Source organism: Cynocephalus volans, chromosome 5, assembly GCF_027409185.1.
Source record: "Cynocephalus volans isolate mCynVol1 chromosome 5, mCynVol1.pri, whole genome shotgun sequence".
Taxonomy (NCBI): Eukaryota; Metazoa; Chordata; class Mammalia; order Dermoptera; family Cynocephalidae; genus Cynocephalus; species Cynocephalus volans.
This window is the reverse complement of record NC_084464.1, coordinates 132820295-132964473: the sequence shown is the minus strand read 5'-3', so window position 1 is coordinate 132964473 and position 144179 is coordinate 132820295. Positions and strand designations below refer to the sequence as shown.

General features: G+C 37.0%; 1 protein-coding gene across 1 annotated transcript; it reads left to right on the top strand.

The window, feature by feature from the left end:
- The first annotated feature begins 32603 nt into the window (after positions 1 to 32603).
- MOXD1 (monooxygenase DBH like 1) lies at positions 32604 to 128364 on the top strand. The gene is made up of 12 exons (XM_063098113.1): positions 32604 to 32873; positions 55871 to 56017; positions 57829 to 57996; positions 58133 to 58216; positions 105798 to 105977; positions 106275 to 106377; positions 110696 to 110862; positions 111914 to 112105; positions 113857 to 113916; positions 121477 to 121619; positions 127548 to 127716; positions 128200 to 128364. Exons 1-12 carry the CDS (start codon positions 32604 to 32606, stop codon positions 128362 to 128364), a joined length of 1848 nt encoding a protein of 615 aa, XP_062954183.1.
- Positions 128365 to 144179: the final 15815 nt, after the last annotated feature.

Here is a 144179-nt window from a genome sequence, read left to right as displayed (position 1 = left end):
AGTAAAAATATCTTCATTGATTTTCATGTTTATGAAGGTAGTCCCTGCTTTTAAAAAATAACTTTGAAACCCAGAAAGTGGAAAACTGAAGGTTTCCATTTATCCTGCTCCCCAATAAACTTTAAAGAGTTTGGTTCCTATTCTTCAAGGTATTTTTTCTATGTAGACATAAACATCTATATCTCTATGTATCTCAAATCTTCCTAAGTTCCCCAGGACCTTGGGGTCACCTTTTACAATATTATCTAAATAAAATAGCTTGAGTCCCCATCCTAGATAGTTTTGAGAATCTAGCATTTTCTCCAGTCTCGACAATTCCAAAGAAGGATGCTAGTTTGTGGTGGTTTATTCCTTCTTGCTCTGGTTTCTGTCCTGAGCTTAATTGCTTTTTGGCTTGTGTTGCTTCTCATTGCCCCTGCTGACTGCTCAGCTCTTCTCTGGTTTACTTTTCTTCAGAACCTTAACACAGCCTCTTCTTGTTTTTCAAGTCCCTAGGTAGGTTCTGTTGTGTGAAATAAAATTTTACTGAAGGTCTGGGGCTTTTGGAGAGGTACAGAAATTAACTCTTGCTCATATTATGCTTTACATTTAACTTCTGCTTGGTTCTGTGCTATTTATGATGATTATTAATAATTGTTATTATGATACGTATCATCTTTAATGGCTAACATTCATAGTGTGCTTACCAGACGTTGTGCTAAGAACTTTTCATGCATTACCCTGTTTAGTCTTCACAACAACCTTGGGAAGTAGCTATTATTACAATCACTATTTTATAGATAAGAAACTAAGGCTAAGAAAGATTAACTTACCCATGGTCATTCAGCTAACTAAAATGTGGAGAAGTTTTAGGCTCAGACAGTCTGACTCTATAAAGTTCCATGTGCTCAATTACTGTTCTGTTCTACCCAATGCTTTCATAATTATCACAAATGCTGCTCATCCCAGTGATTACTAATTGTTACCCCTCTCTCTGGGTAATGGAGATGCAAAAAACTCAAAGCAACGTGAATGCGATGAGAAGCCCGAAGGGACTGCACCTCAGCAACTCCTCTGTTAGAAGGAGAAACTTGGTACAGCACCGAGTCAGTTTTTATTGTAAAGACAAGGAAATTACAGGAAAAGAACAGATGGTTAATCAATCAGTAAGAACATAAAGAAATTGGCTGTGTAACAATCTTCATCTAAGCATGCATGGTTCAAAATAGTTTAGACAATATACCATCAAAAGAGTCATAGATCTAAGCTAGGTGACATGTAAAAGAAAGAATAAGATAATCATTAAAGTTCCTGAGTTCTTGAGAAACTCAAAGAAACAGCTTATAGCAAAATGTGGAACAACCCCCATGTACTAACCAATCTAAAAAACGTCCCTGGAAATCTTAACTTACATATTTTCCTATCATATAAGTTTTGTTCTATTAAGGGTTATTGCCCTCAGAACAATCCCTGTTTTGCTTCAGTTCTCTTGCTCACATTAAAGGCTTTAGACCCATGTGAGTTTCCTCTTCATAAAATCTTCCAATGAACCCATTACATTAACAATCAGTGTATACAATTCCTTACCTAAACCGTGATTAGAATTGATTTTGTGGGCTCTTGCCCCCTAGCTGTAGGCTCTTGCCTCCTATCCGAGGACTTTTGTACCATACATGCATTACTTAAAAACCCTATCTTTAGATAGGATTCTGTTGTAATATCACAGATACTTTGAAAGATGGATTCCTAGATTTATGAACCATTGCCTTCCAAAGAGGATATTGTGACCCTCCTTTTTGACTATAAATGGAATCTTCTTGAAAAAAGGGTTATGCTGCATTTTTTCTAAAACAACTATCACTATTTAGCAATAAAACTAAAAACACATATGCTATTTGATGAGTATCTTAACCTGTATCCTGGTACTTTTGGGAATTTATTCCAGGAAACATAAATTGCCATGTAATTGCAAAAACTTAGAGGTTATGCTTGACATAGTGGAATAGTTGTTTAAATTATTGAACGTCTACTGATTGTCCATTTTGCAAAATATAAAGATTTTATAAAAGGATGAAACGATGTTGAAGACATGATGTAAGTAAAAAATAGTATACAAAATGGTATGCTCCTTTTGCCCACAACAATGTAAATTATGTGGATGTATGTTCTGGAAGAAAGAAAGACTTTCCTGGGAAGAATGTACTCTGACTCCTGGTCTTCTTCCTGTCTTGCCATGTTGCCTTGAGTTCATCTCAATGGGTTATTGCCTCAGATAATGAAAAATGGTCAAAGCTACAGTTAAGTGCCCATGGTGCCCACTTTACAACTTCTGAAGTACATGGACGCACACACCTCTCAAAAGATATGTAAATTAGGAGGTTTCAAGATGGCGGCGGCTGCGGCGGCTGGCGCAGAGTAGCTGAGGTGGAAAAGGTGGCCACTGGGCCTCAGGCAGCCGGGAAACTTGTGGACCTTCCCCTGGCCATCTCTTAAGGGAGGACTGCTGCTGCTGGCCGGTCGTGGGGGCTCAACGCCACTTTGCCCCCGGCAGGAGAGGCTGCCTCATTTACAGGCAACAGCTTTGAAGTGTGGAGCAGGAAAAGAACTGATTCTTAGCTGCAAAAGTGAGTCTTGAAACAGGGAACACGGCGCCAGGGCTGCTGTGGATGCAGCCAGGATCCCGGAGACCGGGGCCGCGCTGAAGAAGGCGGCCAGCTGCCCTATTCGGGATTCGAGGTTTCAGGCCGGCATTAAAGAAGATTCCTGGGAGCGCCCGAGCGGCGCCACGACTGAACAGCCCGAGGCGGCAGCGCCGAGAACACGGAAGGCAACAAACCAGAGACAGAGCGAGCGCCCGACCTGGCACAGCACTGTGAGTGATCCCTGGCACAGCTCTGTTCGGGGGGGTGGATGCCCACGCGGCTTCCGCCTGCACCACCAGGCCACTCATTGCCCCGGTGCTGCCTCCATTTTCCCAGGTGCGGGCAGCTCCGCCCTGCTCGGCCATCACTGAGCCCATTTGCTTGGCCTGGCGCGGGGCTTTCCGGACCCTGCGGGCCGACCTCCTCTCCCACTCCCTCCGCGGTTCTCTGGCAGGGCTGGGGGTGTGGGGCGTCCCGACCAGTTTTGGGAGGGCTAGGAAGTACGGGCGGGCCGACTGTCACTCCACCACACCCTGGACTCCGCCCGGTAAACTTCCTGTTACTGGGAGGCAGATACCATCTCTGCGACCACCAGTTTGGAAAAAAGCCTAACGAATTTCTGGTTGGGAATAGTGTGGTAGGAGAGTTCCCAGGTCCGCTTGAACCTGCCGGAGAGCAGGCTGCAGGCGGGCACTAGACTCGGTTTATACCGGGGGGATACAAAGGTGAACAAGACCCGAAAAAGATCTACACAGTGCTACAAAGGCACCCAGAGAGACCGGTCGTCTGTGCCTAGCAGAAACCTGGTAGACTTCCTGGGCGAGGCGGTGCTGAGCAGGGTCTTGAAGGCCCAGCTGATAGACGAGGGGTGCAGAAGACACGCCCCAGCCCAGCACAGTGTGCACAGAGGGGGGAGACGTGCGGCCAGGGAGGCGGAGACTCGACAGGAACCACACACCCGGTGGGGTCGCCACTGCACGATCTAACAGCCTGGGCCAGAGCACACGGAACGGGGAGAAGTCCTGTACAGAAAGTGAAAGCTCAGCAGAGATCACACACCCTGTGGTACGTGATCCACCAGCCCAGCAGAGTACAAGCTGACCAGAAAGGTGGCTCCCCGGAGAAGCCCAAGACCCGAGGCAACCACACACACAAGACACTAGAGGCCAACTGAGCAGTCACGGCGGGAGCCATACCAAATTGGCAACCACAGCAACATCCTAGTTAGTCATTAGTCTTAAACCGGTCGACTGTGAAACCCCCTGCCACAATGAATAAACACCAAAAAAAAGACACCAGAAATACAAAAAATCAAGAAAGTACACCACCAAAAGTTAATAAATCTCATACTCTAGATCCTATAGAACAAGAAGCCCTTGAAATAACTGACAAGGAATTTCGAGTGATAATTCTAAGGAAACTGAATGAGATACAAGAAAACTCAGCTAGACATCATGATGAAATGAGGAAAAGTATACAGGATCTGAAAGAGGAAATATACAAGGAAATCAATTTCCTGAAAAAAAATGTAGCAGAACTTGCTGAACTGAAGAAATTATTCAGCGAAATAAAAAACACAATGGAGAGTTTAACCAGCAGGCTTGTCGAAGTTGAAGAGAGAACCTCTGAACTTGAAGATGGGCTGTTTGAAATAACACAAGCAGACAAAAAGAAAGAGAAAAGAATCAAGGACATGGAAGAAAATCTGAGAGAGATATCAGACAACCTCAAGCGCTCAAATATCCGAGTCATGGGTATTCCAGAAGGGGAGGAAAATGGAGATTCCATTGAAAACATATTCAACAAAATAGTGGCAGAAAACTTCCCAGGTATAGGAAAAATCACAGATCTTCAGATCCAGGAAGCTCAACGATCTCCAAACGTATTCAACCCAAAAAGGCCTTCTCCAAGACATGTCATAGTCAAATTGGCAAAACTCAGAGACAAAGAGAGAATCTTAAAAGCTGCAAGAGAGAAGCGTCAAATCACCTATAAGGGAGCCCCAATCAGGTTAACATCAGACTTTTCATCACAAACCCTAAAAGCTAGAAAGGAATGGGATGATATTTTCAAAATACTAAAAGACAAAGATTGCCAGCCAAGAATACTCTACCCTGCAAGGCTATCCTTCCGAAATGAGGGGCAAATAGTATATTTCTCAGACAAACAAAAACTGCGGGAGTTCACTACCACAAGACCACCCTTACAAGAAATCCTCAAGGGAGTACTGGGTTTGGTTCCTGAAAAATAACTACCACTGCCATAAAAACCCAAGAAAAATCAAAACCCGCTAGTACAATAAAAATGGCATTCATGAAGAGAAAACAAGCTAACAAAAACACTATCTACAACCTAAGGAACCAACAAACAAAGAAACCAAACAGTAAATCAGAAAGCAAGGAACAAAAGACACCTAAGACAACCAAACAACCAATAAAATGCTAGGAATAAATCAACACCTTTCAATAACAACTCTTAATGTTAAAGGCTTAAATTCCCCAATTAAAAGACACAGACTGGCTGACTGGATCAAAAAGCAGGACCCAACTATATGCTGCCTACAAGAGACCCACCTCACCCATAAAGATTCACACAGACTAAGAGTGAAAGGATGGAAAAAGATTTACCATGCAAACAGAAAAGAAAAACGAGCTGGAGTGGCTATTCTTATATCTGACAAAATAGACTTTAAACTAAAAACCATAAAAAGAGACAATGAGGGACACTACTTAATGATAAAAGGACTGATCCATCAAGAAGACATAACAATCATAAATATGTACGCACCCAATGTTGGAGCAGCCAGATTTATAAAACAAACTCTATTAGACCTAAAGAAGGAAATAGACACTAATACCATAATAGCAGGGGACCTGAACACTCCACTGTCAATATTAGACAGATCATCTAGGCAAAGAATCAGTAGAGAAACACAAGATCTAAACAAGACTCTAGACCAATTGGAATTGGCAGATATCTACAGAACATTCCACCCAACAACCTCAGAATATTCATTCTTCTCATCAGCACATGGATCATTCTCCAGGATAGATCACATATTAGGTCACAAATCAAGTCTCAATAAATTCAAAAAAATTGGAATTATCCCATGTATCTTCTCAGACCACAATGGATTAAAACTAGAAATTAATAACAAACAAAACTCTGGAAACTATACAAACACATGGAAATTAAACAGCATTCTACTTAATGACATATGGGTCCAAGAAGAAATCAAGCAGGAAATCAAAAAGTTTATTGAAACTAATGAAAACAATGATACATCATACCAAAACCTGTGGGATACTGCAAAAGCAGTATTGAGGGGAAAATTTATTGCATTAAATGCTCACTTCAGAAGAATGGAAAGATGGCAAGTGAACAACCTAACACTTCACCTTAAAGAACTAGAAAAACAAGAACAATCCAATCCTAAAGTTAGCAGACGGAAAGAAATCATTAAGATCAGAGCAGAACTGAATGAAATTGAAAACCAAAGAACAATTCAAAAGATCAACGAATCAAAAAGTTGGTTTTTTGAAAAGATAAATAAAATTGACAAACCATTAGCTTGGCTAACAAAAAAAAGAAGAGAGAAGACTCAAATAACAAAAATTAGAAATGAAAAAGGCGATATTACAACTGATTCATCTGAAATACAAGGAATCATTCGAGACTACTATAAACAACTATACGCCAACAAATTTGAAAATCTGGAGGAAATGGATAAATTTCTGGACACACACAAGCTCCCAAAACTGAACCGTGAAGACGTAGAAAATTTGAACAGACCAATAACAATAAAGGAGATTGAAGCTGTTATCAGAAGGCTCCCAACAAAGAAAAGCCCAGGACCAGATGGATTCACAGCAGAATTTTACCAAACATTCAAAGAGGAATTGACACCGATTCTTTACAAACTATTCCAAAAGATTGAAACGGACGCTAATCTCCCAAACTCATTCTATGAAGCAAACATCATCCTGATACCAAAACCAGGTAAAGATATAACCAAAAAAGAAAACTACAGGCCGATATCCTTGATGAATATAGATGCAAAAATCCTCACTAAAATACTAGCAAACAGAATACAGCAACACATACGAAAAATTATTCATCACGATCAAGTGGGATTCATCCCAGGGATGCAAGGTTGGTTCAACATACGCAAATCAATAAATGTGATACACCATATTAATAAACTCAAACACAAGGACCATATGATCATCTCTATAGACGCTGAAAAAGCATTTGATAAAGTTCAGCACTCATTCATGACAAAGACCCTCTATAAGTTAGGTATAGAGGGAAAGTATCTCAACATAATTAAAGCCATATATGCCAAACCCACTGCCAATATCATCCTGAATGGGGAAAAGCTGAAAGCTTTTCCTTTAAGAACAGGCACTAGACAAGGATGCCCACTCTCACCACTCCTATTCAACATAGTGTTGGAAGTACTAGCCAGAGCAATCAGAGAAGAGAAGGAAATAAAGGGCATCCAGATTGGAAAAGATGAAGTCAAACTGTCCCTGTTTGCAGATGACATGATCCTATATATCGAACAGCCTAAAACCTCTACAAAAAAACTGTTGGAATTGATAAATGATTTCAGCACAGTAGCAGGATACAAAATCAACACACAAAAATCAGTAGCATTTCTTTTCTCCAATAGTGAACATGCAGAATGAGAAATCAAGAAAGCCTGCCCATTTACAATAGCCACCAAAAAAATAAAATACTTAGGAATTGAGTTAACCAAGGAGGTGAAAAATCTCTATAATGAGAACTACAAACCACTGCTGAGAGAAATTAGAGAGGATACAAGAAGATGGAAAGATATTCCATGCTCTTGGATTGGAAGAATCAACATAGTGAAAATGTCCATACTACCCAAAGTGATATACAAATTCAATGCAATCCCCATCAAAATTCCAAAGACATTTTTCTCAGAAATGGAAAAAACTATTCAGACATTTATATGGAACAATAAAAGACCACGAATAGCCAAAGCAATGCTCAGCAAAAAAAATAAAGCTGGAGGCATAACACTACCTGACTTTAAGCTATACTACAAAGCTATAATAACCAAAACAGTATGGTACTGGCATAAAAACAGACACACTGACCAATGGAATAGAATAGAGAATCCAGAAATCAACCCACACACTTACTGCCATCTGATCTTTGACAAAGGCACCAAGCCTATTCACTGGGGAAGGGACTGCCTCTTCAGCAAGTGGTGCTGGGAAAACTGGATATCGATATGCAGGAGAATGAAACTAGATCCATACCTCTCACCGTATACTAAAATCAACTCAAAATGGATTAAGGATTTAAATATACACCCTGAGACAATAAAACTTCTTAAAGAAAACATAGGGGAAACACTTCAGGAAATAGGACTGGGCACAGACTTCATGAATACGACCCCAAAAGCACGGGCAACCAAAGGAAAAATAAACAAATGGGATTATATCAAACTAAAAAGCTTCTGCACAGCAAAAGAAACAATTAAAAGAGTTAAAAGACAACCAACAGAGTGGGAGAAAATATTTGCAAAATATACATCTGACAAAGGATTAATATCCAGAATATATAAGGAACTCAAACAACTTTACAAGAAGAAAACAAGCAACCCAATTAAAAAATGGGCAAAAGAGCTAAGTAGGCATTTCTCTAAGGAAGATATCCAAATGGCCAACAGACATATGAAAAGATGCTCAACATCACTCAGCATCCGGGAAATGCAAATAAAAACCACATTGAGATACCATCTAACCCCAGTTAGGATGGCTAAAATCCAAAAGACTATGAACGATAAATGCTGGCGAGGCTGCGGAGAAAAAGGAACTCTCATACATTGTTGGTGGGACTGCAAAATGGTGCAGCCTCTATGGAAAATGGTATGGAGGTTCCTTAAACAATTGCAAATAGATCTACCATACGACCCAGCCATCCCACTGCTGGGAATATACCCAGAGGAATGGAAATCATCAAGTCGAAGGTATACCTGTTCCCCAATGTTCATCGCAGCACTCTTTACAATAGCCAAGAGTTGGAACCAGCCCAAATGCCCATCATCAGATGAGTGGATACGGAAAATGTGGTACATCTACACAATGGAATACTACTCAGCTATAAAAACGAATGAAATACTGCCATTTGCAACAACATGGATGGACCTTGAGAGAATTATATTAAGTGAAACAAGTCAGGCACAGAAAGAGAAATACCACATGTTCTCACTTATTGGAGGGAGCTAAAAATTAATATATAAATTCACACACACACACATACACACACACACACACAAACCGGGGGGGGGGGAGAAGATATAACAACAACAATTATTTGAAGTTGATACAACAAGCAAACAGAAAGGACATTGTTGGGGGGGAGGGGGGAGGGAGAAGGGAGGGAGGTTTTGGTGATGGGGAGCATTAATCAGCTACAATGTATATCGACAAAATAAAATTAAAAAAAAAAAAAAAAAAAAAAAAAAGATATGTAAATTAACCACGAAGAAGGACTAGGGTAGAACTTATTCTCACTCCTTGAAAACAATTCAAGTGCATGCCTTACTGCTAGAAGATCAAGGCCACTTTGCCTCTGATGCCATCCCTTAAGTGAGGGTTTTTTGAAGTGTAGTTGATAGACCCAGAATTGGAACAACCTCTTATACTTGTTAAAAGGCAAGTTTCTGAGCCTGAGCTAAACCTACAGCATCAGAAATCCCTGTGTTTGTGGCTTGGGAATCGTTATTTCAGCAACCTCCCCAGGGAATTTCTGGACTGAACTGGACTGAACTGCACCAGCCTGTCATATTCTCTCCTTGCCAGCCTTTGTCCTCCTCCATTGTGCCTGCATTAATAGTGCTCAGGCTGGCTTTTGCCTCCCTGGTCCTGCTTCCCTGGTTTGCTATCTGAGGTCATGATTTTTAGCAACCTTAGGACTTCTGGGTTTTGTACTTATGCTTTTCTACATGTGTTACAGCACTGCCTTTTTTTCTTTTTTTATCCTGTTGAGAAGCATTCCGCTGCAGCTCTGCAGTTCAGCAGCTAGACCCCATCCCCTCGGTCTCGCTGACATGCCCACTTCTGTCTCCAGCCTGCCCACCACTGGAAGAGGAATGAGGAATTGGGGAGGATCAGTAACATCTACCAATGCCTTCCCTGCCGAAATATCACCATTGCCTTAGTCATTTTCCTCTCAAGACATATGACTGTGGTCTCCCCCTGCCCCAACCCAGTATAGAAAAGCAAAAACAAACAAATAAATTATATGTTAAAGTTATCTTTTGTTTTGTATTTTAACTTATTAAAATATTAGGAAGATTTATATAACCTCCAGAAAAGAAAGTCTTTCCTATTTCTCCATTGAATTACCCATCAAAAAATATTTATTTAAAAGAGAATGCCAATTATATTTCACAAATTTCAAATTGGCCTTACTTTTAAAGTTTCCCTAAGAAAAATCATCATCATCTTTTCTGTTAAAAAATAAGAAAAAAATTCATGATATTGATGTTCTACATTTATCCTCCACATTTTGGGAAGATAAAAAACAGCATGAAAAAATGAGATAACTCCATATATCTGGGCATGGATATACGTATTTGTGTAGCAATGGTGTTCTAATGCACACCACTTCCAAATCCAAGTGTAGACTCTGGTGCACAACATGGGCACAATTTGTGCCCATTTCCACCAAAAGGTAGCCCATGAGTCAGGGAACTAAATGACTAACTAGAGATTGGACTTTCTCATCTCTATCTATATATAATATATTTAGAAAGCACTTAACTTGATAAATGAAGATTAGATTAATTGAGATTTCTCCCTTCCCCCCTGAAATATTCCTGGGCATCCTTTGTGGTGTCCGTGACTGAGGTTAAGTAGCCCCTATTGCTCCCCTGCCCTGGGGAGGGAGAGGCTTCACCCTGGGTTCCAGGACTTGGGCCCTCCCACTTAAACACATTTGGTGAACATTCCGGTATGGACATGTGCTGTCTTATAACATCCTCCTTGTTTATCATGCTTGATTGCATTTAAATTTTCATGGGGTGCATGAGTCCATCATCTCCTGAGTGATAATAATGATGATGATGGTGGTGAGGCTGATGATAATGTGACAGCTTAAAAAAAGATTGAATCAAACACCTTGACCTAAATAAAGCACTTGGCTTCATTTATTTCAAAACAGGAACTTCTTGTGTGGAACAAGCTGTTCTCCTTGAGAGCAGGCCTCAGTGTGTTTAGCAGTGACAAGGATTGCTTTCTCTTCTCAGCTTCAATAGAAGGTCTCCCAAGATTTAAGCAGGTTGTTGGTTCAATGGAAAACTCCAATGATAGACTGACTCTTCTTTCAATCCAAAGACCTGCCTGATGATGTCAGTTCAGCAGCCTGCATGTCAAGTTGGCCCACCTTTGTTTTAATTAGTCTCTTATAGGTATGCTTTTTGGCTCCTGTTGGGGTACATGACTGTTGGTACATGCAGCCATGCTTGCAGATATTCATTTATAATCTTAGCATTGGTAGACCAGAAAAGTTGTTTTAACTGGTTTGTAGTTTTGAGAGTGTTTGTGAGGTATTATAATTCTTAAACATATTTATATGTGAAAGAATCAAGCTTATTCGAGATGACTGGAGAAAGCCTGACACAGAATTAATACACATTTTAGTTTCAAATATACCATGATTTTTCTCTAAAGCAGAATTTGAAATGTTGAATGACATGCTTATTTGCTTATTCCTAGTCAAAAAACTTAATTAAATGTCATTTTTTAAAAAATGTTGCAGTTCATTTTACTTGACATCTAATTTGATTCAGTTGAATACAGGTAAAATGCAGATAGGTATAGAAGAGATTTCACAGAAGAAAATCAATATGATTAACTAGTCCAGCAAATAGCATATATAAATATTGAGAAGCATATTTTAAACAAATAAATGATAGAGTTAAAAGATACTGAATACCTAGAATAGGGACCACAAGGGTAAAATTTTAGAGAATACCAAATTTGCTTTCTAAACATTTTAATGTGTAACTTTTAAAGAAGAGTAGAGATAAGAAGACATTTTCTGTTTGCAGCCTCAGATTTTGTTTAAAATAATATTGTACAATGGTGATTACTACACGATTTGGCTCCATTTGAAGAGAGACCATGATTGAGTAAGCAACTTTTGACATTTGAAAATCAACACTGTTTATATTTAAGAAAATCCACTATGGGTTGTTTTTAATGAATTTGAAGAGATTTACAAACACTTAAATAGACTGTATTCTATGTTCACATTATTTGCCTTCAATTATATTTTTCTTAAAGTTCAATAACTATAAACACTCTAAATAAAGCCATATGTCCAGATCAGGCAATGATCATAATTCTCGTTTACATTATGCTTGTATTCAAAGCATTTCCTCACTTAAAACTGATTTAAAAAGCTAACAAAAAAGTAAACAGTTGGTAGGTTCATAATCAGGAAAGAAGTTATGAATAGAGAAACAAATTGTGAATTTGTATCCATAATATACAAAGAAAGGAAATATATAAATATTTTACCCAGATAATCTATTGAATTTCTAACATAAAGTGTGGTATTAAATCTTGTCTTCAACAGAATACGTTATGGATACAATTGTTCTACCAGACCTTGGAATTTAAAATAATTCAAAACAAAATGAGGTTGTTCAGTTAAGAACTGAGTTTCATGTGTATATTTTTACTCTTCAATTTTTACTCTTCACCGCCCCGCAAAAAATATTTACTGAGTGACTAACATGTAGCTGGTGATACATATTTATTATTTTCAGTTTGAAAAGAACAGCCGAGTGAGTATAATTATGAAGTGTCTCAGGCACACTCGTGTTTCCCGTTTAGAAGAGATTTGTTGGATACAAATATGAGTAGGCATAATGGGCTACCACATCCTGGAGTAAGAAATCAATTCCTTTATACTATAGTTCAAAGATGACCTAAGAAAGAAATACCTTGGTCTTTTCTCAGGCTTCTGCTTGGTGGAAGTAGGGGCCCAGAGACCTAAATACTCGGGTATTTCCATGTAAGGGCCTAGGGTCCTACTTATGTCTCTGCTCTTGTGTTATAGTCTTCCCCCTTTTCAGTTGCAATACTCTATTTCTTCTTCCACAACTTTCTTTCCACAACTCTAATGGTATATATTATAAATAAATAAAAATAGAATCAGTCCAAGATCATCTTTCTCACTCAAGGTTGGGTATTCTCTAAAGGTTAATGCAGTCTTTCCCTCTACACCTTCCACTGAGACCTGAGTCTCTTTGTCTTCTCAGTGGTGGTTGTCCCTAAGACCCAGAAACTATTGCTGATTACTCTAGTATCTGTATATATATTCTTTATTAGCAAACATTAAATTAATTTAGTTGTGATTTCCCAGAGGACAACAGCCAGAATCCCTACTGGAATAGCATATGCAAGTACAAATGGACTGGTAAACTTTTCTCCAGAAAAATCACATATACAGACGGTCCCCAACTTAGGATAGTTCAACTTATGATCTTTCAACTTTACCATGGTGTGAAAATGATAATATTCAGCAGAAACTGTTCTTTGAATACCCATACAGCCATTCTGTTTTTCACTTTCAGTACAGCATTCAATGAATTACGAGAGAATCAAGACTTTATTGTAAAATGGGCTTTGCGTTTGATGATTTTGCCCAACTGTAGGGTAATGTAAGTTTTCTGAGCACTTTTAAGGTAGGCTAAGCTAAGCGATGACGTTCGGTAGGTTAGGTGTATCAAATGCATTTTCAGTTTACAATATTTTCAACTTGCTATGGGTTTCTCTGGATATAACCCCATCGTAAGTCTAGGAGCATGTGTACTTGGGTTTTGTACAAACTCAGCAAAAGATGTTACAGGTGCTGAAAAGATCTGAGCCTGGCATCTCACTCTCAGGGCTGTAGATAGAATGTCGAATGGAAAATGTGCCCATCTAGACTCCCTCCCTGCTTCCAAGGGTGTTCACATACCTGCTCTATTTGCCCCATGCATACCCTGAAAAACTTTCCTTCTAGTGAATTGGAGACAGTCTAAACTCATTTCAGAGTTGTTGTCAATAAAACAATATTATTGGTATCTCAAAGAAGGGAGAGTTTGGTGTGTTTTGTATGTAATTATGAATTGTAAAAATGTATTAATTGTTCTGTTTAACTTGGCAATAATAATATAATAGCCTCATCATTAGAATACACTAGAGAAAATTAATCCATATTTTCTTCTTAAATTTTCTATATTATCATGAAAAACACCCTTGCAAACTAAAAATGTATTGTATTTTGATAGAAAGGCTATTGATTCCAAGTGATTTTTGATTCTCTATTTCATAGCTCAGCCACCCTGACAGCTGAATTAATCTAAAACAACAAGCATTTTATGTGTATTGGCTTGGTTCATTTCCTTTGCCATGTGGAGATCTGACTTTAGTCAGCTAAGTGACAGTCTCATGATATATTTTAAACATCAATATGTTCTAGGAACCAGAAATAACCTTCCCTTTCATACTCTGTCCAAAGTAATATTTTCTAGCAGTATTTCTAAAGACACTATTGCTGAAATTAAAACAACTGTTCCTTTGTATTTCTTTTAATACAATAAATGGCCATGCTTTGCTCGGTGTTCTGCTGGCACAAAAATCTATGTAAGAAGAGAGTAAGGAGTAAGTCTAATTAGACCACATTTTTGTTGTTTGGAAGCGAGCATTCTTTTCCACTTTAATATTTATAATAATAAGCACAACTTTTTTTAGTGAAGAATAACCAAATAAACATATTCTTTTTGTGGAATTTAAACTAACATAAAAAGACCATTTTAGCTAAGTATACAAGAAGGAATAAAATTCTTAAAAGCCTTTGTATTCATCCTTCTTTCTGAAGTTTTCCAATGTTACTTTATATAGATGTTTGGTTTTTTAAATTGAGTATAATGAGGATCAGGGTTCACACTCTTTGAGTTAAAAAAATTAGGTGAGGTGATGGAGGAAATGCTGAACCTAGATAAATGGATGGAGTTGTGAAATTTACCTCCCTTTTCCCATTTCACCGGTCAGAAAATGGTTAGTTTTAATATGAAGTGATTGTTATATCCAAATAAAATTTAAGAAGCAGAGAAAAGACATCAAACATGATCCAAAGCAAATCTTGTCTAGGAAAATGGGAAACTCAGGGAATTTTAATAACCAAAGTTTTTAATGATTAAGGGCCAAATGAGTGCTATAGACATTAAGAAGAGTAGAAATGAACAGGAGGAAGAGCACGGCACATTCCACCCAAATCTGGAGAACTGGGACCTCACACTTGATGCTACTGAGAGTCATGAGAGCTCTGGAATATAACAGAGTGTAATAAGAAAAGGTCTTAGCAAGATAAGCTGACTGAAGCTCATGCTAAAACTGCACTTGCTCCTACACTCATTCTACAAATATTTATTGGACACTTACTGTTTGCCAGGCACTGTTCTTGTGCCACAGGACATAGCAGTAAACTAATCAGACCAAAATTCTTGCCGTTGTAGGGTATATGTTCTAGCTGAAATATAGACAGTTAAAAAAATTAAATTATTACTATATTCAATGGTGATCATTAGTAAGGAGGGGGGAAAAACAGGAAATGAGGATAAGAAGTATGAGACAGAAACTTGAAATTTTAGGTAGGGTGGCCAGGGAAGAGACTAGCAAGTTAAAAAGGCTTGTGGCAGGAGGGTAGCTGATGTGTCTATTTCATGGTCAGTACTCCTGTTTCTGAGAATATGGGGAACTAAAAAACTGTGACCACTCCCACTGGCAACATCTTTAAATGCTGGATGCAATATGCTAAATGCTACCTGTATTAGATTTCTATTGTATAAAAAATTTCCTCAAACTTAATGGCTTAAAACAATAATAAATATTTATTACCCCTCACAGTTTTTGTGGGTCAGTAATTCAGGAGCAGTTTATTAGTCTGTTTCTGTTGCTTGTAACAAAATACTCAAACTGGGTAATTTATAAAGAAAACTAAATTTATTGCTTACAGTTTTGAAGGCTGGGAAGTCCAAAGTACAGGGAACACATCTGGTGAGGTTCTTGGTGGTAGCAAGAGTGACCCAGAGATCTCACATGGGAGAAAATGGTGAAGCAGAGAGAGGCCAACCTCCTCATTTACTCTCCTTTTAAAGCCCTCAGAACCCTATCCCTGACCACCATTATTAATCCATTCACTACAGCATGGTCCTACTATCTAACCACCTCTTCAAGGCTCCACCTTTCAATTAATATAATAGGATTTCCCACCCTCTTTACACTGTCACAGTGGGGATCAAGTTTTGGGGGTACACTCAATGCAAGGCAAGCAGCATAGTTGGGGTCTAGTTCCAAGGTGGCTCAGTCACATAGGTGAAGAGTTGATGCTGGTTATTGTTGAATGTCCCTGAAACATGAGGCTTGTTTCCGTTAGAGCAAGTGATCCATGAGAGGCCAAGAGGGAAGCTGCAATATTTTCATGATCTAATCTTGGAAAACATACACCATCATTTCCACATTATCCTAATCATGGCTGTCATGAGTCAACCATGATTCAGTGTGGGAGGGAACTGCACAGGGATGTGAATACCAGCAAATAAGGATTATTATTATTATTTTTATTATTATTATTAATTATTTATTTATTTTTTGTCTTTTTCGTGACCGGCACTCAGCCAGTGAGTGCACCAGCTATTCCTATATAGGATCCGAACCCGCGGCGGGAGCGTCGCTGTGCTCCCAGCACCGCACTCTCCCGAGTGTGCCACAGGCTCGGCCCGCAGATAAGGATTATTGAAGGCCATCTTGGAAACTAGATACAACATCACTACATAAACACCGTTGTACAGTAAAGAAACAAAGACAAAAAGGGAGAAGCTAAAAATATTAGTATTAAGCAGCACTTCATTAATAGCTGTGTTCTAGAGATTTGCCAGTCTCCATCTTCCTCAGTCTGTCATGGTCTTCTAACCACAGCAGTTATTAATAACTAACACTTAGACCCAAAAGATAGGGTTTTAGAATAAAGACCAAACAGTACGGCTGGAACTTTGAAAATGCTATATTCATAGCAAAATGGGGACTAGAAAAATCTGCCCATCAAGAAAGGAAAATAATGAAGAGTGTTAACTATAATGGTGTGGGTTCTGGTGTGGAAAAAATGTCCCCTAAGCATTTGTAGCCATAGTCAGGCAGGCTCACATGGCCTGGATTTCCATTTCCTGCAGAATCTGAAAACCCCAAACTACAACATTCACAGAGAGTGGTCCTGAACTTCTAGCCTTGAGGTGTCTGGCAGAACCAATTATAAATCTTCTCTGGAGGAACAAATCTTCAAACCATGGCTCCCATGATTCCTATGTAGAATATGCTTAGCAAACATGAACACTACAAAATTATAAAGCAGTCAAAGGAGGCATTATGAGTGAGAGCCAAGAGAAACAATAAGCACCAGAATTGAACACCCAGAATTTTGGATTAAAGAATTATTAAAATAAAAATCTAATGTAACTATTTTAAAATAGTGAAAGAAAAAAATGAAATAAATACATAAAAAAGATAAGGCAGATCTGAAGAGAAATAAGAATAATAACAACCGTAAGCTAGGAATAAATGATATAATGATCAAAATCATAAGCTCATTGGAATGTCCTACTTATAGCATGTCAGAGTGAGGAAGTAAACAGATCCACTCCTCAAAAAGCAACCATAAAACTAGACAAAATATGATCATTTCAATAGCTGCAAAAAAGCATTTGACAAAACTGATACCCATTTATGATAAAAAAAAAAAAAAATTCAATGAATTAGAAATACAGGAAACTCCCTTAGCTTGATAAAGGGCATCTATGAAAACCTATAGTAAACATCATAATTTAAAAAAGACTATTTCCTCCCTAAGATCAGGAACAGGGCAATGATATCCAGTCTTATTACTTCCATTCAACATTGTACTGGATATTCTAGCAAGAAATAAAAGGCATCCAGCTCGGGAAGAAAAAAGTAAAATTGTATTTATTTACAGATGACATGATCCTGCATTTAAACTGCAATAATTCCACAAAAAAAGTAAACTGCAAGGATTCCATAAACAAAAACTATTAAAACCAACAAATTCAGCAAGGATGGCTACAAGATTAATATACAAAAATCAATTTTATTTCTATTATACTAGCAGCAATCTGAAAATTAAATTAAGAAAACAGTTCCACTCACCTTGCATTAAAAAAGATTAAATAGGGCTGGTCAGTTAGCTCAGTAGGTTAGAGCATGATGCTGATAACACCAAGGTCCAAGGTTCGATCCCTGTACCAGCCATCCACCAAAAAAAAAAAAGAAGTAAATACTTAGAAGTACAGTTGACCTTTGATTTGAGTTCAAACACAGATTTGAACTGCATGAGTCCACTTAAACACTGGTTTTTTTTCACCCAACCATAGATAAAAAATACAGTATTCCTAGTATGTGAAACCTGTGTACATGGAGGGCCAACTTTTTATATTTGTGGGTTCTGCAGGGCCAACTGTGAAACCCAAGGATATGAAAAGTTGGCAGATTTTGGTGTACACAGTGATTGTAGAACTAATCCTCCATGGATATATAGGGATGACAATAAATTTAACAATTAAAAAGTGCAATATAGGTACACTCAAAATTATAAAAGAATTTTTGAGAGAAAAATTATACACTTTGGTGAGAAAATTTATAAAAGATCCAAATAAATGGAGAAACATTTCATGTTGATGGATTGGAAGGCTTGGTATTTAAGATGGCAATTCTCCTCAAATTCTCTCTAGCAGAAGAATTGCAGAACTGACCCTGAAATATACATAAAAATGCAAAGGACAGAATAGCTAAAACAATTTTGAAAAAGAAGAAAAAATTTGAAAACTGAAAATTCCTGATTTCATAAGGTAGTATAAAACTACAGTAATCAGGACAACATAGTATGGGCATAAGAATAGGCTTGTAGATCAATGGAATAGAATTTAAAGTCCTGAAGTAAATTCTTACATTTATAATGAATTGATTTTCAACAAAGGTGCCAAGGAAATTCCTTGGGGGGAAAGAATGATTCTTTCAAAAAATAATACTAAGACAAGTGAATGTCTACATGGCAAAAGAGGAATTGAGACCCTTACCTCACACCATACACAAAAATTAATTCAAATGGATCATTGACTTAGACATACAAGCTAGAGTTCTTGGAAGTTTGAGACAATCTGATTCTCACTTTTGTATGCAAATCATTTCCTTCTCTGGCAATTATTCAGATCATTTTCAACCCAACTCTATGTATATGTGTGTGTGGTGATTTCATGATGATGTTCTTTGGTGTAGTTTTTTTTTTTTTTTTTTTTTTTTTTTTTTCCATTATGGGCCCAGTGGACTCATTTCTATAGTTCTAGGAAATTTTCTTGAATTATTTGATAACTTTCCCCTTCTTCCCAAACTGCTCTGCTTTCTCTTTCTGGAACTTCTGTTATTTGAACAGGATATAATCAACTGACTTGGTGTTATTAAAAATCGTCATTTTGCATCTTCTTTTCATGTGTGCTTTTTGCTTTACTTTCTTGAGTCTTTTTTTTTAAACATTATCTTTTTAGTCTCGTTTTGAATTTTTCATTGGTGATATTTTACTTTTAATCTCCAAAACTCCATTTATTATCTGATCCTTTCTTTCTTATGTCATCTTGCTGTTATTTCACAGATGCTATATTATTTCTTAGCTCTCTGAGCATATGAATGATAGAGTTTGTTGTGTTTTGTTTTCTTGGGATAGTTTCCATTTCTTCAAGTTGCCTTTGTGATGATTTGTTTTCCTTTTATTAGTTTTCTGATGTTGATACTGTTTTGCTCTCTGACTTTCATTTTAGAATAATAGAGAATTTCCTCAAATACCTTGTGATCCTTTGCAGTCCATGTGTACTGAAAGTTGGGGAATGAAATGGGGAGTTATAGGGCCTAGTGGGACCTACACACTTTAGTTTTCATGGTGGTGGGATCTGATTTTGCAGTTGTATTGAGGAACACCAAACATCAATGTCTTTAGGCTGACTAGATTCTCCAGTGAATAATCTGTCTCCTGTCTGGAGGGTTGAAGTCAGCTTCTAGAGTTCTAGGAACTAATGGGGAAGAAGGGACAATAATTTGACATTTGGCACTGCAGTTATTCCCCCTCTTCCCTTATAAGTCCCTCAATGTTGCCTGGTCCCTTCCTCCCCAAATTAGAGTTGCTCTGTTACCCTTTCTGTGGAATAAACCTTTCATTTGGAGATGGAATAGAAGAGGGTCATTGGAGCAACTGAATGGAATAGGAGGGGGCATTTGGTTGTCTGACTGCTTCCTAAGTTTTCAAACACTTTCTGTTTTCAGTGTCCTCCCCACCCCCATCACCTTCGCTTGCAGGGGTATGTGGGGTTCCTGGTGCTGTGTCATTTGGACATTCTATGATTTAAATCATCTTTCTCCTGGACTTTTTCTGTTGCCAGGTGCTGTGCTTGGAATATGTTCTGCAAAGTTCATGTGTTGGAAACTTAATCCACAATACAACAGTATTAAGAGGTTGGAAGCTTTAAGAGGTGATTAGGTCATGAGGGCCTGTACTCTTAAATAGATTAATGCTGTTATCAGGGGAGAGGGTTCCTGATAAAAGGATGAGTTTAGCCCTCTTCCCATCTCTCTCTCTCCCTCCCTCTCTTTCCCTCTCTTTTTTACCCTCTCTTTGCTTTTCTGCCTTCTGCAAAGGGACGACACTGCAAGAAGGCCCTTTCCAGATGCAGACTCCTCTACCTTGTATTTCTCAGCCTCCTGAACTATGAGAAATACATCTCTGTTCCTTGTAAGTTACCCAGTTTCAGGTATTCTGTTATAGCAGCACAAAACTGGCTAAGACACCAGGTTAGGATTTAGTTTCAGGTTCATCAAGTTATTTACCATTGATCCGTATACTTTATAGTTTCCAAAAGTTTTCGACTCTTTCTCCCCTTACATTCTGTTTTTCTTTGTAGGTTTAGAGTTCTGAAAACTTGTATTATTGAGTTTCAGGAGGAAGTCCAGGCAAATTAAGTGCTCAAATGACCACCTTTGTTCAGAAGTGTGTTATAGTATTCCTTGTATCATTTTGTGTGTCAGAGAATTTTCATAATCTAAATTAATTAATTAGAAAATTTTATGCTTAGAAATAGGTACATTTAGGGCAAGGCTGGTGGTTGGTTATTGGTAAGGGGAGTTATGTATTCCAGGAATAGACACCATAGTTACCTCTCTCTACCACACAGAGAAATTACATTTCTCCTGATCTCAAAGGAAATTACTATTCTTGGACTTTTATCTTGCTACAGATACTCAAATTTTACTACTTCTTTTATTTATTTATCTATTTATGTATTTATTTGGAGAGTAGATATTGAACAGTAATTTAATAAATTTAGTAATTATGGAGCAATAAAAATAACTCAACACATTCACATTTTAAATTCCCAGAATTAATGACTAGTTCAAAATGATTTCCTAGGCCCATAGAATTGTGTTTTAACTTTCTTACAAATGAATAGCCATCTCAGAACTCTCTCAGGAACTAGATCTTTCCATTTGGTCAGAGGTCAACGTGATGCAGCTCATAGAGGGCAAGTGCTTTGCAAGTGATGTCAAAACCCTCAGGGGGAATCTGCAAGTCTGAGAAGAGCTTTATTCATCCAAGTCAAATTCAAGCGTCCCAAGAGACAGTGGAATAAAAAGTCTGTCTCCAGTTTCAGTGGGCCCTTGATCCTCAGGAATCATCACCTATAATGCTATTTGCGGGCTCATCTGCCAGAGTTGGTGAAAAATTCATATTGTTGAAGTTCTTTCTTCAGTTAGTCTGCTGGAAGTTGTGTTAATGTTAAGCCCAGCTCATCCAGGGAGGTTGGGTGGGGCACCTTTACCCCATCACACTTTCCCTTTGCCTTTGATGTTATTTGCCCTGGATCTCTTCACCTCTGTATTTATGGCTAACGACATGCTGGAGTAAACCATTTCTCTTGTAGCTGTGTTTTTGGAGTCAATCAGGGTTACCAGCACTCTTTGTAAATGTTTTCTCCTGCTTTCCTGTATTTCACTTTTAGTCACTTCTGCTGCACATTTCTCTCTTTCCACTTTGCTTCTCCACTGTCGTCTAATTTCAGAAGGAATCCTGCCTTTCATTAATGACCTATGGAATAAAAATAACAGGAAACTTCTGGAACTTTTATTTACAAATATAAATTTGATGAACAAAATGGAATCAATTTCAATTTCTTGAAATAGAATGTATTTGTTATGCAAAAGCAGGTGTGATGTGGTACATAAACAAAAACTTAGGTAGCTTCACTAACTTTCCATGGATTTGGTCTAGAGAAATTTGTAGAAGTGAAGAATTTTGTCTTTAGGCTTATTTATTTATTTTATTTCCCACACACCTATATTGCACTTTTTAGTCTGAGGCTCTAAAGACTTTGCAAGTATGAGCTCGTTGAATTCTAACAATCCTATGAAATAATTTTGTCCACCTTTTATAAATGATAAGAATGAGGCACAGAGAAGTTTATTAACTTCCCTAAGATTGCACAGCTGGTAAATGGAAGGGCTGAAATTCAATTCCAGGCAGTCCTCTGTTCCAAGGTCCACACTCTTCCTTTTTTAAAAAATTTAAATTGAAACCATACGTTGTTACCGATAGGTATTCTCTGTGTATAGAAACTAAATAGGGAAGGAAGAAAGGAAGGGACAGGGAGATAGAAAAGGAGAGGGAAAGAGAGAGGCTAAGGAAGTGAGGGAAGAGGGGAAGGGGAAAAAACAGTGATCAGTCCCTTTTATCACTGTCAACACAAGCTGGGTTTATTTAATTCAAGAGCATACATTTAAAGTATGTTCCGTTTGAAAATGCTTCCAATGTACAGCAACCTTATACATGCTGCAAAGTAAAGTGTGCCTGTACTCGAAAAGAGTGAAATGATTCATTAAATCTGAATCTGCTTCAAATCAAACATATTAACTTGCTGAGTAGACTATGATTATGGGGAAATAAAGAGGCTATTTCATCGTATTTTTCAGAACATTCAGAAGCTTCTCAATAGCCAACTAAGGAAGAGTAATACATATTAGAAGAAAGGTTTCAGTTTCTACTATGCTACTAAAAATTGTCTTCTGTTTAAAAATGCAGATTCAATAAGTGAGTTTTAGGTCTTGCAAAAATGGGTTAAATAGATATCAGAGAAGTATACTATGTGCATGTATGTTTTCTATGCAAATACAGCTATCCCATGACATGTGGTTATGAAATACATTACATAATTGGAAATGCACTTTAACTTTGTGTATGTGTGTGTGTTGTTGAGTCCGTGGTCTTGATAGTGATGTCAGGCTGTGGAGAAAATAAGGCTGAGAAGTGAGGCTGGAATAGTGGGACTCAAAGAATGATTGTGAATGCACGGAACAGTTTGATTAAATGCAAGAGAGGAAGAGGCTGAGGGTATTCATGTAACAAAGCTAATGATTCAGAATGTCCCATACATACCTAGACATTCATTTGGTTGCCTGAATTTGCTTCCTAATAAATTAATTTGGTAAGTGTAAGCATCTTTGCTTTGGGGTATCACACACAAAACATGAGTCAACATTTCAGACCTGTCCAGAATGACACATCTCCATTTGTTTCTTTAGTGCTTATATGCATTGTTTCTTTATGGTGGTTTAAACTTTGTGTCTCTTTTGCATAAATACTCTTCCCCTAATTTTTGCTTTGTTTTGGTTACTGTCTACCACTCCAGTAACTCTTACCACATGAAGAAAACACTTCACCACTATTATTTAGGAGAATGGAAGCTCTTTACTTATTTTGTTCTTTCTTTTGAAGGAGTTCAAAATAAGAAAGTGATAATATTTCAAAAATGGATTTATATTAAAGAAAAGTATGTTCCATAAACAACAAAAAAGAAAAAATATGTTCCATATACAGCAAAAATAAATAAATAAATAAAAGGAAAAACCTGACTACCCATATTTTTATTCTTCTTCTAATGTTTACTGACTTAATCACTAGACAGCAAGCTCCATGAGGGGACAAAAATGACTTTTATTGAGCACTGTATCTCCAGTGTCTGGAATCTGTAGGGACACAATAGATGCTCTAAAGTATTTGCAAACAAATACATAGAGTAACATCCTGGAATGCAATCTGAATGAAAAATTTACAAATTTCAAACAAAGAAAATATATAACAGGATTAATTCTAATGAATTATGGAAGTTTACTTTTGCAGGGCTGAATATGATAGTTTCTTAGAAAGGCTTTGCTTCACTGTACACATGAAATTTTTAAAAATATTTGCTTGCTTAGAAATTCTCTAGTTACATAAAAATCAACTGCTTTAATAATTTTTAATCATTTTTTAAACATGGAGATTTGTGGGCCAAGCCTGTGGTGCACTTGGGAGAGTGCAGCGCTGGGAGCGCGGCAACGCTCCCGCCACCGCAGGTTCGGATCCTATATGGGAATGACCGGTGCACTCATTCGCTGAGTGCCGGTCACGAAAAAGACAAAAAAAACCCAAAAAACAAACAAACAAACAAACAAAAAACATGGAGATTTGTAAATCCTGGTAGCTATTCACAAAAGGCTGAATTTTTCTTAAATAAAAATCTTTCCCATTATAGAATGCATATTGTCAACTTTTTCTTCTATTAAATATTTGAGTACTATTTTTTAATTTTAAACTGTTTTTCCCATAAACATTGTAATTGTCTTAGCTTTTCTGATTTTAAAGTTCTGGTGTTCCCCAACCTAAAATTTGTCCTATAGATGGAGCTCTTTCTTCTAATCAAAACCACATAAGAAGACTCCTCACAAATCTGACATAATATCTCATATATATATTAAAATTTTTTTTAATCTTTAATTTTGCTTTTCAGGCTGCATAAGCTCTATTCCTGCAATCATCTCTTTGCATCAACTTGTCTTCTCTCGCATCAATGTCTGTGTTAGTTGGGCAGAGCTGTCTTGGAGGATCGAGTTAGGGTAAATTCTATTTTCTGTTGGAACAACCAAAACCCTTGCTCTCCTGGTTTAGAAGCTCTATTGTGAAATGCCACAAAATGGCCAGCTCAGGGCAGTGGCCATATTTATGTACAGTAACCTTGAGATGGGATATCCAAAGGAGGTGAAGATCATTTGGGCTGAGGCTGATGTTGGCACGACTCTAGTGTCCCCTTTCATTTTTACACATCTCCCACTCTTCTGACTCATTCAGAGGGTTTTGATCTGTTGCTTTTTCTAGTTCTCTCTTTTCTCTCCTCAGCCACCGAAGAAATATACAGAACTGATACTACCTTAAACAGACACTTTTCAGGTAATTTCTTCATATTAAAGGGGTCATTTGCTCCATTAGGTAATGCAGAACTGACAATAAATATGCTTTAAGAATGATTATCACATGATTGATTAGTTTATCTAACTTTACCAGCCTCAAGTAATCTCCAGTTTATCATATGCCATTTGCTCTTACCGCGAATTAAAGAATTAAAGTGAATATTTTTTACTCTATGTTACTTATTATTTCCTTGGGAAATAGATTCATCCAGGAATTTCTGCAAAACTGAATTAAGACATCACTTTTAAAGAGGAAGAAAGAATGAAGCAGGAGGCGGTCTGTTTGGGCTAGTCATTTGGCTTCCTCTTTGTGGGAGGCAGATCAAAGTGATTTCCCACAGGTCAGGTCAAAGCCCCTTTTCTTGAATATTTAGGCCTCCTCAATTTTCTTTCCGTGGATAAATCAAACTCACAAGAGTAAATATTTTTGAAATACTTTCAAATCAAAACATTGGTTCTGCTAGTCAAAAATAGCTTTTTAACATATTGGAAATACTGAAATAATATTTAGATTTCTTTGGATTGGATCCAAAAGGACTCCCTTAGGTCGATTTTTTTTTTTTTTTTGGATGTAATAGTCCTGAGATATAAGTTGCAAATAAAACATCATTTGTCAGTTTTCTAAAAAGGAAAACTTGTTTTCTCTTTTAAAGTAGATTTTCAAAATATTTCATACCCACTAACTGGTTAATTCTATGTCTGAAGTCACAGTCTGAATTATCTAAATGCTTTCACTCTTTAATGTCACGAGGCGGGCAGGGATCACAAAACAAACCCACAATTTTAAAAAATGTGATCATGGCAACTTTCTCCATAACTTTTTGCTGCTGTAAATTCTAAACACTGATTACATACTTGAAAAAGAAATTCAAGTTACTTATTTTTTTCTAAGTTTTTACTTACAATACATCCATTCTCATTTTATGTTGCATGAAGTTTAAATTTTCAAAATGATTAGTGTTCTTTTCCCTAACATTTGAAAAGAGAAAAATGGATTTGATTCTCCCTAGCAAGAATAATTGAACCACTTTAATGTGTGTGTGTGTGTGTGTGTGTGTGAATGTGTGTGTGTATAAAGAGAGAGGGAGAGAATATGAGATTAAAAGGAAAAAAGACTACTCACTTTCTTCAGTTTCATTCAAACTCATTTCTTCTCTCCACATCACATCCTCCACTCTGTCCTTTTTAACATTAAATTTTTATATGTCTCATTGCCATATAACCAATTTCAGTGTGTAGCCACTCCTCTGGGAACTCAGGAAAGTTTTAGAAGCTTGGGTCAAGAGAAGTTCCCAACATCTGTAGCAAATTGGCTCTCTGTAGTTTGTTTGCTTATTTGTATCTAACAAAAATACTACCAATAGAATTGTGTGATAAAAGATATAAAAACCTTCTAAAATATGTAATGGCTTAGGGTATTGATACATATTTAATATTAAAAGAAATTTCTTCCTTCACAATTGAGGGAAGGTCCTGTTGTCTTTGCTCTTATATCAACTGAAAAGCAATTTTCTTCCTCAGTTTCCTCCAAATGGGGAGAACAACACTGACCCCATAAAGTTGCTGAGAAGGTTAAATGCAACAATTCATGTAATATCCATGCAGCACTCAATAACCATATTATTATTATTATTACTATTACGTTTTTACTCCTAATGCTAACAATGCCTGAGTCCTTCCACAACCTCCTCTTAACAATTATTGATTTTCTTGGTGTCTCAAGTCTGCTGTTGGTATTGGTTTTATCAAGTATTAACATCCATAAACACGTTAGAAGGAGAAAGAGTAGAGAGGAGGAGGGAATTGTAGATATAATGAAATTCTTCCCAAGCCTCCGACTCCTTAGAAATTACTCTTCCGATTAGGTTCTGATATTATTACTATCGATGCTTTTACATGATTTTACTCATAAAGCTAATTTTATAATGGTCTGGGGTTTTGATAGACTCTGTCTGGGCAAACACTCCTTTATTTGAAGTGACAATCATTCTCTGATCAATTATAGCAGTGACAGTCAGTCTGATTATTTGGTTTAAAATGTACGTTCTTTTATTTAGACATCTAAGTAAAGGAGAAGATGCTTTTTGAAGACCAAATTGTATTCATGTAAAGCTAAGTTAATTATCTCATTTGGATCTTTAAATGTGGAATTTCCAAATAATTGAGATTAGAGCTTAAATTTAAAATGAGAAGAGATAAAATCTTGGAGCATAGGAAATAAATATAAACTATTGTCTTATTTACCCATGTGTTGATTACAGAACTTCAAAAGCTTGTTTGACAATCATTCCCAGAATATGTCTTATAGTTGTCAGGTCCCATATGCAAAAATAATTGCTAATTATTTGGGGTTTTCATTTGAGAGAATCTCTCTTCATTGTTTATTATTCCTACTAATGATTGCAATGACTTCAATTAAGTTTTTGGATACATCTTTATGCTTATATTTCTAGTCTTATGTTTTTTCATGACAGTACAGATCTCTTTAAATTTTTCCAAAACCACATGTGGAATCTTGGAACGGAGCGAGCAGTGCTGAATCCTCTCATCATTCTCAATGTGGATGGTGTTCAATTTGCATTCAGTTTTGAAATGATCCTGATTGTGCATTTTGACTAAGCCTAAACTTTTCTTTAAATTGTTAGCCATAGACATAAACATATAGAAGCACAAGTATTTAAGTGCCAAATCTATTGCTTAGCCCAAAGGGTGATTTCTAGGGAGTCCTAGGTTGGGGAGAATATCACCATTTTCACAGTGCCTGCTCCTTCTCTATTTTCTCCCAACATGTTTATGGAAGCTAAAACTGGGTAAAACCGATAACAGTGGTGAACTGGAGACATCCAAAAGAATAACTGTTAAGGCGAGCATGTGGAGGAGCCAAACATTGTTAATTCTATCAGGCAACCAACCTTCCTGCTTATATCCATTAAAAAAAAATTGTAGCTGTGAATGATTCACTTCTCTCTGGGACTCAGATTTCTCATCTCCAGGCTGGAGCTATGGCCTAGAGTCTCTAAGATTCTTTGCAAGGCTGATACTCCTGCAACTAACTCGGCACATTTCATCACCCCTCATTTCTCCTCCTATGTCACTGACAGCTTCAGTTGCCTGATCCCCCTAGAAGTGAGATTTGCCAAAATGTGAGGACATAGATACTTTTCTTATGCTAAAGATCACTCTGATAAAGAGAAAATTCCAGGACCCATTGCTCTCATCAGCCCCCCTAAACAACTTTTTAAACATGGCTTTACAATAATATAGGCTGAGTACTTTAGTGTAAATCAATTTGTTCCCTTCCACATTATTGACACACATCATGTTTCCCTGTAAAGACAGATTCTAACACATGGCCGTCCATGATAAAAAGAGCATTGCTTGCTTTTTTGCTTTTTTTTTTAAACAGACATTTTTAGGTGAAACCATTTTATTTCAGAGCCTACTTAATAGATAATACTAAAGTGTAGGCTTTGCACAAAGAATGTGGTTTGCTTGATGTGATTTTCTGTGTGAACTGCCAAAGTAACCTCAGGAACTCAGTTAAGCACATCTCAGCTCCCAATAATAAAAGTAAATGCACCATATCCTTACCTTCTCGATCCACACCATCATTATCAATATCATCTGTTGTTAAAATGAGGAGTATGATGTTGAGCTAATAATAGTGAATCACAGCATCGTGTTCATGTGAAAAATATCAGCCCCCTTGAAAGAATGTTTCATGGTTATGACCTGGTGGCTTTAAAAATTATTATTTTGTATTGCAGATGAGATGAGAGCTAGAGAAATTATGTAGTTGAAAAAAAAAACCCCGAAATACCCCAAAGTTCTATTTTTGACTTTTCTGCCACTGACTCATATAGTATGAACTCGAACCAGTCACAAAAGTGGCTTCCTGACTAAAGTGAGAAAATGCTTTAGCTTACCTATTTGAATGTTGGAGAACTGCTGAGATCCCTTATATAAATATTTTTCTTTGAGCTGCCTAGAAGACGGGAACTTTATAAATATTTAGTATTATTGTTGCACCTTTAGGTACAAGTAGACAGGAAAAATATGATACTTTCAAGAGGAAATAAACTATTTCAGACCATCCTAATTCATACCAAGCAACTTTGCATTGGCTTACTACCATCCCTTGGGCTTTCTTTTTTCCTTACCCTTTCCCCCAGCCCTTTTTAGTTGACTAATGTAGAAATATAAATAAATCCTAGCAACAGAGAGTTTGGAGATGAGGAAGCTCAGTATGGGCGCTCACAGACTGCACACAGACTGATCGCAAGCTGTGGATCAGGATGGGTGAAGAATCAAAATAAATATTACACTTAAATTCCTGGTTGAAAATTATGAGAAAATGATTCATTTTAAGAATGAGTAATTTGGGTAAATGTCCTGAACTTAAGTAAGACCTTACTGAATATCTAGTTTTGTCTATTCTGTTTCTTTTGGCTATTCATGTATCCAAAGGATACATATGGAGAGAAGAAGCCAGAACAAATGCGATTGTAACTGACATGTTTAGAGTCACTGTTTATTTCAAGTGATGTCTTACAAAATTAATTCACCTGTTTCTTTGCAAATTCTTGCCCAACAGACTTCCTCCAATGCCTTAATGGAACTGGGTTCTGGAATGATGTTCCCAGAATACACTCAGGGTTATTTTTGTATGGTAGAATTTCAGGTGATTTTCAAACTTTACTTTCTTATTCATACTTTTCTGCATTTCTTGACTTTTTTTCTTTAAATAAGCAGCAAGTTTTATTTTTATAAAAATAACAAGTTTTTAAAAAACTAATTTTGAAATTCTTTATTACTGATTTCATTTTCCACTCTGCCGTGTTCCCTGAGTTTTTAATGGATTTATGATTTCTCCTTGCTTTCCTGACACATTTAGAACAAGCAGCAAAACAGTAATTGATTTCCAAATTGGGAAATTGACTCCTGTATGAAATGGAAGTGTGGAGTTGGCTTTGATCTGGGGAACTCAGGCAGCTTCCAAAGTACACATAGATAACACTTTCTACTTTGTCTTTTGTTACTGGGGTAATTCAAACCAAAGCAGACTGGATCTCTTGATTATGTTAATAATGTTCTGTTTGTTGACCTAATCTCAAGATGATTATATTAGTCTTAATGTTTCTTGAGTATTTTTAAGGGCATTTTGGATGCAATGCCGGTCACAACAAAAGACAATAAATTCACACTCAATCATTTAACTTAGTGAAATAAAAACAATTTAAAACTTTCTCTTTTTTGTATTCATGTATGGTCTTTTCTATTTTTGCCTCAATACCAATGCAGAGCAGAACATTCAATGGTATCTGGGGGCCAAGCTTTCCCCCCATAGTCCAACTTTGTAAGAGGATGCTTGCAGGAGAAGCTGGCCTATTGCATGACTGTTCATATTCTAGGCAATGGGGCTATAAGGAAACAGATGCAGTTTCTGACCTAGAGAAGCTACCGGAGGAAAACAACCATGCAGACAAGCAGTGCACTGAAGTGTCAGGGGGCTATATGAGGTCTGGACAGAACATTCCATGGGCACCACTGTGGAGGGGTTGATGCCATCTGACTGAAGTGTGGGAAGAGGATGAGAAAGGACAGAAGGGAGAAAGGACAAACCTGGCAGAGCCAGCAGTCTGAAAACACGCATGGCTCTCACTGAGGATTTTAGAGGTGGTTCCCATGTGTCTAGAGGCCAATGGGTGAGTGAGATGAGAGATGGAAGGTGGAGCTAGAACATAAATGGGGGTCAAATTCTGGAAGAAATGACATCATTTTGTTTTAATAAGGAGGCAGAAAATGTGGTAGATGTGAATTTGGAGTTTATAGAATGAACTCCAGGAAGCAGGTATAGCTCCAGGCTCCTCCATGCTAGAAATAAAAGAAGTGTCACAAAACAGGAGGTTGGCCTTTGATCGCTCTGCGGTAATAACTCCCCTGAAGTCCCTGCCCGGTATAGTGACAGGCTGCTCACCATACCTCACGTGCTGCCCGGACCCACTCTTCTTGGCTTCCCTGTCCACCATCTTGCTCCCCTTTCTCTCCATGTCCTCCCTTTCTTCATGTCTGAAGCCAGCAGCAGCAGCCAAGTCCTTGGTGCTTGTGGAAACCCAGTTCTAAGGTTGCCACCATTACGTTGCTGCAGCAGATGCTGCTGGCCCTGATGTCAGCCCGGCGGGACCTGAGCTGTTGCTGGAGCTGAGGCACCGGCCTGTTGATACTTCGTATTCTCAATGCCTCAGTTCTTTTAAGGCTTCACAGGCTCTTGTATTTCTCACCTTGTCCCAAGGTTTCAACTTCACTTCTCTGATGCTGGTTTACTGTCATTGGCTAAGCCTGTGGACATTTATCTCCTCTTTCCTTGGGGCAAATCAGTCAATGCCCTGAACCCCCTGATGAGCAGTTCTACGTAAAGGTTGCCTTCCCAACATGGTCAAATGTGCCCGAATTCTTACAAGAACGTAGTCTAGACACGTGTTGGTAACTTTGGAAAAGTCATGGGAAAATAAATGAGAAAACAACCGCAGGAAAAGACAGGATGGAGTATGACCCCAGGGTCGAATATAGGTGAAAGAATATGGGTGGCTTGTGTGGAGCCTCCCAATCCAGAGTCAATAGTATGTATTTGTAGCATTCTTCTCACTTTTACTTTTCGTTTGGTGTCCTCTCCTACTTGTTTTTCTATTTTGTATTCTTTGTATTTTTATAAGCTACCTTAGAACCTTTTTTTTTTTTTTGAACATGGCAGAATGTATGTAAATGAATAAATTTAGAAGGAAATTTACAGTTGCCGTATTGAGTATTTAACATTCTGAAGACAGGAGTTGGTCAAAGGGAGAGGTAAAAACCAAACAGAACTTCTAGTAAAGGTGGCTACGGCCAGAACTTGAGATAGCAGGAAAAAGAGGATTTCAAATTAAAATCTAACTCCCAGATGATAATTCAACGCTGACTTACTCTGCTGATGGCAAAGTAGTTGGGCACAATTTGTCCCCTCACAACCAAATCAAACCGAAAACCAGGCGGAAGGCAAGCATCGGGCCCCTCGGGGTGAAAACGAGGGAGAAACGTGCCAGGGGAGGTGAACCGTGCCCCTCCATGGGGTAGGGACTTCGCTGGGTGCTGGCTCTGGAAAACCCACAGCACGGGATATGGAGACGTCAAAGTTCCCCCGGACGGGCCCATCCCTTCTGCTCCTGTCCGGCCCTCCTGGGCTACACCCGCTGTCCCTCCTGGATTTCTCGTGCTGGCCGCAGGCTCCCTCCCGCTCCTCCCTGTCCCTCCGCCCCCGCCCCCGCTCCGTCCAGGAAGCCCCTCGCTTCCCTTCCCACCGATGCCAGACCTTGGGGACAAGTCTGGGGTGGGGGGCGGCAGGTGGATGGGCGGGCCGGGCCGGCGGCCGGGGCGGGGACAGCGGGTCCTGCCCCTCCCGGACGGGCGCGCGGCCGGCCCGGGGGGCGGTCCCAGGGCTCCCGCTCGCCGCCGCCGCTGCTCGTGCGGCTCGCGGCTCCCCGGTGGCCGGAGCCCAGGTGCGCGCGGGCAGCAGGCGCCGAGGATGTGCGGCTGGGGCTGGCCGCTGCTCTTGCTGTGCGGGCTGCTCCCCGGGGCGGCGGCGGGGGGCTCGGGCCGGACCTACTCGCACCGCACCCTCCTCGACCCGGAGGGCAAGTACTGGCTGAGCTGGGGCCAGCGGGGCAGCCGGCTCGCCTTCCGCCTCGAGGTGCGCACCGCCGGCTACGTGGGCTTCGGCTTCTCGCCCACCGGGGCCATGGCCGCGGCCGACATCGTCGTGGGCGGGGTGGCCCACGGGCGGCCCTACCTCCAGGTAAGCGCGTCCCCTCCCGGAGCCGGCCCTGCAGAGCCCCGTCCAGACCCCGGGGAGGGCGCGGGTGCGGGGCGACCCCGGGGCCACCCGGCGCTCTCTCCCGGGGCCAGGCTGGACACCCTCGTCCGCCCCCTCCCCGCAGTCCCTTAGCCCCATCCCGGAGCCCTTTCACCTTCGCCATCTTCTCCTGCACCCCCAGGGCCGAAGGCGCCCGCGTCTGGGCTCCCGTGTCCCACCCCGCCGCTCGGAGCTCGGGTGACCCCTGGTAGTTTTCCTCCTCTGAACACTTTCCTGGCCCCAGCGCTCCACTTACGAGATCGTCCACCGACACACCTGCCACGCATCCGCCTTCGTCCTTGATGGGAAAGGAGCGGGAGTCAGCTTTGGGGACCTGACGGGACAGCTCTCAAGCAAGGCAGATTGTCAGCTACAGATGAGAGACAGATGAAAGGTCCTCAGTCGCTTAGGGTCCCTGCTGTTCAGAGAGCAGTTTAGGAAGCCGCATTTAGAGACCTTCAAAACCTAAGTTCCCTGGGCAAAACCCCCTATGAAGTGGTAAAACTTTTCACTTACTTTAATAGCCAACGAAGTAAGTTAATTTGATAGCTGCCGATTTGCTCTGAAGGAGCCAAACGTTGCCTGTTTGTAGATACCTTTATGCATAAGAACAAAAGTATTGTGAAATGGCCAGAATGGTTAGGTTTCCTGGACATCTTTGATCTTGACCAACATTTGGATGTTGGGGTTTACACTCGTTGTTACTTAGTAAAATTCATGCAAAAATACCGCCCTCTGCTAAAAATCTCCTATCCAGATGAAAACTCCTAGCTGTTTCAGCATTGTGTTAAGGTTTTGATAGTATTAAAATCAATGTTCCCACTGGATTTCAGAGTTTGTTTCTCAGTCACTCTAACCCGGACCTCTAAGTTCGATCTCCACAGCGTTCTGACTGAGATACCATCAACTTTAAACCCTGATTCTGGCACTGAACTTTTAAACTTTGGCTAGAAATAAAGTGACAGCAATAAAAAGTACACAACCACTCTATTATCTATTTTTTTCATGAATTAATCGTTTCCTCCCAAAACGAGTACTCCACAACTCCAATAAAATAAAGTTTTATGAGGATTGTACTCTGCTGAAGTCATTGATATATAAATTTTCTCCTGCTGTGGCATTTCAAACATTAAATTTGTGAACCAAAGATCTGACTCCAAACACAGGCCTCACTAGCTAAACGCCTTACTTTCCTGTGATGCGAAGTAGCCAGTACCTTATTTAAACACCTATTTGAACCAAGTTTTTATATTTATATGTGTTTGTCTGTTTGTTTGTTTAGGGTGGGAGTGTATATGTCCCTTAACTATCCCTGCATGTTTTGTGAACCAAAGATCTGACTCCAAACACAGGCCTCACTAGCTAAACGCCTTACTTTCCTGTGATGCGAAGTAGGCAGTACCTTATTTAAACACCTATTTGAACCAAGTTTTTATATTTATATGTGTTTGTCTGTTTGTTTGTTTAGGGTGGGAGTGTATATGTCCCTTAACTATCCCTGCATGTTCTGTGGAAGGGGGCATGAGAAATCTTACTATATGGTAATATTATAAAATAGGGCATACTTTAAAAGTTAGCTTGATGTAATTTTCTGCAAAAAGTAGCATTTCTAGAAAGCCCACCCAATTCAAAATCAAATGAGCAGAGTCCTGACTCAACATGCCATAATAAGCCTACCACAAACATAGACTTTGTAATGCCACCAGGTGTTTTCACATTGCTGATGGTTCTTCATAAAGATTGCATAAGTCTTAAGTGCTCTTTAGACTGATTTTGAAACATGAAACTTTTCTTAATTAGTGAATACGTATTACTATGAGATAAATTAGAAATAGATACTTTCCCAATGTATTTAATGAGCAACAAATGGAATTTCCCCCTCCGTTTTTATTTCTAAGGAATAAAATGCTTATTTTCACGTATAAAGTATCATCATTTCTTTATTTGGCTGACATGCTTTACCATTCCATGTCCTTAAGCATGCTACTCACTTCAGGACAAACAAAATACAGTAAAATTTATGTTAATCAATTAAGTGAAAAGACAGTTTATTTAAAACCTCTTTAATAAGATGAAAGACACCAAATGCTGTAAATAAAAGTAAATGTACCAATTCCAGCTGGATCATCCAGGCTAGGTGATTCCATTTCCCAATACTTGATATGGAGTCTTCTCTCCAAACTTTACGTGGAACAATGAAACAGAAAGCACTGGCTCCTGGGGCATTAGTGTACGGGTAGCAGCCATTGATAGTTGGACAGTGACATCAGGCTGTATGATAATAACCTAAGCTGACATCCCAGTCACCTCATCTTGTGGCTTCTTTCCATATATTTTTATTTCATCCTTTCTTATTTAATTTTAAACTCAAACTTTAGATATTTTTTATTTTGTTCTTATTCTGACTTTTATTTTTTAAATTATTTAAAACTCTTCTTTTCAAAAGGGTGTTAATTCCTGGATAACTATACACCTATAAAGAGTAAATCCTAATAAACCAGGTAGAGAATTGGTGGCTAAATAGATGTCACAAACCCAGATGCCTATAGACGTCAGGAAGGAAATGGAAGAGTGATGAGGACTTGAGTGGAATAGGCAGAATGTAATGCAACAGAGAGTAGAGGGCATTGAGAGAACAAATAAGTGTTATGGGAGAATGAAAACCCAATATTGCCAGATCTCCTGTTTGTTTTTATGAAATTTACAGAGAGAGAGAGAGAGTAAAATCTTCTGATTACTAAATACTGGTAATAATTCAAGTTTGTATAAAGCACTGTGTAGCACGCGCACACACACACACACAGACACACACACACGCACACACACACACAATTTCAGTTGGGATATATCCCACAGTCTAATCTGGAGCCAGCCAAGAGGAAAAAAATTAAGATTAATCATCAACCCAAATTATCAAAATCCATGAAAGTCAGAGAAGTAGGTCCCACCGTTTTTAGGCCATGGTTATTCTGTGCCAGGAAATGGGTACAGTATTGGGGGCCTTGCCCATCGACCTGGCTATCTATTCTTATGTAATAATAAATCACACCAAAATATAGCGACATGACACAAAGGCAACATTTATGTTGCTCACAAATCTGCAGTTTGAGCAAGGTTTGGTGGAGACAGCTCTTCTCTGCTCCACTTTGTGTCAATTCCAAGGCAGATAGTTGGAAGCCTCTGAAGACTGGTTCACTTGAATGTCTGACGGGTCCTTGATGTTGGCAATTGGCTGGGACCTCAGCTCATACTGTGGTGGGATTGTGGCCACTCCATGTGGCTGCTTGATTTTTGCGCAGCATAGTGACTGGGTCCCAAGAGTGAACATCCTGAGAGGCCCTGATATAAACTGTACAGCTTTATATGGCTTAGCCTTTGAGTCATTTAGCATGTCTTCTGCTATGGTCACAGGACCACAGGATTCAAGAGTAAACATAGACTCCACCTCAACATCACATTGTAAGACAGTCACATGGGAATGAACATATTGGTGAGGCCATCTTTGGAAAATCCATTCTACCACTCCCACACTCACTGGCTGCCACAGTCTCCTTCCTACCATCCCTTTTGAGTTCCTGTCTACACGTGTCCACTTTCTTGACACGACTGAAATTGGGAGGCAGTGTTTACATATTCATCATTCCTTTTCTTTTCTCTGTTTCTCGCACACCCACATGCACACACGCACATACTCCACTCACAAGGAATTGGTGAAAAGTTGGTAATTTTTCCTCCTTTTCTATACTGCCACTGTTCCCTCCCTTCGTGCTCCCCGCATCCAGTAAAAGAGTTCTGAACCTTCAGAAGCCCATATTTGTCAAAAATTGCCAGTCATTAATTCAAAATTAGACCCAGTGAGCCTACCTCGTGAGGGCAGAGTGTGACATCTGCCTGCAGGCTTGTGGAGTTAAAAAATCACATTTTGAATTTCCTTCTCTCAAGGCAGTAGGCTTAACCACCCTTGAAACTATACTGAGACCTGACATTATGGAAATTTGCCTTGCCATTTTGTAACCTTTCTGACCATGTCTGGAGGTATGAGGGTACTTCAAAAAATTCGTGGAAGAATAGAATTAAAAGATCATAAGAATCTTTCCATGAACTTTTGGAAGTACCCTCGTATTTCCTCAAGGGAGGCATAATAAGGTATGATCAAAATGGAAAACAAAAGGGAGAAATGTTGTGGTCGTGAAGTGAAGCCTGTGTCAGTGTAGTCTCTTGGGTAAATTGTTCAGGGGCAGCTTATGCTCATGGAAACATCAGCCCTGGGAGGCTGCTGAGATCCATTTTTACAGTGTCTTTCACACGAGTGCCCGGGCTGAGGGTGGAAGCAGTCTCTCCTTTGGCATGAGCTTTGCAGAACTTCAGTATTTTGTTGCAATGAATCAGCCCAACTCTCATTTCCCTGATAAATTCGTGTCCTTTCCTTGTCCTTTGCCCCTTTTTGACAGAGCACCTCCACCCCCACCCGAACCATTTAGCAACTGTGAGTGCCCATTTGAAGCAAGTAATCCGGGGGATGAATGCCGAGTTTGTGTGAGTTAGCGTCTCCTCTAACAGGCAGCGTTGTCGGATGTGCCTGTTGAATTTGCACTAAAATTGATTCACCCTTCCTATGGGGGTATAAACCGCTAGTGAATGGCGGCTGAAACGTATGTCATCGTTTGTTACAGCCTTGCTTGTTGGCTGTCTCTAAAACTGAAGCCTTTTTTGTGACGAGAGGTGTCTTCAGCAGCAGGGTAATTGCTGCCCGGCTGCTCGCTGAGGAAGTGCTTGGAACTGATTTGAAATCACAGAAAACACTGAGCATTCTTTGTGGTTAACGATGTGCTTCTTTTAAGTGCACCCCAGCCAACGGCAACAAAGAAATGTTTGGAAAGCAAATTGAAAGGCTCTAAAGGAAAGATGAAGAGTTGTGCGCAGCCCTGACACAGCTCAGCTGGTGCTTTGTTAAGAGATATTTATGTCTTCGGATTATGCCCCCCAATTTCCAGAAGATGAAGGGACCTCTTCAGGCTTCATGCTTTGTGCATTAGTAATAAGGCCACATGCTGCAGCGTAATGCTGCAACGCGGGATGAGGCTCTTCAGCTGTATGTTTCTCCCTGGCCGAGCAGATGACTTCATAATTAGCCTGAGGAAATGGGCAGACTTAACAGCCAAGGAAACAATGCACCTGAATTGACAAGGGAGTTCAAGGCTTCAGGCAAGCAATGGCATATTTCTAGAATCTTGGAAGGAGAGGCAAGAAAGAGTCCTCTTCAAAGAAAGTGAACGGTGGTTTATTGCTTCATCATTTGTAATAGAGCCCTATTAAAATAAAGTTGCTGGCAAAAGGGAAGAATTCATTGCACATCATCATGTTTCTGGAAATGTTTGATCCATATGTTAAAAAAAAAAAAAAAAACAACACAAAAAACAAAACCATGGCCTCACAATGCTTTTTATTGTAACTTTTAAAAAATAACTAGTAAAGAACTTTTGAAAAGAAAAAAGTCCTGCAGGAAGCTTCTTGTGAATCTAAGCCTTTCTAACTTGTTAAATTCTAGAGTAGACATCCCCCCCCCCAAAAAAAGCTGCTCATAAGCACAGCGTATAGCATATAAGCAAAGGTTTCTGCAAAAATAATTTCAAATAGAAATTTGTAACTGTGAAAATGGGATTCCATATCTGAGTGCTATACAAATAATGTATTGACCTAATTTAATTTACTGTGAAGGTCTTTCTTATTCATCTAATGTAGCCAAAAATTATGATAAGATCTTTAAACAATTCTTGCTTTAACAGGTTAAATGTTGATTTACTTGGTACCTTTTAAGAGCACAGAGTTTGGTTGATTTCCCTCAAACCTCTTACCCCAACTCACACCCCCAATTTCACAAGTGAGGAAACTAACCCTTAGGTAACTATTCAGTAGCTTGTTGAAAGCTATATAGATCAGTAACCTAGATATATTTCCTCTGAGTCCTGGTTTGGTGCCCTTTCTTCTCCTGCAAGTAAGCTGTAGCTTACATAAAAACATATTTCAATTTCCTTCCGAAATAGTGAAAAGACTCATATAATAAAATACATGCCTAAACAAGTAGATAAAATAAAATCATAGTATTTCTCTTACTACTTTTGTTACGCTATAAATGTTATAGACGTATAGTTGTATGTTATGATTTTTTATGACTTTTTATTCATTGAGTTCTTAATATATGCCATACATTGTGATAAGTCCTTAAAGTGTGTTATCTCATGTAGTTCTCACACTAGGCCACAGAGGTCAATATCTCATTTCTCTCATTTTGTAGATGCACACACCTGGGGATCCAGGTCACACACATGGAAATCATTTGTGGCTTTCACATGTCTGTTTCAGTAAAGTACTCACCTGTAGGCAGAGAATGTTGGACTGTTCATTCATTCATTCAACCAATATTTATTGAATGTTTATTGAACAGTTCTAGATGCTGGGGACACAGCATTGAATAAGATGGAATCAGTGGGATTATGGAGCTCACATTTCAGTGGAGGAGAGTAATAAAGGAATATGCAAGAAAAATATCAGAAAATAATAAGTGCTGGGCAAATAATTAAAATAGAGTAATGTGATAAGGAGTGTAGCTATGTTACTATTTCAGATTAGCATGCTTATAATCAAAACAAGAAGGAAAACAAGTGTCCCAAGTTTTGAAGTTTGTCTTTTGAGATTAACCATAGTGTTTACAATTCAAAATATTATATACTCTGAAGAAAATTATCTGGCATAGGCATCAAAGAACTCAGTAGACCTTGAATATAGGAAACTGCCTACCTGGAGAAAACATAATTAATGTTTTTCAAATGTGTTTGAACCACAGGAGCTTTCTTGTCTATTTTTGTGGCATTGTTACACAGATATTTAGTAAGCTCAACTAGACTCTTCCTGGCTTTGATCTAGAGACTCGGTGATTTTATAGAAGTTTCTTTCTTATTACCATGTGTGAATGTTTTTCTCTTATATTCTGTGTTCTTTCTCATCTTCAACAATGTTAGAGAGCTAAAGGCCTTTGAGAAGCTAGATCAACAAAACAACATGTCTGGGGACTATTTCCATCTTTCATGCAATTTTTAAACTAAAACTTTGAAATCTTAGTTTCTTAGAAAAAAACTGAATTTCTGCCTTTCCCCCCCACCCCCCTGCAAAGTTCAAGAACAGAAACCTCACTTATACAGTAAAACTCACAGTAGGAGAAACCACGCGAATGCCAGGCCTCCTGGTACTTTGGACACCTAGATTCCTTTGGACAGAGCCAAGATGGACTTGTGCTATGGCAGATTGCAGTTCAGTGATGAGGAGGCAGAGTTAGTAGCGGATTGAGAACTGGGAAAGGTACTTCCTAATCCTCTGTCAGAAGTTTCCAAACTTATTTGCACATTAAAACAACTTGTGGGTCTTTTAAAAATTGCAATGTACAGCATGCCCCCCCCCTCCCCCGTCATACCAATTAAAACACAATCTTGGTGAGGGGGTGGACACAGGTATTAATGTATTTTCAAGTTGCTCAGGTGATTCCAATGTGTTGGCAAGTTTGGTAACTGTGTGGTCAGGCTCTTTGATAGGAATCAGGTGACTCAATCTGTAGAAGTTTGGAATATTCCAGGCATATGGCATGGAAATACAAAGCGGGATTTCACACAAAGCTATTCAAAGTGATGATTTGATATTTGAAGTGGGGCCTAGCATACACTTTGACATTTAAGATTATTTTTTTAAAATAGAAATAAGTTGGGTTTTCCAGGCATGGAAACAAATCTGAGATGAGTCTAATGAGTTTCTTGAGAATTTAGGGTATTTTCTCAAATTTATATGCTGAGACAAGAGCAGCAATTGTTGAACTAAGGGTAGAAGTATGTTTCAAAATATGCTTAACCAGGAATCTTTCTCTCCTCCTCATAGACCTCCGTCATTCCTACACACCTTTTGCCAACTGGTACCAGCTGCTGTAACAAAACAACAGTACTACCTGCCCACACAGAGTCTAAAATTTATCAGTTATGCATGGTCACAGGGCAACTAAGCAACATTATTTTCATTTCATTAAAAAATGAAAGTTCCAGGTAATTCTCAGATTGTCTTTAAACTAAGAGAAGTATTCTGCTCTAAAATCGTCTTTTAGAATTAACAGTAACAATGGACTCCCTTTGTATTTGGGAAAATTCTCAAACGTCTTTCCAGTTATGTAAACAGATATCCTTTGCCTTCCTTCCACATTCTCCAAGGTTGCTAGTAAGCAGGGAAATGCTCCCTCCCCACCCCCCAGCTATACTTACAGAAGGGAGAAGGAGGCAGAGTAGCGGAAGTGGTGGATATAATTAGTATCTTTTAGGGTATGGATGGAACATTTGCAAGTTGATGACTGTGTTAATGCTGCCAAATCTTCCCCAGGTATCAGGAACAATTCCATGTGCTTGGCAGATCCTCAAGAAATAAACTGTGGAATAACTATTGAGCAGTTAAGAGCAGGAAATCTTCTAGACTGGGTGTGAATCCCAGCCCTGCTCGCTACTTATTCGTTGTATGGCCCTTAGCAAACTCCTTAACCGCTCTAAGTGACAGTTTTTTTTTGTGAAAGGAAGAACATGACATCTAACTGATACGTTTTTGTGAGGATTAAATGAAATAGGCAGGTAAAGCTCTTAGCAGAGTATGTGACACATTGAAAGTACTCAATAAACACAAGGTATTATTATAATGAATTAATCACAGTGAAATGTGAGAATGGTCAGAAGGCCACATGAAGACAAATATCCCAGCATTTCAACTCAGGGAAAAGGTGTGTACTAAATGTATAGATAGGGGAGATTTATAGCAATTTTTGAGAAAATTCAAGGACAAACTTTAAGCAATTGGTTTGTGAACACTTTGCATTCATTAATGCCTAGAGGCCAGCATGATTTCAATAAACATGGATTATACCGACAAGACTGCATTATTTTTTGCATTTGATTTGCTGGACCTAGATTAGAGTAGTATATAAATGGTGCATCTGAATGATCATAAGGTATTTTGCAGGGTTTTTCATGATGTCCATGTAGAAGATAGACTAATAAAGTTGAATTAGTTATGATCATAAATATGTAAACACTCATACCTAAAACATGTTGCTAAAAGACTGGCTACATTAGGTTACAGAATGAGGACTTAAAAGATAGTGATATTCTAAAATAATGAAAGGAACCTAAAAGTTAAAAATTAATTGGGAATACAAGTAGAGTTCAATATTTGTTTAAGAAAAATAGCTGTGTATAAAATGTGTAAAATTATACTTAATTGGAATGCATGTGAAGAAGATCTAGGTATTCGTTTATTTTCAACTCAATATGATGTGGCTGCTAAACACACAAATGCAATATTAGCCTATAAATTCCACTGTTCACATCAAAAGAAGTAATATTGACATAGCCTCTGCCCTAGGCTGATCATACCAGGGGAACTCTCCTAGGAATAGTATTATTCCTAGAAGTAAACTGGAGCATTCCAAAGGAGGATTACAAGGATGGTTGAAACTTCTAAAAGTCTGGCTATTTGAGGAATGGGAAACAGCTGTCTATATTTTGCCTGGAGAAAGAACAATTAGAAAGACATGATCATTGTCTTTAAAGTAGTGGACCAATCTTCCTCAAGAAATATGGATTAGATGCTTCCTGTTAGCCTCCAGAAGTAAGAAAAGACCCAACTCTTATACTTTAAAGGGTAGAAGATTTCAGCTTAGTATAAGAAACATATTCCTGACAATCAGAGATATTAAAATACAGTGTGTTGCCTTTTGCGATTGCGAAGTCATGAGCTTTGTCCCTGGAAGTGTTAAATACTGTGTGATCACCTCCTAAAAAAATATTTTCGAGAGAAATCCCTCTTTGGTGGGAACCAGGATTAGGTATCCTTCAGGTTATCTTCCAACTTGAATATGATGTTAAAAATAACTTTACTCCACATTCATGCTCTTAGGTTATTCAAGAAATAGAATAGAAGGGAAGATGTTAACAACTATAAAACTGTCTATATTGCTTTTTAGCCTGTCTCAAGATGTTCACCTGGTCTCTGTGGATAGGTGTGCACTGAACTGTTACAGTGGTCATGAGATTATTTCATTTCTTTCCCTGTTATAAATTTCAGTATATTTGAACTATGTATAATGGATACGTATTTGTTTTGAAATCTAAAGAAAATAAAGAAAAAGAATGTTTTATGATGTGTATATACTCAAAAACAAGACTTTGGAGGGCTTAAAGAGCAAAGCTGATTGTAAAGGCAGTTTCTGAACCCCTCCCCCCATGTTGGTACATTACTTTGATCTATCTAAGAACAGTCTATATATCCTCTGCCTCCAGACCTCCCACCCCTATGTCTAGTGACCCAGTGTCAAACTTGACCTAATTTCCCTCTAAACCTGTTTCCTTCCCAGCCTTCACCATCTCAGTAAATGGCATTTCCTGTTAGCTCCAGTCAAAAATTAGGAACCATTCTTGTTTCTTCTCCTTACTTCACCGCATGTATAAAATGCATCTTCAGGTGCTACTGATGCTTCCTCCAAAGTGAATCTAAAACCTACCCATTTCTCTCCAGTTTTACTTCCACCACTCAAGCTTGAACCAGTGGGACCACTGTGAGACACCTAAGTATCTCCCAGACACCACTGATTCCTTCTTCATTCTCCACAAGGGAGCCATAGTTATACATGTTATGTCAATGACAGTAGCTCCCTGCAATGACCTATAAGGTGTCACAATATTTAGGATCTCATCTGATCCCTGCTGAGCTCATGTATCCCTCTTGGCACTATAATTCAGCCCCACTAGCATTTATTTGCTTCATCACTGTGGATAACCCAACTTCACCTCCAGGCCCTTTTCCATAGCTGTTCTTTCATCCTGGAATTTACGTCCTCTACACATGGTGTGGCTGGCTCCTCATTGTAGTTTATTCCTCAGCTGAAGTATTGTTGCCTCAGTAGTGACTTTTCTGGTCACACGACCTGATGTAGGCTTCTGATCCCTCTCTGTAATCTCTGTTTTATTTTCCTGTAGCACTTATCTGAACATTTTTGGTTATATTATTATTTAAATTTATTTTAAAATTGTCTACCCTTCTCCCCACCCCTAGTAAATATAAATTCTATTATAGTAGGGACCTTGTTTACTGTCCTGTATAATCATATATCCTCAGTCCTACAACAGGGTCTGAAGAATTGTAGGTACTAAATAAAATATATGTGAAGGGAGAGGAGGGAAGGAAGGAAGGAAGGTAGGAAGGAAAGAAAGAAAGAACTAGCTTTCTCCTCAAAATATATTTCTTGCATTAAATGGTCATGGACAGTTACAAAACAGCATCTAAAATTTTTTTAAAAATTAAGATGATGGGACACGGTTAAGGTTAAATAATTTCTCATTTGAATGTTGAAATCTGAAATTATTTTTTCCATGGAAGTACATTGTTACAGATGAAGAGTTAAATTTAAATTTTACCACCATCTGAAACAGGCAAGGAGCACGCCTGGGGTCCTAGGCAGGAGTCGAGGGCAGCCCCCACCACCACCCAGAAGCAGGCAAGAGGCAAGCCAAAAACCACTTTCATGCTAGTGGCCTGGCACAGCCATGGCTGCCTCAAAAGCAGCTTGCCACCATAGTAGCCATAGCCACCGTGCAGGCGACCCACCAGACACTTGACTGCATTGACACAAGGAGAGTCCCCAGTGGAGACTGGAAAGAAAGAAGAGGAAGCCTCTCTTCTCAAAGCCCACTCCAGAGTAATGGAAGAAGCAACTGCTCTACCAGATGACCAGACATCAACATGGAGATACTAGAAATATGAAAATCCAAGAAAATGTGACACCACCAAAAGAATACAGTAATTTTCAAATACCAGAACCTATAGAGCAGGAAACCCTTGAAATGACTGAAAAGGATTTCCAAGCAACAATCTTAAGGAAACTCACTGAGATATGAGAAGATTCATAGACAACATAATGAAATAAGAAAAAAAAAAATCCAGGACAATATAATGAAACAACGTAAAGAAACAAGAAAAAAAAAAATCCAGGATATGAAAGAGGAAATTTACAAAAAGATTAATACCTTAAAAAAGAATCTAGCAGAACTCATGGAACTGATAGATTCAATCAATGAAATAAAAGACAACTGAGAGCTTAAGCAGCAGGCTAGAGCAAGCAGAAGAAAGAATTTCTGATCTTGAAGATAGTCTTTTCAAAATTACCTAGGCAGACCACAAAAAAAAAAAAAAAAAAGGAAAAAAAGAATTTTAAAAAATGAAGAAAATCTAAGAGAGCTAGCAGAAACCTTACGTGCACAAACATTTGAATCATGGCTATTCCAGAAAGGGAAGAGAAAGGAAAAGGCATGGAAAGCCTATTCAATGAAATAGTAATGGAAAACTTCCCAGACATAGGGAGAGAGATATGGACCTTTAGATCCAGGAGGCTCAAAGATCACAACAGATTTAACCCCAAAATTTCCTCTCCAAGACACATTATACTCAAAAACAGCAAAGCTCAAAGACAAAGAGAGAATCTTAAAAGAAGCAAGAGAAAAGTGTAAGTCACCTGTAAGGGAACCCCTATCAGACTAACAGCAGACTTCTCAACAGAAACTCTACAGGCTGGAAGAAAATGGGATAATATATTCAAAACACTAAAAGAAATAACTGCCAGCCAAGAATACTATACCCAGCAAGGCCATTCTTCAGAAATGAGGGAGAAATCATGTATTTTTCCAGACAAAAAACACTGCGGGAGTTCACCACCACACAACCAGCCCTAAAATAAATCCTTGGGAGTCGTGCATCTGGAATCTGAAAAACATTAATCACTACCACAAATGCACAAGAAAGAACAAAATCCACTGATAGAATAAAAATTCAAATGAGAAAGAGAAAGAAACTAAATCTTACCACCACAAGAAAAAACCATCATGACAATGGAATAAAAGCAAACAAACTCTCAGGGTCTTTAGAAGATGATAAGGAAACATTTCATTTTTCTAAAACTAGTAAGTAAAAAGGAAGAGTCAAACCTTTATCCTGTCTTAACTGTATGAATTTTTCCTCAGGGTAACCTTAAATTGCTGAGGAGGGAACATTTCTGTCCATTGAAGTATCCCAGCTAGTAAATAAAGAGGGAATAAAATAATTAGAATATGGTATTTTGCAAACCCCTATTAAAATAATGGATCTAGCAAATGATCGTCAATGTCTGCTAACATCACAGAGAGATCCTCAAACATAATGGGCCTCCTGTAGTAAGAGCATATATTTCTGAAGCCAAATCTAAGCTGAACAAGACCAAGCCCCAGGATCCAGTCATCAGGAAATGCAGGGGACGGTGGAACATGTTAAATGACACTACTGGGATGGAGCCAGCAAATCCAGACCTTGGGAAACTTTATGGGGTAAAGGGGAAAAACTTGAAGAAAAACCTATAGAATAAAAGAAACCTGAGACAGCTGACATAGCAACCAATGCAGTGTGCAGAAGTTGTTTGTATCCTGATGTATACAAATCAATTGTAAGAAAGGAGGAGGGGGAGAGAGTTGGAGAAATTTAAATATGTTTAATGTTTGATTACATTAAGGAATTATTATAGATTTTTAAAAATGTGATTATATACTGCAGTTATGAGTTTTGTAAAAGAGTTCTTATCTTTTAGAGGCACATACTAAAATATATACAGATGAATGCTATGATACTGGAATTGACTCAAAATAATCCAGGGGGAAGGCAGAAAGTGGGTGGAGGGTACAAATAAGAAGATTGGCCACAAGTTGTTGATTGCTGTAGCTGGATTTATTGTATATGTATTAAATTTTTCATAGTAAAAAGTTAAAAGTAAAATTCCAGCAGCCAAAATACATTAAAAAACACAAACCTTTCCATAAAAAAAGCATAAATCATTGAATTTTGTTATTCTTTTTCAAGATTGTTGTGTGTATTTAGTTTACTTTGCATAACACACGTAGATTTTAGGATGATCTTTTCAATTTCTATTGAAAAAGATACTTGGAATGTAAAGGCATTGCATTCAATCTGTAGATCAATTTGTGGTAAATTTTGATCAGTTTTGGACATTGACTGTCTTTAATATATTGAGGTTTTAAAAATTTCTTTCAGTATTCTTTCCCAGTGTAAAGTTCTTGCACTTTGTGAAGTTTATTCCTGAGGGTTTCTTTCTTTTTGATGCTATCATTAATAATTCTTTTAAAATTTAATTTAATACAGTACTGTATCTCTGATAATCCTAAAATCATAGCAAATTATTAAATTATTCTACCTGAAAACTAAAATGAAATGGTTGGCTGTGGGAGAAAATTCAGGACGTGTGTTTTCAGAAGGTGGCACTTAAAGGACACACTGATTGCTCAGGTGGGCCTCTTTCCTTTTGGAACACAAGCTGCTGGGTTCATATTTTAGCATACTGATAGGTATTTAATAGATCCCTTATTAGACTTAGAGAGTTTCAGTTTTATCTGAAGTGGTTTCTAAAAGGCAAGCCCCTTCAATTTTGACATTCCACTCAAATTTCTAAGATTAGTGAAAAAATAACTTATTAAGATCAGTTTATATTAAAATCTGAAGGTTGTGTTTACATAGTTTGTTTACATAGCTTTCTGGGTTTTTAGGGTCAAAAATTACCTTTAACACAAAAATATTTGTTGTCATACTACCAGTATTATTCAACCACCATAACATTTATTATAGAAATGGATATTGCAGTTAGAAATGTTTGAAGTAACAATGCTTTTGAGATTTAGAAAAACAAGAAAAACTACAAGCACCTGTTCAAGAAATTGATGACAGATGGTAGCATTTTTTTCAAGGTTCTTCCTGCAGCTGTGCTTACATTCGGTTCTCCAGGCTGAACCCAGGTCTATTCATATCTTTTATTACACCCACAAGAGTTTTCACTTCATCCTGTTTAACAGACCACCAGTCAAAGCTCTATTTTGCAGCAGAGATTATATTTAAAAGAGAGAGAGAAAAAAAAAACACTGACAATGAAAACCAATTTACCATCTGTGTAATCATGTTTTCTAACGAGAGGTCATAGCAATCTTGTTGATGATCAAAGCTAGCTGTTTTGGTGTATTATCTTAGCTTGAAAATGACAGTCAGTACTCATGTTATCATGCTCAATGATAAATGTAAACCTCCTGCCAGCTTCTGCTGATGGTAACTTACTTGACTGTTGCCACACAGCATTTTGAAATCTCAATTATATATTTCCTTATTTTTTTCAAAGCATAATGTGTTCAAAAGAAAAAAAAATCTTGTGAGAACATTTCAGAAGTAATACTTTTATGACACATGGTAGATCAGCTTTATTACTGGAGTCTAATTATTAACTCATATCTTTAGGGGTAACTGGTAATATTTTATTTTTTAAAAAGTGTGAACAAGCTAAATACATGATCAATATAATAATCTACAATAAAAACAAAAACATAATACCTTAATGACAATTCATATTGAAGCTGATCTTAATGCAGTTATGGGAGTTAGAATATAACTGAGATCCACAGGAAGCCATTCATGTGGCATAACATTACTTCGCATTTCACTTTGCAGAACATCAAAACTGAGTAAGAGCAAACAAGAATGGCTTGTGCATATCAGCTTTTATATTTACACTATTAAAAATATCTACATATTTTTATTCTTAAACTCTTACAAAATTTCTACAGAATCAAGATTCTCAATCCTCCTTAGCCTTCCTTCCTCCGCAAAGTCCATTTTTAATCATTCTTAATTGGAGCTTACTTTTATTAGTATTTTATATTATATTTATAATATATACAATATATTTAATACATATATTATACAAGGGTCTTTCAAAAAGTCTGTGAAAAAATAGAATTGAAAGACAGTAAGAATCTGTCCAAGAACTTTTTGAAGTACCCTCATACAATGACATTTCTATAATGGTTGTGAAGTCAGACCATGACAGTGAGAGTACGCTGTGATCAATCTGGAATATCAAGCACTGTAGTAGATGGCTGAGGAATGGCCTCCACCATGAATGTACATACAGCTGCACCTGGTTCCATTTGCTAAATGGGTCAGGGAGTAGGGGTGAGGGTGTCATTTGCTTCTAATTCTAAAGGTGAAAATCAGATCTAGTAAAAATGATCTGGGAAGTATCCTTAAGTATATCATAAGTACTATACAGTATCATTTCGTGAATATCAACTTCTAGGTGACTTTAGCAATATTCGAACTCTTAATTGGTCAATATTTTACTGTGTTAATTTCATTTCTCAGTTTTTTCCCCCAGAGGATTATAGTAACACAATAACTATCCATTTGATTATCTACGTGAATAATGTTTATCCCTTTGTCAAACTGTCAGGAAACTCTTAAACTCATTGAACATTTTTTTTAGGTTTAGCCAATCTGAATTTCATGACTGATGATTTCAACGCTGTTCTTTCAGTGGCTTGCTTTCTTTTCTCCTTCCATTTTTCTCTCCCTGCTTTTCTTATTTTCCTCTTCACAGCAAAAATAGTTGAATGTTATGAAATTTGGGAAACATTTTTTTTTGCCTTTTTCTCTCCTTTTACATCATTTAATTGTGCTTTTAAGATTAGCCAATATGCCATTTTTACTGTATGACCTTAACATCATTAAAGCTGTGTTTGATCACAGTCCATGTATTTTCTTAATACAGAGAGAAGAAAAAAAGATACTACTGGGGAAATCTTTGGACACACTAAGTTAAACTATTCCTTTACCACAAAGCTGTGAACATCAGATGATGGTTCTTGTGTTCTTGTCTTTTATTTTCAAAATTATCTCATTTAGATTTAGCAAATGGGAAGGCAGGTGCTCCTTTTTAAAGAACACATATTTAATGAGCATCTTTAATATGCAAGTCACTGTTAAGTACTAAGGATGTAAATTAACATTAGAAAACATTCTGAAACATGGTTTCTATTTCTCAGATCTGTGATGTTTTCTTTTTCTTATTTTTTAAAAAAATAGGAATGCCATCCTTGGGTAAAAGGATTTCAAAGAGTTGTTGAATGCATAAACTCTTTTTACTAAATACTGATGTCAGTCGCCTAAGATTCATGTCCATGTAGAGGCTAAAAGGTCATGACAGCATTCCCGGATTTCAGTGCCAGATGTGTCTGCCTGACAGATTGTGCAGACCTGAATTTAATCTAGCATCTGGTTAAGCACTTTCCACACCAGGACTTAACCATATGTAAATATAATTGAGAGCAAGTGGGGAAACAATCTATCATCTCACTTTTTTGTGTGTTCCAATTACAAAGTAAACATCTATTCTAAAGGTACAAATTTACAGCCGGATTAACAAGATTAGCAGTCTATTTCTAGGCAATTACCACATGGTGGAGAAGACAAAGGAGAGTCTAGACCATATTGCATGCTACATGGGAGTGTAAACAGAGGAATAAGCATTCAGGGAAGGAATAATCACTTCCAGTTAAAATGATCAAAGATAAAACATCATAGAGGAAATAGAATCATGAGCCTTGAAGGAAAAGAAGAGAGTCAAGAGTAGGAGTTAGTGGTGAGGATAACTCAGTCAAATGAAGAAAGGAAGAGAAATAGAACGGAAGGACGTGAACAAAAGAGCTGGAAAAAGGCCAAGTATCTGAAAGGAGCAACAAGTGGGTAATAGAGGTCATGATGTAAGATTAATAATAGGTAACCTGGAAAGCCAGCTTAGGCTACATTTTAGGGAACCTGGAATCTAAATTATAGGACTTTGTACTACGTTATGTTGAATAAAATGCAATGACACACTGAGAGTGATTTTTTAAGGAAGACCTTGACAGAAGTATGTAAATGGTAGAATCTCCACTGAGATACAAGAAGTAGAAATGAAACATGTAAAAAGCTGGTTATTTTGTTTCAAGGGAATATTTGATAGGAGCAGGGATTGTCTGTGGAGGCATCAGTAATAGGGAAGAAGCTAAAAAGACCACAGTTTTGAATTCGGATGGCTGAAAGAATAGCAGTATAATTAAAGGAAATCCAGGATTTGTTATTCTCAGTCTTTTTGGTAATAGCCAGTCTAGCTGTGGTTTTGAATAATGCTGGCGAGGATGTGGAGAAAAGGGAACTCTTCTACACTTTTAATGGGACTGTAAATCAGTATAGCCATTATGGAAAACAGCATGGAGGTTTCTCAGACAACTACAGATAGAACTGCCATACGATCCAGCAATCCCACTGCTGGGTATATACCCAAAGGAATGGAAATCATCATATCGAAGGGATACCTGCACTCCCATGTTTATTGCAGCTCTATTTACAGTAGGCAAGATATGGAACCAAACTAAACATCTATCAACAGATGACTGGATAGGGAAAATGTGGTATATATACACAATGGAATACTACTCAGCCATAGAAAAGAATGAAATTTTGCCATTTGCGGCAACATGGATGAGCTTGGAGAAAATGATGTTCAGTGAGATAAAATAGGCACAGAAAGAGAAATACTGCATGTCCTCACCCCTAAGTGGGAACTAAGAAACAATGAAAGAAAGAAAGACTATAATAAAACATTGAACTTTCAGGAGAGAACAGACCTACTAGAGGTGGGAAATGGGGAGGGGGTGTTGGGATAGGAAGTAATTGGGTAAGGGACACAAAAATAATTATGATTTGTAATGATGAATATGCTAATAATATTGATTTGATTATCACATACCGTACACAAATACTAATAGTCAACTCTGTACCCCCATTAATATGTATAAATAAAATAAAATTTACATTAATAAGTAAAAATAAAAAAGGAAAATCAGGAAAACTAGTCTTACAGGCAAAGGTTGACTACAATTTTGGATTTGTTGCATTTAGAATGATAATAAGACTTCCAAGTGCAATAGACTTCTGGATATGTGATACTGAATGAAGGTGATCATTTGAAATTGTTGGAGTAGATGAGGTTCCTAAAGGATGAAATATGAAGACCAAAAAATATAATGTTAAGGACAGAACTTTGAAATCCTTAGTTAGGAAATGGAAGAGGAAAATAGAGCTAGGGAATAACAGAAATAACTTGTCAGAGGTAGACAATCAACAATGGGGCTTTCTGCAGGTGGAAAGTGCAGATAGCCTTGCCTTATTCCTAGAACTTACTTGTTCCTAAACTTAAGAGGGGAGAGGACAGTCGTTGATCATTAAGTATGATGTTAGGTGTAGGTTTTTTAATGGTGCCATTTCTAAGGTTGAGGAAGTACCCTTCTACCACTAGCTTACTGAGAGACTACCATGAATGAATGTTTTCAAAAATATTTTTGCATTTATTGAGATTATCATATAGTTTTTCTTTTTTAGACTTTTGATATGATAAATTGTACTGATTGATTTTCTAATGTTGAAACAACTCTGAGTGGTTGTGATATATAATCCTTTTTTATATATTGCTGGGTTCTATTTTCTAAGAAATATTTCTATTTTTAAGAAAATTTGCATGAGATTTTTCCATCAGAGATATTGATCTGTAATTTTTTTGTAATGTCATTGACTTTGGTATCAGGGTAATGCTGGTCAAAAAAATGAGTTGGGAAGTGATCTCTCCTCTTTTTTTCTCCTAGAAGTGTTTGGCAGGAACTGTTATCACCTATTCCTTAAATATTTGGTAAAATTTCAAGTGAAAGCATCTTGGCCTAGAATTTCTTTGTAGGAAGGTTTTTATCCATGAGTAGATTATAGGGCTATTCACACTATCTCTGTTTTCCTGCATGAGTTTTACTGCTTCATGTCTTTCCAGGACTTTGTTTCTCATGTAAATTATACAATTATTTTTGCATCGAGGCGTGCATAATATTATTAACTTTTTAATGTGTATAGGATCTATTGTGATGTTTCTCCGTTTAATTTACATCTTTTTTTATTTATCCCATCTGCTCTTTGTTTAATTTTTCTCTTTTCCTGCTTCCTTTCAGATTGAGTATTTTTTATAATTCCATAAAGAAAGTATTTTTTAGGATAGAAAGAATACAGAATAGGAGCTCTCCTGTATCATAAATGAAAATCTCTCAATAGAGTGAGGTGTGAGGTCATAGCTGAGAGTGGGGAAATGTTGGCATCTTGTATAGAGAGAGTTTAGAATATTTGTTTTAGAAAGACTCTTGGGAAAACAAGAGATTAGAATGTGGATTTCCAAGCATTAGTGAAGGCCCAGCTAAAATAAATAGGTAAATAATAATACTATTTGGATAGCTAAGGTATACTGCAATCAAATCTGAAGATATATCTCCTACACTGGCCTTAAAAATGGGAAAATGTGGGAAAATGTGAAAAAACTATAATTGAATTACAGTGATGGTTAGTTTTAATAAGATTCAACCATATTTTCCCTCACTAAAGTTGAAGATATCAACTTCTTTTAGACAGTCACATTTTTCCAGGAGTCCAGAACTTTGAAATAATTGGAAGCTGTCTTTTCTAAATATTAAACATTCAGTGGTTTACACAGGGAAGATGAGCCCAAGGGATCTTCCATGAGCTGAGTGAAGTTTCTCCCATTTTCTCATAGCTAAATTATCTGAAAAGCCAGAAAAAGGTGGAATAGCTGGAAGGAGTTGGTAGTGTTGAGTGGAAATAGAATGAGTGGAAAATTGGCAGGGCAGCTGGATATTTTCTGGAACTAATGGTTTTGGAAACATATTTGCAAGACCAGGATAATTATTCTACTCTTTGAACTGATTACAATTTGTACTGTATTCTTTTTGTTTGCACAAACTGTGATTGCTTGAATCATGTAGTGAAATATGAGTTCAGTATAAAGGCACAGTTAGTTAACCTAAATCCCTCTTTGTCCATAAACATTGTTAGTTCGTTTACATATTGAAAATCTGTGTGATGAAAAATGGGAAAATTACGGTATCATAGTATTTCATTTAAATTGCTTTTAGAATTACAATCTGGTTCTCAGAATAAATTTCTTGACAGACTCCAACTTCAGCAGTAGAAAAGTAACATTTTATGTGAAAAACTGATGTAGCTAGTTTCTGTAGACAGAAAAAAAATAAAAAATAGTTAACTGACCCATCCTATTCCAGCAGTCATCACTCCAGTGTAGGACAGTGAAGAAAAATGTAGACTGGGGTCAGACTGCCAGGGCTTGAGTACTGCCTTCACAGTTTACCAGCTGTTTACCCCTGGTTCAATTGCTCTTTGTGCTTCAGTGTCTCCATCTGAAAAATGAGAAAATAGTTTTATCTCATAAATTTCATATGGTGGTTAAAAATGTTAATACATGTAACATGCTTAAACAGAGCCTGGGACATAGAATGTACTCATAAGCTGTAGTTATTGCCACCACGGTGAAGAAAGGTTGGTTAGACTTTGTGCATTGCCAATAATTTGGGGTGTTAACGTATTAAAAAATATCTAGAGCAGGTGCTCTGGTTGTCAAATTTACACACACTTGATAATTACCTTAAGCAGGTACTAGGAATAAAAATGCAAAATGCCATCCATTTGAGTGTGACTTTTATAGACAGTTTAAGGTTTTTACTTGTAGATTGTTTTTTTTTTTTTTTTTTTTTTCCCGTGACTGGTAAGGGGATTGCAACCCTTGGTGTGGTGTTGCCCACACCGTGCTCAGCCAGTGAGCGCACCGGCCATTCCTATATAGGATCCGAACCGCGGCCTCAGCGCTCCCAGCGCCGCACTCTCCCGAGTGAGCCACAGGGTCGGCCCTGTAGATTGTATTTTATCTGTCAAGCATAGTCATTGATTCTTTAAATACAATTTTAATGTAAGTAAAAGTAATTATAATTATGTTTCAGCATGTATATTCCTAATCAACTATAATTTTTGAAAAATAAAATATCAGGTACTGAAATAACAGTATAATTAAAGCAAATTTTGTGCCTGTTATAAATGATGAAAATTAACAGCATGATTTTGATAACTCAGTACAGTAAGCTAGCAGTAAAAGACATAGGAAAATATGTTTTGGGAAAAACAAACTATATTGCAAAAGAGGGAAGGAGATTAGCACTGAGTGGGCACTAATCATGGTAGGCTCTCCCCACATCCCTCTATGAATGATTGCATGTATTTATTTTTAAAAGTCTACAAAATAGGTATATATTATCCCCACTTTACTAATGTTAAAACTAAAGCTCACAGTTTGACTTCAACACTTCTTCAAGGCTGTTTAAGGGTATAGCTGGGGTCAGATCCTCGTCATTTGATTTCAAAACCCATGATGTCTCTCTCTATTGTAGTTGTCTGCCTCTCAGAAGTGATATGTATACCATTGAACAAGCTTAGTACAAAATCATGGCTGACCCACAAAAACAAAACTTACCTACTTTTTCAATATCTTGTAATTTGGCTAGTTTCATTTCTTTGCGTAATTTTCCATTGCATTTCATTGTAGTAAGCATGTGCCATTAAAGCTCACATTGAAACAACCAATAGCCCCCCATGGGTCTCTTTGCTTTTGTGAATGGTGAAGGTAAGTTCAACCAGGTTTAATAGTGGAAAGAATGTTAACCTTGGGACTGGTTCTGGCTTTGCTGATAAGTAGTTATTTTACTTTGGAGTAAGACATTTCACAGAGCTGAAATCCCTCTTCTCATTTGTGCGATGAAGGAAAAGGACTCAATGATCTTGAATGGTCATTCATTCTATCTCTTTTGATGTTCTATGATATTATCACTTTGTTCTGCCTTTTCCTGAAGGGCCAGAAGTTCAAATATGGACCAGTTTCCTGGGTAACTGATTCCCTACTTGGAATACTCCAACCGTTTGGAAATTCCAAGCATCGATAAAATGACTCTAAGATACAGGATTTTGTAATAAGCAAACCCAGAATTGGTTTTTTAAGTTTCTATAAATTTTCTTAAATTCTTTTTATTCTGTGCTTAGAATATCCTGATTTTTCTTTTCCATATTTTCCACAGGACTATTTTACAAATGCAAATAGAGAGTTGAAAAAAGATGCTCAGCAAGATTACCACCTAGAATACGCCATGGAAAATAGTACACACACAATAATCGAATTTACCAGAGAACTGCATACATGTGACATAAATGACAAGACTATAACGGTAAGGAGTCTATGAGTGAAGGTATGCATGAATACATTGTATATTTACACTGTGCAACACTACAGAATAAAAGGAACAAGTATTTAAAAATAATCATTGACAATAAAGTCACATAGTCTTTTTTGGAATATTTAAAAAATCTCTTTAGAAGCCCCCCCCCCCCAAAAAATCTAAGATTATAAATTTCAATAAAGACAATTTTTGTGTGAAATTAAAATTTTGAAGAGCTCTTTAAAATTTATAAGATTTTACCTATGAATGGATTTTAGCTTCTTCTCTATAAAGTTTGAAAGTAGACAACAGATAAACATTGGAAGAAATCTATTACACAAGAGAATATTAGGATATAATTCATTTGATTAATAACAGATTCATCTTTGTAAATTTCTAAAAAATCAAGATGAATAGTGGCTGATTATAATTGCCTATTGACATATGATACAAGATTACTTATTTTCAGACTTCACGCAAAAATTAATACTTCATGCATATGTAAACTAAATATTTAGAGGCTATATAATTCATGTGTTACTTTGGAAATGTCCATGAATTGCTTGGAACGATTTTATTTAATATAGAACAATATAATTATCTTTTATATTTTATGTAAATCAAAGCTTTAAAAATGAGAATGTAAAAAATCTGAAGCAGTCCTAACATTTAGCATAAAGAGTAAAGAGGAAGAAAAAAACACATGCAAAGACATGGATCACTTCTTATATAATATGCAGTGCAATTATGCTTTAATTGGAATGATAATTATGGTCATTTGACTTATTAAGATAGAATAGAGCAAAAAGAACATTTAAAATAAATAGCTTTTGCTTATTATTGTTTATTTTCAAAGTTCTTATTATAAAGTTCTGGCAAAAACACTTTTATCTGTGGAGGATTTATATCCCAGCAAACGTTCCCTGCCCCACAACCCTTTAGGCAATCTCTCTGGTTGCTCAGTGGGAGCCAGTTTCATTTCATAGTACTTTCCCTACTTGGGGTACCCCACTCCCTTGGAAATTCCTAGGATTCATAAAATGACTATAGATCGTAACAAGAATACAGCTGACCCTTGAACAACACGAGGGGATAGGGGCACTGACTTTCTCCACAGCTGAAAATCCTTGTATAACTTTTGACTCTCCCAAAACTTAAGTAGTAATAGCCTACTTTGACTGGAAGCTTTATTGATAATATAAACAGTCAACCATTTCTGTATTTGTATTATCTTTCAATTCTTTTTTTTCCACGAACTTTTTGAAGTACCCTCATATTAATACTGTATTCTTCAATAAAGTGACCTAGAGAAAAGAAAATGTTATTAAGAAAATTGTAAGGAAGAGAAAATACATTTACAGTACTGTACTGTGTTTATCGATACTATAAGTTTTCTTATTGAAGAAAATCCACCTGTAAGTGGACTTCTGCACTTCAGACTTGTGTTGTCCAAGGATCAACTATATTTGCTTGGTAACTACTAGTTGCTAATTTAAAGTTTTGGTATGACAATGATTTATTGTTGTCAAATTCGTTAAAGCATTATTACTAAATTAATTGTCCTTCGCTCCATTTTGGAGCACATAATCTTGAGTGCTGAGACAGACGATTCCTTCCAAAAGGTACCTGGTCTTTTTGGATCCTTAAAGACTTAATCAAATTTACACAATTCATGTTAGAGACCATGTTGAGAACTCCAAATTTCATTATTCTCTTTTCTTCACTTCTGTATCTCGCTTTAAATAGAGTTCATTAAGCTCAACTCAGTGGTAAGGAAAGTGCTCTCATGAGACATAATCATGCCCATGTCTGATCACCAGGACAGCACTGTGAGAGTGATCTGGGCCTACCACCATGAAGATGTGGGAGAAGCCGGTCCCAAGTACCATGACTCCAATCGGGGAACCAAGAGTCTCCGGTTATTGAATCCTGAGAAAACCAATGTGTTGTCTACAGCCTTACCATACTTTGACCTGGTAAATCGGGACGTAAGTGTTTTTAGGCTTTATGATTGTAGGGATGGGTTTATTGAAAGTGTACAAGAAAGTTTTTTCTTACATTATTGTATTTAATAACATGTCAAGAGAATGTGACTGTGTCTTGCTCCCATTTTTATTAAGACAGGTCCCCATCCCAAAAAAAGGTACAACATATTGGTGCCAAATGTTTAAGATTCCTGTGTTCCGGGAGAAGCATCATGTGATAAAGGTACGTGACTCACTCACAGACTAAACTTACTTTATATGAATAAAGGAAGAAACTGATGTCCTTAAAAACAGTAAAAAAAAAGGTAGAAATGATTTTTAATTGTATGAAAGTTACTTAAGAAAAAACTGACTTTATCCTACAGACTATTTTAAAAGTCTGGAAGCTTGAATTGTGGCTAGTATTTTGGTTATATCCTAATATTACATGTCAAAGATAAAAGTTTTGGGATACAATTGAATACCTCTAGTTATTTCTTTAGGTAACACTTCTACAACTGGAGTTTCTGGAATTGCAATTAATTTATTCTTAAAGTTTTTTTATGAAAAAGATTTTTTTTATTGAAACGATTGATTATACATATTTATGGAGTACAGAATTGACTATCAGTATTTGTGTACAGTATGGAATTGCAATTTTAAATAATGTATTTATATATTAATAAATTATATCCAGGAAGGTTACATTTCCCACCAATAATGTTTGAGGATATCTGCTTCATTGGAAATATTGGATATTGTCATTCAAAATCATTGTTACAGTATTTTTTTGAAAATAGAAAAAGAAAGAATATTAGTGAATTTCTACAGAATTAAATAATACAGAATTGCGTAATAAATAAGCCCAATTTGCCTGTGGCACACAATTCCTTTCCACCCACCTGGGATGGCCTCCCAAAACTTTTGCATCTAATTAGCGAATGAACAAGTATTTAAAAAGTTACAGGTCCATGGCTCTGTGCTAGTAATTATTAGCAGTTCCAAGGGCTGAAGATGTGATCTACATTCTCAAAGAACTTACTGTGAGATTGTTAGAGACATGGCCAAGACACAAGAAAGAATAAGGTAGAATTAAATGGTGCATGTGAAATACTGAAAACATTCAGAAGACCAGACATTGCTGCCTTTCTCTTAGCCCTCAGACTATGTAATGAAGCAGGGTGGATGTGAGAAAGGTGCAAATTTCTAGACTCTGGAATCTAGAGGGAAATGCGTGGGTTTGAAGCACAGGTCCACCCTTTAATTAACTGTGTGCCTTCAGGTAAATCACTCTGGGGTAATGCTGTAGCCTTTGGTTTCCTCATCTGTAAAAGGAGGACATAGTACTTTCCCTACCAACCACAAAGCATTTTAGCAGAGACGGAAAACACTGAGGACATTCTATAAAGTGACTTAAATTTGTTAATTTCTAATATATTTGTCCAGTTACACAGATCTGCTTTTTGTTTACAAAATGATTCAAAACTTCATAGAGAGGCAAAAGGGGTGGGTTGAGGGAATGTTTATTGAGTTAATGTGTAGTCCTAAATATTTATAGGATATTTTTGCAAACAGAGGACTTACCAACAATATAACTACAGATGAATCAGTTACTTCTGTGTAATACGTTAGTTTCTACTTTGTGCATATGAAAAGGGAATGAAAATTCTAATCATGTATACCTAATACAGTGCCTAACTCCTTCCTCATACCGGTGAAAAGTCTTTCTCAGACAAAAAGAATGTTATATTTATATATACGTATTGTGTGTAATATATTACTGTGTGTTATTTGCAGCAAATTTAATTGGGACCTGGATTAATGGACAAGAAATGGGTTCAGAAATGAAAAGAAATGCTTCACAAAATAGTTTCTTTATTATTTTTTCAGAAAAAAATAATTGATAGAGTGTAAAGTCCTTAACCACTTATATTAATGCATTTCTGTTATTGTTATTATTAATGCTAATAATAGAATTGAATGAAATAAAAATAATTGTCTACATTTAGGGGGGGTAGTATATGTTCCAACCTTCTGTGTAGGATATTTGCTTGGTACTTTATCTGAGAATTGTTAGCTAGCTTTTCTATCACAAGCATAGCATAGTAATACTCAGATAAGTGGGCATAGAATTAAGTACCTCTGGGACTATATTGCTGTCCTCACTAGGCATTTGTATCAAGAGGGACCTTGGTGACATGAAGAGCTTTGGGAGCTTTTCTCCTAACATGTAGAGGTCTACCAGACAACAAAAGTCCTTTACCTTGAGCAACAGGGGATTTGAGGGAGAGACCACAAGTCAGAGAAGAGTTCTCATGCAAACTTTTGTTGTTGCAGGGGACAGAGATTTGGTGCCAACAATTTAAATTTCTGTTATTATTGAAGAATAACACTTACAGGATAGATTCCTGATCTTGTTAAACCCTAAAACATTTTAAAGTTTACTAAGTATTATGAAACATATTCCTTGAAAATGAACTCAAACAGGATAATGTACCAAAAAGGAAAAAAAAAAAAAGCTCTACTGAAAAAAATAAATTTTAAATATTTAGGTTATATAAAATATTTTGAGGCAGTCTTTCAAAAGTAGTTTTAATTTGCAACTTATTCCCAGTTATAATAAAATTTTAATACATTTTTGAAGTAGAATTCATAGATCTAGGACTTGTCTTAAGAAATGACCTAATTTCCATTCTCTTTTCCATAGCAGAGATGATTTCTAATAATTTACAAAAAGTATATATTGTTTTCATAGAATCAAAGACTACTGTTTGAAAAGCCATCTGATTAAGGGCTTCTTCTTATTCCTTATTTTATGTCCCATAAATCACTGTATCAAAAAGCCTCAGTTCTTCTCAGATACAAACAAAAAGTACTTCCATAGAAAAGAGAAAATTGCTTTCATATTGTATTATGAGGTGTGTCATTTGCAGTGAGTTTTAAGAATATTGATTACAGTAGTATTGTGAAGAATCAGTTTCACTGTCTGGACTCTAATTCAAACAAAAAAATAATTCATATTTGAAGTCTAAATGTTGATAGTACACCTTTTTGTAGTTGTAATAACTGTGAAACTAAGCAGATAAAATATATCTGTGGTTTGATCATATAATATATTTAATGGGAATGACTAAATTCAAAAATATTAATTATATTTTTTATTTAAAGTTTAATCATGTAAAAATTGTTTACTAGTAAAATTATAAAATAATAAAGTAAATTTCTTAAATTACTAAAGTTATAAAATAACAAACATAATTTCATCTACAGGAAGGATGATTTTAATAAAAATTATTGGTGGTTCCAGTTCTCTTTAATTCCAATTTATTAATTTGTATTTTGATTCTTTTTTTAACTTTTTTTTTTTTAAGTTATGAATATTCACGGATACAGAACAAATTGTCACCACTTGTGCCTAAGATGTGATAGCCAGATCCATACTGGCAGCATGTCTGTTACCATAAATTGTGATTATACCCCCGGTCTCCCACCCAGTTATCCCCCCAATTATCCCTGACCTCCCTCCCCATCCCCCTTTCCCCCACTCCATTTTGCATCCCTAGGTATACTCTCTCCTTCTGCAAGTCCAGTGCACCACTGTGGTCTTTCTTTCCTTCCTTCTTTCTCTCTTAGCTCCCACTCATGAGTGAGCACATGTGGTATTTATCCCTCTGTGCTTTGCTTATTTCACTCAACATAAGTTTCTCCAAGCTCATCCATGGTGTTGCAAATGGGAGAATTTCCTTCCTTTTTATGGCAGAGTAGTACTCCATGATGTATATATACAGCATTTTCCTTATCCAGTCGTCCATCAATGGACATTTAATTTAGTTCTGTATCTTGGCTCTTGTGAACAGAGCTGTGATGAACATGGGAGTGCAGGTATCCCTTCAACATGATGATTTCCATTCCTCTGGGTATATACCCAGAAGTGGGATTGCTGGATTGTATGGAAGATCTATCTGTAGTTGTTTAAGAAACCTCCATACTGTTCTCCATAGTGGTTGTACTTATTTACAGTCCCACCATCAGTGTAGGAGTGTTCCTGTCTCTCCACATCCTTACCAGCATTTGTTATTCTCTGTCTTTTTGATTATAGCCAGTCTAACTGAGTGGCTATAATGACACCTTAGTGAGATGACACCTTAGTGTGGTTTTAATTTGCGTTTCCCTGATGACTAGTGATGTTGAGCACTTTTTCATGTACCTGTGGCCATTTGTATATCTTCCTTTGAAAAAATGTCTATTCAGCTCCTTTGTCCATTTTTTAATTGGGTTATTTGTTTTTTTACTGTGTAATTGTTTGAGTTCCTTGTATATTATGGGTATTAATCCCTTGTTGGATGAATAGTTAGCAAAAATTTTCTCCCACTCTGTAGGTTGTCATTTTACTCTGTTTATTGTTTCCTTTGCTGTGCAGAAGCTTTTTAGTTTGATATAGTTCCATTTGTTTATTTTTTCTTTTGTTGCTCATGCTTTCAGGCTCATGTTCACAAAGTCTGTGCCCAGACCTAGTTCCCGAAGTGTTTCACCTATATTTTCCCTTAGGAATTTTACAGTTTCAGGTCTTATACTTAAGTCCTTAATCCATTTTGAGTTGATTTTAGTATATGGTGAGAGGTGCATGTCTAGTTTCATTCTTCTGCATATGGATATCCAATTTTCCCAGCACCACTTATTGAAGAGGTGGTCTTTTCCCCAATGTATGTTTTTGTTCCCTTTGTCAAATATCAGATGGCTATAAGGCTGAGGAGTGATTTCTGGGTTCTCTATTCTGCTCCACTGGTCTGAGTGTCTATTTCTATGCCAGTACCATGCCATTTTGTTACTATACCTTTGTAGTATAATTTGAAGTCAGGTAGTGTTATGCCTACAGCTTTATTTATTTATTTTTTTTGCTCAGGATTGATTTGGCTATTTGGGGTCTTTTGTTGTTCCACATGAATGTTGAGATTGTTTTTTCCATTTCTGTGATGAATATCATTGGAATTTTGATGGGGATTGCATTGAATCTGTAGATTGCTTTGGGTAGTATAGACATTTTCACAATGTTAATTCTTCTAATCCAAGAGCATGGAATGCCTTTCCATCTTTTTGTATCTTCTTTAATTTCTTTCAATAGTGGTTTGTAGTGCTCATTGTAAAGATCTTTCACCTCCGTGGTTAAATTGATTCCTAGGTTTTTTTTTTTTTTTATGATTGTTGTAAAGAAATAAAGAGCATCCAGATTGGAAAAGATGAAGTCTAACTATCCCTATTTGCAGATGACATGATACTATATACAGAAAAACCTAAAGACTCAATCAAAAAACTCCTAGAGCTGGTTAATAACTTCAGTAATGTTGCAGGGTACAAAATAAATGCCCCCAAATCAGTTGCATTTATATTCTCCAATAATGTATTTTGATTCTTGAAAAAAGATTTAAAATTGTGACTTGAAAATGTACTTACTGTCAAATGACAGCATGTCACACTTGCAGGTAGATATGGAAATTGTAGAAAATAATATTCTTGGTAATTTATATTAAAACCACACTTCTGGGCTGAGATCTCTGTGTCTCACACTTGAGACCCACTTTCCAACCTATCTCTCCATATTTCAGCATGACCCTCTTTAAGCTTTGCCATAGGTGTCACTTTACCTTAAATTCAAAAATTTTCAGTGGTGATTCTTTCTACTTTCTTTAGTCAATAGTAATGTCCTTATTGTGATTAATAGTAATGAATGTTTAGATATACTCTGCTAGAAGCTTGGGTTGTCAGTTGGTTTATCACACTGCTTCTTTTGAGGGGCTTTTATTATTAGGGAATTCTCAAAGATAAACTATACTCCTAATTCATCTGTTTAAGCATGATGTGTCTTACTCAACTTCATAAATGCTTATTGATAGCCTATTATGTTAAAAGGGGAAAAAGGAAAAACAGGCAGAATCATCATCCCCTAGTCCTCTCCCCTTAAAGGACCAACTTCCTAGTAGGGATGTAGTAAGCCTCATGATATTGCAGGTGGTTTCTGCGATTGGATGGATGGCCTAGGTTTTAATCTCTTTTTTCTCTTTATTTCATGTAACCAGGAGAAAGTTGTTAGCCACCCACAGCTCGGTTTTCTCATTTAAATGGGAATGGTACCTTCCTTGTGGAGTTGTTTAGACTAAGGATTAAATAGGAGGTTTTTGTTTGTTTTGTTTTAAGTAAGCACAGTGTCTAACACTTAGAAAACTCTTAATAAACCCAAATATTATCAGGCAATTTATCTTCAGCATTGCTCTCTGAATGATTTTTTATTAAAAAGTATTATTTAGTGAGGAGACCCAGAAAATGACAGAGCGTCATGCTAAAAGTTTGACTACTGTGAATTCTAAGAAAAGATTACTCTTACTGGTTGTGTGACCTCAGGCAGATTATTTACCTCTCTGTGCCAGTTTCCTCACCTGAAAATTGGGGAGAATAATAGTTTTTACCTAACAGGGTTGTTATGACTATTCAGTGAGTCAAATAAGTTTAATATTTGCAAAGTATTTAGAACAATGCCTGGCACATAGTGTCTATTAAATAAAGTAAATAGAGTAAATAAAATTATGTAGATCACTAGCAATGCACAATTGCTAATCTATTGATTATCTTGTTAAGTTTCTGGATTACTGAAGGATCCCCAACCAACCAACCCATCCTAGACAATCAGGGTTCCAAATAAAGCCTAGATTGTTGACCATTTCATTTAGGGAGGTCATCCTGAAAGCTTTCTGCTTAGGAGAAATGTGGAGTTGAGGCAAACAAAACACTATCATCTTTGTCTTCATTATCAATAGATGAAGGAAGGGAAATGCAATGCTTTATTGACACTGAACACACATTTTTCTTTCCATGAAATTGCATGTTGCTGTTCTCTTTTATTGGTGGCATTCATAAATCTCAATAATTTAATTTGAGGAATGTTTCCTAGAACAAGAAAATCTAAGAATAATTGACATTGAATAGCCATGGAATGCCCTCGATGCCAGAGTACTGTAGAGCTATGAAATATTTACTCAAAAATTGATTTTCCTGTACTAGGCACATAATATGAACATTTGGCTGTTTATACCATGTTAGATGGACATTGCTGGTCAATTTCCCTCTTGTGTTCACTCCTTTTACTGAACAAAAGGGCACCGTCAAATGGGGAACTTTATCATTAATACATTCCTGAAATGTCAAGTGTGATAGAGGTTTCCCTTTGTAAAAATGCATAAGCTTTCTGTATTAAATTTCGTAAATTGTGGGAATTTGAACATGCTGTGTGAAACTACATGATTTTATAACTATTAGAATTAGCTCTTCTCTGACAGTATATCTCCCTCCTTTCTTTTTTTTCTGAAATGATATTTCAAAATACATTTTAATTGATGCGTTTTTCCCCCAGCTGGAAATAGCATTTTGGTGTGTTATCAGGTTGCCTTTCCACAGACTCCACACTGCGGTTCTCATTGTTTCTTCATGTGTTCACCTTCCATTTCACTTTATCATGTGGAAGACCAGTAGGTGTTTGCTGTGGCTGTGTTTTCACCCATATCCATTCCAATTCTGTAGAATGTTTTTTTGCTCACTGGTGTTTCTCTTTTATCCGTTATTAATTTGACCATATTTCCTAAAGGCAAATATTTGGATCTTTAGATATATCTATTTAGCATGTTAAAACAAATTAACTTTCACAATATGAAAATACTTTCCACTCCTTTAAAATATTTTGCAACACTACTTAGTTATTAAATTTTTAATACCGAGGGATTACCATTACACCTGTGGGTTTCATCATCAGTTGACAAAATTGGTGATTCTTGATCTTCTAGAAAAAGTTTTGTTATGAAATAAAAAAACATCCCTTTCTTTGGGGTTTTTTGGTGCAAAGTTTACAAATGCCAAATAATCTTATCCTTTATATCCAACTATATCTGAAATTTTATATATCTTTCATCTACTAGAAGAGATGAAAATACTTGGGCATTTATTGTATCTGAAACTATAACTTTGGACAGAAAAAACGTTGGACACTGCTCCTAACAGTAATGATTTGACTCAAATTAGTGTATTTTAAAGATTGACTAGATCGCTCAATGTTGTAAAGTTTATTCTAGATCCTCTTGGCTTACGTCTACTTCACAGAAGCACTGGAGATGGCCTAGCTACACGGGTGTTCTTAATAGTCACTTGAGAGTGCAAGGTAATTGAATTCACTTTGAAAGGACGTCTTTTCATGGAAGTGATTTATTGCTGGCTCTGTCACTAATTAACTTTCTGACCTTAGAGAAAGTACTAAACCTCGCCTGGTCCTCACATTCCTTGTCTGTAAGATAAAGGGATTGGACCAGATGTTCTCAATTGGCTCTTTCTACTTCTAAATATCTATGACTTGAGGAAACAGAAAGTGGGGTCTGTGCTGAGGTTTGGATGCCCTGTGGCCTGTGAGTTCCCGACATGCTTGCTTCTCACAGTCCCTGGGCATGCCAGGGTGAAAATGCTTAGGACCCCACTGCCTCCCTTGAAGTTCAAAGGCTGCCTTCTCTAGTACCTCGGGCATGGGCTCTCTTAGCATATATCAGGAGGCTTTTCTAGAGCTTGCCAAAATGTGCCAGAATCCCCAGGAAAATCCAGAATGTTTAGAGGTGTCTGTGGCTGCTTGGTCTGTTAACAAAAATACCTGATTTTTTTTTAAAGAGGCTCATAGGCTTTCTTATCACTGGGCTATAAACCACTCACTTTTTTTGTGTGTTTTTCGTGACCGGAACTGGGCTATAAACCACTCACGTTTTTTTTGTCTTTTTTGTGACCGGCCCTCAGCCAGTGAGCGCACCGGCCATTCCTATATAGGATCCGAACCTGTGGCAGGAGCGTCGCCGCGCTCCCAGCGCCGCACTCTCCGAGTGCGCCACGGGCTCGGCCCAAACCACTCACTTTTTAATCTTTAAATTCTCATCCACTCAACTGAGCCTGTTATGATATTATTTAATGACTATTAAGCTTCTATAACAACTGCTTATAGACACAAAAAGACAATGAAAATTGCAAGCATTCACATCAAATCAAACTATGAAACCACCAATCTTTACAGTGTTTATATTATCTGTGGCATAGTCTATGGGGTTGGACCACATGATTGAAATCTTGGCGTGGTCCACATCCTAGCGGTGTGGGATCTAGGGCAAGCCATTTAGCTTCTTTGAATCTTGGGTTTCCATCTGTAAATAGAGTTAATAACAGATGGTATTTTCCTCAAATGTTAGCTGTCATAAAATGAGATAATATCTGTAGAGTGTTCATGTGTTTGTCATATATTAGATAGCTCAATAAGTACTAGCTATATTCCCAATTTACTTTGGTTTTGGGATACTTGTTAAATTGTGGAAATAATGTCCTTTTAAAATAAGGATAAAAATTAAGAGCACCGAGGTGAGCAAGGCTTTACTGAGATGGGTTGGTGCAATGCGCAGGAATGGGCTCTGGAGACAGGTGGCATTTGTATTCTAACAGTGTTTTTCATTAGCTCCATGACCCTGGGCAACCTAAACTCTTCCAGAGCTTGAATCTTCATTTGCAAAGTAGGAAAAATAATTTTCAGTGAAGATTAAATAAATACAAGTAAAAACACCTGTTGCATAATAGGCTCGTAATAGCTTGTTTTCTTCCCTGGAAGGGGATTATGGAGATGGAAGACTAGAACTTCATCTAGTATTTTCTCATACTTAGAGTCGGGGCTGCACTAAAACCATGGTAGGCACTAAGTTTCTACTTTATTTTGAAGAAAAGATTCCCTGGGAATTAGATTTCATAGTTTGCTTCCATTATTCTAAACCAAGTGAAATTCAAGCTAGTTTTCTCCTGTTCTTGTCTAAGTAAGGATAAAAACCACCTGGTGACTATCCTCTGGGAAATATTCTTTCACATTCTTAGGTCACCCGTTAGCTTTCCATTCTATGGCCTTAAGTAATGTCATTTTTAACAGACATAAAAAGATACTTATTTTTCTTAGTTTTTCTTCTACCACTCAACTCTACCCCCAATCTAGTATATCTTTTTCAAGTAGTCCAAGAGGTTAGATGACAAAATTGAAAGGCACTAGCCTATTTATTGGTAATCATTGGCTACAAGAATTGGTAAATAATTTAATTAACAGCACTTTAATTGAAAGAATATTAAGACATTTATGTTGAATTCTAGATGTTGATTGTACAATAGGATTAAGAGGTATGGTACCATTAAGACATGAATGACTTTTACTTACATACAGGAAGCATATAGCTAAAATATTTACCTATTTTTTACTGTTTTCCCTATTTTTAAATATATTTTCTCATTAGATTTTCACAGGCTTCCATGAGGTACGTTGAAGCACCACCACTTTCCAGATGAGCCCACGGAGGCATAGCAAGCTTTAGAAACTTGCTCAACATTATACAAATTATGTGAATCAGGGCCAAGACTGGAATACAGATATTACTAGCAAAACTAATGGACTTTCTCTCTATAGTTTTACTAGCATAGGCCTTATGATTTTTTCAAAATGTATATGTTACAATGAAAAATAATTTGTGCAAGAGATATATGATATCCAGCTACGAGTCTTTGAGTAAACCTCTGAGAGCCCAGGTCACTTTTTTTTTTGACAGCTTTATTGAGGTATAAATTGATGTAAAAAACCTGTACATATTTAATATGTGCAATTTGATGAGTTTGGGCACATGCAAACATCTGTGATACTAGTCCACAGTCAAGGTAATAGACATATTCATCACCTCCCAAAGTTTCCTCATGGCCCTTTGTTTTTTGTTGTGCTAAGAACTCTTAACATGAGATCTACCATCTTAAATTTTGCAGTGTGCAATGCCATATTATGACAGCTACTTTTGAGTCCTACAGGATCTGTGGATAGACTTAGGGTTACATGATCAGACCCCACCGGAACATTCCAGAAACGCCAGTTCAACGATCCTGGGAACTGACTTAGACTTAGTTGGATGGCATATGAGTACACAGAAGCCTGGTGTTCTCACCCTTGAGAGTTGGCAAGTGCTTATTGACAATGGATGACACATATAAAGTTTCGCTTGTGATTTATTGAAGTTATTTAAATAAGATTAGATTTAAGATGATTAGGCATCTGGCTACAAAAAGGGGCAGAATGTTTGTTAGATTTCAGAGATGATGTTATGGAGAAAAGGAATTAGAAATAATGTCAGTGGAAAGAAGGTAATGAGCCTGCTAATCATATTGGACACATCTTGTAGCCCAAGGATCGTGGGAAACAAGCCAACAGCCTTCTGTTTAAGCTGAGTTAAAATTGTCTTCAGAGTTAAGTGAAAATAATGGAAATAGACTGTTTTATTCCCCTTCACTATCATGGTCTATAAAAAGCAACTTGTGAGAGGAAATGCTAACATTTTCATTTGGCAGTTAAATTTATGACAGAATGCCTAAAGTGCCCTAAAACAAGAGGAGATATGTTGTTGGGAGAAAACTAGAAGTGTTGGCATCTCAGAGTAGCATAGAAGCCAGACTTAGAGTCTAGGTTCTAATCCTGCCTTAACCATTGGTCAGCTGAAAATTAATGTGATTACACCGTGGTGCCTCTCAAGAGATTGAATGTTAATAACGCAATTCAAAGACTATACATCTGTGTAACTGGCAGGCTGTTCTAAGTGATCTTCAGCCCTTAAAATCCTATGACTTCTATCGTTAAATACTGGAGTTGACAAAGCTGGAAATTTATAAAATAAGTTTATAAATACTTATGTATTTATAAAATGTATACATTTATAAAATAAACTGTAATAGAAGTTTGTCTTAAGAATTGTAATAGGAATGCAGATAATTTTTGTGTGTTCCCATAGCATAGAGTATGCCAATTTCATTTTGATGTTTATTTTCAATGTAAAAAATTGTATATAATAAAAACAGGATGACATTCATTACCCTATTGATGCAATAATAAAACTACTTACAGTTTTGATGAATGGAGCTTCTAGTAATTAGCAGAAAAAATTATATATATATAGTGGAAACTCACTTTTAATAGATGAGATATTTTATATTCAAGTTTATAAAACTCATAAGTCAGAGGACTGTTTTTTACAACTTTAATCAAGTTATAAAAGGCTGCATGGTTGTATTCTTTACGATATCCAGACTTCCTTGGTGCGTTTAATATGAATGTATTTCTACGTCAGAAATTCAGGTTGTACAAGAGTTTAATAATGTATCTATTTTGTAAACAAAAATATTGGACTAACATATCAGAAATGTTATGGTTTAGTCTTGCTTCATTGAGTCATTGTTGTATTTTTCTTGATTCATAGCTTGATTGATTCTTGATTCATAGGGGGCATATTAGACTCATCAGAATAAAAACCTTTAGGAATGGAGACTGGTGGTTGCTGTTATTTGGAAAAGTTCCCTAAGTGACCCTAATAGAAATTCCCTGTTTGAGAATCCCTGTTTCATATTTATTAAAATTTCCCAGTAGACTGTATTTGCTGTTATGTTTTATAGCACCTAGTAAGATGCCCTTCATATGAAGTAGCATGAAGACATATTTTTAGAGTAATAAACTGTTTTATTCAACAGATAATGTAAAGATTGAACACACATGGAACATCTGTATCAAAATGCACTGTTAGTTATCTGCACACGAAGCACAACTAAGCTGTTTATGGTTTGAAGGTAGTTTCTTCCTTGATGCATTGCATATTTCTTTGTGGAAGTGGAGAGGCAAAAATACCAGCTGTTTCCTAGAACCACAGCTGACTTTCACTGTAAAATTTGAACTAATTCAGATATAAGGGATACTTTCTTCTATGAAGGGAAAGAGATTTATGTTTTAGTGAAATATATCTGTCAAACTTCACCCTTTACATTAATGTTTATAATGTAATGGACCCATTTTATACTGAAGGCCACCTCACTGTCTTTAAAATGCATTCCATTACCAACACAGAGAGATCTTATCAGTGAAATCTCACTGAATTGCTCTATGAGGAGTCTTAAGGAAAGGCAAGACCATGTATGTAATTGTTAATAAGTGTGTAAATGCTACCCATAGCTTTTCAGCCTTTAGCTTGGCCAGAGGAAGTCCTGAAGATATTGGAGAGGCACTTTGGTTTATGGTATATTTCAGAAATCAGATGTGTACTCCATATGCCCACGGTATGTCCTAGTCTGCTGGAAACATCCCTTCACACTACACCTCTAAATACCAAAGAAGAACCAATGAGTGTCTAGTGAACCTGCGTGGGACAACACTCAGTGCTGTGTCTTTGATCAGATAGAAGGCAATAGAAAGCATAGCCTTTCACCTCAAGGGCCTCACCATCTAGCTGGGAAGAAAAGATAACATACAAGTAATAGAGAACCCCCCAAACCAGTGAATGAACATTCATGTCAAACAACATGGTAGAGGCAGAAAAGTCGAGAAAGGAGAGAGCAGTGACATTATGGGCACAAGCACATGCTGTATAGGAAGAGTAATTTGAGGAAGGTAAAAGTAGATGGATTGTAGATCGGGAGAAGAGCCAGTGTCATGAGGATGGCTTTTAGGTAGCCTCTCTGTTTCTGTTCTTAAGTGCCAGAATAAGGTGTTAAGAACCACCATTTATTGAGAGGACTGCCCATGTTAGGGATCATCAATCCTCATAAAAAAGCCTATGGAGTGGGCAGTACTGCTATCCACATTTCACAGATGAGGAAACTGAAGCCCAGAGAGATGAAGTAACTTGCCCGTTGTGGATAGTTTATTTGATGGTATTCTTTTCCCTGAGGAAGAGAGTATATTTTTAAAATAAACATGTATAAGCATTTTTGCTGGTTTAACCTCAAAACGTGACTTTTAGGTCTGTGGAAAGAGCATTTATTGACTAAAAAATAGGAGTCTTGCTTCAACGTTAATGTTCTGAAGTATTACACACTGGTCTGTGCAGAAGCATTTGGTCCTGCATGTGGCAAAGGATACTTAATACTACAACCAAAATCTGCCTGGACTAGAGCCAACTAGCAGCTGCTGGCTAAACTTTAAATCCATAGTCTAATATGTCAAATTAGAATGCAGAATCCCTGTAGTTACTTGTTGCCAGGGTAACTGCATTTTTTAACCAGAGAATGCCTTCACCGTACCAAAGCCCCTAGTGTGAAATATTGAAAGGCACTGCAGACTGTGACCTTTAATACCTAAATGGGGTCACTGATTTTATCTTGAATGATACCATTGTGTGGCTTTAACAAGTTTTACTTAATGTTAAAACTCTGGCAAATTGCATCATACTGTCTGAAATAGAAATCAAGGCTACCTCTTAATTGCATACATGTGCATGTAACCATTTAGTTCTTTAAAGCTGCAGGCGATTCCTAAGGAGAGGGTGATAGCCTTTCAGTTTTTGTGGAAATAAAGGCGTCTTCCCTAGAACTGGTGACTTGACTGTGCCATTTGTTGGAACGATGTCCATTTCCATCATCATCAGTCATGTTTTCTTAATAGTTTAAGTGCATGTGATGTATGTGGGTTTCTTTATTAAAAAGCTTTGTATCATTTAGCTTTTCATTTTATGGAAACATGGGCCTAGTACAGATCTCAAGAGATTATTTTATTGCCCAAGATTTGAAAAAATACTGCTTTAAAGTCATCCTCCAAAGATGTATATTTGTTTCTCATAATTATTAAAATTTTCTGTAGACTTACTAAAATCACCTTTATTAATGAAATTGGGTATTTTCCTCATAACTGATTTTATCCTTATTACTTCAAGATAAAATTAGTTCTTTTAGATGGAAACTAAACATAGGTTTTTTTATTACAACAACCAGTATCATCGCCTTTTATTGAGTATGCCCCTTTACTTTTCCCTTAACTTTTATGATCTTGAAGTCAGTATATAGCCATATGTAAAATGGAAATAACAATTCCTATCTTCTTAATGTTACTTTGAAAATGCTTTAAAGACATTGAATTTTTAGAAAACGAATATTTATTTATTGCTCATTGTTTACCAGACATAGTGCTTTACTTACTACTTATGCCATTTTGCAGATGAGGAAACTGAGGCTCAGAAAAATTCATTGTTGGGTAGCTGGTTAACTCAGTTAGTTAGAGCAGAGTGTTATAACACCAAGGTCAAGGGTTTGGATTGCTAAATCAGCCAGCAACCAGGAAAAAAAGAAAAAAAAATTAGGTATCTTCTCTAATGTCACAGAGCTAGGAAATGGTAACTGTGGACGAGCTACCTTCTGTGATTCTAACGTCCGAGCTCTGAATTACTACTGCACCCTTCACTTAGTCTAGCAATAGAATCTTCAACAATCTATTTAACTTCTGGGAGCCCAAGTTTGAAGGGCCCTGTCTTTCTGGCCTCATAGACTTGGTTTCAAATTCTTGCTGTATCATTTACCACTTTTATGACATTGAATAACTTATAGAACGTCTCTAAATTTCAGTTTCCTCACTGGGAAAATGGAGATATGACCTATTCACAAGATTACTGTGAAAATTGTTTGAAAATGTTTGCAAAGCACCTGAGGCGTGCTAGGCGTGAAATACTGTCATTTATGGTAACCCGTTTTTCCTCCAACAGTATAAACCTTCTGTTTGCTTTTGTCAACATTTTATTTCATGGTTGCAAAAAATGAAGTCCAATGAGGGGAAAAAACTCCTTTCTCATCCATTTATTTAATGGAAACTGGTATTCAAATTTAGGTCATAAATTGCTGTTACTTGTCTGTATCTCTTTCAACATATGAAATATAAAACAATTGCAAGGTAAAAAATATACCTAAAATTTATATCCCTTTCTACTGTGTTGTGTTTCAACAATAGATAAAGAATTTTTAGAGCTTTTTATAAAATATCAATATTTTTGAAATATTGGATAATTACATCCAATAATTTAGAGCAGTTGGAAACTCTCACTTTGATTTCATTGAATTTTCCAAGACTTCGAGAAGAGGGAAAAAAATGAAATATATTTGTTTACATCCAACTGGATTGTATATTTTATATTAGTTCTTTTATAATTTGGAATTTATTACTTTTACTATCTTTGCTTTTTATTTCTATATCCACTTTTAAAATAAAGCTTTGTTTTTTTAAGGAGACTGCCAGATGCACCTTATTTGTTATGTAAGGCTTGCTCTCATTGCAAGAGTGTAAGATTCACAATTGAATTAAATTTACAAGGTTAGATAACTAAGTGCTTTTTATAATGATTAAGAGGAAATGTCAGTACTCTGAGTAATATTTTCCACTCATATAACGAATAAAATTTTCCAACAGATTGTTGATTTGGTCACATTATTTCAAACTATGTTTATTCTAAGTGCTAAAGATATTTTATGGGTGGGTCCTACTGCAGTGATGTTTACAACTAATTGATCACAACTAGTTACAGATGTCTTTGTTCCTTCTCCACTACCACTGGTTCATTTGATATGTCTAAAAAAAATAAAATTAGACATTTTATGGAATAATTTACTTCTTTTTCAGCTTGAAATAATAATCACGTGAAATTCATATGTGATATCAGATACTCCTGGACTGGCCTTTAACGATCCTGAAAAGAGAGCACAACTGTTAAGTTATATCCCTCATTCTTTGAAAGATTAAGGAGTTTGTTATAGTGTTTCTCAAGAGAATGTTTTTCTTGTTTTTCTAACACGAGAATATTTTTTAACATGCATAATTATTACATTTTCAATGTAATATGTATTTGTTATAACAAATAAAAAGTGTAAAATATATTTGTTATAACAAGTAAAAAAGTATAAAAGAAAAATTAATGTTGTCCCCTTCCTCCAAATTCCACTTCCCTGAGGTAACCAATGTTAGCAGATTTCTCTGGGTCTTTCTATAACTTTATGCTGAAGAAAACATTTACAAAATAATGTAGGATTTTATTGGGTTATTCTCCCCTTTTATTTAGATAAAATTAGAATCACTATGCATATTACTTTGAAATTTTCTTTTTCAAATTATCACCCTTATCATTTACAAGTCAAACTATAACAAATTTATTTTAATATTTATATAATTTAATACTGTATTATGTATAAACCATAATTTTTGCAGCCCTCTACTATTGATGCACATTCAAGGTGACTTCAGTAGTAGTCCATTGTATACATACAACACAATTTGTTTATTCATTCACTCATTAATGGGTGTTTGGGTTGTTTCCAGTTCGGAGCTCTTCTCAATAAATCTGCTGTGAACATTTGTGTACAAGTCATGGTATGGACATATGCTTTCTTTTCTCTTGAATACATACCTAAGAACGGAATTACTGATTCCTATGGTAAGCTAGTATATTTAACATTTAAAAAGCTACCAAACGGTTTTCAAAATAGTTGCACCATTTTCATTCCTGGCAACAATGTATGAGTATTTCAGGGCCTCCACGTCCTTGCCAACGTTTGGAATAGTAAGTCATTTTAAGTTTTAGACATTCTAATAGCTGTGTCTATTGTGGTTTCAATTTGCATTTCCCCAGTGACTGATGATGTTGAACATCTTTTCATGTGCCTATTTACCATTCATATATCTTTTTTGATGAAGTGCCTCTTCAAATCTTTGTTCATTTTTAAAATGGGATGTTTGTTTTCTTATGATTAAATCTTGAATATTCTTTAATATTCTGGATACAAATTGTTTATCACATATGTGACTTGCCCATACTTTGTCTTATTCTGTGGTGTGTCCTTTCATTCACTTAACAGTGTTTTTGAAGAACAGCAGTTCTTAATTTTGGTAAAGTCTTTATCTAACTTATGTTTTTCTTGCAGACCATGCTTTTCGTGGTGTAACTAAGAAACTTTTGCCTAACCCAGTGTCATGAATTTTTAAAATTTATTTTATCTAAGCAATGTTTTTAGATTTTAGTGTGGAGGTCTTATGTATTTTTGCCAGATTTATTCCTAAGTAGTTTATATTTTTTGATGCTATTTTATTATTTTATTTATTTTATTTATTTATTTTGGGGGGGGCGTTAGCTCAGCAGGAGCAGATGCATTCTTTTTTAATTTATTTATTTATTTTATTTTATTATTATTTTTTTAAAATTTTATTTTGTCGATATACAATGTGGCTGATTATTGCTCCCCATCACCAAAACCTCCCTCCCTTCTCCCTCCCCCCTCCCCCCAACAATGTCCTTTCTGTTTGCTTGTCGTATCAACTTCAAGTAATTGTGGTTGTTATATCTTCTCCCCCCCCCCCGGTTTGTGTGTGTGTGTGTGTGTGTGTGTGTGTGTGTGTGAATTTATATATTAATTTTTAGCTCCCACCAATAAGTGAGAACATGTGGTATTTCTCTTTCTGTGCCTGACTTGTTTCACTTAATATAATTCTCTCAAGGTCCATCCATGTTGTTGCAAATGGCAGTATTTCATTCGTTTTTATAGCTGAGTAGTATTCCATTGTGTAGATGTACCACATTTTCCGTATCCACTCATCTGATGATGGACATTTGGGCTGGTTCTAACTCTTGGCTATTGTAAAGAGTGCTGCGATGAACATTGGGGAACAGGTATACCTTTGACTTGATGATTTCCATTCCTCTGGGTATATTCCCAACAGTGGGATAGCTGGGTCGTATGGTAGATCTATCTGCAATTGTTTGAGGAACCTCCATACCATTTTCCATAGAGGCTGCACCATTTTGCAGTCCCACCAACAATGTATGAGAGTTCCTTTTTCTCCGCAACCTCGCCAGCATTTATCGTTCAGAGCCTTTTGGATTTTAGCCATCCTAACTGGGGTTAGATGGTATCTCAATGTGGTTTTGATTTGCATTTCCCAGATGCTGAGTGATGTTGAGCATTTTTTCATATGTCTGTTGGCCATTTGGATATCTTCCTTAGAGAAATGCCTACTTAGCTCTTTTGCCCATTTTTTAATTGGGTTGCTTGTTTTCTTCTTGTAAAGTTGTTTGAGTTCCTTATATATTCTGGATATTAATCCTTTGTCTGATGTATATTTTGCAAATATTTTCTCCCACTCTGTTGGTTGTCTTTTAACTCTGTTAATTGTTTCTTTTGCTGTGCAGAAGCTTTTTAGTTTGATATAATCCCATTTGTTTATTTTTCCTTTGGTTGCCCGTGCTTTTGGGGACGAATTCATGAAGTCTGTGTCCAGTCCTATTTCCTGAAGTGTTTCTCCTATGTTTTCTTTAAGAAGTTTTATTGTTTCAGGGTGTATATTTAAATCCTTAATCCATTTTGAGTTGATTTTAGTATACGGTGAGAGGTATAGGTCTAGTTTCATTCTCCTGCATATGGATATCCAGTTATCCCAGCACCATTTGCTGAAGAGGCAGTCCCTTCGCCAGTGAATAGGCTTGGTGCCTTTGTCAAAGATCAGATGGCAGTAAGTGTGTGGGTTGATTTCTGGATTCTCTATTCTATTCCATTGGTCAGTGTGTCTGTTTTTATGCCAGTACCATACTGTTTTGGTTATTATCGCTTTGTAGTACAGCTTAAAGTCAGGTAGTGTTATGCCTCCAGCTTTAATTTTTTTGCTCAGCATTGCTTTGGCTATGCGTGGTCTTTTATTGTTCCATATAAATGTCTGGAGAGTTTTTTCCATTTCTGAGAAAAATGTCTTTGGAATTTTGATGGGGATTGCATTGAATTTGTATATCACTTTGGGTAGTATGGACATTTTCACTATGTTGATTCTTCCAATCCAAGAGCATGGGATATCTTTCCATCTTCTTGTATCCTCTCTAATTTCTCTCAGCAGTGGTTTGTAGTTCTCATTATAGAGATTTTTCACCTCCTTGGTTAACTCAATTCCTAAGTATTTTATTTTTTTGGTGGCTATTGTAAATGGGCAGGCTTTCTTGATTTCTCGTTCTGCATGTTCACTATTGGAGAAAAGAAATGCTACTGATTTTTGTGTGTTGATTTTGTATCCTGCTACTGTGCTGAAATCATTTATCAATTCCAGCAGTTTTTTTGTAGAGGTTTTAGGCTGTTCGATATATAGGATCATGTCATCTGCAAACAGGGACAGTTTGACTTCATCTTTTCCAATCTGGATGCCCTTTATTTCCTTCTCTTCTCTGATTGCTCTGGCTAGTACTTCCAACACCATGTTGAATAGGAGTGGTGAGAGTGGGCATCCTTGTCTAGTTCCTGTTCTTAAAGGAAAAGCTTTCAGCTTTTGCCCATTCAGGATGATATTGGCAGTGGGTTTGGCATATATGGCTTTAATTATGTTGAGATACTTTCCCTCTATACCTAACTTATAGAGGGTCTTTGTCATGAATGAGTGCTGAACTTTATCAAATGCTTTTTCAGCATCTATAGAGATGATCATATGGTCCTTGTGTTTGAGTTTATTAATATGGTGTATCACATTTATTGATTTGCGTATGTTGAACCAACCTTGCATCCCTGGGATGAATCCCACTTGATCGTGATGAATAATTTTACGTATGTGTTGCTGTATTCTGTTTGCTAGTATTTTTTTTTTTTTTTCCGTGAGTGCACCGGTCATTCCTATATAGGATCCGAACCCGCGGCGGGAGCATTGTTGCGCTCCCAGCGCAGCACTCTACCGAGTGCGCCATGGGCTCGGCCCAGTTTGCTAGTATTTTAGTGAGGATTTTTGCATCTATATTCATCAAGGATATTGGCCTGTAGTTTTCTTTGTTGGTTATATCTTTACCTGGTTTTGGTATCAGGATGATGTTTGCTTCATAGAATGAGTTTGGGAGAGTTGCGTCCGTTTCAATCTTTTGGAATAGTTTGTAAAGAATCGGTTTCAATTCCTCTTTGAATGTTTGGTAAAATTCTGCTGTGAATCCATCTGGTCCTGGGCTTTTCTTTGTTGGGAGCCTTCTGATACAAGCTTCAATCTCCTTTATTGTTATTGGTCTATTCAAATTTTCTACGTCTTCATGTTTCAGTTTTGGGAGCTTGTGTGTGTCCAGAAATTTATCCATTTCCTCCAGATTTTCAAATTTGTTGGCGTATAGTTGTTTATAGTAGTCTCGAATGATTCCTTGTATTTCAGATGAATCAGTTGTAATATCGCCTTTTTCATTTCTAATTTTTGTTATTTGAGTCTTCTCTCTTCTTTTTTTTTGTCGCCATGCTAATGGTTTGTCAATTTTATTTATTTTTTCAAAAAACCAACTTTTTGATTCGTTCATCTTTTGAATTGTTTTTTGGTTTTCAATTTCATTCAGTTCTGCTCTGATCTTAATGATTTCTTTCCGTCTGCTAACTTTAGGTTTGGATTTTTCTTGTTTTTCTAGTTCTTTAAGGTGAAGTGTTAGGTTGTTCACTTCCCATCTTTCCATTCTTCTGAAGTGAGCGTTTAATGCAATAAATTTTCCCCTCAATACTGCTTTTGCAGTACCCCACAGGTTTTGGTATGATGTACCATTGTTTTCATAAGTTTCAATAAATTTTTTGATTTCCTGCTTGATTTCTTCTTGGACCCATATGTCATTAAGTAGAATGCTGTTTAATTTCCATGTGTTTGTATAGTTTCCAGAGTTTCGTTTGTTATTAATTTCTAGTTTTAATCCATTGTGGTCTGAGAAGATACATGGGATAATTCCAATCTTTTTGAATTTATTGAGACTTGATTTGTGACCTAATATGTGATCTATCCTGGAGAATGATCCATGTGTTGATGAGAAGAATGAATATTCTGAGGTTGTTGGGTGGAATGTTCTGTAGATATCTGCCAATTCCAATTGGTCTAGAGTCTTGTTTAGATCTTGTGTTTCTCTACTGATTCTTTGCCTAGATGATCTATCTAATATTGACAGTGGGGTGTTCAGGTCCCCTGCTATTATGGTATTAGTGTCTATTTCCTTCTTTAGGTCTAATAGAGTTTGTTTTATAAATCTGGCTGCTCCAACATTGGGTGCGTACGTATTTATGATTGTTATGTCTTCTTGATGGATCAGTCCTTTTATCATTAAGTAGTGTCCCTCATTGTCTCTTTTTATGGTTTTTAGTTTAAAGTCTATATTGTCAGATATAAGAATAGCTACTCCAGCTCGTTTTTCTTTTCTGTTTGCATGGTAAATCTTCTTCCATCCTTTCACTCTTAGTCTGTGTGAATCTTTATGGGTGAGGTGGGTCTCTTGTAGGCAGCATATAGTTGGGTCCTCCTTTTTGATCCAGTCAGCCAGTCTGTGTCTTTTGATTGGGAAATTTAAGCCTTTTACATTAAGAGTTGTTATTGAAAGGTGTTGATTTATTCCTAGCATTTTATTGGTTGTTTGGTTGTCTTAGGTGTCTTTTGTTCCTTGCTTTCTGATTTACTGTTTGGTTTCTGTGATTGTTGGTTCCTTAGGTTGTAGATAGCGTTTTTGTTTGCTTGCTTTCTCTTCATGAATGCCATTTTTATTATACTCGCGGGTTTAGATTTTTCTTGGGTTTTTATGGCAGTGGTAGTTATTTTTCGGGAACCAAACCCAGTACTCCCTTGAGGATTTCTTGTAAGGGTGGTCGTGTGGTAGTGAACTCCCGCAGTTTTTGTTTGTCTGAGAAATATACTATTTGCCCTTCATTTCGGAAGGATAGCCTTGCAGGGTAGAGTATTCTTGGCTGGCAATCTTTGTCTTTTAGTATTTTGAAGATATCATCCCATTCCTTTCTAGCTTTTAGGGTTTGTGATGAAAAGTCTGATGTTAGCCTGATTGGGGCTCCCTTATAGGTGATTTGACGCTTCTCTCTTGCAGCTTTTAAGATTCTCTCTTTATCTCTGAGTTTTGCCAATTTGACTATGACATGTCTTGGAGAAGGCCTTTTTGGGTTGAATACGTTTGGAGATCGTTGAGCTTCCTGGATCTGAAGATCTGTGATTTTTCCTATACCTGGGAATTTTTCTGCCACTATTTTGTTGAATATGTTTTCAATGGAATCTCCATTTTCCTCTCCTTCTGGAATACCCATGACTCGGATATTTGAGCGCTTATGGTTGTCTGATATCTCTCTCAGATTTTCTTCAATGTCCTTGATTCTTTTTTCTTTCTTTTTGTCTGCTTGTGTTTTCAAACAGCCCATCTTCAAGTTCAGAGGTTCTCTCTTCAACTTCGACAAGCCTGCTGGTTAAACTCTCCGTTGTGTTTTTTATTTCGTTGAATAACTTCTTCAGTTCAGCAAGTTCTGCTACATTTTTTTTCAGGACATTGATTTCTTTGTACATTTCCACTTTCAGATCCTGTATACTTTTCCTCATTTCATCATGATGTCTAGCTGAGTTTTCTTGTATCTCATTCAGTTTCCTTAGAACTATCACTCGAAATTCCTTGTCAGTCATTTCAAGGGCTTCTTGTTCTATAGGATCTAGAGTTTGAGATTTATTAACTTTTGGTGGTGTACTTTCTTGATTTTTTGTATTTCTGGTATCTTTTTTTTTGGTGTTTATTCATTGTGGCAGGGGGTTTCACAGTCAAGCGGTTCGAGACTATTGACTAACTAAGATGTTGCTGTGGTTGCCAATTTCGTATGGCTCCCTCCGTGACTGCTCAGTTGGCCTCTAGTGCCTTGTGTGTGTGGTTGCCTCGGGTCTTGTGCTTCTCCAGGGAGCCACCTTTCTGGTCAGCTTGGACTCTGCTGGGCTGGTGGATCACGTACCACAGGGTGTGTGATCTCTGTTGAGCTTTCACTTCCTGTGCAGGACTTCTCCCTGTTCCGTGTGCTCTGGCCCAGGCTGTTGGATCGTGCAGCGGCGACCCCACCGGGTGTGTGGTTTCTGTCGAGTCTCCGCCTCCCTGGCCGCACATCTCCCCACTCTGTGCGCACTGTGCTGGGCTGGGGAGTGTCTTCTGCAACCCTTGTCTATCAGCTGGGCCTTCAAGACCCTGCTCAGCACCGCCTCGCCCAGGAAGTCTACCAGGTTTCTGGTAGGCACAGACGACCGGTCGCTCTGGGTGCCTTTGTAGCACTGTGTAGATCTTTCTCGGGTCTTGTTCACCTTTGTATCCCCCGGCATAGACCGCATCTAGCGCCCACCTGCAGCCAGCTCTCTGGCAGGTTCAAGCGGACCTGGGAACTCTCCTACCACACTATTCCCAACCAGAAATTGGTTAGGCTTTTTTCCGAACTGGTGGCCGCAGAGATGGTATCTGCCTCCCAGTAACAGGAAGTTTACCGGGGGCCGGACTCCAGGGTGTGGTGGAGTGACAGTCGGCCCGCCCATACTTCCTTGCCCTCCCAACACTGGCCGGGGACGCCCCACGCCACCAGCCCCACCAGAGAACCGTGGAGGGAGTGGGAGGGGAGGCCGGCCCGCAGGCTCCGGAAAGCCCCGCGCCGGGCCAATCATGTGGGAAGGCTCAGTGACGGCCGAGCCGGGCAGAGCTGCCAGCACCTGGGAAAATGGAGGCAGCCCCGGGGCGGTGAGTGAACCCGTCGCTGGGTGGTCTTCAGCCCCCCGAACAGAGCTGGGCCAAGGGTCACTCACAGGATTGTGCCGGGTCGGGTACTCACTCTCTGCCTCTGGTTTGTCGCCTTCCCTGTTCTCGGCTGCTGTCGCCTCAGGCTGTTCAGTCGCGGCACGGTTCGGGCGCTCCCAGGAATCTTCTTTAATGCCGGCCTGAAACCTCGAATCCTGAATAGGGCAGCTGGCCGCCTTCAGCGCGGCCCTGGCCTCCGGGATCCTGTCTGCATCCACAGCAGCCCTGGCACCGTGTTCCCTGTTTCAAGACTCGCTTTTGCAGCTAAGAAACAGTTCTTTTCCTGCTCCACACTTCAAAGCTGTTGCCTGTCTTTGATGCTATTTTAAATAGTACTTATATTTAAATTTAATTTGGAGATTGTTTATTGCTAATATACAAAATTGATTTTTGTATGTGGATTTCCTATCTCTCAAACATGCCAAACTCACCTTTTAACTCTAGTAGCATTATCATAGATGGAATTTTCAATGTGGATGATCATGTCATGTGAGGATACAGTTTTACTTCTTCCTTTACAATCCGATGCTGTTCCTCCCTCCCTCTGTCTTTTCTTCCCCTTTTCATTCCTTCTCTCTCTCTTTTCTAAAAAATTTATATATTTTTTTATTGGAACATAGGTGATTGTATATATCTGTGGGGTACATGTTGAATATCAATACCTGTGTTCAATATGTGATATTCAAATCAGGATAATTAGTATATTCAACATTACACCATGGAATCAATTTTTATGGCCCTTTCACAGTTCTTCCCTTACTCCCTCCCCCTCCCACTTTCTCACCTCTGGTAACCTCAGTTCTGTTCTCTTCTTTTGAAAGTTCAGCATATTGTTGTGATTGTTGTGTCTTTCTTTTTCTATTTATTTGTTTTTTTCTTCTTTCTTTCTTTCTTTCTTTTTTTTTTTTTTTCCATTTCCCACTTACAAGTGAGGACATGTGGTATTTCTCTTTCTATGTCTGGCTTATTTCACTTAATATAATTTTCCCTAAGTTCATCCATGTTGCTGTGAATGGCAGAATTTCATTCTTTTTTACCGCAGAGTAGTATTCCATTGTGTAACTATACCACATTTTCCTTATCCAGTCATACAACCATAAACATTTAGGTTGCTTCCAACTCTTGGCTATTGTAAATAGAGCTACAATAAACATGGGAATGCAGGTGTCCCGTTGACATGATGATTTCCATTCCTTTGGGTATATACCCAGCAGTGGGATTGCTGGATTGTATGACAGTTCTATTTGTAGTTGTTTGAGGGATCTCTGCACCATTTTCCATAATAGCTGCCCAATTTATAGTCTTACCAACAGTGTAGGAGGGTACTTCTTTCTATACGTCGTCACCAACATTTGTTATTCTCTGTCTTTTTGATAATTTCCAGTCTAACCTCCCTCTCTTTTTTTTCCCTTACTGTACTGTATAGAATATTCAGCATAATAGAAATGGTGAAAGTGGATCCTTGCTTGTTTCTCATCTTAGATAGAAATTGTTCAGTCTTTTACCAGCAGGTATGCTGTTAACTCTAGGGTTTTGATCACTCCCCTCTAATGGTGACTCCAATTATATGTATATTAGGCTGCCTCTAGTTGTTCCACAGGTCACTGAAACTCTGTTCATTTTTTTTCAGTCATTTTTATTTTGAATAGTTTTATTGCTCTCTGTCTTCAAGTTCACCAGTCTTTTCTTCTTCGTTGTCTAATCTTCTTATTACACCATGCACTATATCTCTCATATGAAACATTGCAGTTTTAATCTCTGAGAGTTAGATTTGATAGTTTTCATGTCCCTACTTAACATGTTTAATCTTTGCTCTGTTATCTGGAACATATGTGATACTATTAACTCCTGTCTACTGTATTCACCATTTGCATGATTTCTGTGTTAGTTTGGTTTATTTCAGTTTTCTCTCTATCGGTTTTATTTCCCTAATTCTTTGTATGACTGGTAATTTTTGGTTAGATGGCCAACATTTAAAATTTTTGCTGAAATACTACATACGTTTGTATTTCTATAAGTATTCTTAAGCTTTGTTCTGAGGTGTAGTTAAGTTATTGAAGTCAAACCTTTTGAGCCTTTTTAACCTTTATTAGGTGCAAATTTTACCCACTATATAGCAAAACCCTTTTGTGTACTCTGCCTAAATGCTCTGTGAATTATGTTTTCCACTCTGTTGGGAAAAGGCCATATTCTCTGTGTTGTGACATTTGTGACTGTTCTCTCTAATACTTTAGAGTGATTTTTACCTGGAGTAGTTTTTTCCCATGCACAGGAGGGTCAATACTCAGTAGTATTGAGGTGGACCCTCTGCAAATATCTGGAGTTCTCTCTCTCTGCATCTCTCTTGTCTCCCATATTTGACTCTGTGAACTGTAACCTTGTAGGCCTCCCTGGACTCCCAGGTCAATCAACAACTCAGGGAGAATACCAGCTTCTCACTGTGCTCCGTCTTCCTGTGCAACAGCCTGAAAACTCTCTCTAAACGGTAAACTGAGGAAATTATATGACTGACCTCATTTGTTTTTCATTTCTCAGAGATAATTCTCCTTTTTTTGCCTGATGTCTAATGTCTTGAGACACTGCTCACATCATTACTTATTAAGGAGGTACAAATTAGAGCCACACTGGGATACCACTACACACCTGTAACAATAGCAAACATTAAAGGGTTGGCGAGATGTAGAGTAACTAGAATTCTAAAACACTGCTGGTAGAAATATAAAATGGTACAATGCCTTTGAAAAACTATTTGACACTTTCTTAAATAATTGAACATACATTTACCTTATATTCCAGCTATTCCACTGCTAAATATTTGAGTAATGAAAGCGTATGTCCTACAAAGACTTGCATAAGAATGTTCATAGCAGCTTTATTTGTAATAACAGAGAAAAGGAAAAAATTCAAACTTCCATTAATAGGTGAATGGATACACAAACTGTGATATATTCTACAATGGAATACTTCCTAGCAATTAAAAAGAATGAACTATTGATACATACAACCAATATGGGTTAATCTGAAAATAGTCATGCAGAATGAAATAAGCCAGATGAAACAGAGTACATACAATTTGATTCCCTTTTTAATAAAATTCTATAAAGTGCAAATTATCTGTAGTGATATGGAGCCATTCAGCAGTTTCTGGGGATTAGGATGGAGCTGGGAGGGAAGACAATGGGGGATTGCCCAAGGGCGTGAAGAAACTTTTGGGGATAATGGGTATATTCATTCTCTTGCTTATGGTGATGGTTTTATGGGTGCATACATATGTCAAAGCTTCTCAAATTTTATAGCTTTAAATATGTGATGTGCAAAAAAATGTCTTGGAGAAGTTTGAGATCAGAATATTTTCGCATTCAGTAATACTTCCTTAAATTGTTTTAAATATGTTATTTAACTCATCCATAGAGTTTTAAATTTCAATTACTACATTATTTTTTATTTCTAGAAATTCTATTTTGTTCTTTTTCAAATCTGCTGAGTCAACCTTGATATTTTTTGATCCTCTTTCCAGGTCCATCTTATATTTTTAACATTTAAATATAATAAATAACATTTAAAAATAAAATATACATAGTCATTTTATATTTCATGTCTGTTAATTCCTATAATTCAAGTCCTTAGGGATCTAAGTATGTTGTGGATAATCTCTTTTTTCCTCAAGTAACTGTTTAATTTGTCAAGTGAACCCAATCCATGGGAATCCCAAGGTGCTTGACTGACACCACTTTCCTCCAGCAAGTATTATATTGTATTTGTTTTAGCCAGAAATAAGGAGATGCATAACATGAGAGATTCTTTATTAGTTTATAAGTTTACACTTCATGGGAAAATATTATTTTTCTTTTCTACCCATGACTTAGTCTGTTTGAATTGTCATAACAAAATACCATAAACTGGGTGACTTAGACAACAGACATTTAGTTCTCACAGTTCTGGAGGCTGCAAAGTCCACAATCAAGGTACTGGAAAGAGAAATTTTATTCTGAGGCCTCTTCTCTTGGTTGTCAGTGGCCACCATCTCATTGTGCCCACATGACATCTTCTTTGTGCATTCCTGGGGGGAGAGAGTAGCTCTGTGGTTTCTCTTCTTATGAGGGCACTAATCCCATCATGCGAGCTCTACCTCACGATCTCATCTAACCCTAATTACCTCCCAAAGGCCCCATCTCCAAATACCATCACATTGGGTTAGGGCTTCAACATATGAATTTGGGGGGACTCAATCATTCACTCTATAGCACCCCAAAATTGTGGCAGACACAGACTGGATTTTTCATTAGCTGCCTTTGCTAGCAGTTAGATTTTTCTAGTCCATCATTTCACTGGAAGTGTATCAACTTGGAGGGTGCAGGTTTTATGTCTAAATGAAGGGTGTTGGGGGAGAGGGATGTGTATGTTCAGTCTTCCCCTATTGTTTGGTTAGCCTATCCCACTGAATTATTCCTGGAGACTATAGGATCATAGTATGGGCATATGTTCTCATGGGAGCCTTAGCTTCTATTTTTTGCTTATTACTTTGATTTCAGTTTTATATTCTTTTTTCTTTTACCCTTGGAAAATTTCCCTTAATTTATTGTTAAGCTTAGCAATACATTTTAAGGCATGTTTGTTGTACTTCTTGAGAATCCAGGTGTTTTCCAAGAGGGGAGCATTCAGAACACCTAGTTATGTTATTAGAAGCTCAAGTTCTGATGGGTACCACCTTGTTTTGCCAAATTCAGTATTGAAAAGACTGGAATGCCATGACTAAAGGCACAGAGAAAAGATATTCCTCATAGTGTTTTGGGGTCTTGTGACAGGATCAAAGAGAGTGTGATTAGTAGACCAAGAAATGAGTTTTTCTTAAAGAAAAGTGAAACTATTGGGTTTTGACTAGAGGAATAGCGTGATATGTTATAGAGATTTTAGAACACAGATGATTAGAGCTAGGAGTTTAGTCTTACATATTAGGATAGTGTAGGTGAGAGTAAAGACAGTCTCAGCTGGGGAAATGGTCTTGGAAATAAGAAGAGGATCCACACTAAAGATTGTTGTGGAGGTAGAAGTTGAAAGACTTGGAAACTCATTTATGATGTTAGGGGTTAGGACTTTAATAAAGATCCAAAAAGAAGTACTGGTTGAGGGGGGAGAGAAGATGAATTCTCTTTTGGAAACATTATCATAACTTTATTTATCAGATCTTTTTGAGATTTCTTCTTTCAACTGCCAAGAAAAGAGATTGGCCACATTTCTGAAACTGTAAATTTTTCTTTGAATAGCTATGCAGGTTGTGAATTATGACGTTTAGATTGAGTGTGGTTCTTATCTGATTGGGAAAATATGGGAATAAATAACCCATGCTTTTTATATGTTTCCTTCATAAGTACGTTCATTTTAATGTAATTTTTAAGACTGCAGAATGAGAATATTTAAATTCTGATAAAAAGTATAACAGAAAGGACATTGTTGGGGGGGAGAGGGAGAAGGGAGGGGGGTTTTGGTGAGGGGGAGCAATAATCAGCCAAAATGTATATCGACAAAATAAAATTTTTTAAAAAAATGTACCAATGCTAAAAAAAATAAAATAAAAAATAAAAATAAAAATAAAAATAAAAAATAATAAAAAGACACACCAATTCAAAAAATAAAATAAAAATAAAAATAAAATTATTCTAGGCTTAACTTAAGGAGATGGTTGATATGTTTTCAAAAAACAGATCAGACCTGTTAAGTCTAATGACCCCTGAGTTTGTCCTTGGAAACCACCTAAACCTGTGAGTTAGGCAATTCAGTTGACTATTTGAGTACCTTGTGGGAATATAGAAATGTGCTGGATTAAGTACGGGCAAAAATAAATAGCAAAGTAAAAATGACAAAATGTTAAATAATTCTGGGTGCTTGTTATATGAATGATGTTATATTATTTCCTCTGTATGTTAACTTTTCAAATTAAATCAAATGCAAGCAAACAAATAACCCCAGAGATTAATAAGACACTTGCCTTGCTCTAAAGAAACCTACATCTATGGGAGAAGACTTATTTATTAAAATAGCTGAAAGGCAGCAGCAGATGTAAAGGCTTTGAAACGGTAAATTCAGTGTGAACCATTTACTAAGATAAACGAAGACTTCATGGAGTAGAGGTTATCCACCTAGTGGAAATTCACCTGTAGACATGAAGATCGGTGTTTTACTGAGCCATAGCCTGAGATACATTTCAGTGTTGTTTTCTCTTCTTCATTTATCCTGTAAATGAGGACTTTTTTTTAAATGCAGGCCTCATGTTTAAATACATGGAGAATAAGAAAAAAACAGAGAAGAGCCAGAACTATAAAAGTCATCCACTCCTATTCATTTATTTGTTTAACTATTATGAAGTATAAAAGACTACCTTTCTTGATTATAGTGATGGTTGATCACAAATTCTGTGACACGTCAAGCATTGTCTTTTCTATTTTTTTATTAGACCTTTTCCAACCAGAGGGCAGCACCCCATAAAATAAATCAGATGACTTTTTAAAACAGCACAAAATTATTACAGAATACAAGATTATTTTCAGCCTTATCCTAATCCCATTCCTAACCATAGCTCTCTCCCTTGGCCTTCCCTGTGGCCCATACTGCTAAGAAAGGTAGACAGGCACACAGTTGCCTGGAGATTGGGACTTGAGCCAGTCAGCCGTGGGTGCAAATTCAAGCCTGCTACTCAGAAGCTGTGTGAATCTGTTCAATTTACTTAACTGTGTCTCAGTTTCCCTGTTTGTAAAACAGAGACAGTAATACTAGTCTCATGGTTGTATAAAGATTAAAAGAAAATAAATGTGATAATATGTGTAATGTCCTTGGTACATATAAATACCCACAAATGACAGCTATTATTGATATCACAGCACATAATATATATATATATATATATATATATATATATATATATATATATATATATATATATATATATATATTTCATGGTACTAATCTTTTTACCTGACCATAGAACTTAAGCTCCTTGACAATTGTGCCTTGTTAATCTTGGGTTATCTTCGGCCCTGGGCACAGTTCCCGATAGTGCTTAGTAAATGTTTGCTGGATGAATGATTCAAATCTAGACTCAAGTCAATATTGGTGAGTTGTAAACAATGTTCAGAAAATCTATTTTATCCCTGAGATAAATGAACATTGAAAATCTAATTAATTTAAGGAATGAACAGAACAGGTCAGTGCTACTTATGGACATAGAAAGGGCCAAAATTCAGTGAAGTAAACTATGAGTTGAAGACCTACACTAATTATTAGTTCTAAAGCAACTTTATTTTGTACCTTAGAGAACAACATTTAAGTTTTTCCTACTTTCATTGCAGGATAAAACAGAATTTACTTTGAAGGCATCTAAAAGAACAGTGGATAACTAATTTGTGTGGCCTACAGTTAGATCTAATCATCTTCAGACTATGCCTGAAGGAATAAAAAATGTCTTTAATGTCATTTCCCTACTCCTAGAAGAAAAAAAAAAAAAGATGGTTCATTTATTAAATTTCTCCAGGAAATAAAATTTTTAAATTATGATGAATAAGTGCTAAAATAATATAGTTTATTTAAAACTGCCAAGATTATTATGACAGATTATATATAAACACAGGTACTAGAAGTTTCAGGATATGAAGACATTTTTTTAAAAGGAAGTTAGTTGTAAAACATGCAGAATTAAATTGGTTATTTTTATGTGTAAGTTGCACTGGACTAAAGGAAAAACTAAGGTTTTTTTCCTCCTAATTTGGGGCTGTGGCATTTTATCATGAAGATCATCTGTTAGTAATTAAGTTCTGTCCTTTCATGGATAGAATTATTAGGCCTTGAAATCATAAAAAAAAAATAAATAAATAAAAATAAAAATACCCTGTACCCCCAGCAACAGCACAACAAAAAACAGACCAGCAACTATAACTTCAAAGGAGGCCAGAAAGCAAAAATCAATCCAGTAAAACAGAAAATGTTGAATGCAGAACCAAGAAAGGTCGTGATGTCTTTGCTGGGACCCTCCCTTTAGGAGATGTGACTGCTCAGGGGTGAAGCCACACGTACTATCATCTGCCTTCTGTGCTGCGAATCCTTAACAGCAGGCTTGGGCAAGAAAACTTAGTTATTCTAAGGGTCCAAAAACTCAGAGGATTTCATTGGTTTTACACAGGAAAAATATGTTGTCCTAGCAATGTAACTCCAAGTCCATTCTAGTCAATTATTACTCTGAATATAAATTTTAAATTAAAAAATTATAAGAGGAGATAAATTATGTTGCATTTAAGCAATATTAGGGAAATAAATATTTTTGAAGGTTTTTGAGACTCTCTTATGTGATTAAGTATGACAGCATGCCATAAATATAATACAAATGTAATTTTCAAGGAAATACTCTAGATAGATTATTGATGGGAAATATGAGAACTAGCATTTAGTGAGTGCTTTGTATATACCCTGTACAGTGTGGGGTTTCCTGATATCTCATGTAATTCTCATAATCACATTGTGAGGTAGGAAATAAGAGACTCATCCAGTTAATTAATTTGTCATGGGCCATTCAGTTAATAAGTGATAAACCAGAATTTTTCAAAGTATACTATAAAATTAATATTTTTTCACTGTAAAAAAAATTAAATACAGAAGTTCGTTACTCAAGTTCTGCTTCCCATAAACCTCATTAATATTTTCTTGTATTTTTCTGAGATTTTCTATACATGTGAAATCACATACCTTTATGTCTATTGTATTTATATTTTCATCTCTTTTATTCTCTCTCTCTCTACATGTATATATATGTAGATAGTGAGAGAGACATATATATAGACATGCATATATAGACATAACTGTCTATATAGAAAGAGACTTACCTTAGAGAAGTTTATATATAGAGAGAGAGGTATTTCTCTATATATGTCTGTCTATATATATATTTATGTCTCTCTCAATATATACACAGAGTGAGAGAGAGACATACCTTTATGTCTATTTCTGTTTATATTTTCATATCTGTCTCTCTCTATATAGAAGTTTTTTCATTTTTATGTTTTAGACCCTGATAGGATTACACTATATATTTTGACACTTACTTTTTAAATTTATCAGTATCTCTAGGAAAAATGTTCCACTTCAGTACATATAGATCTCTTTTAGTCTTTTATGAAAGTGTAGTAGTCCATTTTCTGAATTCAATATAATTTAATAGCTATATTAAATTATTTCCTGTTTTATGACATTATATTTTTTTCTACCCAACATTGCCTATTAACAGACTTTAAAAATGTTGCCAATCTGAGATTTAAAAAAAAAAAGAATATACCATTGTTTTTGTTTCCATATATTTGTTCCACTATGAAACAGCAAAGTCATATATATCCACATTATATATATAAATTATATGCACATTTTACTTTGAATTGCCAGAATATGAAATGCAGGTTAATCCAAAATAAGATTCAATTTATCATTTAAAACAGCTCACTCTTATAAAAATGCAAGCAACAGCATGTCAAATAATAACTAGCAAGATCTACTCTTCATGTTATATTTCCTTAATTATGCATGCATACACACACACAAATGATAAAGACTTTTTCGAAAAAGTCTGTTCCATGTAATAATGAATTGGCAGCAAATGGTAAAACAGTGAGTTGCTAATCCAATTAAGGAGAAAAAAATTCATGTATGAAATAATTTCATTCAGTAAAAAATTGTATGTGCTAAGTTGTACAGAACTGAGTACCGTTTTCAACTAGTGTTTACTACAAATTATGTGCTAGACACATTTCTCCTTTAATTTTTATAATGGATTAAAGGTTGACTCATATTCCCATTCTCTAAACAAGGAAACTGAGTTTCAGTAAGGTTAAATAATTTGCCCCAGGTCACACAGCTAATAAATGGCAGACCTTGGGTTTCAAACCAAGTCTTTGGCTTCAAAGTACCACACAGAACTGCCTCCTGAAAGAAGTTCAGAGAAACAAGACAAGTGTGAGCCAAAATAATCAGAGAAGGAATCCAGGGTAAACAAAACCTGGGCTTTTAAAAATGAATAGGATTTAAATAAGTAAATGGAATATGGGAAACTTATTGGGTGGGAGAAACAGCATGAATGAAATCATGGCAGTAAGAATGAACATGATCTATATAGAGAAGGAGTCCCTATGACTGGGAATTGATGTGCATGGAACTGTGCAGATAACATGCAGCCATTGAAAGTGGTCTCTGAATATCAGAATGAGTGCTGACTTGATCAACTACAGGGTGGGTGGTGTGGAACCATTGAATATTATTGGTCACATTAACAAGGTGTTCATTTGAGAAGACTGGCTGGCTGGGATCTGGAGTATTATTCAGATGCTAAGTTTCTAAATATCTGTCTTAGTGTTTTTGTGCTGCTATAACAAAATATTTTAGCCTGGGTAATTTATAAAGAACAGAAATTTATATCTTACAGTTCTGGAGGCTGGAAAGTCCAAGATGAAGGCACCAACATTGGTGTCTGGTGAGAGCTACTCTCTTCTTCCACGATAATGCTTTGTTGCTGTGTCCTCAAATGGCAGAAGGAAGAAGGGCAAGAGAATAACCCACTCTCTCAAGACCTTTTATAAATCTCATTCATGAGGGCTCTGTCTTCATGATTCAGTCATCTATTAAAGGCCCCCACCTCTTAATACTATCACATTGGTGATTAAGTTTCAACATATGAATTTCAGAAGATGCGTTCAGACCACAGCAACATCCACAAAGATAAGGCGGCTATTGGTATAATTCAGGTAGAATGGATGGGAGGGGTGGATTAGGATGATTGCTGTGCCTGGGAAGAAGCTTGAAGGATGTGTTGACAATGAGAAACAGGAAATGTAATGAGTCATGTTGTTTTGGCATGTTCTAAATATTCAGTGTTCTCTTAAAAAAAATCTGGTGTTTAAACACATCATAGAACCAGGCTCAGCTATTAGTTATTTGGGGAACACTTTTTTTTTTTTTTTTTTTTTGTATTTTTTTTTTTCAGAAGTCTGAATTAACAAAGTTTCCTACTTAATCCAGATTCGGATAGTCAATTCAAATTTTGTTGCTTGGATTTATTTGAAGCAAATACCTAGTCCAGAGCTGTAGTTTCATCGTGCACTTACCCTCAAATGTTGTATTGTCTTCGTCCTTTGGCTGTTTTCCCTCATGGTGGAGAAGTGGCAGCACAAAATCCTGAGGTAGCACGTGTCCTCTTTCATGTCCAGGGGAAAGGAAGGGATAGCCATTAATCACTGTGTAAAAGCACGGGATTTCCTGTGATTGGACCACTTTCAGTTCATGTCAAGGATGGGATCACATAAATGGATTTAGGCTACTCAAGAGAGTTGGGGATCATTCTTAATGCAATGGAGTGGCTAAGAAATTCAGGACCCTAATGGGAAGGTCTTCTGGAAGAATTGACGCTGGAAAGCAACTAAAAGTGATTATTCTCTGGCCTTAGTTTTTCTACTGTCTAAAATATGAACCATGTGACTGTCAGATTCATGTTTAATGCATCATTGCTTTCTCCCTGGGCACCTATCAAAGATCACGTAGTAGTTAGATATAGATGGGTTTTTTTGGGGGCCTGGGTTTGTTAGTTGAGTAAATGAATGAATTGATGAGTTAAGGACATCTCTTGAGAGAAGATATTTTTAGATCAAAGTGATAATTAAAGTTTATATTCAAAACTATACATAAACACGCATGAGAAGTGTCAGTGGAGGTAAGGTTGCTTTGATGGAAGAGGGAGATCAGAAAAAGAACTCTGTGGAGAAAATAGAGCTAAGTCCTATCCATACAAATCAGAAAATAAAATCCTTAATAAACTGAGATGGCACACACAAATATATATTTCATATGTTTATGTATTTTGCAATAGCACATTTGACCATGGTAATATTTTTTGCCTGAATATTTGTGGCATACAGCCTTAAAATTCAATTCTGAAATACCAGAAACTGTGGATGGATTCCTTATACAGATTTACTTGTCTTTGATGGTACAATGTTAAAAATTTATTTAAAAATCCAGGATCCAACTTATAATAATAATACGAGTATTATTGTTTGAGCACCTACAAGGTGTCTGTTGCTTTACATGTACAAGCCATTTAATTCTGAAGTAATCTTGTAAATAAGCCTCATTATCACTGATTTGATGATAAAGAAACTGAGACAGAAGTTAAGCAGCTAGGAAGCGAGATGGAAAGTAATAAAGCAAGACTCAAACCCCAGAAAATGTGGTCCAAAATAGGCTGTTCCATTATGCAGCTTGTCTTAGGTGGGGTTCCCAGATGCAGTTCCTGAGACATGGATTTATAGGTGGGCTGGCAGGGAGGGGGGTGTCAGGCTGGGGAAGAAGCAGCTGCGCAAGGGAGTGATTCAGTTGTCGTTTCAGCCTCAGCCTAAGGCCATAGGAAAAATGTCCCATCTGTGGCAGGCTGCTGGACAATCACACTCCCGTGACTTTCGCCTGCCCCACAGGAGTGTGCAAAGGGACTTCAAAAAGTTCATAGAAAGATTTGTATTATCTTTTCATTCTCTTTTTCTATGAACTTTTTGAAATACCCTCATATTTTCTGTCACTTCTTGCTCTCTGCAAAGTAAACCCGAGATTGGTCCTCTGAGGAAAGTCATAGGTGCATGTGATGAGAAATAAGGCACGCAGAACAGAGCCTGAGCAAAGAGTGCAGAGGGAAGGTGACGGGACCTGAAGTGATCTTGGTAGAGCACTGACCCTGTGCTGTCCACTAACCTTCTAGGAAAGATATGAGCATGTCGTGGTGGTGCTTATGATCGCGTTCCTGATCCAGACAACCAGAGTCAAATCTGGGCTGTGACACTTGGGCAAGTTTCTTAACTTACATGTGCTTTATTTTCCACTTCTATAAAATGTGGAATAATTCTGTTACCTAAGCATATAAGGTTGTTTTGAGGATTAAATGAATACATATAGCTAGCAAGTCTGAATATAGACTAGAGCCAGGTGGAAAGCAGAGATGTCACTTACTCATGTCGTGTCATATAGCTGGTTAGTGGCACTGCCAAGAAGTGAACTTGTCTCTGGACTTCCAGGAGACTACTTCTTGCTGGCCACATATGTGCTAATTTAAAATTTCTTAGAGTTATAAGTGATCTCTAGTTTATTGAATATCTCAACCAAAAATTTATATATATATATATATAATTTATTGAATATCTCAATTAACCAAAAATTTATATTTATGTGTGTACATATGTATGTATGGCCAGAAGTTACCTTAGAGTTAATTAATAATAACTTAATAATAACCTATTAACATTCAAAGAACAATATATATACTAAGCATGCTATGTTATAAACTGTCTTAAAAGTAATTTTATGTTTTGTTTAATTTATTTTTATATCCTCAAGGTGAATGGCAAAAGGATCTAATTAATTCACATTCAGAAATAAATGACCGTAAATCACAATGTGTTACATCTCAAGGGTGTTTGCATATTCATCAAGTAAAACAGCCTTAATGCTAAGTACCTATGTGAAAATTTGGAAATCAGTAAGCAAGGGAGAAAGACTTGTGTGTGTATTAGAGGGGGTAATTTTTCCCCCATATCACTCTTCAAGGGCATTTACTGAAGTAGCATTTTTGTTAACTTACCCAGATCCAATTGAGAATAGTAACTAAACTGGAAGAGTAAAACAAAAGCAAAGTAGTATTATGTGTCAATATTCCTAAGAGAAGAAAAAAGATTATTTTAGGTAGCACATGCATGAATGCATGTACATATGAGGGTACTTCAAAAAGTTCATGTAAAATTTGAGTTAAAACATAATGCACATCTTTCCATGAACTTTTTGAAGACCCCTCATATTGATAAATTGATTATATGTACTTACTTGTGTTTGATTCTTAATCAGGACTTTTGGTTGCAAGTAACAGAAATCCAAATTGAACTAGCTTAGGAAAAAGAAAGGAATGTATTGACTCATTAATTAAGAAGAAAGGTTGAATAAATAAACCACAGGAAGGCAGAGATGCAAATAGTTTCAGGAACAGCTTAAGTTAGGTATTCAAATGCTGCCAAGACAGTCTTGTCTTGTCTTTGGTATCTCTGTGTGCTGACTTTATTGTATCTCGCTGCTTGCTGGCATCTTCCATGTGCTGAAAAACATCAGTCCTGGGGGTTGTTGACTCATAACATCCAGCTTCTAAAGGGAGATGGATTTTTTTTTTTCATAGGTTTAAATACCAAAGAAGGACTGATGGGTTGGGTACCCATCCCTGACCTTGTCAATTGTGGCTGGCAGGGCAAGGTCACACATGAAGTTGGCAATTCCCATGAGAATTCGGGATTGCAGTAAGGTGTGAATTATTTCCCCGAAGTCTCCTCTCCCCCAGTCTTCCCTTTTCTTTATTTTCTTCATCTTCATCCCACTATTTTTGTCATCACCTCCAGGGTTTTACCTGCAAAGTGCATTCATGCTGTGGCCCCCTTGACCCACATCAGCAAGTTAGGCTTTGCTTTGAACCCTGACCTTTTTCAGAGTGGAGAACCTGTAGCACAAATTCCCTTGCTAAGTTTGGTTGCGTTTCATAACTTGGATATACTGTGATGCTAATGCGAGCCCACCCATTAGGGATGAGCAGGAGAGAGGGAGAGAGGGGCAGATACCTCTGTCTTACCACTGTCACATGAGCGTGTCAGCATGATCATATAACCATCTGTCTACACTGCTAGTTCTGGCTGGAATGTTCTCAGAGGCAGCATCACTTTATGGGCCAGCTGACCTTTGGATAACCTTTGTCAGAGATGGTTTATGGGCTTTTGTGTGGACAGCAACCTGTGCCTCAGGTGGGTATATAAAGTAGGGTGCCAGGAACAAGAAAGGACAGGAAGAGAAGCGATGGGGATTTACAAAATTTTCGCTCATTACAGATTCCACCCATCACCTCTCTCCTTTTTTTTAATTCTAATTTATTGAGTTGCGAGTTGTTTTTGGAGAGCTGTATTCTGTAGCAACTCATCTACTCATGTTTCAACAAGCAAGGAGCCACATCTTAAATGGGTAGACTTGGAAGAATGAATCTGGGAAAAATTCTCAAAAGAGCTCTAATAACCTCCCTGTGTTTCCCAGATAGAGCATAGAACACTTAACAAGAAAGTCATCTCCCCTTTTTACCCCCAAAATTTAAAATGTAAGCAAGATACACATATATTTAGCTACAGATAAAGAAATCTATTTAACCTTATTCATGTGAGGGAAAAATGCATATTTGTGATAAACCTGTGTCACAAACAATTGCAGGGACAATTATGACTTAGGTATAAATCTACAAGTCTGCAAATTGTTAGCTTATGATAGAAAATTGAAGATGGGGATGCATTATTTTCCTAAGGCTGCCATAGTAAATGACCACAAGCTGGATAGCCTGAAACAGCAGAAACATATTCTCTCACAGCTCTGGAAACTAGAAGTCTGAAATCAAGGTGTGGGCAGGGGCAGGCTCCCTCCAAAAGCTCCAGGGGAGAATCTTTCCCTATCTCTTCCAGCTTCTCGTGGCTTCTGGCATTCATTGGCCTGTGGCATGACTCCAACCTCTGCCTCCATCTTCACATGGCCATCTTCTCTCCGTGTGTCTGTGTCTGAATCTCCCTTTTCTTTCTCTTATGAAGACTCCAGTCATTGAATTTAGAGCCCGCCCTAATCCATTCTGACTTCATCTTAATTAATTATATCTGCAAAGACCCTATTTCCAAATAAGGTCACATTCTGAGATTCCAGGTGGACATGAATTTTGAAAGGATGCTGTTCAACTTAGTTGGTAGAATTAAGCAAAAAATATGTTTCTTTCAGCAAGTGTTATTATTTAAGTAGTTGGCTATTTGAAGGCTGCAAGAGCATTGGTTTCTTAAATTTTCCAATGCTCAGTGACTTTCAATGAAATTCCTTTCTGAACTGAATCTGTTTTCACAGTATGCTCTGGTGGAAGACCAGCATGCAGGCACAGTTTTGTCAAGGACTTCCTTCCTTCAGTGACAGAAAGATAGCATATATTTCCCCTAAGATTTTCTTACCTTCTGTTCTGAAATAGTTCCTTGCTTCTAAGTTCTAAGGAATCCTGCAACACCTAGAATTTTTTTTGTCTTATTCTAGTACTTAGTCACTTGATCCTTGGTCCTCCGTGTCTCTTCCCACTCTATATGGCTCAAGTTATCTAGAATAATACAAAGAGTCATTATGATTTGTAATGATGAACATACTAATAATATTGATTTGATCGTCACATACTGCACACAAATACTGATAGAGTCAACTCTGTACCCCATAAATACGTACAATCAAAAATAAACGTTTTTAGAAAAAATAATGACACCAAGTATAGATTCTTTGAATCATTCAATTACTTTGTACATTTTTAAATGAATATATAGGATGGGTTTCTGACAGTTAAGATTTTCCAACCATATTGTGTCCTTTGCATCAAATTCCAACCCTACCTCTGCTCCCATGCAACTACAGAGTGGACAGTAATTCTTTCCTCTCTAATCAGAATAACTGAGTCATTTGCCAAGAGCCGGCTAGGAAGCATGCACAGATTGGGAAAGGATTGCAGTAGCCACTTTGCAAAACAAAATACAGTTGACCCTTGAACAACACAGGTTTCAACGCACAGGTCCACCTATAGCCAAATTTTTTTCCAGTAAATGCTGGAAATGTATTTTCTGTTCCTTATTATTTTCTTAACAACATTTCCCCTACCTTTATTGTACGTAAAGTAAGTACAGTATATAATACATATAACATACAAAATATGTGTTAATTGACTCTTTATGTTATCAGTAAGGCTTTTGGTCAATGGTAGGTTGTTAGTAGTTAAGCTTTGGGGAAGTTAAAAGTTATATGTGAATTTTTGACTGCATCGGGGATTGGCACCCCAGCCCTCCAAGTTGTTCAAGGGTCAGCTGTGAAGAAAGATTGATGCATTGAGATGAAAGTATGAGTTATGAATTTTGAGATCTCATAAGAATGGTTCTGAAAGTATAACTTCAGCATCCTAAGCAGAGGATGAGAAGGGCAAGGTGACAGGATTGGTGACAGTTGTGAACGTCTGGGTCAGTTTTGAGGGGGCTGCTGAGTGAGTAGCTCAGGTGGCCTCCCAGGAGAAAATGGTGGGTTGAGTGACCATAAGGGTACGAAAGAGCTAAAGAGCAGCAAAGAAGCACAGAAAGACCATTGCAGAGGTAGCACAGTCCTGGGCAGTTACAAGGACAGGGCGTGACATTGGGAGTCAGTTGCTAAAGTGGTAGGTCACTGGAGTTGAGATAATCAAAAATTAGGAAGCAAATGCATTTAATGGTTCTGCCTCATGGAAAGGGTAGTCATTTATTTCAATTCAATAAACAGCTATTAAGCATTCTGTGTATTGCAGGGACTGTCTTAGGTATATTTGACCTGGATAAAGAGGGTAAGAAGAGGTGAAGGGGTCTGAGAAAACAGTATAAATATTTGGGGATTTTCAATTTCCAGGTTCAGTTTATGGTCAGTGTTAATTTTCTCCTTGGTCTTAGCTATGCTTTAGTAGCTTTTTGTTTTTGTTGCTGTTGTTTTACTGCTGAGACCTCTTGAGTATATCCCAAAGCTCCGGTTTACTTGATCTGACTAAAGGGATTGTTTTAGTCTTTAAAAGAATCCTTCAGGTAGAAGTCTTCCCCTCTCTTTTTCATCTGTGATTTGGTCCCTGGGTGGCTCCTTTACTATGCACTGAGGCTGACAAGTAACCCCAGCTGCCAGGCCACCCTTCCCTGGCCTCTACTGCATATGAAGGTAGGCACACAGGCCTTTTACCTGCTCTGGGTCTGTAAACCCCACCTTTGTACAAGAACACAGTGATCAATAACACAGTTTGATATGTCATCAGGTCGATTTTGTTCCATGTTTGCGGCTTGTCTCTCCACTTTTATATGCACTGCTTTCTATTCCTTTTTATTTATTTCTTCTGCCATCGTGCAGCCGGCTAAAAGCAAAATTAAGTTAAATGTTCATTCCGTTCTCAGAAATACCAATATATCTGTATTTGTATGCTTTCTATGGAAATAACCTGCTTTAATAATTCCTATGGTTTTAATATTTTTTTGAATAGAGACAACTTTTGGCATTTCCAATTGGATTGTGGTAATAATGTGACGTGTGAAGAAACCAGAAGAGGACACACTTTTAAGTGCTGCTTCTTACTGTACTGACTCATTATAGCCTTATTTTTCTCAGAATGAGTGTTTTATTTATTTAAAAAAATTTTCTTTAGAATTATGCACTTTTAAACATTTATTTTTTATTTTTATTTTTTGAATTTTTTAATTTTCACATTTACTTGTGCATATTTGTGGGGTACAGTATGCAGTTTCAGTACATAAATATTGCATAATAACTCACTAAGGGGAGATGGCAGAGTTTTGTACCTGTCAGTCCACCACTTCACTTCTCCTCCCCCCGACCCCCTCTGGTAACCATTATTCTCCTCTACTTCTATGAGAACCACGTTTTTTTGTCTGTTGATTTGGTTTTTAGATTCCACACGTGAGTGAGATCATGTGGTATTTGTCTTTCTGTGTCTGGCTTATTTCACTTAATGTGGTAGTTTCCTGTTCCATCCATGTTGCTGCAAATGATAGGATATCATTTCTTTTTAAGCTGAATATTCCATTGTGTATATATACCACAGTTTTTGTTTGTTTGTTTCTTGTTTTTTGTCCTTTCATCCATTGATGGGCATTTAGGTTGATTCCGTCTCTTGGCTATTGTGTGTGGCATTATAACACCAAGGTCAAGGGTTTGGATCCCTGCACTGGCCAGCTGTCAAAAAAGAAAGAAAGAAAGATAGTCAAAAATTTATTTTTTAATCGATATATTGTAATATATATATATTGTAATTGTACATATTTATGAGGTACAGTTTGACATTTTGATGCATATATGAGGGTCATTCAAAAAGTTCATGGAAAGATTTGTATTATCTTTCAATTGTATTTTTCCATGATCTTTTTGAAGTACCCTCATATATGTTGTACAATGATCAAATCAGGGTATTTAACATATTCATCACCTCATGCATTTATCATTTCTTTATGGTGAGAACATTCAAAAGTCCCTCTTCTAGCTATTTTGCAATACACAATACCTTACTATTAACTATAGTCACCCTACTGTGCAATAGAACACCAGCACTTATTCCTCCTACCTAATTGTGACTTTGTGCCCACTGACCAGCCTTTCCCCATCCTCCCCTACCTCCTTCCCTCTCCAGTCTCTGAAAACCACTGTGCTACTCTTTTCAGAAGTATTTTAAATAAAAAAAGTATAACTTCACCATTGTTCCAAACCAGGTAGTGATGCAAAAGGAAAAGTCCTTCTTCCATGGACTGTTACCCGGTACACGACAAAAAGTAGTGTTTAATGCTCGTGTTCAGCTGTGGAGTATACTAACATTTATAAAGCAAATGTATTTCACAGGGCCTAGGCTCCAAAGCCCTGTAGTTTCAGGTTTAGCCTAAATTTTAAAATTACACATAGAAATGTTAAGCTTGCAAAAGAAAGGAAGCTTGTCCCAGGCCAAAGTCTCTGTTATAGATAAAGAATTGTAACATAGCAAAGTTGTTGGCTCAAGGACAGATTCGCTTGGAGCAGGTTAACCTAAAGTTACTTGATTGTTATGTAAAAATACTAAGGAACTTGCTGTAGGAAAAGACAGTATTTGCTAAGAACAAGCTTTTGTTGGTGGATCAACTTAACCCTTTGCAAACTGCATTATGGAATGTCACTTTGTTATTTCACTGATGTTACCAGCCTCTCTTGTTAAACTATACTTAGCTACAACTCCACCTATGTTCCTTTTCTGTAACTTTCTGGCCTGGAGAATAAATACTGAGACAGTACCCCAGTTCAGGGTTATTTTTCCAAGGAGGAATGCCTCTCTCTTGACGGTTCCTGGAAAATCAACCCTTTCAGGGCTTCTCACTGCTCAGAAGAAATAGCTTTGAGTAATCCTTTTTGCGTCTCTGTCACCCAGGGGGAGAGAGGTGACATTCAGCCAGCAAGCAGGAGGTGCCACAGATCTGTGTGTGTGCCTCGCTCTGCTTCCTCACACAGTGCCTCTTGGCACCTCAGCCTTACTTGGGCTGAAGAAGAATATCAAAACATGATGTAAAACACAAGTTTTGTGACTGCTTAAAATGTCTGTGGAGCTGGATGAGGAAACAGAAGATAACGAGCAGCTGCCACTTGGGCACTGGCAGCAGTGCACTGTCTGCATTAGGCTTTGTGAGCGTGGCATGAAGCATGAGGTGCTGTGGGAGGTTCTACCCCGTGTAGAGCACCGAGAGCCAGTGGCCTGCGCTGTGCTCCTCAAAGTGCTCTCACTTCCTGGAGTTCACACCCTCCACTAAACAGCTCATGCCCATTCTCAAGGAACATTCTTGGTGTCTCACGTGGTGGTCTTAAAATTTTCTCTCCAGAAATTTTTTTTTTTCAGGAGTTTGGTAAACAGGTATTTTTTCTTCTATATCAGCAGCTGCTTAATTCATAGTTATCCTTACATATAATCCCCATCCTTGCATATAATCCCCCCTTCTTCTTTCTTTCTCCCTCTCATCTTTCACATCCTTTCTATTTTGCCAAGGGCTTTGCTTCATCTAAGTCCTTTTGTCTTCTCCTTTTTATGTACTTATGATCAGTGTCCAGGTTTGCAAGAAGTTTCTGTGTTATTTTATGAGTATTTTTTTCCCTTAGAAAATCCCAATTTTTTAGGCTGTACCCTCAATTTGTAATGTGGCAATCGGACTGCAACTGAAATTGAATTCTCCTTGAATCCCTGACCAGCTTTCAAGGAAAGACTTTGTTATCTTACTCTCCTTAGGAAAGTGCACATTGAAAGGCCACAGATCTATCTCCTCTCCCTAGAGGCCAAGGGGAACTTGGACGGGGGTGGCCAGGAGGCCAGGAGACCTCAAGCATAAGACTCGCAGTGTGGCGCTGCTCCGCTGATGGCAGTGATGTGCTGTGGTTCTTGCTAGTGGCTCCAGAAGCTCCTCCTGGCATGGCCTTGTGGTGTCATCACCCTCACTGATGACAGCTGTCAGCAACTTGCCTTATTGAAGCCTTTCATCTTTCCTCCCACTGGCAGCAATTTCCAGGGTCCTTGGTACATCTCCAGTACATCTTCCTGCAAAATGTATTACAGTAGAAAAGTACAGACATTGGGGTCAGACCAGCCTGGTTTCAAATTCCCAGCTACCACTTTCTAGCTATGGTATTTGGGGCTTGTTTCCTAATCTCTCTGAGTCTCAGTTTTCTCATCTGTGAGAATGGGACAATAACATCTATCTTATAGATTTGTTCTAAATATTAAATGAAATATGTAGAATGACTAATACAGTGGCTGGCAGATAGTAGGTATTAAATAAAAGTACTATTATTATTCCAAGAATGCATTGGTAGCTGAGCAGCTTGGTGTTAGTTAGCAGCACTTTCTATTAAAAAACAAAAAAGAAAAAAACACTTGCTCTTAAAAGGTTCTTTTAAGCAGTTTATTTGAAGCTCCCTAAAGTCAGGCACCATTCAGCCTCACATGCTCCATATCCACATGCTTAGCTCCCTATTGCTATGCCTCAGTGAAGGCCACTAGTTTCTGTAGCTGCCTTGGCAACAGCCAACTCTCATTTACCCCAAAGGCTTCTTTTCAGGACCTACTTTTAGAGCTCAGTACAACCTTCAAGTTCTGCCTGAACTTATAAGGTACTCAGCAAAAATCTCACAAGTGCCTAATATTTTTCTGTTGACATATTAGCAGTGCCCTGTCCCCCTGAAGTACTGAGGCACCCAGATAAGTCAAATCTCCCCAGAAAGCTCAAATTAGATATGGAAACTAACTTGTAATAGAAATTCTGGGTTACAGTTTTGTGCAGTCATTGTTTATCATGCAACCACGCTTGAACAATAACTGTCATTTTCAAGCAAAGTGGAAAAGTTTCTGCCTTCAGGGCTCGCGACCTGGTAAGACAAGACAAGTGCGAACAAAACCATGTGCAATGTCATTTCCATGAATATGATGTTAAAAATGTACACATGGGTTAGGAATGGCGTAACTCACTAACAAAAAAGAAAACTGGATTTAAAAACTTGAATTCCTTGGCTCTACCCACTACATACACTTTCCCCCTTTGGTGCTTAGATTTCCCTGTAGAAGAGAGAAAAACTATACATAAAATGGAACATGGAAAGCCCTGGGAGAAAATAGCTAAAAACACTTCATCTGAATAAGCATGTCGCTTATAGAGAGCAAGCAAGGGTTTCAAAATGCAGTGGCTGCGTTTGAGTAGTTAGGGTAAAAAGCAGAAGTGTTGATAAGCTCTAAGGCAGCTGAATACCTTGGGATTTAGGAGCAGACCGGGGCTTCTTCAGCAGTTGATTGAAAAATTCAAAGACCCCTATAACTGACGGCCACACCTATAGCCCCGCTAGGCTTAGTACAGAGCTCCCATCTGGTCTGGCTATAGGATCTCTGGGATGTCAGCATATTCTTAGCTCATTCTGAGCTGGTTGCCAGGTTCCTGGAATGAAGTGGGCAAGTGTTATGAAGGGAGCTTACAGAGGGGACAGCAGAAGGAGCATGTTCACGAGGATCTTGCTTTCAATGCTATGACCAACTCCACTGCCCGTTCTATTTTTATTGGTTTCTAGTTTCCCTCTCCTTATTTGAGCAGTGTCATCGGTGCACATCACTAACAATGTTTTTTTCCCCTCTCTCAAATTCTAGTAATAATATTGTGATTTGAATTTGATCTTAATTACTAATATAAAAGTATCTATCATTGAGCCCTACTTTGAACCCCGCACTATTATGCTCAGCACCATGTATACATAAAGATGAATGAGGCACTAGCACCTCCCATAGGAATGGGTAAATATCACGTTTTGAGGTGGAAGAGAGGGAGACAGACAGTTTGTGCCAGTAGCCTTGACTTCCTTTTTCTATGTGGAGGGAAAAAAGAAAGGGAGGAGGAACAAGGGCAAGGTAGGGCCTGGCATAGAGCAATCGAGTTTTGAAACAGCTGCTCCGCAGAGTGGATAAGGGACAAAAGTGAGTGAAAAACAGAACGAGCAGATAAGTAAAGTCCTGTGATTCTTGGAGTCAGTGGTTATCTCATCTTTGTTGTTGCCATTGTCATCGTCATCACCACCACTGTCAACATCTCCAGGACACATTAGACTTGAACCACATACTGTTTATGTAATCGAGGGCAGTCCATTGAAAAACCACTGATCCTTCATGCAAGTCTCGTGCTCCTTGTACGATGTGGTGGGTGTCATATTTGTCACATCCCCCTCTCATTTGTGTTCGTGTAGGTGGAGCCAGTGATACAGAGAGGCCATGAGAGTCTGGTCCACCACATCCTGCTCTATCAGTGCAGCAGCAGCTTCAATGACAGCATCGTGGACTCTGGCCATGAGTGCTACCATCCCAACATGCCCGACGCCTTCCTCACCTGCGAGACTGTGGTTTTCGCCTGGGCCATTGGTGGAGAGGTGGGGCTGATGATTCCCGAGATGTGCCACAATTAATCGATCATGTTTCCCCCCATAGAAATCTGATTCGAATGCTTACAAGTCAAGCTCTGCACACTATCTTTGATATGAGAGTGGCGTCTTTCCCTTTTCCTAGGAAGAGATTCTGTCCTTAAGTCGTTTTATTTTATCAATTATAGATTAACGGAATTCCAGAAGGTTCAAATGTCTTTAAGAATGGTTGGTGTTTGAGTGGAGTAGAGTAGAGCACTCCAGAACTTTCACAGGACATGGTCTGATGGAATTTTCCATATTTAGGGATTTTCCTATCCAGCTCATGTTGGATTATCCCTCGGCACTCCTTTAGATCCGCTGTATGTGCTCCTGGAAGTCCATTATGACAACCCGACATATGAGGAAGGTGAGTTTATTCTTTATACAGTTAATCTATGATTTTTAAAAAGTTTTGTTAACTCTTCTATTTAACAGAGTTGGGACGAAATAGCAGCCAAAGTTAAAAAGAATTAAACTATTCATTTACAGTCCAAATTAGGATAATTTTTAGAGTGAAAGAGGACACTATTCATAATTACACTGGAACAACAGGCATTAACCAGCACCAAACCACACAAATGAGCACACGTGGTCACTAATCTTAGAAAAAACATCTGCGTGATACTTACCAGGAGGTAAGTAATAGATTTTTTTCTTTTGTGATATAAATTAGGCCCAGATACATGGTGCTTATCGAACATTTTCTTTCTAACTGTACATATGAAAAAGCTACCATTTATCACCCTAAAAAATATTAAGCATTTTGTTGTATGAAAGGCAAGCCATAAATACACTCAAGAAGTATTTATTCAGTGACATTGTGCAGTATGATATCAAAGTAGAGGTGTAAAGATGTACATTTGATTTCTTAGTTCTCTTATGTAATATTTCAAAACCAAAAATTTATGGATTCAATATAAAATTATCAAAAGAATCAACTCCAAGTGATTATTTTACATTGATTCACACAATTACTCAGCAAATACTGAACACAAACTATGTGCCAGGTCTGTGTTTGAGGATATAATGTGAGTGAAAAACAGACACTGTCTCACCCTCATGGAAATTGTAGTCCAGTGAGAAAGAGAAATATCAGTTGATCCAAAGGAGAGGTACATGACACTATGAGAATATTTAATTAGTGATCTAATCTAGCCAGGGGTGTGTAGTGGGGGAGATGTTTCAGGAAGTCTTCCCCGATGAAGCAAACGATTCATGTGGGTGATTAGAAGTGCTGGAGGGTTGGGGATAGAATGAAGAAAGATGCTGACACATCTGGAGGTGAAGGCAGAACCAGAGCATCACAGGTCTTGTGGGCCATATTAAGGATTTTGGTCTTTATCCTAAAAGCAATGGGAAGCAGTTGATGAGTTTGGTATAGTGAAGCCAAATATCGAGATTTGTACTGTGAAAAGGCCGCTCTTGCTGCTACAGCATGAAAAATGGATTATGAAGAGGGGTGGTGTGATACGGTGTTTAAAGAGTGATGTTTCTATAAATGTAAGAGTCAAACTACTGTTTATGAGCAAGATGGTAAATTATCTTTTTTTTTTCCCTTGGCCTACATTAATTCATATGAAATGCTTTGTCTGAATTTGCCTTAATTTTCACCCACAAATCATATCCCATATCTGAACCATGAATCTATAATTAAATTTTAATATATTCATAAAACCACACGTTTATAAAATAGCATATTAACAAATTCTAAAGTTTGATTTCCTGTGAAATCATATCTATCTATACAACATAAATTATTATTTGTATAATAATATTAGAAATAATTCTTAAATATTTCTTAAATCACAATTTTTATTTTTCAAAAATTTTCAGTTGATTTTCTGTTATCCATAGAATATTCTATATAATGTATAATACTTCTGCAATTAGAAATTCAACATGAACCACTTATTTCTCTTCAAAGTCTTTATTACAAAAGTAAAAGATTTGATTTATTTGCCTTGTCTGTTTTCAATTAAGTTGACTTTCTCATAAAGTTTTAATGTAAACATGGAATGTAAGCTTATTTGCCTAATAGGTTAATAATGTACAATTCAAGATTTTTAGTACTTTCTATTTTTATTCATATTCATAGCTAGATCAAATTTTACATTATAGTAATTTTACTTTGATAAACATAATATATGAATTTAGGTTTCCAGAAAGGTTTTTTCAATTATCATTTTATATTTAATCAATACTTTGTTACTTTGTTTATTAGATGATATTTTAGTGGTCTAAACAGCTAATGCAATTAATGAACCTAACCACAGTAAACCCAATCTAACTACAGTAACCCTTCTCTATTATTTTAGAAATGACAGGTGGATCACAAAAATATAAAATACAAAACTTAATTCTCCAAGATATGTCCAAAGAAAATTCTAGAGTCAGTATAGATGTTCCACATTGTCATGTACATTTGTATCTGTACAGTAATAACATAAAAAGAGAATTGATTTTCATGATTTATTTGTTTAATAACTGATTGAGTCATGGTCTGTATTATGACCACTAGACACTAGAGATACAGATATGAAATGACACACTGGCCTCAAGGAGATTTTGGACTAGCTGCCATTTATTGAGCACTTTATTTGTGCCAATTACTGTTCTAAACACTTTGTGTTAAAGCCTCACATCAACCTTGTAAGGTAGTAGTGTTCTGATTACGGCCATTTTCCAAACTGGGAAACAAACACAGAGGGATTAGGTAACTTGTGCAAGATCACACAGCTCATAAGCAGCAAAACTGGGACCAGAAGGCAGGGTGGTGAGCTAAGAGCCAAAGTTCCTAATTGTCACACAGTAATGCTTCCTCACGGAGACCCTGAACATCTGAACAAAGTTGAATCAACAAACTAATTCTAAATTATTCTGTGTTCAAAATAACAAACTCATTGAGCAGAAAAGGAAGCTTCGATTTTTAAGGGCTGTTAAGGAGATTGAGAGATAAGGATTTCCTGGGATAATTATTAGGATACTTAATTATAACAACTTATTGTGCCCTAAAACATTCAAAGTAATGGATTTTTCCTAAATATGTGTGTAATTGTGAATGTGTGTGAGTGTGTATATGTGAGCGTCAGGTGTGTATAACATAAAATGAGAAATGTTTGGTATAAAGACCTTGGTGTTTAAGAATGATTTGCTATAAAAGGAGATGAGAAAGCACACTGAGGAAAAAGGGTCAGTTTGGTACTCACAGGTCAGTCTCTCTCCACCATGGAAGGAAACCAGTTAATTTCAAAGTTAGTGAAACAGATTTATAAAGTGTTTGGGGGTTCATACTCTCCCTTCTATAATAACTATGTCATAGCAAGGAGTGTGTCTTACTCATCTCATCCCCATGACACCTAATGTAGTGCTGTTCACATAAAAGATTCTAAATTATTTGACTGAATGACTGTTTGTTGAATGAATAAGAAAGTGGTGAAAACTATAAAGAAAGAAAGTTAATCTTAGTTTTCTCCATCAGCAGATAGTTTCTAGACCAAGGTTTTTTTTTATCTTTTATTTATTTATTTATTTTTTTGAACAAAGAAATGATTTATTTACTGAAAAATCAATGTATTTTTTTTAAATTTTATTTTGTCGATATACATTGTGGCTGATTATTGCTCCCCATCACCAAAACCTCCCTCCCTTCTCCCTCCCCCCGTCCCCCCAACAATGTCCTTTCTGTTTGCTTGTCGTATCAACTTCAAGTAATTGTGGTTGTTATATCTTCTTCCCTCCCCCCGTTTTTTTTTTTTTTTTTTGTGTGTGTGTGTGTGTGTGTGTGTGTGTGTGTGTGTGTGAATTTATATATTAATTTTTAGCTCCCACCAATAAGTGAGAACATGTGGTATTTCTCTTTCTGTGCCTGACTTGTTTCACTTAATATAATTCTCTCAAGGTCCATCCCTGTTGTTGCAAATGTCAGTATTTCATTCGTTTTTATAGCTGAGTAGTATTCCATTGTGTAGATGTACCACATTTTCCGTATCCACTCACCTGATGGACATTTGGGCTGGTTCCAACTCTTGGCTATTGTAAAGAGTGCTGGCGAGGTTGCGGAGAAAAAGGAACTCTCATACATTGTTGGTGGGACTGCAAAATGGTGCAGCCTCTATGGAAAATGGTATGGAGGTTCCTCAAACAATTGCAGATAGATCTACCATACGACCCAGCTATCCCACTGTTGGGAATATACCCAGAGGAATGGAAATCATCAAGTCGAAGGTATACCTGTTCCCCAATGTTTATCGCAGCACTCTTTACAATAGCCAAGAGTTGGGTTTTTTATCTTTAAGTAAATGTTATTGACCTTCACCTCAAAACAATACAAAATAAAACGTTTGTGAGTTATTCTACATTTTAATGAATGACTTCAGAATTTTTTATTCTGTCTTCATTTTAGATAATTGTGTAATATATCAGCTAGATAATGCCGACATTTCTCCAATGGCATGCTGTGTGAGTCCACAATAGTTGCAGGCAATTTGGTGACTCATCTTTTAATGCCTGTTGGTGAAGCTGAATGTTGTCTTTTCTTAATTTGTGCTTGTATTTCTTTCCCTTGTGAGATCTTCAGGAAAATTAATGAACCCATTTTAACTGAGCATGAGAACTTTATTTTATTTTATTTATTTTATTTTTTTTGAGGATTCAAACTCACTCTTAATTATTTGCACTTGTTCTAGGCTTAATAGATAATTCTGGACTGAGGTTGTTTCATACAACGGATATAAGGAGATACGATGCCGGGGTGATCGAGGCTGGCCTCTGGGTGAGCCTCTTCCATACTATCCCTCCAGGGATGCCTGAGTTCCGGTCTGAGGGTCACTGCACTCTGGAATGCCTGGAAGAGGTATGCAGAGATTCGATCTGCATAGTCATCAATGCTCTATATTGTGAAACTATATTGTGGAAAATTCCATGCTTGTTTATTATTGATCTTTTCTTGTCTGCACATTGTGAAACCATATTGTAATTTTAGCAGGATCTTTGATTGCCATTTTAAATCTTGAAGGCTACAGGAGTAGAATTATGAAGACAGGAGTAATTTGCAGAACATTTTTCTTCATACTCCTACCTCCTTTGTTGCACATTGGACACTTTATTTCATCTTTTACAATTCCTACCTTCGTTTGTGTGATCTTCTTTTTCTTTCTCTGCTTTGTTTTTTATCCATATTTATTTTTTCCATCATTCATTTTCATTTTTTTTCTCTGCTTTATAGCTTTCTCCCCTTCTTTCACCAAAGAGCAAGAATAACTAATACAAAACTACATATTGGATAAGGGAAAACTATGTATAAATATTAAATAGTGACTGCATTGATAGTTTTCTTAAATGAAAGTATTTCAACATGGATCATATACTCTATGAATTATGACACATTGTGGTACGGAGAGTAAGGCAGACTGGTGAAGTGGAAAGATTATGCTCTTCTGAGTTATTTAGATGATGATTCGTTTCTGTGACATTATTTACTAGCTGTGGGAACACGGGATATTCATTTAATTCCCTTGACACACTTTGGTTTTCTTACCTGGAAAAGTGGAAATACTTTTTCCTTTTTGAAAGTTTAGATTTTCAAGTTACTAACATACTGGAATCTTTTTGCCAGGATCTTTGACTGCCCCTGTACCTCCTAAAAGGAGGAAAAAGAAAGACAGCATTTAGGAATAGCCGGTAGGTCTTTAGTAAGCGTTAAGTTCCTTTTCTTTTCTCCCAGCAAATGTTGCTTCACAAAGAGAACACTGAAAAAACCAAATTGTAAATGCCTGGCAGCTCAAGCATTTATTTAAATAGCTTTAGCCTTCCTTCTCAGTAGTCCCTCCAAGTAATGTTTTAACGTGCTCTGTCTGAACACGCACTCGTTTGGGCTAATCAGGGCTTCCTTGGCCTGCCCCCAGGCTCTGGGAGCGGAAGAGCCCAGTGGGATCCACGTGTTCGCAGTTCTTCTCCACGCCCACCTGGCTGGCAGAGGCGTCAGGCTGCGTCATTTTCGCAAAGGGGATGAGATGAAATTACTCGCTTATGATGATGATTTCGACTTCAACTTCCAGGAGTTTCAGTATCTCAAAGAAGAACAAACGATCTTACCAGTAAGCATGTTTTTGTTTTTGTCACTGAATGTTATAAAAATCAGAGATGTGTATCTGCTGAGATGTAGCAAGACGTCTGCTGGCGAAATGAATTGCTCATCGTATAAATCACCCACCATGGAAGTTGCACAACCTAGACGGAATGTGTTTGATCTGTTTTCCAAAATAAAACTCATTTTTCTTACTATTCCCAGGGGTGATTCAAGTTGGGGATTTTTTAAAAAAAGAAAAAGGAACCAAAATAACAAAAAAACTCAGCTTCTGAGCTCTAAACATTACTTTTTTTTTACTTGACTCCCCAGTTAGCGATCCTTTGGGTGCAATTCTGATAATGCTAAAATTAGAAGTTTCTTTATGCCACCTCGAAGAGATCGGATATTTTTTACAAGTTTTGTTTCAGGAAAAGTAAATGTAAGGATAATTCTTTCATTTGACAAAGACATTTGGATGAACGTAGCTAGTTTTTCTATGCTGTGTGATTCAGCTTGAAACCGTACTTGGTGTTACGGTGAAGGGACAGAAGAAAGTCTTATGCCTTACAGTAATGAAACCTTTTTAAAAAATTTTTATGATGCTTCGTTTTCTGAAATTTTTATTCTATGTCCATCAAGCTCGATAGTCTTACAATTTCCTACCCTTATTCCACTCTTAAAAGTCAGATTCTTATACTATTTATGAAATGAGAGTAACAGCAATATCTTTCCTACACGATGCTGGGGACGGAGTTAGATGATGCTGGGGACAGAGTTAGATGGGATGAACTATCAGGGAGAAGACATAGCCCAATATGATGGGAAAGGTGAAAATGCACAAGAAAGTTTGAAAAAAAAAAAAAAAAGCAGAAGGAAGTAATGAAGAGGAGTCTTTATTCTAATGACTGTCCCTTATATCCACAGCTTTGGATCTATATTCTTTTTAGCAATTGTTTAACATACTCTGAGAGTAGAAAGATGGAGTTTGAGGCACAGCACTCTTGTCAAGATTCTTAAACACTACAGTCTTTTTTATTATGTTCTCTCAGGGCTTTCCAACCAAACTTACTGGTTATCTCAGCACTTCCTAACTGGTGTGCCCTGAATAGGCTATAAATGTGCTGAGAGACTGAGCTCTGGGCCCTCTGAGCAGGGGGCAGGGAAGACAGATCCATGAGTAGCTTCATTCATGTACCTAAGTGGGAAGCTGTGAAAACATTACGTTTTCCATGTGTGCTGTAATGTTCAAAAGCTTGGAAAACACTAGAACAATAAAGTACTGTTAATTTGCCTCACAATTCTGTTGTAAGGAAATAAAAGACATGACTAATGAGTTTTAAATAAAGTCATGTAAATGAAGAAATAATCACAATAATTAGTACCTATGGCTAATATTTATTGTTTTATCTCTACTAAGGACTAAATATGTGTTATGTCATTTAATCTCCTCACAGCAGCTGTGCAAAGTAAGTGCTATTTTAATCATCACTTTTCAGATGGACAAATTGAGCCCAGGTTGTCCAGTCCCTTTCCCAGGTCATCTATCTAGAATATTGTGGAGTCTGGCCTGAACACAGAGAACCTTATTTGTTTGTTTGCTTGCTTATTATACTAGCAAACCTAGAATTAAACAGGTTAAAGGTCTTCTCCTGAATCAAATTACTTGATGCATCCATTCATACAGAAGATATTAGCTGTTGGCCTATAAATGTATTCGATGAATAAAACAGCATGAAACTTTAATCTGAAAGCTTTTTTTTTTTTTTTTTAATGTTTTAGGGAGATAACCTAATTACTGAGTGTCGCTACAACACAAAAGATAGAGCCGGGATGACTTGGGTAAGAAAATTTTTACTATTTTTAAAGTTCATTTATGAAAAGGAAGGAAGAAATTTTGATTTTAGAAGAAGAAAAGTAAAAACCATTTCTATTTGGAAACGAAATTCCTGAGAGTCTTGAGCATGAAACATTGTAAAAGGGCAATCAGAGCTGTTTTAGCATTTTATCAGACTTCAGATTAACTGATACTATATTTGCAGTGTAATTTATTGATACTTTTGTGAAAATCTATCCTAAGTCTTTTAGTTTTCCTCACCACATATTATTTATGAAAAGACCTGAGGTCATTAACTGACTGTCCACTTGAGTCTGGACATAGATAAATCCAGACTTCAAAAGGAAGAATGAAGTACATGATCTAGGGACCTCTGACCAAAAGGAAATCCAGTCCCAGCAGATTTATTGGGGAGTTCTGCCAAGCATTCAAGAAATAGATACTTTATGCCTTACTCAGTCTATTCCATGGAACACAAAAAGAGAAAACACCTCCTACAAACTCATTTTATGAAGCTGACATAATCTTAATACCAAAACTTTATATGGACAATAACAAAGAAGCCAGTAACATGCACCTGATGGAAATATATTTGACAAAGTATTGACAAACCAAATCCTGCATTATTTACAAATCTAATGTTAGGACCAATTTGTGTTTATTGAAGGATTGTAAAATTGATTAAATTAGAAAATATATTAATGTCTTCTACATTACGAGATTAAAGGAAAAAGACTTATAATAACCTCAGTAGGGGCAGAAAAAGTATTTATAAATTTAAGTCCATCCTGGGACCCGGGGTATCAATGTAGATATTTAGCAAACCAGAAATAGGAGAGAATTGCCTTAACTATATAAAAGTTAGTTATGAAAAATCTATAGCAAATGTTAAACTAAATGAGATACCAGAAGAATTTCTTTAAAATCAGAAAGTATATACTAGAAAAGAAAAAAAATGAGAATTAAGGATCAGAAAAGAATTGAATGAGCAAAACACATAATTCACATATACTGATTTTTCCACATCTAAACCCTCCCCCAAATTGATAACATTTTAAATTAATTGCATTTTAGTGTATAAGAGACTATATATGAAGAAAATGCAGTTTAAAATTATAAATTATATAGAAATAAAATCTAACATTAGATGTGTTTGATCTCTATGGAAAAAATTATAAATCTTTATTGTGAGACATTAAAGAACACCTAAAGAAATTAAGAAATACTGTGTGTTCATATATAGAAAGGCTCAGTAAAATAAAGAAAATCCTTCTGTTCAAATTGGTCTATAAATTTAATATAATTCCTGTAAAAAGAAATCATTGAGATTTTATAATTTGGGGTTTTGGTATCCTAATAAAGAAATCTTCACCTACTCATGGCTGCAAAGATTTTCTCCTACTTTTCATTTTTGTAAAAATTTTTACAGTTTTAGCTTTTACATGTAGCAAGTTGATTCTGAAATCTACACAGAAGAGCAAAAGGTTAAAAATAGGCAAGACATGACAAAAAAAAGAACAAGATGGGAAATAAGCTACTAGATAATGAAGGCTTATTTTAAAGCTGTGGTGATTAATATACCATGGTTTGACTCCAAAGTTTAAACAGTAGAACAGAAGAAAGGTCCCAGAAACAAACTTACAAATCCTATATATGGAAACTTGGGTTTATGATAGATATAGCATTCATACAAGTGGGAAAGGATGAGCTTTTCATTAAAGGATGCTGGCACAATTGGTTAGCCATATGATTAAAATAAAATGAGTCTTGCATAACACACAAAAATTAATTCCAGACATATTAAATATTTAATGTGAAGCACAAAAATCTTAAAATCAGTGGAAGAAAAATATTTGAATATATCTTCATGATCTTGAAGTAGTTAAGAATTTCTTAAACAAAACATAAAAATATACAGACTATATAAAAAAGATAAATAAAACTATCTTAAAGCTTTTGATTACCAAAAGACACTATTAAGAAAGTAAAAAGACAAATTTTAAACTGAACAAAAAAATTTGCAATACATATATTAACAAAGCATTAGTATCCAGCATATCAAAGAAATTCCATAAACCAGTAGCAGAAGACAAACATACAATAGTGAAAGAGCACAAGACAAAAACATTACACAGAAATAAAAACCCAAATAGATAATGAACATATGAAAAGATGCTCAATTTCATTTGAAAACAGAGTACAGCAAATATAAACTAGAGTGAGAAATGTTATACCCACCGGGTTGGCAATATTTAAAATTGTTATTCTCCCAGGACCAGATGGATTCACAGCAGAATTTTACCAAACATTCAAAGAAGAATTGACACTGATTCTTTACAAACTATTCCAAAAGATTGAAACGGACGCAAATCTCCCAAACTCATTCTATGAAGCAAACATCATCCTGATACCAAAACCAGGTAAAGATATAACCAAAAAAGAAAACTACAGGCCAATATCCTTGATGAATATAGATGCAAAAATCCTCACTAAAATACTAGCAAACAGAATACAGCAACACATACGTAAAATTATTCATCATGATCAAGTGGGATTCATCCCAGGGATGCAAGGTTGGTTCAACATACGCAAATCAATAAACGTGATACACCATATTAATAAACTCAAACACAAGTACCATATGATCATCTCTATAGATGCTGAAAAAGCATTTGATAAAGTTCAGCACTCATTCATGACAAAGACCCTCTATAAGTTAGGTATAGAGGGAAAGTATCTCAACATAATTAAAGCCATATATGCCAAACCCACTGCCAATATCATCCTGAATGGGGAAAAGCTGAAAGCTTTCCTTTAAGAACAGGAACTAGACAAAGATGCCCACTCTCACCACTCCTATTCAACATAGTGTTGGAAGTACTAGCCAGAGCAATCAGAGAAGAGAAGGAAATAAAGGGCATCCAGATTGGAAAAGATGAAGTCAGACTGTCCCTGTTTGCAGATGACATGATCCTATATATCGAACAGCCTAAAACCTCTACAAAAAAACTCTTGGAATTGATAAATGATTTCAGCACAGTAGCAGGATACAAAATCAACACACAAAAATCAGTAGCATTTCTTTTCTCCAATAGTGAACATGCAGAACGAGAAATCAAGAAAGCCTGCCCATTTACAATAGCCACCAAAAAAATAAAATACTTAGGAATTGAATTAACCAAGGAGGTGAAAAATCTCTATAATGAGAACTACAAACCACTGCTGAGAGAAATTAGAGAGGATACAAGAAGATGGAAAGATATCCCATGCTCTTGGATTGGAAGAATGAACATAGTGAAAATGTCCATACTACCCAAAGTGATATACAAATTCAATGCAATCCCCATCAAAATTCCAAAGACATTTTTCTCAGAAATGGAAAAAACTCTCCAGACATTTATATGGAACAATAAAAGACCACGCATAGCCAAAGCAATGCTGAGCAAAAAATTAAAGCTGGAGGCATAACACTACCTGACTTTAAGCTATACTACAAAGCTATAATAACCAAAACAGTATGGTACTGGCATAAAAACAGACACACTGACCAATGGAATAGAATACAGAATCCAGAAATCAACCCACACACTTACTGCCATCTGATCTTTGACAAAGGCACCAAGCCTATTCACTGGGGAAGGGACTGCCTCTTCAGCAAATGGTGCTGGGATAACTGGATATCCATATGCAGGAGAATGAAACTAGATCCATACCTCTCACTGTATACTAAAATCAACTCAAAATGGATTAAGGATTTAAATATACACCCTGAAACAATAAAACTTCTTAAAGAAAACATAGGAGAAACACTTCAGGAAATAGTACTGGGCACAGACTTCATGAATACGACCCCAAAAGCACGGGCAAACAAAGGAAAAATAAACAAATGGGATTATATCAAACTAAAAAGCTTCTGCACAGCAAAAGAAACAATTAAAAGAGTTAAAAGACAACCAACAGAGTGGGAGAAAATATTTGCAAAATATATATCTGACAAAGGATTAATATCCAGAATATATAAGGAACTCAAACAACTTTACAAGAAGAAAACAAGCAACCCAATTAAAAAATGGGCAAAAGAGCTAAGTAGGCATTTCTCTAAGGAAGATATCCAAATGGCCAACAGACATATGAAAAAATGCTCAACATCACTCAGCATCCGGGAAATGCAAATCAAAACCACATTGAGATACCACCTAACCCCAGTTAGGATGGCTAAAATCCAAAAGACTCTGAACGATAAATGCTGGCGAGGCTGCGGAGAAAAAGGAACTCTCATACATTGTTGGTGGGACTGCAAAATGGTGCAGCCTCTATGGAAAATGGTATGGAGGTTCCTCAAACAATTGCAGATAGATCTACCATAGGACTCAGCTATCCCACTGTTGGGAATATACCCAGAGGAATGGAAATCATCAAGCCGAAGGTATACCTGTTCCCCAATGTTCATCGCAGCACTCTTTACAATAGCCAAGAGTTGGAACCAGCCCAAATGTCCATCATCAGATGAGTGGATACGGAAAATGTGGTACATCTACACAATGGAATACTACTCAGCTATAAAAACGAATGAAATACTGCCATTTGCAACAACATGGATGGACCTTGAGAGAATTATATTAAGTGAAACAAGTCAGGCACAGAAAGAGAAATACCACATGTTCTCACTTATTGGTGGGAGCTAAAAATTAATATATAAATTCACACACACAAAAAAACCGGGGGGGGGGGGGGAAGAAGATATAACAACCACAATTATTTGAAGTTGATACGACAAGCAAACAGAAAGGACATTGTTGGGGGGGAGGGGGGGAGGGAGAAGGGAGGGAGGTTTTGGTGATGGGGAGCAATAATCAGCCACAATGTATATCGACAAAATAAAATTTAAAAAATAAATAAAGAAAGAAAGAATAAAATTGTTATTCTGGTGTACTAAAACTAGATCACTCATATACTGTAGTAAAGCCACTTTGGGGGAAAATATGATATTATCTAGTAAAGTTGAAGATTCATATATGCTCTCCATATATGCCAAGTTCCATTCCTATGTAGATTTAATCTTGGTGTTACTTTTGCAGGATATATTCGAGAATGGATATGTGTAAAATATTCATAGTAACATGTAACAACACAGGAACAAAAAATTGGAAACAACTCAAATACTCATCAAAGGGAGAACAAATAAGTACATTATAATATATAATATATAATGAAATAGTATATAGTTATGAAAATTAATGAACTAAAGCTACATATATTAACATGAATGTATCTGTGGAACATAATGTTGATTGAAAAGAGCAAGTTTGCAGCAGAATATAGTAGTATTATATGTATTTTAAAGTTCAAGAATATACAAAATTAAATGATATGTTGTTTAGGGATACACACTTCAATATACTGAATGTAAAGTGTAATGAAAAGCAATAGAAAGGTAACTAAAATATTAAGATAATGATCATCTTTGGCTGGAGTGGGAACAAAAGGAATTAAAGCTGGGCACACGGGAGTAGTCCAGGCACTGGTGTTGGTTTTATTTTTTCTCATGCCATATATATTATTTTTGTTTGTATGAAATATTTTACTAATGACATAATAAATGAGTTATTATTGTAGTTGGTATTTTGTTGCACTGCCTTGATACCCCCTTTAGGGTCAACACAGATAAACTCCAGCCAGTGGGAATATGAGATGGTAAGATCATAGCTTGCAGCTGTGTCCCTCGTTGGAAATTGCCCTTGGTATCAGACCATGACTCACTTAAAGTTACACTCCCTCAGTGCGGGAGCCAGCAGCCAATGACTGGTTGATGTGAGGATACAAAGGCCCAGCTCCCTTCCTACAATTTGGTACAACTATTAATGGCCATCCCAGCTCAAGGTTAGATTAAATATGATATTTACTGAGCCATTAGTTGCAACCTCATTTATAAATCAACTTCTCCCTTTGGCCAATCCTGCCTTACTCATCAAGTGCAAAACATCATGTTTTTGCAATTAGTAAAATCGTTGCATGGTGCATTAATTTATAACCATGAATAATATTACTAAGTTTTTACCTTTAATTTTGAAGGATAGACTTGCCAGATAAAGAACTCTCAATTGTTTCTTTTTCCCAGCAGCAATTGAATATATAATTCTAATCCCTTTTTGTTGCATCCATCATTTATGATGAAATGTCAGCTGTCAGTTGTATCATTTTTTGCCTGCCTGTGTGATGTGTCACTTTCTCTTGTTGCTTACAATATTTTCTCTACGTCTTTGGTGTTCAGCAGTTTTACTACAATGTGTCTAGGTATGAAACTTTTATATTTGTCTTTGGCAGTTGTTGAGCTTCTTGGGACTGTAAGTTAATGTTTTTCACTAAATTTAGAATGATTTCAGACATTATTTCTTCAAATATTCTTTCTACCTTTTTCTCTCTTCCCTCTCATTCTAAAACTCCAATTACATATATGTTGGAATATTTAATATTGTTTCAGAGATCTCTGGCATGTTTTCACTTTTCTTTAGTCTTTTTTTTTCTCTGTTCTTTGGGTGGGATCATTTCTGTTGATTAATCTTCAAGTTCACCAATTCTTTCCTTGGTCATCTCAAATCTGCTGTCGAGCTCATCCCATGAATTTTTTTATTCGGTTTTGGTGTCTCTCAGCTATAGAATATTTATTTGTTTTTCTAAAATGCTTTTCATTCTCTGGTGTCACTCCTGTGTGTTCACTCATTTTTAATACAATTGTCTTTAATTACTTAACCATGTTTTTCTTTAACTCTTTGAACATATTTATATCTGCTGTTAAGTCTTTGTCTGCTAAATCCAGAATCTCTATCTTGTCACAATTCATTTCAACTGGCTTTTTTCCCCCTCAAGTAAATCATAGTTCCTGGGTTTTTTTAATGTCTTAATAATTTTTGTTTGAAAATTTGACATAGTAGATAATATGTCGTAGCAATTCTGGATTCTGTTCTTCTGAGGGTCTTTGACCTTTTTAAAAAATTTTAGTAGATAATTAACTATCTAGATTCAAAATGTGAACTCTGTCTCCCTTGTGGTATGCAGCTGCTGGTCTTTATACACATGATGACAAGATTATAGAAAATTTAGTTTAAACACCAAAGGTCAAGTGTTCAGATCCCCATACCAGCCAGACGCCAAAAAACAAAACAAAATAGAAAATTCAGTTCAATCAGGCAAGAATTCTGTCAAACTGGTTGATTGGTATCATGTTAACCAAACATCCTCACGATCCTCTGAAATGTACACTGTGATGAGATGTTTACATCATATCAGTGGAACTTTAAGGATGATTAGGTTATTTGAGAAAGGCAAGTTTTAAAGAGATAGAAATAATTCTATTAATTTTTAAATGTGTCACTATCTTTTTAAAAGCCAAATTACCATTTAAATTAGTACCTTTTAGCTTTAATATTTATTAAACTTCAGTATTAGAAGGAACTATATGACATAGATATTATAGGTGTGTTATATGTCATTCATTGGTGTGCTTGAGTGTTCTGTCAGAGTAGGTAGAACACATACTTTGTTAAATAAAATATCTTCATTTTCAGGGAGGACTAAGCACCAGGAGTGAAATGTGTCTCTCATACCTTCTTTATTACCCAAGAATTAATCTTACTCGATGTGCAAGTATTCCAGACATTATGGAGCAACTTCAATTTATTGGTGTTAAGGAGATCTACAGACCAGTCACGTAAGTAGTAGGTGTTTATCATTGTAGACAATGGGCTTTATTTTCATATTGGATTCATTCCCATGTTATGATATTCTTTTATGTGCTGTTGTGTTTGATCACTTTCAACTGGGGATACCAGATAAATTTCTTGATTGCTATGTCTTGGGTCTCCAAGACCACCCCCAGGTTCAGTGATTTGCTAGGAGGACTAAAGGACTCAGCACGTAGCTGTACTCATGAATGTATGTTTTGCAGTGAAAGGATACAATGCAGAAAGAACAAAAGGAAAAGGCACATGGGCAAAGTCCAGAGGAAACCTGGTGCAAGCTTCCAAGAGGCCTCTCTCAGTAGAGTCACACAGAATGCACTCAATTCTGCCAGCCTCGAATTATGACGACATGTATGAAGTGTTGTGTACTGGAGAAGCTCATTAGGGACTCAGTGTTCAGATGGTCACATGGGTGCTCTCTGCCTTGCAACTACCAAAATTCCAGACTCCTAGAAGGAAAGAAGATGCTTAGCATAAACCACATTGTTTGAATAGTCAGTCTAGGTACAATGAGTCATTTAGAGAAAGTCTTATATCAATACAGTATAGGAAATTGTGTACTGTTTAAGTTCTTTGACGCCAGCCAAGGGTCAACCTTGCAAGCAGGCCTTTCTGAGGACAGCAGTCTCAGGGCTGCTGGGTTAACTCTTTCTGCACAATTGCATATCATAGGAACAAGATAAAATAATAAACTTGGTAAGATGAAATGATAAGATAAATATTATTCCTGCCCTCTTGAGACTATATTCTAGAGTGGGGGAGAAGTAAAAAACAAGAAAACAAATATAAAATCTTAAATAGTAGTAGATGTTATGAAGACAATTGAAATGGTAAAGGAGGTGTGTGGTTGTTATCAGCAGGGTGGTGAGGGGCTCTCTGGAGAGGTGATATTTGAGCAGAGATCTGCATGATGAGAAGCCAGCTGCTTCAGACTCCCTTAACACTGATTTTTGTCTCTTTTTGTCATTTCCTGCTTGGAAATCCCACTGCCTGCCTCAGAGTCTAGAAAATGCATCCAGGCAGAAAGCTGGGATTAACCAGGTGTTCAAAACCCTCGTTTGTTTCCTTTCTTTGGAGTAATCATAGCTCTGTGCTGTTTTCCAGTGTTTAAAATCAGCTACTTCATGAGGATTGTTCAGTTTTGAATTTTTTACAGAAGAGAGTAAAACTGGTGTAAGTTGCTCCAATGTGGACAGAAATGGAAACCTGCTAATGAATTTTTGTTTCTATTTTACTAGTTTTTGATTACTTCTTCATTTGCTTGATAGAGGGAGAATCTGTGATGTAATTCATTCAGCTATATGTATGGAGACACTGTTTCTTGGTTAAACCTTCCCTTTCTTCCTTCCTCCTCTCCTTCTATTCCCAAGAAAGACACTACCGATAAAACTTCTAAAGCAGGAGTGGAGTTTCCAGGGAGGTTCAGATAGGAAATGTAACCACAGATAATCTTCCTCCATCTGCTTTTCAATTTATACAGAGCAGGGAGCCAGGTATAAAAATCATTAATCTTTTAAACTTTTCATTGATAAGTCTGAATTTACAAATATGAATTGATTTATTTTTGGTGGAATATGAAAACTTACTCTACCATTGTATATTGCAGTAAACTTTGCTACATTCTTAGAAAAACAGCTCAGAGTTTAGATTGAGTTTATCAAGGAAAATTACCCATCAATATTAAACTACAATATTAACAATTTGTTTTTATCAAATATTACCTTTTTATTTCTATGTTTATATGGGTAGGCATTTAAACACATCCCAGATGTGCAGAAATGTAACTGTTTTCATTTCTATAACATTTCTGATATTTCTAACTCACCCCTAGTCCCAGTAATAGCAGAAGTGCTTGCTACTTTAAGTTTACCGGTTTCTGGTTTAAAGGTTAGTCTTTTTGAGAAAAATACTCAGGATAAACATTCACTTTTTCAAGAGTCTCCTCTTTTCTTTCTTCTCTGTTTCTCCAGGGGGTAATCTGGAAGCATGGCATAGGATAGGCTAGAAAGGTTAGAGATGACAAGTAGGAAGTTTATTGGTAAAATGTTATTATAAACTAGGGGCCTGAACAAAGTTAGGAGGAGTGGAAAGGAGAATAAATATGAGACAAAGATGCCATCTCAGTGAGGTTGGTGACCACGTCTGCAGGTCACCCGGCTGTCTCCAACATATGAGCCATTAGGTTTGCCCTTTTCTACATATCTATACTAAAAGTTAACAAATGTGGCTACACCTCTTCAGCCAGTTTATGCTGTGCAATCTCAATAAATACTAGTTTACTGAATTATAGCAGCAAAGCTTTTTAAGATTTCATCTATGTATAGTGATTACACCATTCACTCTTACCAGCAAGGCTGTGAGGCTTTAGTCCACCTAAGCAGCTTAGAAGAGATTCGAGTGCCACCTTGTGGTGTGTTAGGTGATTACAGACTGGTGATTTCCTCCCAGAGTTGATTTTCTCTTTTTCAAAATAGGCACCTTATCTATTTGAAAAATAAATTTTATTTTTAAAAATTGACTTTAAAATGATTTCTATTGAATAAAACCTAGCTGTAGCTTTTAGTGCATATAAAAAGACATTGTATGTGAATGTAACAGGCCCCTTTCAAGTCAACTTTTTGTTTTATACTAATTCTGGATTCTATCTCTTTTCAAGTCATCACAAATGGTTAATTTTAAAATGCTACAGATTTTAGGCCATTGCCAGACATGCTTAATGTAGTAATGCTTTTTTTACTTTTACTTTATTTTTAAAATTTAAAAAATTTTTTTATTATTATTTTTAACATTCTAAGATGCTGTGGAGCACTTAGGGGGAGGGGGCAGGGGAGGGAAAAGGAGGTGGGGAGGGGCTGGCCCACAGCTGCTTCCTTCACTGGCTTGGTTGCAGAGGGCTGGGGTGTGTGGCTGAGGCCTTTGGGCCCCCTCCCCACCCTGGCTCCAGAGCATGGGGGGCTTATGGCCCTGCTAGGTTTTATAGGTGTTCTTTGGTGGTGTTAGACCTTTACTGGTTATTATCTGAACTTTCTCTCTGATCTGTGGGTATTTTGTTTTTTCTTTCAGTTCTGTACTGGATTTTAGCTACCCCCACCACTTAAACTCTGCACTGTAACTAGTTTGTCGTCCTTTGCTTACTTCTAAAATGGGGGAACTTCCTGTGGGGACCAGTACTTGAGCCCTGTGGTGGAGCTAAATTGCTGCTTTGCTGCTGATTCCCTGGGGGAGGCTTTTTGTGCAGCTCAGGTTTTAATGGTTGACTTTGTAGGTACTTCTGAGTCTCGTGAGATCCAGTACATCTGTAGAAAGTCTGGTCTGGGCCTGAGTCTTTCCAGCAAACTGCACCCCCTGCAGTTCTATATTCCTGACCAGTCTCCACTGAGTGGTCCTGTGCTAATTGGGGGGCAGATCAGCTGTCCTTGCTGTCCTTGTCCTGGTGGGCCCATCTCCCCCATCACCCGTGCTGCAGACACTTTCCATCGGACAGGCCATGCACCACTAGTCCCTTACAATGACCCACCGGCCTCTGAGTGGCTCCTTTTTCTGTTGTTGTGACTCCTTGCTCCAATGTAGGTTCACAGGAGCCCTGTCAGTGGTCTTGCTGGCCTGAGGGCCACCAAGGCCCTCTTCTCCCCTGTTGCCTCAAAGCAACTTCACCTGAAGGGCACAGCTGCGGTTTTTGCTGGCTCCTGCTCCATGTGCTCAGCAGCTCCAGCCTTGAAGCATCCAGGGCTCAAAACAGAGCAGCTTTTTCTTTCTCTCATTGTGGCTTCTCCTGCCTTCATAAACTCTGTAGGTCTCTCCTCCTCTTCCCCTGAGCTCTAGCAGCCCTAGCTTGGCTGTCATTGTTTTTTAATAGTTGTATATTGGTCGATCGTGGGAGAGCGTGACATTGGGGACCGTCTGTTGTGCCATCTTGATTTGAAGCCTGTAGTAATGTTTAATGATGCCAATTTCTCTTACGTTTTAGTACCTATTTCAAACTCAACAAAGATATATTGATTTAATTAAAGGAAAAAGGAAGTTGGGACTGAAGAATGTAAAGATCTTCATATATTATCCATTTTTTCTCATTGTTTCACTTATTATATATGGAGGAAATAATTCATATTTAGACATTAAGAATTTATCTTCATAACTATAAAAAATTAATACTATTTCATTTACTTAAAAAAATAATATTCAGGGTGCCTAAGTAAGTTATGTGTGTGTGTGTGAGAGTAATGACATAAATAAAGACACATGAAGATAAAGTATTTAAAATATAGATTCCTCAGCAGGAGGTTAATTATTTGGTAATTACTGGAAATCACTGGGACATCTTCTTGGGGTATCATGGGAGCCAAATACTTACTAGTCACCCATGATCATCTCCTGTAAGGTCCATAGATTAGTTAATGTAAATTTTTGTGATGTGCCAATAATATAAAACTTGTATTTAATGAAAGATAACACCTGAATAGTATCTTTTTAAACAGGTTGTATCTTTCTTCTGTGATTCTTCTGTGATTTCTTTTTTCTTTCTTGGACATTTAACGTATTTTTTTTTATCGAAACTTAATTGATTATACATTTTTGTGAGGTATAAAACTGAATGTCAATACCTGTGTACAATGTGATAGTGGAGTCAGGATAATTAGCGTACTTGTCACTACAAAATGTAATCCTTTCTTTGTGTTGAGGATGTTCGATCTCCTCTCTTCTAGTCATTCGATAGCATATATAGTAAGTTACTGTTGGTTACAGGTGCCTAGCTTAACTGTCTATCAGCAGAATCTATTTTCTGTTTTTCCTAATTAGCTGTTTTGTGTCCATTAACCCATTTCTTGCTGTCCTCCTTTCTGCTGCCCCTTTCCTGACTCTAGCAACCACAGTTCTGTTTTTGCCTTTTGAAAGTGTGATGTATTATGATTCTTTCTTTCTTTCTTTCCTCCCTCCCTTCCTTCCTTCCTTCTTCCCCCTTATGAGTAAGGACATGTGGTATTTCTCTTTCAGTGCCTGGCTTATTTCACTTAACATAATTTTCTCCAGGCTCATCCATGTTGTTGTTTTAAATGACAGAATTTCATCCTTTTTAAGGCAGAGCAGTATTCCATTGTGTATGTAGACCTCATTTTCCTTACCCAGTTGTCCATCAGGATATTCTGGTTGGTTCCAAATCTTTGCTGTTACAACAGCAAAAAGAGCTGCAATAAACATGGGAATGCAGGTATCCCTTTGACATGACGATTTCCATTCCTAATGTGCTTTCTGGAGTAGCAAGTAGAAGCAGAGTATATTCTATATGGAGTACTTTTTCTTAGTAAAAATTTTAAAACACTGGTTCAAATTCCAATCTTTTGTATATATCTTCTCACTTAGCCAAGCTGAAATAGAGCAGCCAGCAGGGGTCAGGCTTTTCCAGGGTATGGATTTGGATTTTACATATTACATGGAACAGGTTTCTAGAACATGATCCTACTCCCTTTGAAGAGATGAATTATTCTAAAACTAAAGTTGGGATGAAGCAGGAATAGGATGGGGCAAGTGCTTCAAGAAGAAGCTACAGGTTTCTTTATTACACCATTAGCATCTCACTCTTCAGAAAGGATTGCCTACCAGTTATATTGTTAACCAGAACCAAAGTAATGAGAGAGGAATATGGAGGCTCTGGGGAAGCTTTCCAAGACAAAATTACTTGTCCAAAATTAATACCAATCTGCTACTAAAACAAGGACTATCCCTCTTTAAAAGACTCCTTATTTGGTGTATATTTTAGTAACTGCTGATGAGTTCATCAATGCTTTACGTTAGGTTATCTGTCTGTGTAAAAATGAACAAATGTGCAATCTATTTTAGATGGTTGAAAAATAAAGGAAACATATAATATGACTGATTGTTGTTGTGTATTTTAAATTTAGGACCTGGCCTTTCATTATCAAAAGCCCCAAGCAATATAAAAATCTTTCTTTCATGGATGCAATGAACAAATTTAAATGGACTAAAAAGGAAGGTCTCTCCTTCAACAAGCTTGTCCTCAGCCTCCCGGTGAATGTGAGATGTTCCAAGACAGACAATGCAGAGTGGTCGGTAAGCCCTAATTTGTTTTAATCTCTGAAAACCTAGATGTTACATTTTAATTGAATCCACAGGAAAATCTAAGGAACAGACAAATATCTGTAAATCCAGTGGTCCATTGGTATGTCTTTTGATATGTTTGATAACTTATTTGTTCAGTGATTACTTGGATTGACTAAAACCTCCCGATTCCACTCCCTTTGAAGAGATAAATCATTCTAAAACTAAAGTTGGGACGTAGCAGGAATAGGATGGCAGGAGAGGTTCAAAAAGCGACGAGCCTGCTTCTTTAGTGTTCTCTTCCGAAGGAGCATCCGGCCCTCTTTTCTGCCTTCCTCCTAAAGCCTAAGTTTCTGACCCCTGACATGTGACTCCTGCAGCCTCTGTCGCCTGTCCGCTCGGTCCTCTGCAGAAGCACAGCAGCAGAGCAAGCCCCGCCACAGTCCTGCCCTTAAGCCACATGCTCATTGGCACTCTCCGCTCTTCCATTTTCAGATTCAAGGGATGACTGCACTACCTCCAGATATAGCAAGGCCGTACAAAGCAGAACCTTTGGTGTGCAGACCATCGTCTTCCTCTCCTCTGCACAGAGATCTCTCCCTCAAGTTGCTTGTGTGTGTTATGCTACTCAGCAGCACGCTGAGCACCAGGTGCTTGTGATCAGAATTTTGCTGTACTTGGTGACGATGTTTTCTGTGATCTGAACCTGTCATTGAGAGTACAGGTTAAAGACGGTGTTCACAGTGGGCATGGAGAGATGGGCACGAAGAGCGTAGATGGAGACTTCCCCCACGGTCTCTTCCTTCCCTCCTCTCTTTTTCCCAGTCTACCTGAGAGGTACCAATCCCTTTCTCTTCTTTTCCTCAGAAATGTCTAATGTTACATCCAGATGGCCAATAAAATAAAACTGGCCTAACTTAACCTTTTTAAAAATTTGGACGGTCAAATGGAAATTTTAAAAATTCTTTTTTTCTCCCACATTCCATTTTATTTATATACTCCTTATTGCTATTCCGTTTTTTGTCTTGACTTCTATATTTCATTTAAAAACTGCTTTTATCTTAAAAATATGAAAGGAACCTCTCTCCATTCCAGTTTTCTTCCTCTTTATTGTTCCTTGGGTGTGACCTTCCAAGTGTCCCAACAGTGCTTCCTGTCTTTATCCAGTTCTGGTCTTTTCTGTGAAGTCCCCACGGGCCCCTTACCTCAGTGCTTTTTGCTGATGCGCACTCTAGGCCCCGACGTTATCTGAGCCTGTTGTACGCTCAGGTCCCCTCCCACCCATCTCAAGTCACTTTTTCCCTCTTCCCTGATCAGTACTGGCCAGCTGATTTTTTTCTTGAGCTCTGTCACTGTCTGCAAAGAAAGAGGCAATGGAAATCATAGAAATGGCATGTAACTGCCTGTAGGATGTGGAGAAAATGCTATTGTCTGTAAACCCTGTGCTGCGAGGGGTCTTTTGTGAGGTTCCAGGTCAAAGTCAAACAGTGTGAGCCGGTACAGGAGGGTATAAGGTCTGTGTGTCTCCTCACTGACTGTGCTGGGTGTCACACCTATGGCACACTGGCTCAGTTTGAGTCACAGTTGCTATTGTAGATTTATTTTTATACCAGTTAATAAACTAACTTTCCATATAAAATGGCCACCAATTGAAAATCTTGTTCTTCTGGTTTTCTTTGTATAGTTCAGCCAAATCTTGTTTTATGTCCTGTCCTCATTTCTAAAGGTAAAACTCTTTGGATCAAATAAATAAACTAAATGAAATCAAATTTTTGTGTGGTATCTTGTACACACCTTAAGAGAAGCAAGTGATTTTTTTTCCTGATGTTATCTGTAAAATCAATTACGAATGTTGCATTTTTTATTACATTTTTAAGCCCTTTCTGCCTCATAAGCAACGTCTTCAACATAAACTTTATTGCCTTTTAAATAAATATTATGTTTTGGAGTATTTTCTTCTTGATTCTTAGAATTTGTCCATTTGATGAAATGTTTGAAATATTTATGAGGCATATTTTATAGTTTACTTCTTTTTATTGTATCAATACTATATCAGATGCTATGATTTTTCCATTCAAATATTTGTATGAGAAATATGATAACCTTCTGAATCTGAGGTATCAAAGCCAAATGATTTCCTTTGGAAAATATGTAATATTATGTTTGTTTTATTGTTCTTGGTAAGGAAGAGGGACATATCGGCTCTAAAAGAATAAACAGCTTTAGAAGCTTCCATTTGTGGAGCCAGGCAAGGGAATCTGTTTTTCCATAGATGTACTCAGAAGAAAGTTGACATTCTTCTTCTAGGAATTCTCATGAAAATATATGGTTTTGAGGAACTGACTCTTTATTCGTAATTAGGATAGGTTATCTCTTGAAAATTCTGTAGAATTCTGATTATTTTCTAAGTTATTTGCCTTATATTGAGCAGACCTTCCAGAAGAGCCCAGGCTGCTTCTTGCTGCGTTTTCATAGAGGCTTTTTTTGCTGTCCTGGATCAAGCCACAGTACCTGCTTCCTGGGTTATTAGGCAGGAGTACCTGAGACCTGAGGGAGTCTCCATGCACAATTGTCCCTGGTTTGATCCTTAGGTGCAGGGAGGGTGGACAGACATACTTGATGAAACGAACATTCACCAATGTCATGTGAGGTATCTTGGGTGATTATTTTTTCTGAAGGGGATGCAGGTAGGATCAAAGGAGTCCTAGCAGTGATAAGAGTGATGCAGCTGACAGAAGCAGACATATTAAAAGCTTTCAACTTGATTATAGTGTCTACAGAGGCCAAAGATGAGTGGTAGACAAGAGGGCATTTAGAAGCTGTCCATAATTGCACTACAGTTTGCTCAGCCAAAATCTTATTATTGGACATAAATGCCGCTCCTCATTTTTCAATATGATAAACATTGCTGATTAACATTCTCATAATGAACACTTTCTTACATTATAGAATTATTTTATAATTAAGTTACTGTAAGTGAAGTTACAGAAATATAATCATGTATACTTTCAGGTATTTTGATGAATATTGCCAGATGTCTTCAATTTATTCTCATATGGTTCAGAAAAACATCTATCATTTATCTACAGAGAGTGCGCGAGAGAGGGACCATTCATTCAAATATGGTGAAATGATAACACTTGGAGGGTCTGGATGAAGGGTATAGGAGTTCTTTGTACTATTCTTGCCGTTTTTAAGTTTGAAATTATTTCAGAATAAAAAGTTACAAATGCAAACCACATAATGAAGTATCCAGCCACAGTAAAGTGATCTAGGTAGGTTTTCTTCCCTATACAAATCCTTCCACTTGGGGGTGGCAAAGAGAGAAGTGGGGTTGTGATTACTCTTCAGATGCCCATCAGAGAGAGGAGGGATGATGGGCAGTTTGCCAGTTCTGCCTAAAGGTGAGGTGTGTTCCTGGTTTCGAGGTCCAAGCCAAACAAAGGGCTGAAGATTCCAGGGATGAGGAAAGAGCCTCCAAACAAACAAAAAATAGAAAGATTTTCTGCAGCTGCAAGTCATTAAAAAACATGTAACATTTATTTTGTGTTTTTCCCCCGACTATAAAACTAAATGTGTAGTAATGCCTAGCCACTGGAGAAAATTTAGAAAATGTGATAATTTAGAAAAAAATAATAAAATCTGTTAACTCTCTCACCCAGAGAATACACCACTTTTAGCCTTCCAGTGCATAAGCTTCTAGCCTATGTCTGTGAAGGCATATATTTGTGTATATTCATATATAGATGAGCATATAGATGTTAGGTGATACCAACTTCTGAAACAAATTCCAAAAGGCCAGTGGTTTAACAAATAATGTGTATTTCATATTAAATTAATAGTTCAATGTGTGTGGTTCATTGGTAATTGAGCCACAATTCAATTCAGGGGCCCAGGATCCTGTGGCCTATCATCCCTGGAGCCTGAGGGTCCTCTGCATTCGGTCTGCTAATGGAGAAAGATGACCCAGAAGTGACATAAATCACCTCCACTTTCACTCTGTTGGTTAAAATTAGTCACAAGGCCTTGTTGCAGTGCAAGAGGGGCTGGGAACGTAATCGTTGTTTGGATACCTATGGAACGACGATACTACAGAAGGGAAGTCGTCCCTGCAGCCATATATATTTTTAGCAAAGTTCACTTTCAACTAGTCTTGTGATTTCAAGACTTTTCAGTTTTAGCAACAAATATCAAACCAATATAGGGTTTTCAACAGTATATTTTTCAAAATATGACACTAAACAGAACAATTACTATTTATTTAGTTAGATAATGAGTTTTATTGAAAGCCTGCTTGGAGACAGGCTCAGTACTAGAGTGATGGGCTTACAACTGTAAACAAAAACAGATGTTGTATCTTCCATGATGGAGATTAGAGTCTTGTGATGAAGCTCCTAGCTGAGTAAACTAAAATTTCCTGTCACCAACGTTTCATTTTGAAAAATGAAAGGATTCAGAATAAATATCAGTCCTTCAAATTGAATAAATTTAGCCTTATGAAAAGCTTACTTCATCATCATGGCCAAACAATTCTCCATGAATTATTTGGACCATGAACCTAGTTTACATCATCTTACCTCTACCAGACCTTGATCAACAGTTGTATCCAAATCCAACATAGTCAAACTGGTACTTCATGAGTGGAAAATAGTTAATTGAATGGACTCATGACAGCTTCCATTACTCCCCAGGCCAGAGCTGTGTTCCATGGAAAATATGAAGGGTCATGGAAAATAGTTACAAAGTTAAACAGGCTTCCTGCAGAGTGTCTCAGGGACTTTAATATATGAATGTGCATTTGAAAGTCCAAGAGAAGTATGAAACATTTTCCAAACCTATTGACTGCTGTACCACATTGTCATGGAGCAACATTTCTCAAGGAACAAACTCTGGGGCACACAACTTTCTGAGCAGAGCATGCCCAGCTTTCTTTAATGAGTTTTCCAAAGCTTCTTAGTGGTTCATGGACAACTACAAAACCTATCCCAACAGACATTGGTCTTTCATTTGGGCTCACTGGTCCATTTCTTGTTTGCTATTCTATTTTGCCAACACACAAAGAAAAACTATTTTTATTAATCTAGAGTGGTACAATTTACAGAGAGAAAAGAAAAAAGACTTTACCCCTTTTTAAAAGAATACACTAAAATAAGATGACATGGATAAGGTATCTAAGAAATGACAATAAGGCTTTATTATTATTATTATGGAAAGTTTCAGTCCTATAGATACAGACTACTTTTATTCAATAAGTAATTTTAGTCCTCAATAGAAGGCTAAATTTTAAAATCATGCATTATTTCCCAACAATGGGAGCAGAAAAAATTAGAAAACAAAACCTATCAGATGAGTTATAAGTGACTCACCCTTCACACATTTTTTTTACCATCTATATGTCTTCCACCACTAAGAGCAAAATATTTGCAGTGATTTGTTTGTTCATCATCATATAGCTGACTTGCTTTACCATAATGTAAGGAAGACCTTATGCTAAACTGCAACTTTTATTTTGTTTTATTATTTTTAAGTTAATATTTTATTGAAACATTGATTGTACATATTTATGGAGTACGGAGTTATATTTCAATACATGCGTACAATGTTTGTTAGAGTTCCATTCATTGTCCTTTGATTAACAATAGCGTGAGTACTCTGTGACTCCAACCTAAGGTTTATTTACTGAAGACATATGTTTCTCAGTTTCTTTAATATTTTGTGTGGAATTGATGTAATATGAAAAAAAATTGTATATTGGGAAGAATAACCTACAAAATTAAGATACAAGCCTGAATTAAACCAATTTTCCCCTTGCCAACCAAAATAATGGCATACATTTATACAATGCTTTCGAATCTGCCAAGTGCTTTCACAATATTTCTCACTTAATGCTCCAAACTGCTTTTACAAAGGAATACTTAAAAGAAAAGCTAAACAGATAGCACGTTATACTGCAGTAATCAAGGCAGACCTAAATTCCAATCACTTCACTAACATAGTATATGTAACTAAATCCAAATTGCTTGGGCTTACTAAATTTCTGTTTTCCCATCATTAAACTAGGGCTAATAATTTCTAACCTTATAAAGTTGCTTATGGATTAAATGTGATAAGGAACATATAGCACCAGGCACATTGAGCTCAGTCAATATTAGTTGCTTTCCTCCCTTTGCAAGATTCCATATTTAAGGTGCACAACATTGGAAACAAATGCAGATTTTCTCTTACTTCCTATACCATCCTTCAGATATAATCAACTGAAATTTGCTTTCAATTGAACCAGTTTTGCTGAGTGAATGACGAATGAATGTTAGGTCTGAGGGAATTTGGCAATCATTCTTTTAAAAAAATCTTTAATGACTGGCAGCTTGTTCAGTCTCATGTTTCTGAAGAGGAAAGACATGTTTTGCTCTTCTTTTTCCTCTTGGAAATAGTCTGCTCTCATTAAAACTAATAAAACTTCAGAGTTAAAATGAACCAATCCACCTTTCGTCCTTTATATGATTAGAGTTTTATGTGGACAGCTTTACATTTTTGCCCTGTTTTTTATTGCTTAGGAGACTTTTTCTTCCACATTTCATTAATATATCTTCACCTCACCTTGACTATTTCATAAGTTGTCTTCTTTTATTAAGATATGTCTAGAAAAACGGACTTTTTCAAATAATCCTACCAAATAAAATTATATTTTATTAGCATAAAAATAAAAAAAGACATGGGAAATGAAAGGGGCCAGGGGGAGGTGTCTGTATTAAACAAGGAAAGTGTTTCTCTCTTATAGCTATTGGAAGGTGCTTTGTGTATAAGTCCTGCCAATGCTGGAGCAGGGCTTGGAGGTGCTAGACTCCTCTAAGAACCTGCCCTGACCCTTCACAGTTCTAACTCCACCCACTTCCTTCCCTATTACCTTTATTTTTGCTAATTCTAAAGTCAAATTACCAGAAGCTTAAATTTTCTTTTTGAGGGTTTAGCTCTAAGATTAACTTTAAGTCTCTTAACCATTTACTGTGATGATTCTAAGCCTCTTTTTCAAGTTTTCAAAGTGTTATTTTAGTGTAGCTTGCATTTTACACTTCACCTTCTATTTGGGGATTATTTAAATCTTAACTTTCTGTTGTCTTACCTCTCATTTTTTTTGGGGGGGGGGGTTGTTTTTAAATTTCATTTCCAGTCTTAATTCTGACCTAACCATGTTAACCATTGTTTGCCAGTCTCTTCACTGCTTAGTCCATTAGCTCTTTATGTTAAAAGGATGTGCTTCTTTGCTTTAATCACAGCCTTAGGAGGTACTTAAATGGGATCATGAGCAGTGATGAGAATTCACTGTGTAAGCAAGAAAAGCGGAGGATTTTTTTCCCTCAGAACTCCCTGCACCTACATCACTGGCTGGCTCCCTGTAAAAGACTTCCCAAGCCAAATGAGAATAATTCTCCAATGAACTTGTCTGAAGTCATTTGCTAATCTTGCTAGGGTCCTAAGCGCCATCACTCAGATGGTGCAGTGGATTTGCAAGAATGGTGTTGCTTTCCACAGACCATTTAGTCCTGATATGAAAAACAGTATTCTTTAAAACTCCATAGTCTCCCAAACCACAGGATTTGGAGTAAACTACAACAATTTCATTCCCCAGTCAGGAGCCCTATAAGGACAGTGCACTTGAAGAGATGAGTATTTTATACTGAGACTACACCCAAAGTTGCCAGTTTTCTTCTGTCACTTTGGTGACTGCTAATAAGCTAGAGAAATTTTTTCTTTCCTTCTTTTAAAATCTCCCATTTTTATGGTTAGCAGAGATTTCCTTCAGTCTGTCCTTGCTTAATTGACATGTGGTTGGACATATGGGCCCTGCAGGAAGTCCATATGCAGCCTTTAAATAATTTTAACTTTTCATCAATCTTTCACCCTTGAGCCAAACAGTCCTCTCCATATTTGAAATACACTGGTGAACACGAAAACTAAAGCTAAAATCTAGCAAGGAAAACAGAGATTGCAGGTATGATTTTTTTTAAAGTTTCTTATTTTTGAGTCCTTTTTGCTTAGCTAATTAATATAGCTTTAATTCTGATGGACGTAGGATATAGTTTCTTTTCACCCATAGTACGAGGGTACTTCAAAAATGTTTGTGTAAAAATAGAATTAAAAGATAATACAAATCTTTCCATGAACTTTTTGAAGTACCCTTGTGTACATATTTACTTGTCATAATATTTGACATATATGTTGTATACAAGATTTGTATTTGCCCTCAATGGTAGTCATACTTTTAGAAATATCTTATTTTCTATATTATCTACAGAAGAATTTATTTAGATTCAACAGTGTAAAAGATCTTTCTTTAAGTAAGCTATGCCTGCATCGCCAATAAGAATGTTATTTTTATGTGATTTGGTTGCGTTCAACTCTACTTGTATCTAAATTATAAATGATACTTTTGAGCCGTCTGCCTAGAGAAATGAAGGGACAACTGAGAGGTGGGATGAGTGAGCAGAGGGGCCGTAGAGGAGGAGAGTCTTGGTTCAGTATTGCAGCCAATTTTGCATACGTACAGGAAAACACTCTTACTTGGAATTGTTATGCAATGCTTAGTTTTCTGGTAATAATAGCTTCTAGTACATATTCTGATGTGCAGAATTGACATTAAATCTTTGCCTTATTTCATTACGGTAGACAAAAGATTGATTTAAAGTTGACTCAAATACAATGAAGAAGCTAGAATAAAATACTACATTTTTAAAAATCCTCTTATAATAGTTATTTAAAAATTCATATCCATTAGACTGATAGAGTTTGGATATGTTTGTCACCCCAAAGCTCATTTGGAAATCTGGTCCCCTGTGTGGCAGTGTTGGGCGGTGGGGCCTCATGGGAGGTGTTTGGGTCATGGGGAGGCATCCCTCATGAGTAAATAAATGCCCTCCCTGGGGAGGGGTGAGGGTTGTGAGCAAATTCTCGCTCTGTTAGTTCCCAAGAGAGCTAATTGTTAAAAGGAACCAGGCACCTCCCTCTCTCTTGCTCATTTCCTCTCCTGCCATGTGATCTCCTGGCACATGCTGGCTGCACGGCTGCTTTCCATCAGGAGTAGAAGCAGCCTGACGCCCATGCCAGATGCAACTGTCCCAGAATTATGAGCCAAATAAACCTCTTTTCTTTATAAATTGCCCAGTCTCCAGTATCCTGCTATAGCAACTCCAAAACGGACAAAGACACTGTCTGATGTGATTTAGCTGAAAAGTTTTCATCGTTTCTCTTTGTAACCTCTATAAAGTTTAGCACAGTGAATTGCATATAGTAATTTCATTATGAATGTTAGTTGAATCATTTTGAAATGTATATCTACAATGATGCTTTAAAAAATTTTTTTAAAGTAGCTTAGCAAAAGCCCAATGGGCTAAATAGGCTTAACATTAAATAAGCTTTTTAAAATCCTAAAGTATTTTGTACCAATGTGATACAGAGCATGTAATGTCAAACTAAATAAATCAAGCTCTTCCATACAAAGCTCTTTCATAGGCTACTTTATTGTTGATAGAAAAACACAGTAAACAGAAGTATAAGGCTAGTGTAAGGCCATTTCTTATAGGTAAAGCTCACTTTGTTAAAATTGATAACAATTCCTGTAATTGAATTCAGAAGCCTACAGGGTGGATGATAAACCACTGCCTAGGTGGCTGTTACCTAAAATTCCAAAAACAGAATATCTTTAGTAAGGAGAAAAGTAATATATTAAATCTGATTGTTATTCCTCATGGAGAGAGAAGAAATATAATGGGAATGTGGTGGGGGTAAGAGGGTTGGAGGGGATGAACTGGTTGGAGTATTCAGGTGAAAGAATAAATAAGAATACCCACGAAAGGTAATGGGTACTAAAAGGGAGTTTAAGACAACCTTCTCTCTTATCTCCTTAGCACTATATATGTGCATAAACTACACATCCAAGATTTTTCAAGATAATTTGCATTTAATGATTCTCTGCTATCGTTCACAAAAGTAACGTAATACTCGTATTTATTTCAGTGTAAAATAGAAGCTGTGATTTAACAAGTAAAGGGGGAAAGTCTAATTCAAGGTTTAAAATGTCCTTCCCCCCATACCCATGTATAGCAGAAACGTTTTCTTTCAGTCTTCTGTGACTAGAGATGGATTTAATGAATCAAGAACAAGGTTTTGGGTTATAGTAGATCAGAGGATAAGAGATGTTCCTTCTGCCCTTCTGGTGGTTAAGTGTGACTTTACTAAAGAATAGAAAGGGTGCCACATCACTGAGGTCCTCACTTGGTTTTGAAGGACATGAGTACCACTGTGGAAACAGACGTCCAGGCAGCTGCAGAAGTATACTCATTACTAAAGGGTTCAGCAGTCTATTCTCGCAGACAAAACGTAGCCTGGAGTTTGAGCAAACTCTGTGACGCCACAGATTCTTCATCTGTCTTCTTCTTCCTCATTCTCTCTTACCTCTTCATTTCTTTGTTTTTTTCCTCACATTTTCTCAGCTAGGCAGCACATATTTATTGAGCACCAGACTTTGCCAGACCTTGAATAAGACACACTTCCTGACCTTCTAAAACTGACAGCCTACTTGGAGAGAATAATGAACAATAATCACAGAAATACCACTACACATATATAGAATGACTAAAATTTTTTAAAATACTGAAAAAATGCTGATGAGGATGTGATGCAATAATGCATAAGTTTTTTACACATTGCTGGTGGGAATATAAAATGGTACAGACACTTTGAGAAAAGGTTTGTTGTGCCTTATAAAGTTAAGCACACCTTTATCATACAACTCGGCCATCACCTTCTTGAGTATACTAGAGAAATGAAACCTTATATTCACAGGAAAACCCACATGAATACTCATAGCAGCTTTTAAAATAATAGCTGAAAACTGGAAACAACCCAAATGTGCTTCAATGGATGAATGGCTAAACAAACTTGAATACATACAACCAATGAAATACTACTCACTCAGCAACAGGAATGAATGACTAGTGATACACAAGCAACTTGGGTAGTTCCCAGTGGCATTACACTGAGTGGAAAAGGCAATCTCAAAGGTTACATAATGTATGATTCCATTTTTATAAAATTTTCACAGTGACACAATATAGTGATGAAGGATATATCAGTGGTTGCCAGAAATTAGGATTGAGCTGGGGTTTGACTATAAAGGGATAAAATGAGAAAGTTTATTTGTGGTAGTGAAAGAGTCTATATCCTGATTGTGGTTCTAGTTACATGACTATACATCGGTGACAGAATTTTAAAGAATGACACTCCCATCCACTCCACAACAGTACACACAAATATTGATGAAATACAAAGATTGTCTGTAGTTAATTTTATTGCACCAATGTCAGTTGATCGTTTTTGACAATGTACTGTGATTATATAAGATGTTATCATTGGGGAAACGTGGGTAAAGAGTATGCAGGAATGATCTGTATTCATTTTTTAACATCTTGTGAGTCTTAAACTATTCCAAAATAAAAAGTATGAATGCATTTTCTAAAAATAATAAAAAATAATTTACTATGTATTTCCTGGAAAAAATCACACAAATAAATAATTCGTTAGAATTATGATCCATCCTCAATGGAAAAGCACAAGGTGTTAGGAGGATGTTTAATTTCAGGATGAGAGTTAAGAAACATAATCCAGAACATTTGCTTTGCTCTGGCTTAGAGGAGCTGCAGTCATACTGAGGACAGAGGTTACAAATGCCCTTTGTTTAGCTGAACCCTTTGTGATGCCTTTCCTGACTTGTGACTCACCTCGGCTGGAGCTGCAAGGGACACTTTGAGCCTTGGAGGCTGCTCCGGCATCCCAGTTTCACTGCTAGCATTGATGTGATGTCTAATGAACATTTTTCCAAAGAAAAGCCACAACTTCTCAGTTTCTGTAGACATAGTCTTTTTTATTCAAAGACCATTACCAACTTAAGCATTATTTAAATAATTCCATCAGTGTGTTCTGGGACAAAATAGCAACAAAGTATTCTCTTGATGGCTCATTATTTGCAATCTAAATACTGCCCTCTCCCATTTAACAGCTTAATTTTCTTTAGTGGATGCTATAAAACACGATTATATTCTAATAAAACAGAGGTTTTCTTTCATCTATCCTACAGTTATGAACAGAAACAGGCTGACACCTGTTCATAGCAGATTAATTTTTATGTACTAAGTTGATATTGGTTAGTGGTATATATTTTTTTCATCCTTTTAACTGATTTCTATCTTTGTACTCATATTTAAAGTAAGTTTCATTTGGGCAACATATAGTTGGGTCTTGCTTTTTTTTTTTAACCAGTGTGATAATTTCTGTCTTTTAATTGAGGTATTTAGACCATTTATATTTAATATGATTATGATATAGTTGGGTTCAAACTTACCATCTTGTTTTTTGTATTTTCTATATGTTCTTTATTCCCTTTTCCATCTTTTTCTGCCTCATTTTGGATTGAGTGTTATGTATGGTTGCATTTTATTTCCTTTGTTTGCTACCTATAACTTTGAGCCCTCTTCTATCAGGGACTCCAATTATTTGTGTATTTGGCCCCTTGAAGTTATCACACAGTTATTGGTGCTTTATTTATTAATTTGTTTGTTTGTTTGTTTATTTTTAGTGCAATCTTTTTTTCTCACTGTGTTCCATTTTGGACATTTTTTATTGCTGTGTTTTTAAATTCATTAATCTTTTCTTCAGCTATGTCTTGTACATTATTATCACCATCCAGTGTATTTTTCATCAAAGATATTTCAGTCTTCATCTCTAGAAATTTGAACTGATTGTTTTTATATCTTCAATATCTCTGCTTAACATGCTCAATCTTTCTACTAGCATCTTGGACACATGGAATACAGTTATAACAACAATTGTAATGTCCTTGTCTACTAATTCTAACACTGTGACATCTCTAAGCTGGTTTCAATGGGTTGACTTTCCCCCCTCATTATGGACTGTGTTTTCCTGCTTCTTTGCAGGACGTTTTTGCAATACTTTTTACTGAATGCCAGAAATTTTGAAATTTACCCTTTTGGTTGGTGAGTATTTTTGTATTACTGTAAATATTCTTGAAATTTGTTCTGGAACACTCAAGTTATTCAGAAACAGTTTAATCCACAGATCTTGCTTTTAAGCTTTGTTGGTGAAAATCAAACAGCATTTAGTCTAAGGTTAACTTTTCACCACTACTAAAGCAAGATCTTTCTTAGTATTTTAACCCATGCCCCATTAGTTGTGAGTTCACTCTGGCTATTGGGTACAGGCGCTAGCACTATTCCCAGAGTTGCATGACCCACAGGAACTGTTTCCTCTGATCTTTTCAGGTGGTTTTTACCCTGACTTCTGCATGAACTGATTAGTAGTCACCTGAATACGTAATGGAGAGTTCTGCAAATGCCTAGACTTTTCTCTCTGTGCATCTTTCTCCTCTCTCATACTTCTCCTGTGAACTCTAGCAGCATCGGCTTTCCCATAATCCCAGCTCTGTCTCAACTCAGGAAAACTACTGGGTTCCTTTGAAACCAATGGATAGAAACTTAGATAGATACTCATGAAATTGATATGCTTGCACATCATCAAATCTCATTATGGGTTGATATCTGAAATGACTTGGTTTCTACCTGAATTCTTTCTCTTCTCATAAAGGAGGAGAAAACTTTATCTACCTGCTTTATGGGGTCCCTTATGGCTGGGGCAGGAGTGGAAAGTTTCCACCCATATCATGAGGCCCAGTATAAAATGGAACACTAAGACCAGGAGAGAGTACAGAGCCAATGAGGTGCAAAAAGCCAAAGTCCAAGTCAGATTGGTCCAAGCCATAGGAAGCCAGATATCCAAACAGAATGAGACAACTATAGATGTACTTTCCACCTGGAAACTCCCTGACATTCCTCATCCCCCACATCTGAATTAGCATCTATCACTATAGTACCACGTACTCACCTTTTTTAGAGGATTATATTTCATGTGTATTTTTCTATGTCCTCTGACCTATAAATTCCATAAAGACAAAATTATATCTATTTGTGTTTATTGTTGTCTCACTTGTTTCTTTTTTTTTTTAATTTTATTTTGTCGATATACATTGTGGCTGATTATTGCTCTCCATCACCAAAACCTCCCTCCCTTCTCCCTCCCCCCCCCCAACAATGTCCTTTCTGTTTGCTTGTCGTATCAACTTCAAGTAATTGTGGTTGTTATATCTTCCCCCCCCCGGTTTTTGTGTGTGTGTGAATTTATATATTAATTTTTAGCTCCCTTAAATAAGTGAGAACATGGTCTCACTTGTTTCTAATATACTACCAGGTCCAGAGAAGGTGCTCGATAAGCACTGTTGAATAGGTGCATTTTTTTATGAGTTATTAGATGAAAAGTCAGGTTGCTTCTGAAAACAATCTCATCAAACTTCTCTGTTGCATTTAACGCAATGATTCCTGCCTCCTTCTTTCTACCTCATACTGTTCTCCCTTGGCTATGTTCTCTCCTCATTTTTCCCATCTTTTATCTTAAACTGCCTACTCCTTAAATCTGGGCTGGCAAACTCAGTAATTATAGGTGACATTCTTGTCAATTATAAGAAAATTGGGAATGAAGGGGTCTTTGGCCAAACTGAAGAACATAGGCATCAACTAAAGGTTTCAGCATATAATTTTTTAATTGAAAAAATTCTTAGGTGGCCACACAATACGTGTTTTTGTCATTCAGCAACTTCCAGGCCTAAATGTTGGCGCTCACCAGGGTTCTGATTTCTCCTCAGGGCTCAACATCGTTTATATTCTGGTAATTTCTGACCTTCAAACTGGATTAGGTATAGCAACTTGGACATATATGTTCATTTCAAATTAATTATATCCCCAATAGAACTCATTTTGCTCCAAAAATTCTGTGTACTTATCTATTTCCTTTTTTAGTGAACTGGCAACACAATCTTCTAATTTACCTAAACTGAAATTTGAAATTATCATGGATTTCACCCATTTCATCATTTCCCACAGTCTGTCTGTCCCTATGTCTTATATGCTTTCTACCATTCCTGCTGCTATGAGTTTAATTCAAGTTCTTATTATCTCTCATCTGGTCTTTTGCCGTAGTTTCCTTGTCAGTGATCCCAAAACCTAGATGTGAGTCAGAACCACCTGGAGTATTTTGTAAAAATAAAGATTCTCTGTCCCTGTCTCATACCTACTGAAGCAAAATCTCAGGAGATGGACCTAGAGCATTTGCGATTAGCTAACTAATTAAAATGTGAAGAAATGTGGTGGATTTTTAAAAATACTCAACAATGTTCTTATTGTTACATCGTACCAGTCTGTGTTCCTTATATAAACCCTTTGACACTCGTGACACTCTCTTCCCTCTTCCTAAAGAAGCGAGTGCACCACTCAAATGTGACAAAGAGGAATCACAGTTCAAGGAGCTGCAGTCCAGCCCAGAAATGCCACAAGCTCGAGAACCTTAATAAGTTCAAAATTACAAGTCAAAATTGCACAGTGAAAGAGAGTAGTATAAGACAGAAAATTATCCAGCTGTTTCAGCAGAATTGAAAACCTAATTGCAATGTTAAATAATGAAATCATATTCCTCAAAAATTAATACTTTTTTTTTTTGGTTTGGATGAATGGATTGTTGTTGACTGTTGAAAATAAAGCTTTCTGTCAGTTTGTTGAGAGAGCTTTAACCCAGTACTGGAAACTAGTGTGAAACTCAGTATTATCTATATTGAACCAAGCTTCTGCTTAGGGATTGGTAAAAATCCCTCAGATACAGTGAAAATAGCTCCCTGTGTCATTGTTCTGACATTGGGTCATCTCTAATAGAAACACATTCTCTAAAAGTAGCAAATTTTTATAAGTAGATAAAAAAAGCTAAACTCATAGTCACAAAGTTGCACAGTAAAACTTCTACATATAAGAAATATTCTATTTTCAAAATAGAAGTCCGATTGTCAACCCAAAGTTTTAAAAAAGAAAATAACAGCTGGCTCCATGGCGGGCCACACATGATTGAGGAAGAGGCGCCATCGTGTGTCAGGAATGAAAACTGACTTGAAGTGTTGACAAAGCAGTGGTTCTCACATATTTTTTTTGCCTTTGAAACTATTGAGCTTGTAACGCCTTCTCTGTTTCACCTCCATCCTAATACAATAGAAATATGCAAACATTTCTTTTGCAACAGCTGGAATCTTCTACGGTAAGCCAGAGTGCTGTTTCTGCCAGTGTGAATTTTTGCTTCTCTTTGAGTAAATAAGGAGCACAGTGCTCTCTTGTGGTATATCTGTCACTTTGCAAAGAGAGTGGGAAGATTCTTACCTGAAGGAATCCAAGGTAAGACTTTAAGAAGGACTAGAATATTGTCATGTGGCTGGGTGGGCATTTGAGGATCTTCATAGAGAAAGCTTGAATGCAATACTAATAAAATTTCATATTTTCTATTAGAATTACATAGGAAGGACAAGACATTTTATCATC

What these genes read in the sequence shown, in the direction of transcription:
- MOXD1 (XM_063098113.1), top strand. Translation starts at nt 32,604, where the DNA reads ATGTGCGGCTGGGGCTGGCCGCTGCTCTTGCTGTGCGGGCTGCTCCCC. An exon ending in CTCTGGAATGCCTGGAAGAG is followed by an intron (nt 110,863 to 111,913) that starts GTATGCAGAGAT and finishes GCCTGCCCCCAG; the next exon opens with GCTCTGGGAGCGGAAGAGCC. An exon ending in GAGATCTACAGACCAGTCAC is followed by an intron (nt 121,620 to 127,547) that starts GTAAGTAGTAGG and finishes TTTTAAATTTAG; the next exon opens with GACCTGGCCTTTCATTATCA.